The following is a 115487-nucleotide window of genomic DNA, read 5'->3' as shown; positions in this document are numbered from 1 at the left end:
AAACTCAGTCTTTGAAGCCAACTACAACCTTATTAGAAATGAATGAACTTAATGCTTCTTGCTTAGGGTCCCTTGTGTACTGAGTCATGGCTATACACACTGGAGTTGTCACATCTTTTATGCCAATCTTTTTGACAAACTCTAGTGGTAGACCACTCCCAAAACCTTTCCTTCCTTTTAAGCTTTCATTGTTTGATGAGTGAGGCCTTCTTCGGAAAGTCTTACATGCGCATAATGTTGAGAGTATCGGGAACGACAATGCTTGATCTTCATTTTTGCTAGATTGGACACTCTTTTGTCTAGCTATAGGTGGGAGGGTGAGTGTTGTGATCATGATTTGGGAGAAATGAAAAATAAAAAGGATAGACTCTTTGTGCTTAAGTGAATCGATTTCCTGGGATAAGTAGAGAACCTCTAGCTCTAGTTTTGAAAAGTCTTGGCCCCCAACCTAAAAAAAAAAAATATATATAAAAAAAAAAGAAATCGAAAAAAAAAAAAAAAAAAGAAAAGAAAAAGGGGGGCTAGCAAAGTTGTTAGGAGCTAAGAAATGTTTTGAGGTTGTGAAAAATCCCTTGTAGATTTCAAAGAGAAGGAGTTAAAGTTCTTAGGATCTTTTGGTGAGAGATGTGAGTAGGGTTTGACATTGGGAAATGATTGTGTGATTTGTATGTTTGGGAAAAGGGTAGAACAATGGAGATTGAGCATTGTATGCATGAGTTGGTCCCTTTCTTAGATATATTATGTGCAATGTCAAGGCTACTTGTTTTGAGAGTAAACCACCTTAAAGATCATATGTTTTGAACCTCTTGAATCACTTGAATAAAAGCCTTCCCTTACCCAACCAAATGACTTGGACCAACTGACCATTTGCAAGAATTCACCTGATGTTTTGTGCTTAATGAATGTGAGAGTTGGTTGATTTGAATGTGTGGATGCTTGATGATGAGTGTAAGAACAAAAAGAGTTAAGATAGGCCTAGAGAAGCTAGAGTGTAATAAGAGAGTGTGCTAGTTGTGTTTCTTTTGGCTATGTGCTCCCACCTTCAACCTCTCTCCCTATGAGTTCTAGAAAGTTCACTTGTGGACAAGTAAAAGAACAAGTTTGGGGGAGTTGATATCTTGCATATTTACATTGTTTTATCCATTCATTCATAAACATTTTCATCATATAGATTAGGATTTAGACATGTTTAGGTTGCATTTTGCATACATATGTCTCTATCAGGTATTTGAGTACCACATGGAGTTTCTGGAGACATTTGGAGCTCAAAAAGGAGTGTTTAGAGTGGTCATTGGGCGAGCAAGGCATGGAGCGACCAGTCCGGAGCGACACCACCAAGTCGCTCTGACTTCCCTATTGGAGCGACCTTACCAGAGCGACAGGGAGAAGTCGCTCGCGGTTTCATCACTCGGAGACGCGAGAACGAGCCCAGAGCGACCTCCCGGAGCGACACCACGAAGTCGCTCGCATCTCACACCCCTCTCGGAGCGACCTCCCAAAGCGACACCCCGAGGTCGCTCGCGTCTCTATGGCGAGACGACACGAAGCGAAGCCTGGAGCGACCTCTCAGAGCGACCTACCAAGGTCGCTCCCGATCCAGAGCGACCCGTTGGAGCGACACACCAAAGTCGCTCGCGACCTCTCGCCCGGAGACACCAAAAATCGGCCCTGGAGCGACTTCCCGGAGCGACACCTGCAAGTCGCTCCGCGTTATTTTGCTGCCGAAAATCATGATTTCTTAAGGACCTTTTTGCAATTTATTTTGGACGTTTTGCACTTGGAAAAACCTATGTTTTAAACATCTTTTGTAGCCACCAGTGGCAGATTATCTTTTATCTTTGATCTATTGAGAAAGACACAAGAACTCTCTTGAGAAGTTCATCTCTTGGGTTTTGATTTGTTATGTTCTTGTGTTCTTGTTGATTTCTTATCTATTTCTCTACATGAGTAATCTGAAATCCAATATGGGTTTAAGAGGAATCATGGAGATTAGTGAGTAATCACCTTTTGAATTCATGGGTTAGGGAGATTATGGGTGATTAGGTTAGTTCTAGGATGTTTTAGTGTAGATCATTCTTGTTCCTTGCTAGTAGAGTATTCATAATGCATCTTCTGAGTTGGCCACTCAAAAGTTGATCAATAGACATTTCCCACCCAAAAGGTGTTTGATGAAATGCCTGAGACAACTCTCCTAGGCTTTTAGTATACTTTGCCAAAGACATTTGTTGTTAAAGATGCTAAGATAGCTAATAGACTTGTTAGTAATGATTGCTTTCATATTATTCAACCAAAGACATTTGATGTTTGAGATATGTTAGCAAATGAGCATTCATCTAGACATAGAGCTTGCTTAGAATTGTGTCTAGGCTTAAGGTTGATAGTTTGATTGATCATTTGCCATCCTTAGTTCGATACTTGATCACCCAAGGTCTAATCCCTATGCCCATGAGTTCTCTTTTCCCTTAGTCAAGAAAGTATCATTCTGTTATTTGCTTTTTAGTTTTAGTCATAGCTTAAAACCCATCTAAATCATTGGTTGCACTTAGATTAAGTGAGTACTTGCATTCTCAGTGCTTTGATATCCCTCAGAACTGGTTCGATAATCATTTATACTACAACATTTGTCTTAGGAGCCTTGAAAACTCCTAACATCAACATCTCCAATCCTACTCAATTTTCAACTCCAAACATCATTATAGAGTAAAATCTTCTCCAATCCCATTCCATTTTCAACTCCAAAATGGAGTAATGGCTAGGGTTACTCCATTTATGGAGTAATTTTACCCATTAGTCCATTTTGGAGTTGAACTTTTTTTATTTATAAAATGGTCCTTTGAATCTTTAATGTTTCTACTTTTACTTAAATAATATTTAAAATAATACAATAACATGAAAATAGTATATTCCACAACAGATTATTTAATAATTTTAAATAAATGCATAAAACAACAGAAACATAAATAATTAAAATAAAAATAACATAAAATAAGTAATTTAATAATCTGAAAAATCTGTTTCGGATCCGCTAAGGTCGGTGAAATATTGCCCAAACGGAGAAGTCTGAGAAAGAGCTTGTTGAACGTGAACTTGATGCACCAATTGAACTTGGAAGAGAAGCTCCATCTCCGGATATCGAAATTGCAGAAGATGAAAATATCCGATTTCAAAATTTTCTTGCTCGATGTAGGAATATCAAAGATAAAGAAGATCATTTTTCATTACGAAATGCATTAGTTGATCATTTGTATAAAAAATATTCTAATGCTCATTGTTGAACCCACATATATGTTGTCTTTTTAATGATTTCTTGTACTTTTTAATAATAAATATTTAATTCAAATAATTTATATTTTAATTATTTATCGTAAACATAAAATAGTTGGAGTTAATTGGTAAATTTTTATAAGTATAAGATCTTATTTGCAATTATTAATAAAATAAAAATGAAATCATTTAAGAAATATTATTTTTAGAGTAAAAAATGGAGTAATACATTGGAGTAAAACCTTACTCAATTTTGGTGTTGCACCATTTTGGAGTAAAAAATGGAGTAATACATTGGAGATGCTCTTATACTTAATGCCTAATTAATGGGCAAAGTCGAATCATTTTGCTTTGTTTGTATAGTTCTCTGCAATTCTAGATTAAAGACACCAAAATAACACACAAAATTTGTTATGTACAAAAAGTTAGTCATGAAAATGTATGTATTGCATCCCTCCGACCAACGTTCATGGTTTCATGTTGTTAAAGTTAAGAAACTAGCAAGTGAATAGTATCCAGTAAAGCAGAAATTTACTTTTATATTTGCTTCTTTTGTAAGGCTAATCGTTTTTCCCAGCCTCGAAATTCATACCTGCTTTTTAACTATTGTATCCGCAATTGCAAAAATTAAGAGAATTAAGTTTACCAGTCTCTCTTCTCCATATTCTCTCAACCATCCTCATTGTTCTTCAGTGTTTTCATCATTCTTCATTAAGTTAATCTCATCTTCTAACATGGTATCAGAGCAATAATCTCCTATTCTCTTCATCTCTTCCGCGTTCAACCTATTTCATTATCTATTTTCTGGATCTAACCATGGAAAACTCAAGGCAAATGGTTGTTCCAATCACCCTTAAGGAGGTAAACTACTTTTTGTGGTCTAAGATGGTCAAGAGAGCTTTAGGTGGCCGTAGTTTGTGGAACCATATGTAAATAAAGGTGAAGCTCCAAAAAATACGGTAGATGGCAAGATTTTCCTTGTGGACGAAGACAAGTGGTTTCAAGACACCATCAAGTGTTGTCTATCATCCAAAACTCCCTAGAAACTTATATATGAAACAAGAAGCTTTAATCAGATTTTTCTGATTATGGAAATCTGACAACTGAAATATTGATAGACGATAATGAACGAAGTCAGGTCCACTATAGCCATCTTTCATGTCTCAAATGCGCAATTGAGTGAGTTATTCGTGTGTCTATGTGTGAGATATTTTTTTGTGTGTAAAGGTTCGAGTATGAAGCTAAATACTTTAGTATACAAATGGGTGAAATGTAACACGATACCTTGCAAACTCTTTTATGGAAAATTATGAATTTGTGGAGTTATACGCTGCGGTTTAGTATGCATTGGGTTAACTTCACGAGTCCTGCTGATAGAAAAAGAAAAATTCTGGAAAGTGGTTTTCTAAGTTTATTGCTAGGGTATAAATAGATAATGTCAACTACATGTTTCCAACTCCGGAAAGCGGTACTATTTACACTGTAACCTGTTATAGCTATAGGGATGCCATTAATGTTGTAATGATTAATGGGAATTAATACCCAATATAATCATCAAAAATAAATAAAGGTCTTTGACTTCTCTTTTGCTGGCTTCCAAAAAACTCTAGAGTTCATTGCCACCATGGTTGATACCTTATATGTCTTAATGCTGCTACGTAGTGATTGATTATAAATCTGGAACAAAAAATGTGAGTGCAAAGGGCTCAATGTTTCTCCATCTCAGACTCAGGTTTCAGTTTAGACTGTTATGTTTCTTCATCTCCAGACTCAGGATTCAGTTTAGACTGTCATGTTTCTTCATCTCATGGTCTAAACAAACGGTTTGCCATAAACAGAAGACTAAAAATATGTTGCATTGATCACTCAAAACTCTACAAGATGAGGTAGTAACCAAAGTAAATGAAATATTTGTACTGAGTATTGGGGTAAACAATCTTTATAAAAAAAAATTAAGTAGAAATACTCTAAACATGCTTGTCCAAAATATCTTTTATGCAGTCTCTGCCAGAAAACGGGTATGAAGTGGAGAAACTCCATTCCTATACAAAGTTCATCTTTCTTCTCATTGTTTGCTTCTAAAGCATCAGCATCTTCTGTTTTAAGTTGAACCTCTTTGGTGGCTATTTCGTATTCTTCCTCAAATTCACTTAGTGAAACGTCGTCTTCACTGAATGAAACATCGTCCTCTTCTTCGCTGGATGCCTGTTTTAGTTTAAAAAAAAAAAGAGTCAGGTTCTCAATAATAACAGATTATTCCTTTGCATGTCAATGCAGCTAAACTAAAAAACAGTTAGTATTATGTCCTCAACACCTCGTCTTGTTGAAGTCACTAGGTATATAATTATATTATAAGTGTTCATATAAACAACGTGACAAAAGAAAAAAAGTTAATTCATCATAGCAGTCACTGTCCAGCATTCTAACATCGCATGTTCACCGCATAATCTTTGCTTTGACCTAATTCATCAACATGACAAAATTAATTTGACTATATCCCATCTTGTTGAATTCACTAGAGCCTGTCTCTAAAGTAGTGGCTCTCTAGTGTAGATAACAATTTTTTCTTGAATAACAGAGAAGCCAAAAGAAAACAAAAACTCTTAAAATAGATGAATTTTCAGAAACACAAAACTTAGCATGAGCAACCAGGGAGGAAACAAGCCAGAACATCAAACTGAAAACTTACCTTTTCCTTGTCTTTCTTCTTCTCAAGGTTAGCCATATAGTGCTTAAGAAATCCTAAAAGCTAAAACTCAATTTTTCTTCGTATCTTTTTGATGAAGAAGAAGTCTGCGGCGTTAGGTTTATTTTTTTCCTTTTTTTTCTGTAGATAAATATATTTCTAATTTTTTAACCTTTTATTTTCTAAATACTGAAGATGAGTTGGCAAGATATCATTGGTCAGGTAAACCTAAGAACTTCTCTATTTTGTATCTCTTCTCTATTCCACGTTGTTACCTACTTATTTACTTGATAAAATACTAGTTAATTTAAAAAAAAAAATCATTTGGCTATTGTCAGAGGCGAGTCTCAGCCCATTCCAGACCCTATCCAAGAATCCGGTCTAATGTCTCTAAGGCACAAGAGAAGATATTAGGCCTACGAAGATTATCATGGCTTGTACCGAGCTAGGAAGATGATCCATGCCGAGCTGTCGTATTCAATCCTGAACATAACATAGGACAAGATATTAAAGACAATCATAAAAGCACCTGATACTCGTTAGAGATCATAGTATCCTTACGATCCACCGCTGTCTATCTATAGAAGAAGAACCAAGAACAAAGAAGAGGGGGGGGGGGGGGGGGGGGGGGTGGTGGGGGGGTGGGGATCCGAATTCTTTGATAGCAAACATATTGTCTCAATGCTCTTGTATCTTCTCACATAATCAATAAACATACATTTTTTTCATACTTAATTTCTAGTGTATATAATTTTCTCAAAATTGTTCTCACTCATAAAAATAATAATAACAAGAAACTTATTTTAATCTGGTGGTTAAAATGCTTTTAGTTGTGTTGGAATGCGCGAGTTCGAGCCCAAAAGTAATAAAATCATGGGTTAGTTTGTATTTGGCTTTGAATTTTGAGTCATTTTTTCAGTAAGCCCTAATTTTGTTTTTGCCAAGATTCTTGATATCATATTGAATGCGTTTAAACTTAGAATGAAACAAGTCTTAATTTGCTTAAAGCATCTCCAAAAAGAAACTTTATTTTAAAGTTTCCAAAATTATATATTTGAAGTTTAAAATTGTTCTTCTCCAAAAGCAAAACTTCAAACTCAACTTCAAAACTATTTGTATTTTATAATATGGTCCTTATTTTTTTTTTGAACACATAATATGGTCCTTATATTTGTCATAACTAATTTGAATTCATATAAATTTTATAAATAACTAGCACATATATAAAAACATTACAACAATATTAATTAATAAATATTATATTAAAATATAAATTTTTAAATAAAATACCTTAGTTAATATTAAACTTCAAACAAAATAACATAATATTCCATAAAATGACTTTCGTAATGCATATATGATCTACTAGTCCATTTTGAATTAAAAATAGCTCTCTTCATTTTTACTTTGTAGATTAAGAGTTAAAAAGTTATTGAAACCATGTGGTATTAATATTTGTAAATACATTAGACTAGAACAAGAAAGTAAAAGAGAAACATAAAATATTGCTAAAATACTAATTTTTATCGATGATACTATTAATCGTGAATATATTTGATATGAAAAAGAGAGAATTGTACAAAACAAAACATCAAAAACAACAACAACAATAACAACCATCTTTAGTTACAAAAGAATTGGACAATATTGGAAAATTTTGAAAGTTTCGAATCAAACTTACCTTACTATTAGTGTTATTGTAATATTTAAATTTGTGTAATAGTTATGGCTTCATGTAATTTTTAAAAGTTTTTTTGTTATGTTTCTTTTGTATATTATTGTTGTCTAAATCAAGTTTAAAATATTTTAAATCATATTTTAAAGTTTTTATTTGATTTTATGTGTAAAACTTAAGTTCTTTAAACAAAATTTAAAATATTTATGAGATATAATTTTTTGAAGGATTAAAACAATAAACAAGAAAATATTTATGAATCATAAATGTGATGTGTATTGTAGGGACCAAAATGCAAATAAAATATGAAACTTCAAATTTGAAGTTTTGAGTAGTGAAACTTCATATATAGAGTTTCAATCCTCAAAACTTCAAATTTGTAGTTTTGAAGTTCCTTTTTGGAGAGCAAAAAACTTCTTTTTTTGAAGTTATAGAGTATCTTTTGGAGATGTCCTTAGCTAGGGAACCATATATCTGTACAGATGAGTAAATTGAAAAATAAGCTAAAAGAGAATGTGTTTCGAATGAAAACCGTTAACCAAAAATTATTATAAACCAAATTGGGCATGTTCTCATTAATTAATTAACATATATATGTTCTCATTTCAGAGTTTCAGACATGTGCAGGTATATATAGCTTCACACACGATATATTTATAAAAGATGACTTTCCTGGATATCACAGAACGATATTATTTAAATATTATTTGTGATAAGTAAATTTTGCATGTATTTAAAATTTATAAAATTCTGATAAATTGAATTGGTTAGTAACAAATCGATAGAGAACTTTTTATTGGTTAATAACGTAAGAATATCATTAAATTTTATTACATTTTATTAGTCATATTAACACATGCTTCTTATAGTTATGGAAAAATAAAAATTTAAAAGAAAAACCATATATGATTTGTGATATATATTTAGCATTTATGTCAAATTTAGAAAATAGTAAATCTGAAAAGATTTTATTATATTACTTGGATATAATATAAAATTATTTTTGGATTTTAATAAATTTCTTTTCATCAAAAAATATTAACTATTAGGTATAGTTTAGTTATCTACACAATTAATCAACAATATAAGATTAATTTTAAGATATTTTAAAATATAATATCAGAGATCCCGTAAACATTTTCAAGACATTTGACATTTGTATGTTTATTTAATTTTATATTAAATATAATATATTACTTATTAAAATTAGGATTCTAACAAAAACATATCTATAGATTCAGAATATTTGAAGAAACTTCAGGATATAGATACTTTCGTTTTTCTTATAGCTACAGATTCATATTTTGATAAAGATAATAATCATGTAATTACATTCAATATAATATTATTTCATTAGAACAAACTATAAATTAGCTATTTAAAATAAAATTAACATATATTAAAACATTAAGTTGCATATTCAATAAAAAATATTATTTTAAAAACTGTCTCAAGCAGAATATTTAATAGAATATAATATATAATTCTTCATGAAGATATATTCTTAGAATTATGTTCTAATCGTACCTTTACTTATTTAAATATGGAAATATGTACCAAAGATATCATACGTGTTATAATTATAATATATGAAATTAATCTAACGCGACATATAAACGAAACTTAGTAAGTTTATTGGTATTATTTGTTTCCAAGTCTGATTTTGGGAAATTCCAAGTCGTACATACCTTAGCTTTCTCGAAGATTTGGATTTGCCTCTTCTCCGTTTGGCTTACTCATTATACATTCCTCTTCTCGTGTCTGTCCACCACTTACGGATTGTAAGGATATCGATTCTTCCTGGATTTCTTTACTTTCCTGGCCGCGTTTAGGCTGAAGCCTGTGTTGCAGTTTTGGTTCGGCGATCCGTATTTTTTAGATCTAGGTATTCGTATCATTGGCTTTACGAAAAGGAATAGGCATCTTGTCGAAAGTCTTTTGGCGTTTACAGGTAGCCAAGGTGAACAGGAGATGCCAAGGGTGATTAGGAAGATTCGTTGCACGATCAGGAAGACTCCTTGGACTTTGAATCTTTTGTGAGAGGTCACGGTCGATGAAGCAAAAGAGAGAGGACGGTGAGACCGTGTACAAAGGCTGATAGGTGGAGTTTACCTTCCAGCTCTCGCTCCATCTCTTTCCTTCTCTGAGAGTCCTTTTGAATGTTCTAGTTTGTCTTTACGAATGATGTTTCGTAAAATATAGTCAACTTTTAATCTTACGAAGGTTTTTCTGCAAAGTTTTATCGAGTTTTGACTTTACAAAAGCTATTTCGTAAAATATTGTCGAGTTTAATTTTACGAAGGTTATTTCGTGAAATGTCGTCGAGTTTAATTCTACAAAAGCTGTTTCGTAAAATGTCGTTGAGTTTTAATATTACGAAAGTTGTTTCTCAAAATGTTATCGAGTTAATTCAACAAAATATGTTTCGTATAATGTCGCCGAGTTTAATTTTACGAAGGCTGTTTCGTGAAATGTTGTCGAGCATAATTTTATGAAGGTTGTCGAGTTCGGCTGTACAAGAGCCTTGACGAGGTTAATTTATCGCGACCAATGTTTAATCAGAAATTTATCTCGTTTCCGTGGGATTGTTTCGTGGTAGTTCCGAGTAGTTTTTTTTTCAAAGTAAGATTTAGGTGGCAAACATCAACGATTCGCGGAATATGTTACTATCAAAGTGATATCACTCAAATTATCCTACATGTGATTTGTACTCTCTCAAATAAGAGATTCAATTGTAGTATTTAGGGATCAAATTCACGGGGAGCTAAGGCACGCAATAGATCTATCTAGTTATCTAGTTAAGCTAGATTGAATAGTTTTAAAGAAGTAAATAAACAGTGGTGAACAAGTAATTGTTCAGTTGATTGATTGGGTTTTAAGGATTGTCTAATAGGCCTAATTTAATTATATAACCGTCAGATGAAATTAATAAATTGCATATAAATTAATGAATGAGCATTTAGTAGCATATATATTCTCATTCAGACATGTGAGGGTATTTATAGTGTGTGAAGCTATATACGTATTTGACATTACATATTTAAGCAAGAGGAATATGATGCCGTAAAACTCAACATGGTTATTTGTTTATTCGTAATGAATCAACTTTCTTTGTATTAACAACTCAATCCTTGCTTAGATAACAGTATATAAAATCTGGAAAATTTGTTACGTTAATATTATGTGAATTTTACTTCAAAAAGAGACAGCAAGTCGTGAGGTGGAGAACATGGAGGATTAAAATCATTGCAAATATTCGTACATAACGAGTTTACTTCAGACCCCATGCAAATTCTCATGCACGCAAATTTTTCTATATAAACCTTTCCAAGTTCACTATTTAGTCATCATCATCAAATTACCCATAAACAAAAAACAAATTAAAACAACTAAGAACTAAAGAAAGCAACCCATAACAATGCTCTCAACCATGGAAATTCCAAAAGCTCACTTCTCTTTGGCCATTCTTGTCATTCTCTTTGCGGTTTCAAGTAGCCAAAATGTTGCCACCCCGGCCTGTAAGGCTAAAGAACCATTCAACTGCGACAATCCCCTTACATTCAACCGAACTAGTTTTCCAAAGAACTTCACTTTTGGTGCGGCTACTTCCGCCTACCAGGTACATATCTCTTTGTTACTGACCATTTTAAAAGATATATATAGCGATCTATTAAGATTACTTTTATCTATATAAAACCCGGCCGGCATGATTTATATATATATATATATTTACCAGATTGAAGGTGCAGCACATAGAGCACTTAACGGATGGGATTATTACACTCACAGATATCCAGGTAATAAAAATCATTCAAAAAAAAATTCCCCGTATAATTAAATAGCATGTATGGGCAATTAAGTGTACAAACAACGGATGGGACGATTTCACTCATAGATGTCCAGTTCATGCTCAAATTTCGGTTTGCTGTATATGTACAGAGAAAGTTCCAGATCACAGTTCTGGAGACCTTGCTTGTGTTGAGATAAGCTTGAAGTAGCTTAGGATACAAGCTACCTAATCCTAATAGGTTATGTCTATCTATAAGGATTAGGAAATATATTTGTGTTAGTCCTAATGAGTTTAGGATAATTAGAGTCTTATATAAGGAGATACCAACATGTGGTATAACTTAATGTGTTGTGAGCTTTAGATTTGAGTGAGTGCTAAAGCAATAAGAATTGAGGTCTTATTATATCTGTGTGATCAATCTCGACGTGATACGAGTTCGTGTGATTAAGGTTTGATACAATAAGTGGTATCAGAGCTTCAGAAAAAGATATGGGAGAAGTGATTCCGGTGACAATGAAGAAAGAAGGCGGCAGTTCCTCATCCATTAAGTGTCCGATGCTCACCTCGAGCAACTACACAGTATGGGCTATGAGAATGAAGGTAATGTTGAAGGTACACAAAGCTTGGGAAGTAACTGAGACAGAATCTGCAGATAGCGAGAAGAATGACTTGGCTACAGCTTTGTTATTTCAATCTATCCCTGAGGCTCTTATACTTCAAGTAGGAGAACTTGATACAGCAAAAAAGGTGTGGGATGCGATTAAACTGAGACATATGGGAGCAGAAAGAGTAAGAGAGGCACGACTGCAAACGTTAATGGCTGAGTTTGATCGGTTGCAGATGAAAGATTCCGAGAAGATTGATGACTTTGCTGGAAAACTCTCTGAGATTTCATCAAAATCTGCAGCACTAGGAGTCAATATTGAAGAACCGAAACTCGTCCGAAAGTTTCTTAAGTGTCTTCCTAGAAAGAAGTACATACAAATCGTGGCTTCTTTAGAGCAAGTATTAGACCTAAACAATACAGGTTTTGAAGACATAATAGGGCGTTTGAAAGCATACGAGGAACGTGTATCTGAGGAAACAGAACCAGAAGAAGAAAAAGGAAAACTTATGTATGCAAATAGTGAAAGCCAACAAAATCAGTTGTATCAAAACAGCAATGGAGGATCGACAGCTTCTGGTGGCTATCAAAGTCGGGGTTATAACAGAGAGTATAGAGGTAGAGGTCGAGGAGGACGCTACTCTGGAAGAGGAAGAGGACGTGGAAGAAATTTCGACTACTCAAAGATAACATGTTATCGATGTGATAAAACCGTACATTTTGTTGCAGACTGCCCGGATCTTCATCTCAAACTTCAAGAGACACAAGAAGCCGAGAATGATGAGACGCGGAACGCAGACGAGCTCATGATGCACGAGCTGGTCTTCTTGAATGAGAAGAACGTAGTCCCCGAGAAGTTCGAGACAAATGCAGGAGAGAATATGTGGTATCTCGACAACGGCGCAAGCAACCACATGACAGGAGATAAACGATATTTTTCATCCATCGACAAGGCAATTACAGGAAAAGTACGTTTTGGTGATGATTCCCGCATTGATATCAGAGGCAAAGGAACGATATCATTCATTGACATGAATGGAGAGTCAAGGAAGATGACAGATGTATACTATATTCCTGCTTTGAGGAGCAATATAATCAGTTTAGGCCAAGCAACCGAAGCAGGTTGTGACGTTCATATGAGTGGCGAGCAGTTAACTATGCATGATCAACAAGGAAAAATACTTGTGACGGCAAGGAGATCAAGAAACCCCTTATACAAGGTCCGTATGGGTATAACGGATGACTTAAAAGCACACCTAACCATGGCAAGCGAATCGAGCAAGTGGCACGCAAGGTTGGGTCACGTAAATCATGAGACAATGAGGTCAATGGCACAACGGAAGCTTGTGATAGGAATGCCAAATATGAACGTTGAAAGTAAAGTTTGTCAATCATGTCTAATGGGAAAGCAAACAAGACGCGTATTTCCGCAAGCCACACACTATCGAGCCACCGAGAAACTACAGCTGATACATGGAGATCTTTGTGGTCCGATAACACCAAGAACTCAAGCCGGAAAACGCTATATTTTTGTTCTCATTGACGACTACTCAAGGTACATGTGGACTTCTTTGATGTCGGAGAAAAGCCAAGCTTTTGAGACATTTAAAAAATTCAAAAATCTAGTAGAACAAGAAACAGGAAAGAAGATTCAAACGTTTAGAACAGACAGAGGAGGAGAATTTATTTCCGGAGAGTTTAATGGCTACTGCGAGCTATCGGGAATAAAGAGACACCTCACCGCTCCGTACAGTCCACAACAGAATGGCGTGGTTGAAAGACGAAATAGGACCTTGATGGAGATGACTCGAAGTATACTAAAACATATGAATATGCCAAACTACTTCTGGGGAGAAGCAACTCGACATTCAACCTATCTCTTGAACCGGATCGCAACAAGAGCACTCAAAGACAAGACTCCTTATGAGCTGTATCACGATAAAAGGCCAAACATCGATCACCTTAGAGTATTTGGATGTATCGGATACGCAAAAGTCGAGAAATCACAGCTGAGGAAGCTAGATGACAGGTCAAAGATGTTAGTGAATCTTGGAACAGAACCTGGATCAAAGGCTTATCGCCTGTATGATCCAGAAAGACGCAGAGTGATCGTGAGTCGAGACGTCGTGTTCGACGAAACAAAGAGCTGGAACTGGGGTAAAGACAGCAACGAACATGAACGAGAAGAGAGTGATGAGAGCTTCACTGTGGCACTTGGTGAATATGGGAACCATGGGATCGAAGAGAAAAATGAAGATAAGTCTAACACGCTTAACAAGCTTGGAGGCACTGAAGCAGAACGCGAAGAAGACGATACAGGAAACCAGAGTAACGAAACAGAGGAGGTCTCGTCTGATGAAGAGGAAGCTTCACAGCCGGCTCTAAGACGATCAACGCGAGTTACGGTCAAACCAAAGTATCTAGAGGATTACCTCTTGTTCGCGTTCGAAGAAGGAGAGAGGCTGTTGATGTGCCTCAATGATGAGCCGGTAAGCTTCGCAGAAGCAAAGAAATCAAAGAAGTGGACGAGAGCTTGTGAAGATGAGATTGAATCCATTATCAAAAACGATACATGGGAGCTGGTTGACTTGCCATATGGAGCTAAAGCAATTGGTTTGAAGTGGGTTTTCAAGCTCAAACGAAACGCAGATGGTACAATCAATAAGTTTAAAGCTCGACTTGTAGCAAAAGGATACGTACAACAATATGGAGTAGACTTTGACGAGGTCTTCGCTCCAGTAGCGCGGTTAGAGACAATACGACTTCTTATCAACTTAGCAGCAGCCAATGGATGGGAAGTACATCATCTGGATGTAAAAACAGCGTTTCTTCATGGTGAACTAAAAGAAGTTGTGTACGTATCGCAACCTGAAGGTTTTGAGAAGAAGGGTCAAGAAAATAAAGTCTATAGACTAAACAAAGCGTTGTATGGACTTCGACAAGCGCCAAGAGCCTGGAATACAAAGCTTAACAAGATACTTGTCGAATTAAAATTTGACAAATGCACAAAAGAGCCATCGGTATATAAGAAACTAGTAAACGGACATCTTCTTATAGTTGCAGTTTATGTAGATGACCTTTTTGTGACGGGAACAAGCCGAGAAGTTATTGAAGAATTTAAGAAGAGAATGGCATCAAAATTCGATATGAGTGACCTTGGTGTGTTAACATACTATCTTGGAATTGAAGTTCATCAACATGAAGAAGGTATCACCTTAAGTCAAGCTCAATATGCACTCAAGATCGTAGAAGAAGCTGGGATGAGCCAATGCAATTCAGTACAAACACCAATGGAGGCGGGATTAAAGTTATTCAAAGCCGAAACAGAGGAAGAGATTGATGCTACAGGTTTTAGAAGAAACGTTGGATGTGTGCGGTATCTACTACACACACGACCGGATTTGGCTTATAGCGTCGGAGTGTTAAGTCGTTACATGCACTCACCAAGAGCATCACATGGTGCTGCGATGAAACAGTGTTTAAGATACCTACAGGGAACAGCAAGCTTGGGCTTAACGTTTCGGCGAGTAGCCTCAAAGATGCCAAGGCTCATTGGATATAGTGACAGCAGCTACAACACTTGTCCTGATGATGGTAAGAGTACAACCGGTCACATATTCTATCTTGGAGAAAGTCCGATTACTTGGTGTTCACAGAAACAGGATGTTGTTGCATTGTCGTCATGTGAGGCGGAGTTTATGGCTGGAACAGAAGCAGCAAGACAAGCCTTATGGTTGCAAGAGTTGCTAAGTGAAGTCACCGGACGTCCATGCGAGAAAGTAACTATACGGATCGATAATCAATCGGCCATAGCTCTCACCAAGAATCCAGTCTTTCATGGAAGAAGTAAACACATACATTCTTGATATCACTTCATACGAGAATGTGTGGAAAAGGAACAGATTGAAGTAGAGCATGTTTCGGGAGAGACGCAAAAAGCTGATATCTTAACTAAAGCACTAGGGAGAATCAAGTTTCTGGAAATGAGAAGTTTCATAGGAATGGAAGATTTGAGAGAAAAGAATTTCAAGCTTAAAGGGGAGAATGTTGAGATAAGCTTGAAGTAGCTTAGGATACAAGCTACCTAATCCTAATAGGTTATGTCTATCTATAAGGATTAGGAAATATATTTGTGTTAGTCCTAATGAGTTTAGGATAATTAGAGTCTTATACTACGTTACATGGAAACGGAAGCGGAAACGCGGAAGCGGAATCGTATGGAAGCGTAGAAACGATTTTTTTCAAAAAACTAGGAAGCGGATCCGTATTGGAAGCGTATATATATATATATACATATCATATAAACCCACATAAAACATTTATTTTTTCCTTTTTTATTTTTATTTACGATTCCAACTATCAAACTTAAACGCTTCCAAATAGGATTCATCGTTTCCATCACGCTTCCATATCTGTTTTTTTTGGAAACACGATTCCGGCACGCTTCCGAGCGATTCCGCACGCTTCCGACTCCGTTTCCGCTTCGGAACCAGGAACCAGTACGTGAGACACGCTTCCATGCAACGTAGTAATTTTCACGTTATTTATGAATTGACCGAAAACCAAGGCCTGGTTATTACAACTGTATTAGCAACACATACACATCATCCAAGCTTTATTAATTAATTATAATAAAAATAAAACAAACAATACATAGAGTAGAGTAATTATTAGATTCAGTAGGTTGGATGCACATAATTTATTAAAATATATTGATTCTTCTTATTGTTTGATAATGAACTTAGAAAACCATTTTCCAGAAGCTTTTTCTCTTCGATCAGCAGGATTAGTGAAATTGACCCAATTCATACCAAAGCGGAGAGTGTAACCATTTCCGAACTCGTAGTTATCCATCAAAGACCATGCAAAATACCCTGGCTACGTTGCATCCATCACTGTAATATATTTGAAATAATGTTAACACTTATAATGCTCAAAAGTATGTTAAATAAATTAAGTAAGAATCATTAAAACTCACTCGATAGAACATTTGAGACATGAAAGATGGCTGCAATGATTTTGAATTCGTCCATTATCAGCAAGAGCATCTGGCAGCGTTAAGTTTCCGGTATCAAGATCAGCAACTCCTGAAAATTTAACACAAGATTTTAACAAGATATATATAACGTTTTCATTGGTTAATCGTATATGTATTGGTATGAAGATATGTAAGTACCATTTTCAGTGATGTAGGTAAGTGGGTTTCCGTAATTGTTTTTGATATAGTTTAGAATCTGACGGATCCCTGGAGGGTAGTAGACGAAGCTAGGCGCCTGCACAAGAAGGGAACAAAAAAAAAGAATTGAAATTTAAAAAATGCTGTGATCTTTACAAAAAATAATGATTCTAAATCAAAGTCGATGATAACCTGAACACCGATAGGTACTTTGTTGCGATAATCTGTAGGAAAGTAGAGAAAATTATATGAGTTTAACAAACCCACACACACACACATATACATATAAGAAACACAATATTTTTTACATACATCCAAGAGTAACTCTTGCATCGGTTATGACATTAGGTTGTGTGGAACGAGGTGCGGTGGTCGCATATTGAGTAACGTAATAGTTCAACCCTAGAAAATCAAGTGATCCTTTGACTAATTTTGATTCTTGGGGTGTGAATTTGGGCAATCTATTTCCCACCATCTGTCGCATTATCTTTGGATATCTTCCATAGACCAGTGGATCCAAAAACCTTCATATATATAGAACAAAAATTATGAATTAAATACTGCAAGTATATTTTTCAAATTTCAAGGATTTATAACCAAATCTTTTTATATAAATATATATGTTTGCTCGTGTATATTCATGAGATGTGAGAGTCAAATAATTGATGTATATATATAAATATACCATCCGACGAAGAAATCAAATGCTCGCTTTGCAGCAGCCGTGTCGCGAATGCTATTTTCGTTTAATGGGGTGAACCATCTCCCGATCAAGGTCGTTCCTATCTTACCACCTTGTAATTTCTGCATGCATTGATATTTTTGGATTATAAGATACATATACCACATAAAAATAATTTTGGAAGCAAAAATTTATGACATATTTGGTAAGTATATGAACCTGATATCTTTTTCTGTATAATTCTACAACTTTTGCATGAGCTAGAAGTTGGTTATGTCCAACTATATAAGGTTCGGTTCCAGAATCTCCTCCAAATTCACAGCCAGTGCACCGACCAGGCGGATACGATCCATCTCCATAACCTTTGCTTGCAAGAGAGTAAGGTTGGTTTAAAGTGATCCAAAATTTGACTCTGTCTCCAAACCTCTGGAATAGAAGCTCGGCATAGTTTTTGTAGTCCTCCCTGTCCATGTATCATACATATTCGATAAAATATAGATCTGATGTGATGTACATAAATAACATAACCTAACACAAAGAAAAACAGGTGTAATATATAATTTATTTAATGCACTTACACTATACACTACAAGAAAACAGAGAGATTCTGATGGCCAAAATCGTCGGAAGTTCGTCGGAAAAGGCCTATTCCGACGCATTTCTGACGAAGGCGTTCGTCGGTATCATTTCGTCGGAAAAAAAAAGAATTCGTCGGAATTTCGTCAGAACTTCCGACGACTTTCTGACGAATACCGAGAAATGACATTCTCACGAAATTATACATGATTTATATATATATATATGTATACAAAATTATAAATTTTTATAATTATAGAAAAATGTTGTTAAATATTTTTAAAATTTTTAAAAAACGTTTTATTATACATAGTTTATTACTGGAAATTTGTAAAAAATTATTAAAATTTTAAAATTTTTTATTATACATGATTTATATATATATATATATGTATACAAAATTATAAATTTTTATAATTATAGAAAAATGTTGTTAAATATTTTTAAAATTTTTTAAAAACGTTTTATTATACATAGTTTATTATTGGAAACTTGAAAAACGTTTTTAAAAATCAAAAAACGTTTTAAAAACAGGAAAACGTTTTGAATTTTAACAAAAACACAAAATAATTCCAAAAAAAAACTTAAACAACAATCCAAACAACAATCCTAACTTATATATCCTAAACTATCCATTCAATCCTAAAATTTTCAATCAAACAACCTAAAATCCGAGATCTAACTTCCAAAACCCTAAAAAATTGGGATAAAACAAGGTTGGGATGATTCTTACATGATTTGGGGTTTGGGGAAGAGATATGAGGGTGAGAAGATGATTGGGGGCCGGAATGGGGGCCGCCGGTGATGGGGGCTCGAGAACGGCCGGAATCGCCGTGAAAGGGAGAGAAATCGCGGAGAGAATTGAGAGAGAGCCGGAGGCGGAAATAACGAAGAAGGAAGAAGATGAGTAATTATATTTAACAATTCCGACGGACACGGGTTCGTCAGTATTCCGTCGGTATCATTAAATATATATCAATTGGCGGTCCGCGAAAATTTCACGCGGTTTGGTTTTCCCGGGTAAATTACAATTCCAACGGAATTAAGTTCGTCAGTATATTCCGACGGAATACTGACGACTCATTCCGACGGAATACTGACGACTTAGTGTTTAAGGGTTGGTTACAAGTTTCTAAAAGCAAAATCCAAATCTTTGATAATATATATAGTATTTTCATAAAGATTTAACAGTAGAAATGTTTTGATAACACGAATTTATACAACAACATTTTTTGTAGTGTAAGATTAGATGAATGTGATTGTATAAGTATATGAGTGTTAAGATGAGATGTTATGAAAACATGTGATATGCATACATAAATATTTTTATGAATTGTTATATTTGAACGGTTGCGATCTAATACTATACTAAACACTTATTATGTATTATTTTCATAGTTTTGGCATATAAATTTATAGATTTTTATGTTGGAAATGTTTTAAAAACACATGTCCTCGGTAATTCGTCGCAATATACCGACGACATCCCGACGAACTAACAGAGTTCGTCGTAATGTCGTCGGTATATTGCGACGAATTACCGAGGACATCTCCAGACTTTCATGAAACTCGTTATCGTCGCTATCTCGTCGGTATTTTGCGATGGATTTCCGACGGACCAAATGGAAAAAAAAAAAAAAAAAAACTAATCCGAATCTTCTGAATCTTCATCAAACTCCCCAACCTCAGCTTCTGGTTCCGAATGTACAACAGCATCAAGTCCAAACTCAGTCAAATCCTCAACGAGTTCAACATTTGCCAAATCTTCAACTGCCTGGGCGTTGCTGGTAGACTCTGGTTGCAATGGTTCATCATCATCAGAAGTTCCATCCACTCGTCCTCTTGGGTTGATTTGCGTTACAGTGACCCATGGATCATCTCTGTACGTCACCCGAGGGTAACTGATGTAACATACCTATACATATCAATTATACAAATATTAGTAAAATATATAGCATTAATTAATTGTATTGGAAAAAAATTATGAATAGATTGACATACCTGATCAGCTTGCGAACCAAGAATGAAGGGATCATAGTATTGAAGTTTCCGCCGCGAATGAACTGATGTAACACCAAACGCATCAATCTTCACTCCTCTATCTGGGGTGGTGTCATACCAATCACAATAGAATACTACACAACGCAATCCAACCATTCCAGGAAATTGGATTTCCAATATTTCTTTTATGTTGCCGTAGTAGACATCGTCACCGGAAGAAGATGAAACACCAGCATCATATGTTGTCTTAGAATGACCTTTCCTTGTGAATGCATATCCTCGCGTACAAAATTTTGGATATGATTTGACCACATAGTTTGGTCCCTGCACAAATTCGCGTATCCAATCATCGAACACAAAATAATTTTCATTGATCACCTGTGCCACTATAGATCCTTCCACCCTGCTTTGATTTTTGACCATCTTCTTCAGATGATGCATATAACGCTCAAAAATATACATCCATCTGTACTGCACAGGACCACCAAGTTCCAATTCTCTTGCGAGATGAATAGCAAGATGTTCCATTACATCAAAGAATGATGGAGGAAATATCTTCTCAAGGTTGCACATGCTGACTGGTGCGTTTGTCTTCAAATTATTAATACCCTCTTCAGTCACTACTCTGCTGCATAAGTCGCGGAAGAAAACACTTATCCCTGCAATTGCTTCATGAACATTACGTGGCAATAATGCTGAAAAAGCAAACGGGAGGAGGCGCTGCATAATTACATGACAATCATGACTCTTCAAGCCACTAAACTTTCCTTCGCTTCTATCAACGCAGTTCCCCAAATTTGATGCATATCCGTCAGGAAATTTCACTTTATCTGTAATCCAATCAAAGAACTCTTCTTTTCTAGCACCATCCAGCCGATAAATGGGAAAAGGGGCCGTACCGTTCTCATCAACGTGAAGTTCAGAACGATCACAGATATCGACTAAATCCAACCTTGACTTCAAATTATCCTTCGTTTTACCTTGGATGTTAAGGACTGTGTTCATCAGATTGTCGAAGAAGTTCTTCTCAATATGCATGACATCTAAATTATGCCGCAATAGATGAGTCTTCCAATATGGCAGATCCCAGAAAATACTCTTTTTGTGCCAGTTATGTAGCTCTCCAACCGCACTGACTCGAATGTTTTCATGTCCACCTACATCTGGCGTCCTTTCTGCATCAAAATCCCTAAACTGCTTCAACAAATTTTCCCCACTAACTTCCTCAGGTGGACCATCAAACACCTGCTTGTTCTTCGTAAACGAAGTCTTACTCCTGCGGTATGGATGATCAGGTGGAAGAAATCGTCTGTGACAGTCAAACCAACACGTTTTCCTTCCGTTCTTTAGTTGGAAAGCATCGGTGTCATCTTGACAATATGGACATGATAGCCTCCCATGTGTTGTCCATCCAGATAACATACCATATGCTGGAAAGTCACTTATTGTCCACATAAGTACTGCCCGCATCTGAAAGTTTTCTTTGCACGAAACATCGTATGTCTCAAAACCATGCGCCCATAGTTGTTGCAACTCATATATCAGTGGTTGAAGAAACACATCTAGTGATCTTTTAGGATGATCTGGACCGGGGACGAGAATTGAGAGAAACAAAAACTCTCGTCGCATGCACAAGCTCGGCGGTAAGTTGTACGGGGTCACGATAACTGGCCATAGAGAATACTGTCTTCCATGCTTTCCAAACGGGCTGAAACCATCAGTAGATAATCCAAGATAAACATTTCTTCTCTCTTCCGCAAATTCTGGATATGTTGACTGGAAATGTTTCCAAGCCTTCGCATCTGAAGGATGTCTAATCTCACCATTTGTGGAATGCTCTGCATGCCATCTCATTGCTTTTGCTGTGCGCTCACACTGATACAACCTCTTCAATCTTTCCGTCAAAGGCAAATACCACATTCTTTTGAACGGGATCGGAACTCTTCCCCTCGTCTCCTGATAACGAGGTTTCCCACAAAATTTGCATACATTTCGTGTCTCATCCGCTCTCCAGTAGATCATGCAGTTGTCAATACATACATCTATCACTTCGTACGGTAGTTGAAGACCGGCTACAAGTTTCTGAACCTCGTAGTATGAACCCGGTGCAAGGTTATCCTCAGGTAGAATACCTTTGACAAAATCAGTAATCGCATCCATGCATTCTTCAGCCAAATTATAGTCTGTCTTAATACCCATTAATCTAGTTGCAGATGATAAGACTGAATGACCATCTCTACAATTTTGATACAAAGGTTGTTTTCCTGCATCTAACATATCAAAAAATCTCCTAGATTCGGGATTTGGTTCTTCCCCTCTATAATGATCATGTACCATCTGCTCAGTACCTACACCATAATCTATATCCGTTCTAGGTTCTTCTAACCTAATATCAGGCTGAAGTTCACTAACAGGCTGAGGTTCGCTAGTACTACCATATTCATAACCAGTTTCCCCATGAAGGTACCAAACTTTATAATTACGTGAAAACCCTTTCATATACAAATGAGTCCAAACATCAAATTCTTTTATAACCTTATTATTATTGCAAGTAGAGCAGGGACATCTTAACATACCACTTTTTGCATCCGGTTGCTGTTGAACAAGCCTCATGAATTCTCCAATTCCTTGAACGTATTCTTCCGTAAGCAAATTAGTGTTGGGATCCAAATGAGGTTTATCCATCCACGAACGATAATAAGCTCCTGAAGACATGATTTTCACGGAATTGTTATGACTAAAGAGAAAGAAGAGAGAATGAGGTGTGAATGAGATGAATGAGGAGGGGTTGCATTTATAGGAAATTGCTTACGGACATCCGACGACTTTCCGACGGAATACCGACAGATATAAAGCATTCCGTCGGAATTCCGTCAGTATTTTCCAGTCTCGAACGGCTATAAAACGGTCATATTTATTTGTCGGCAACGGTCACTTGGTTCGTCGGAAATTCGTCGGAAAATACCGACGGAATACCGACGACCGTAACGGTTATATCTTTTCATCGGCATATCGTCGGAAATTTGACGGAATATTCCGACGACTTTTCGACGACTACAACGGTTATATTGTTTATCGGAATATCGTCGAAAAGTCGTCGGAATATTCCGACGACCCTTGTTTTCTCGGAAATTCGTCGGAATTAGCCGACGGAATTCCGACGACTTCAGATTTTTTGTTTTCGTCGGAAATCGGTCAGAATTCCGTCCAAATTGTCCGACGGCTGTGTCGTCCGTCGGAATCTCCGTCGGAATTCGGCGTGTTTTCTTGTAGTGATACGCCGGCTCAAGAAACCTCCATACTCATCTTCTAGAGTTTGGGGAACATCCCAGTGAAAGATTGTTACGTACGGTTCTATGCCTTTATTAATTCACACATTTATTCATAAGACAATTAGAATTTGCTCATATATGTATTGTGAAGAATACAAATTTGTATAACATTTTTACCATTTGCTTTTAACTCATTGATGAGGTTATTATAGTATTTGATCCCGTTTTCGTCAATCCCTCCTATCAATCTTCCCTCTAAAGGTAAGCATATACACAATCATCACATTAGTTAAAAAAATATAATAATAATATAATAGCAATAATATCAATACTAACATTAATAAAATTATGTTCTTATCATATGCACTTACTTGGTAAGACCCTAGACCATGCTATTGAGAGCCGGTAGGCTTGAGCCTTCATTCTTTTCAGTAATTTGACATCCTCCTGTTAATCATATGAGAGTTCAAGAGTTAAATTACATTTCTGAAATGGAAAAACTACATGTATACACACATTCATCAATAATAGCTTCTCACCTTGTAAAGATCATACGAATCACAAGCTATTGTATCAAACCTTAATCACACGAACTCGTATCACGTCGAGATTGATCACACAGATATAATAAGACCTCAATTCTTATTGCTTTAGCACTCACTCAAATCTAAAGCTCACAACACATTAAGTTATACCACATGTTGGTATCTCCTTATATAAGACCTACGTTGCATGGAAGCGTGTCTCACGTACTGGTTCCTGGTTCCGAAGCGGAAACGGAGTCGGAAGCGTGCGGAATCGCTCGGAAGCGTGCCGGAATCGTGTTTCCAAAAAAAACAGATATGGAAGCGTGATGGAAACGATGAATCCTATTTGGAAGCGTTTAAGTTTGATAGTTGGAATCGTAAATAAAAATAAAAAAGGAAAAAATAAATGTTTTATGTGGGTTTATATGATATGTATATATATATATATATACGCTTCCAATACGGATCCGCTTCCTAGTTTTTTGAAAAAAATCGTTTCTACGCTTCCATACGATTCCGCTTCCGCGTTTCCGCTTCCGTTTCCATGTAACGTAGGAAAATTATACATGTGTAGGCTTTCTTCTTCTTGTTTCTATATACTCTGGCCAACAATTACTTGTCAAAAGTTTACAACGTTCTCTAATATTTGATATCGTTATTAATTATTACCACGCTGGCTTGTTTGAACAACAAAAGTGGAAAACCAATGATGTATTATACTTAATGCCTAATTAATGGGCAAAGTCGAATCATTTTGCTTTGTTTGTATAGTTCTCTGCAATTCTAGATTAAAGACACCAAAATAACACACAAAATTTGTTATGTACAAAAAGTTATTCATGAAAATGTATGTATTGCATCCCTCCGACCAACGTTCATGGTTTCATGTTGTTAAAGTCAAGAAACTAGCAAGTGAATAGTATCCAATAAAGCAGAAATTTACTTTCATATTTGCTTCTTTTGTAAGGCTAATCGTTTTGCCTAGCCTCGAAATTCATACCTGCTTTTTAACTATTGTATCCACAATTGCAAAAATTAAGAGAATTAAGTTTACCAGTCTCTCTTCTCCATATTCTCTCAACCATCCTCATTGTTCTTCAGTGTTTTCATCATTCTTCATTAAGTTAATCTCATATTCTAACATGGTATCAGAGCAATAATCTCCTATTCTCTTCATCTCCTCCGCGTTCAACCTATTTCATTATCTATTTTCTGGATCTAACCATGGAAAACTCAAGGCAAATGGTTGTTCCAATCACCCTTAAGGAGGTAAACTACTTTTTGTGGTCTAAGATGGTCAAGAGAGCTTTAGGTGGCCGTAGTTTGTGGAACCATATGTAAATAAAGGTGAAGCTCCAAAAAAGACGGTAGATGGCAAGATTTTCCTTGTGGACGAAGACAAGTGGTTTCAAGACACCATCAAGTGTTGTCTATCATCCAAAACTCCCTAGAAACTTATATATGAAACACGAAGCTTTAATCAGATTTTTCTGATTATGGAAATCTGACAACTGAAATATTGACAGACGATAATGAACGAAGTCAGGTCCACTATAGCCATCTTTCATGTCTCAAATGCGCAACTGAGTGAGTTATTCGCGTGTCTATGTGTGAGATATTTTTTGTGTGTAAAGGTTCGAGTATTAAGCTAAATACTTTAGTATACAAATGGGTGAAATGTAACACGATACCTTGCAAACTCTTTTATGGAAAATTATGAATTTGTGGAGTTATACGCTGTGGTGCGGTATGCATTGGGTTAACTTCACGAGTCCTGCTGATAGAAAAAGAAAAATTCTGGAAAGTGGTTTTCTAAGTTTATTGCTAGGGTATAAATAGATAATGTCAACTACATGTTTCCAACTCCGGAAAACGGTACTATTTACATTGTAACCTGTTATAGCTATAGGGATGCCATTAATGTTGTAATGATTAATGGGACTTAATAACCAATATAATCATCAGAAATAAATAAAGGTCTTTGAAGCTAGTAATATAAACAAATAAAGGTATAAACATACTCCTTTATAGAATATGTAACTGTTTTGCATCAATTGGGATTTTTTTCAGTTCAAATCATACTAAATTTCAAAGTTGGTGTTTTAACATGTACGTAGAAATTAATATTTGTAATATTCATTTACATATTATAGATCAAGAACCGGTTTAGTAATATTTTTTAGTTTAACTTCTGTTTAAGTTATATCATCCCATCGCTAGTTAAAAAATGATAAGTGCTAAAAGTTTATATAGAATAGTCAAAGTTATTTATATATCATAATTCTAGGTTCATGTATGTCCTCCAAATCCTTTAAGTAGAGTTTTAGTTTCCTAATATAATATTGAATTCGTTTAAATGATACAAGTCTTAATTTGCTTGGTTGCTACTAAAACAAGTAGATTAATAATAAGCTAAAAGAGAATGTGTTTCGAAGGGAAACCCTTAAATTTACAAACTTTTAAAGTTTATTATAAACCAAATTGCCTAATATACCTAATTTAATTATATAACCGTCAGATAAAATTAATAAATTGCATATGAATTAATGAATGAGCAGTTATTAGCATATATATTCTCATTCAGACATGTGAGGGTATTTATAGTGTGTGAAGCTATACGTATTTGACATTACATATTTAAACAAGGGGAATATGAATATATGATGGCGTAAAACTCAACATGGTTATTTGTTTATTCGTAATGAATCAACTTTTGGATGTATGATATCGAATATGTATGATACATGGACAGGGAGGACTACAAAAAATATGCTGAGCTTCTATTCCAGAGGTTTGGAGACAGAGTCAAATTTTGGATCACTTTAAACCAACCTTACTCTCTTGCAAGCAAAGGTTATGGAGATGGATCGTATCCGCCTGGACGGTGCACTGGCTGTGAATTTGGAGGAGATTCTGGAATCGAACCTTATATAGTTGGACATAACCAACTTCTAGCTCATGCAATAGCTGTAGCATTATACAGAAAAAGATATCAGGTTCATATACTTACCAAATATGTCATAAATGTTTGCTTCCAAAATTATTTGTATGTGGTATATGTATCTTATAATCCAAAAATATCAATGTTTGCAGAAACTACAAGGTGGTAAGATAGGAACGACCTTGATCGGGAGATGGTTCACCCCATTAAACGAAAATAGCATTCGCGACACGGCTGCTGCAAAGCGAGCTTTTAAGTTCTTCTTTGGATGGTATATTTATATATATATATACGTCAATTATTTGACTCTCACATCTCATGAATATACACAAGCAAACATATATATATATATATATATTCATATATAAAGCTTTGGTTATAAATCCTTGAAATTTGATAAATATACTTGCAGTATTTAATTCATAATTTTTGTTCTATATATATGAAGATTTTTGGTGGGAAATAGATTGCCAAAATTCACACCCCGAGAATCAAAATTAGTCAAAGGATCACTTGATTTTCTAGGGTTGAACTATTATGTTAACTCTGGAGTTCTAACGGATGTGTGACAAAAAAAGGTAAGTGCAGTTTTGTGATATAGATAGCGAAATCAATTCTTTTAAGTCTTTTCATATACCACAAACCGGGATGTTACAATTCACTCCCTCTCAAAGAATGCAACACCCTTGTTGCGCCCCAAGATTGTTACCCATGTAAGTGTGAGCCCTCAATGACTCCACACTCGTTTGGGTACGGCTCTAATACTACAAGTGTAATGTCCCGACCACCTACGGGTAATGGGCCATCCACACTTGCTCACTTGGCCTGTGGGCCCCATCCCGTCCGACGGGCAGTGCGTTAATTTTTCCAAGGCTCGAAATCATGGTTTACTGATCCGACAATCATTAGATGACATTTCCTCGTGCTCTAGCCTCACTCGCACGATATCAGGAATTACTTTCTGATAGGTCACCAATCCTTCCACTACTCTATCTTAAACTGGCTTTAACCAAAGAGTACTAAACGGATGTGTGACTGAAAAGATAAGTGCAAGTTGGTGACATAGGTAGCAAAATTATTTTCTTTAAGCCTTTTCCACATTGCTATGGTTGACGGCTATTCCGTTTTCTAGAAAGGCTGGTGCGGGTGGCCCATTAACTAGGATCGAATCTTCTTCTTTTTCTTTTTTCATAAGACAGATTTTGTTTTCTAATCACCCAATTCGATGGAGAACTCAAATCCTCCGTAGAAACCCATTGCTCTCATCTCCTTTGCATTCATCAATACCCATTCTGAATTTCTAACCTCCTGATATCATTCAAATTATCCTAAGCAGTGAATTACTCTCTCAAATAAGAGGTTCAGATGTAGTACTTAGGGATCGAATCCACAGAGACTCAAGGATTACACAGTAGATTTATAGTCTTTGAAACAAAGCTAGATTAATAGGTTTTAAGCAGTAAATGAAATGGTGAGCAAGGCACTTGCTCGGTTGGTTTGATTTGAGGTTGTTAAAAGTTGGGGAAATAGTTGGATTCTGGTATATTCTCAGGTGTGATAAGTAAACAACTTTTCGGGTTTTTAGGGGTTTATTGATATTAATTATTTTCAAACTCAAACTTAGGTAAAATCAATTAGATTATCTAATCTGGATCTCAGATTTCAACTTTCGTATGTTAATCACGAGAAGATGTCGATCGATGATTCGTAAAGAATATAGATCGATACACCTTTCAAAATATCGACTGACTCAACGGTCATCGCGTCGATCGATGCTTCTTTCAGAAAGCTTTACGAGCGGATTTGATTAGTGTTATCTAACTTACTAGACCAATTCTCGTGTGTATCTAGTCAGTTAGATCATACTAGTTTAGTTCAGGTATTGAGTCAAGCAATGACTTGTTCTCAATTAATCCTAAGATCTAAGTTAAATGGTGATCAATCCTAAACTTAGCTTTAAGAACAACTAGATAAAGAACTAAATTTTAAACACCCTAGCAACAGTTTAAGTTAGCAATACATATATCAACCTTATGAGAAATCTAAATCTAACAGTAAGACTACTCAGACATATTCATAAGAAACATAGTTATGATGGTCAGAATAATACTTAAATAAATGAATAGCAAGAGAAAACAATAAAGAAAATGAAAGCAAAGGAGTTCAAGATCTTCTCTGTTTTGCAGTTCAGATCTATCTCTCCAATCCTAAGCTCTCTCTCTCCCTCCAATGGTGGGTTTTTTCTTCTCTCCAAACTAGGTCTAAGAGGTCTCTAGGCAAGTCTGCCTCTAAAATGATACAAAACCCTAATAATATAGCCTAACAGGCAGCAAGGAACTTAAAAATGTAATTATTGGAACTTTTGTGAAACTTGCAATCTTCTAATTTTGTCATTAACTCGCGGGTGGCTTCGCCGTCGATCGATTCTACGAGCTTTCCATCGATCGATTGTGCTTGGTAATCGTCGGTCGATATTCTGATATAATAATCGACTCCTCCTCTGTTTCCAGCAAAGCTCTGAAATAGTCTCCAAATTTCTCCAAATACATCATTTTCCTCAAGTAAGTACTTGAACCTGTAAGTACTCTAAATAGACTCTATATCGTAGTAAATATACCTTAAAACACCTATATACCATGGCTACTAATAGGTAAAATCCATGGTCTATCACCTCCATCAACTCCGTTTCCAGCCCCAGACCTATGTCGATCTACTCCTCTTCTTTAGATCGTTTGTGGCACCATTTCTCATTTTTTAGTCTTTTTTATATCGTATGTGGCACCCAGTGGAAAACTATTGGATAATGATGATATATATTAGAGATATACATGAGATTTGTATAGGTAAACACAAAATCCTATAGTTAAAGGTCTAGTCACGTATGTTAGGCTTGTATATAAACCTATCTTCCACATCAATAATTGACAGGTTGTTTAGTTATTCACATGGTATCAGAGCTAAGATCTGATTAGAAACCAACGTAGTTTTTCAAGTTCTTTTCATCATCATGAGCGACGACGATAAACAGGTGGTGGCTAAGCCAAACAACACTGTCGTGATGTCTCCATACTCTCTGTTTTCTTCAGACAACCCGGGCGCCATGATCACATCTGTGCAGCTCAAAGGAGACAATTACAACGAGTGGGCGACGGAGGTGGTGAATGCGCTGAGGTCAAAGAAGAAGATAGGTTTTGTTGATGGGAGTTTACCGAAACCAGACGAGAACCACAAGGACTTGGAGGCATGGTTGAGTGTTAACTCCATGATTGTGGGATGGATACGGACGTCAATCGAACCAAGACTGAGGTCTACGGTAACATTCATTACAGATGCTCACAAATTATGGGAGAATCTCAAGAAGAGATTTGATTACTATGGACTTATGGCGGTTATGTGGGAGGAGTTGCAGACATACAGACCACCGCCTGCTTGTATGTGCTCTGCTGCTAAGCATATGAAAAGGAGCGCGAGGATGAAAGAGTTCATCAGTTCATTATGGGACTGGATGATTCAAGGTTTGGGAATGTTGTGACAGCTATCATAGAAGCAGATGACTTACCTGACTTTGGTAAAACGTATGCAAAAGTTATCAGGGAGGAAGCCAGACTCAAATCGTCTAAAGCACGAGAGACGAGCCAGGAGGCAATTGGCTTTACTGCTAGAAAAGCATCTCAACCAAGTGAGAGTCGTGAAACCAACTTTGGTAGTGCGCAAAGTGAAGGGAGCAAGTCAAGAGATAGAGTATGTTATCATTCTGGGAAACCAGGCCATGAGAAGAGTTCTTGTTGGAAACTTGTGGGTTATCCAGAGTGGATAACTGATAAACAAAGAGGACGTGGTGATGGACGCGGTGGGAACAGATGCACCGGTCGAGGCTATGGCATAGGCGGTGGGCGTGGAACCGCTCATGTCGCAACAGCAACAAGTTCATATGGCTCCAATTCAAACGATCTGACTCCTGAGCAATGGAGTAAGATAACGCAAATCATACAAGAGGGGAAGTTGAATGGTGGTAATGATAAGCTTTCAGGTAACATACTTGGTGATGTTATTATAGACACATGTGCGTCACATCACATGACTGGGAAACTTTCTCAGCTGGTGAACATACGAGACATGTCACCTTGTCTTGTGGGCTTTGTGGATGGAGGAATCACAACTTCAACAAGCATGGGTGATCTTGTGTTTAGTGAAACTATATCATTCAAGGACGTGCTTTATGTGCCAAAACTGGACTGCACGTTGATATTGGTGTCTAAGTTATTAAAGCATATTAATTGTTTTGCTTTATTCACAGATGCTATATGTTTGTTGCAGGACCATTCTTCGAAGATTTTGATTGGAGCGGATGAGGAGCATGATAGGGTGTACTACTTCAAGGATGTCTCAATGGCGAAAGGCAACAAGACTCAGTGCAAAGTTGATCAGGTGTTGTGGCATCAAAGACTTGGACACCCGGCTTTTTCCGTTTTTCTTATGGTTTCTGGTGTTAGAAATAATGTTTGCTCCAGTCTTTGTGACATTTGTTTTCGAGCTAAACAAACTAGAGATGTGTTTTTTAAAAGTTGCAATAAAACTACAAAGTGTTTTGAGTTGATACATGTAGATGTATGGGGTCCTTATCGAGTGCTTTCATCATCTGGTGCAGTTTATTTTTTAACGATAGTAGATGACTATTCTAGGGCTGTATGGACCTACTTGCTAGTCGCAAAATCTGAAGTCCAAAAGGTGGTAGAGAGGTTCTGTAAGTATACTGAGAAACAATTTGGTAAGAGTGTCCAGATGGTGCGTAGTGACAATGGTTTGGAGTTCATGAGTTTGAGTACATTATTTGCGGATAATGAGATCATACATCAAACAACGTGCGTCTATACACCACAACAAAATGGTAGAGTAGAATTGAAGCACCGTCATATATTGAATGTGGCAAGAGCAATGCTGTTTCAAGCTCAGCTATTTGTCAAGTTTTGGGGCGAGCCAATCTCATCGGCAACTCATGTCACTAATATGACTCCATCAAAGAATCTTCAAGGAAAGTCGCCGTATGAAGTCTTGTTCGGTAAGAAGCCACTGTATAACACGTTAAGGGTGTTTGGTTCGTTGTGCTATGTCCATAGGAAGGACAGAAGCAGAGATAAGTTTGGTCCTAGAAGCAGAAAATGTATCTTTGTGGGTTATCCATTTGGCAAGATGGATAGCGAGTGTATGATGTTGAGACAAATGAGTTCCTTGTCTCTAGGGATGTAGTGCTTAAGGAGGATGTGTTTCCTTATAAAGAAGCAGTGTCGACTCAGGTAGATGAAAGCAATTTGACTGGGGGATTAGATGATGATTGGATCATCGATTCTGCCTCAGATACTGCAGACAGCGGGAATGATCCTATTGATGTGGTTCAAGTCACCAAAGAGAAGCAAGGCGTGGCTGTTACGGAAGAAGAAGATAGTCAAGTAGATGGTGAAAGTTCTAATGAAGCAACTCAAAAAAATGAGGTTGCAGAGATCAACATGACTAAGGATTCAGAGGTTGCAGCGATCAAAAAGACTAATGATTCAGATACAGCTAGTGGTGGTATAATTGCTAATCAACCTGCGATCAGCAGTGAAGAAACAAAAGAACCAGAGTTGGGACGAGGCTTGAGAGAGAAGACACCGTCAGTTAAACTACGAGATTACATCAGTCACAATGTTGTGTGCATTGACAACCCCCATCACGATCTCACCAGCTCAGATCCAGAGTCTTCGATGAAGGTCTCAGGTACGCATTCAACTCCATATCCATTAGTGAACTTTGTGTCTGATGAAAATTTTTTAGAAGCACACAAAGCGTTTCTTGCGGCTGTTACCAAAGGTGTTGCACCAAAGAGTTATAAAAAAGCAGTCCAACTTAAAGTTTGGTGGGATTCGATGAAGGATGAAATGGATGCATTTGAACTCAACAAAACATTCAGCATTGTCGATCTACGACCGGGGAAGGAAGCCATAGGCAACATGTGGTTATATAAGTACAAATATGGCACAGATGTGATGATCAAGAAACATAAATACATGCTAGTTGTACTCGGAAACAGACAAGTAGAAGGAGTAAACTTTACTGAAGCGTTTGCTCCAGTGGCCAAGATGACAACCATTCGAAGTTTATTGCGTGTGGTAGCAGGCAAAGGCTGGATCATACATCAGATGGATGTACATAATGCATTCTTGCATGGAGAACTCAAAGAAAAAGTATACATGAAACTTCCACAGGGTTTTACTCATTCTGATCCCAAGAAGGTATGTAGACTACCCAAGGATGTCTATGGTTTGAAGCAAGCTCCAAAATATTGGTATGAGAAGTTAACTGAGGCTTTGACAAAATATGGGTTTAAACACTCGTATGAAGATTACTCATTGTTCATGTATACGAAGGGAAATGTTGAAATTCGAGTTCTAATATACATAGATGATTTGTTGGTGTGTGGTAATGACATGTAGATCTTGGTGAAGTTTAAAGAATATCTCGGAAGGTGTTTTCATATGAAGGACCTTGGGAAACTTAAGTATTTTTTGGGTATTGAAGTTGGAAGAGGAGCTGGGGGTTTCATGATCACGCAGAGGAAGTATACATTGGACTTAATTGCGGAAGTTGGCTTGCGTGGTGCAAAGCCGTGTGGAACACCAATGGAACAACAACATAAGCTTGGCAGGGACAAGAGTCCGTTTATTCAACATGCTGGTCAGTATAGAAGATTAGTGGGGAAATTAATATATCTATCAATCATGCGGCCAGACATATAATACTCTGTTTATATCTTGGCTCAGTTTATGCAGACGCCAAGAGAGGCTCATTGGGATTCAGCTCTCCGAGTCATACGGTACCTGAAAGGAACGGTGGGTCAGGGCATTCTTCTCAGTTCAAATCTTGACTTGAGACTATCAGTGTATTGTGATGCAGATTGGTCATCGTGTCCTACGTCCAGACGATCATTGAGCGCTTATGTAGCAATGGTGGGAGACTCAGCTATCTTCTGGAGAACACAGAAACAAGACGTTGTGTCACACTCCGCGGCCGAAGCAGAGTATAGGTCAATGGAAGAGGCGTCAAGAGAGATCAAGTGGTTGAGACGTCTCTTGCATGATTTGGGGTCACCTCTAAAGGATCCAGTTTGGTTATATTGTGATAGCAAATCAGCGATTTACATTGCAACTAATCCAATATTTCATGAAAGGGCGAAACACGTAGAATCTGATTGTCATCAAGTTAGAGATTTAATAAAAGCGGGCTTTCTTTCTACGATACATGTCAGAACAAATGAGCAGATAGCCGATCTCCTAACCAAGGCGCTTGGTCAAGTCCAATTTGAGAATCTGTTGTATTTGATGGGAGTTCGAAATTTCCATCTTCCCAAATTGAGGGGGAGTATTGGATAATGATGATATATATCAAAGGTATACATGAGATTTGTATAGATAAACACAAGATCCTATAGTTAAGGATCTGGTCACGTATGTTAGGCTTGTATATAAACCTATGTTCCACATCAATAATGGACAGGTTGTTCAGTTATTTACAAAAACTCTTAATTATTTACAAAAACTCTTAAGTTATCTAGCAGGTATCTAAAGGGTAATTGATTCGATTATCGTTAAGAGGGTCTACTATCTTAAGGAGAGTTAATTTAAGTGATAGAGAATGAAATGTCCTAACCAACGAAGAATTGGCTAAAACTTTTAAGTCATCTAATAGGTCTTTAAAGGGTCATGGATTCAATTTCTGTTAAGAGGATCTGCTCTTCTAAAGAGAACTAATTTATACTAAAATAGTTCAGACCTCGGCCTTTAGAATGTATGGGCTTAAAAGCCCATAACCTCTAGACATTCACGAACAAGAATGAAATGTCTTTTTCCTATATAACAAATAGGAGTAAAAAGAGTGTAAGAGGAATGGTAGAGGTAATATAGCAACTCAAAACGAAACAAAAAAAAAAAATCTGACTAATCTACTCATAGTTTTTTAATATTGCATCAATTTGTGTATATTGAGCTAAATGTCTCATGTCTATTTATTAGAGAAAATTAAGATTATTATGATGATACTGAAAAATAACAATGCTGAATCATAAATCATCAGGTGCTGATACATAATTGATGATGTTGAAACTATTGTATGTGCAAAATAAATCGAAGCCACAAAGTGTATACACATATATAGATACAATCTTTAATGGATTGGAGAGGTAAGACCTTCTTGAGAAGAAAGTGAATGTAGAGCTTGGTGTCTCCTTGAAGATAGTGAAGATAGAGACGGGACTTTCCTGAAAGAAGGTCTCTTGTTAAGACTCCTCATCGTTCTCTTTGCTTGTAACGCCTTCAAAGCCGGCTCTGCTCTTTCTTTAAGCTTCAATACTATGAAGAAGAGAATGCGGTAACACACAAGGATTAACACAATCGCTGCTAAGTCCCACCACTTTGAATGTGTGACTTTAACTCCAAATATTTTCTGTATTACTTCCTCTCCTGTCATCTTGGGTTCTCCCGCAAACATAGGCTCAAACTCTAGTCCAAGAAAATCGTTCTTGTATGCACCCTACAGTAAACAAGAAGAAGAAAGACATGTATAATGTTTTAACTGTGAATCTAGACTGTTCTACGTACTTATAACTTTAATATGCATTGATTCAAATCTATTAAGGACGTTATCGATATTCATAGAAGTAAAGATACACATATGTATAACTTCCTTAATTTTTTTTTTTGAGCAACACATATGTATAACTTCCTTAATAAAATCCTTTTTATTCATATATTCATATAATTGTCAATAAGAAGAAATGTTCATAGCTCATGTAGATCATACTCTTTTCAATATTGGATTAATTTTATATACAGGCTGAAGGCTTCAATAATTGCATTGAATGTTTCTTGAGAATAAAGCAAAGAGAGTACCTGAATAGCCCAAGAACCATAACTCATGAAAGAAATTGGATATCGCCAGAAAATCTTTGGAAGATCTGGAAGTAGACGGAAGAATCCAGAAGTCATCATGATGATTCCCTGCCAAAAGTAGAATCAAGAACACCTTTTATGAGCTTGCAAAGAAGAAACAAACAAACAAAAAGAGAGGTAAGGTGTTTGCTTACAATGATGCCAGCTCCTGTAATGAGACCCATCAAAAAGTTTGGAACGAGAGAAGCGACAACCATCATGAGACTCTCAATGACCGAGACAGAGAAGAATATGTTGAGACAGAAGAAAGCCCAGTGAGAGAACCCTGGACGGAACTTCACCATGTTGTAAGTAATACTCCCCGTGATGCCTGAAATCGCGACCAAGAACGGGAAAGATGAGACGTAATTGGATATAATATAAACCGAAACGCCGTAGTAACCACTCAGTCTCTCTTTGTAGAACACTTTCATCTCTTCAATGAAAGAAGGAAACCCTCCAATGGACATGAAAGTCATGAAACCAGTAATGAATCCACCACAAGAAACCCGAGCCAAGATCGATGTGTAGCTGTGTCCTACATCGTAAAAGATGGTCCCAACACAGATGGATACAACAATGTAGATCACAATTCTTGACCAGTAGTATCCAATATCGCGGCACATGTTCACAAACGATCTCTTTGTCAAAGTCCTTAGCTGTTTAAACCAGCTCGCTTCGCTTCCCTTTCTCACTTCCATCTCATGATGTCCTTCCTGTTACAAAAAAAAAAAGAGAAAAATAGAACACGGAACACAAAAATGTATTAAAAAAACACTTGTCTACATTCTTGAATCAAATGGGACTAACAACTGTTTTTGCTTACAATGCTAGCTAATTCACGGATCCGAGATTTAGCAGATTTAGCATAGACTGAGCGACGGTAGTTCTCAACAAGTCTAGCTTTGATCTCAGATGTTGCTAGATTCATCAAAGGATCTGATGTAGCTGGTGTCTCCTGCATTAATGGTAAAAGTCTTGAGAAAATCCACAAACTAAACTCGAATACAGCCAAAAAAATAAAAACGTTGAGAACAATACTCGATTAAGTCTGTTCTTAAGGTTTATTGATGTGTGTGAACCGCAACCCTTAAGATTCGTATTTTATACTACTCAAAAACCGATAATTCTTTTCCCTTTAGAAATTTTATTAAAGGTGATTTTCCGAATCCTAAAATATACCATACTAGAGCACCGAGACTAAAGTCACTTGTAGAATCAACAAAACAAAAAGGACTTTGACACAAAGTTTCAAGATTTAGATTTCTCACCCGCATTCTCTGAGATCCTTTGAGTGTAGCTGTAACGGTATCAAAATCTGAGTTTATACATCTCAAGAAATGATCAGAAGGGTTCCGTTTCTTCGGGCAAGGAAATCCTGCTTCAGCAAAGAACTGGCAGACGCAATTAAACGTTAGCGTTAGCGATCAGACAAACGCGATTCTTGAAACTCAAGAAAGATCTTGTTCTTTACCTCAACAGCAAACTTGGATTCACCAAAGTAAACAGTCTCGCCACTAGAGAGCAAGAAAAGATCGTCAAAGAGAGCGAAAACTTCGCTGCTAGGCTGATGAATCGATGAAACAACGGTTCTACCGCCATCTCTAGCGATGTTCCTAAGCGCTTGAATCACAAAGAAAGCAGAAGCACTGTCCAAACCGCTTGTAGGTTCGTCAAGAAACAGTATCTGCGGTCGGGTTAAGATCTCTAACGCAATGCTGACGCGTTTCCTCTCGCCACCACTCACTCCTCTAGACTGCCAGCTACCTATGACTCTGTCTGCACAATCTTGAAGACCAAGCTCAATGATTGTTCCTTCAACAATGCCGTTGACTTCCTCTTTTGTCAAATCATTTGAAAGTCTTAGATGAGCTGAGTATGTTATTGTCTCCCTCACCGTTAGTGTTCCCATCAATACATCCTCTTGTGTTACATAAGCCTATTCATTATTTTAGCAAGACAATTTTTTAAAAAAATGAAAAAAATCTTTCAAATTAAATTTGTATAGTAATTTTAATAATCAAATAATAATAATACTTACGACGAGGCCGTAGTCTAGTCTTGCCTTCTTTCCGTTCAATAGAAGATTACCGGTCATAATCACGTTTCTTGCGAGTCTACCTATATATATGCGATAATTCATAACCGTTAAATTAAAATTCGAATTAAGATTATATTATATGTATCTTATACACGAAGATCTACAGGTTTCTTGCGATGTTTTAAAGAACACATCTCATGTTACAGCAAAAATAATAAACAGAAGTGATATATATATATATATATATATCTAACTCACAAAAGAAAACACAATCATGGTAATAGAATAGTAAGTTCTGAGGTAAGTTGGTAACCATGTTTATTAATCTCTGATCAAATATATCTCACTAATTAGTAATTACAAGAAAAAAAATGGAAAACAAACCTGCGAGAGAGTCAAGAAGCGTGGACTTGCCGGATCCGGAAGGACCCATAATGGCCATGATCCGACCCGGTTCAGCGTACCCGTTTAGTCCATCGAGCAACCTTCGAGTCGGACCACCACTAAAGTTAGGTATAACCACCGTTAAATCTTCCCAGGCCAAGTACGCTCCACGACCAATCGCCGGTGCTGGCGGTGGAGGAGGAGGTCGAGAAGGCCGGCCATTGCTCGCACTGTCCAACTCCATTTGTGTGTGAAATGGAAGAAGAGAGAGAGAGAGATATAAGTTTTTTTTGTTATAATGGTTGGGAAAATGAGTTATAAAGATAAGAGATTAATCTTGTAGGTCTAAGATTTTCTTAGGTGATTGCAACAATCAACAAACAACTAATCACATTTAATGGGTGGCTTTAATATGATAACCATATATGTATACACGTAAATAAGAGTATAGTTTTATTTACTCATTAAATGTGAGATAGTGAGAGTTATGACTTGAGAGGGTCTCTTATACTAGTATATACAAATCGTCCATGTGTATGTAATAACCACCCACCTATTGGCATATACTAATACGTATGAATGAATATAAAGCTTGCAACTTTGTAGTATGTCGGCTCTTGATAATTAATGCCGTTGCCTAACAAGATACTCCGACACCAAGAGCAAATGCCTTTTTGTGAAATGAAATCTACCATCCGAATCTATATTATTTTTTTACCTATGAGATGTTTTAGTTTGATTTGAAACAAATAACCACAGTTATTATAAAAATCATATTTGGATGGTTATTACTTTATACTAGTATGCAACGGATTGACAATGATGTAGTTTCTTTTAAAATAATGCAATACAAAAAAAAAGGTTCCTGAAACCTATAAAATTCTGATAACTTTTCTCTCTAATTTCATTAAATGAAAATTGTCAGTCCACTTCTTTTTACTAAAATTGTTGTTTGTTCAAACATACCATCATATAAGACTTTTAGGTTACGATATCTTAACATTTTGTAAACATATAAAGAAATAATATTCTGATCACTAATGACCATTTGCTAGATAAGTCAAATCAACAGATAGCTATTGATAATTTTGATGAGATAAAAAGGAAGAGAAGGTCACAAGTTCACAACGAAGCCTTCACAAGGTGTTAATGAAAAGTGAAGGAAGTAAATGCGTGGTAGTTGGCACCGATATAGTTATTTGCCCTATTTGTAATATGCCTCATTATTTTCATTTTGGTCTGTCCATTTATTATCCATCTTCCTGATTTATGGGTTTCTTTAGCTTGATGTGTAGCTGCTACCTCTCTAACTATAATTTTAGTATCTAATACAAACATAAAACTATAGATCTATACTCACTAACTAGATCTATTAGTGTATCGTTTTATTGATTTTTCAGACGACAAAAATGTACTAGACAAAGCAGCTACACATTGTCATGGATCTTAAAGATTTTTTTTTAACATTAGAAATTTTATTTTCTAGATTCTTTTAGATTTTAGTAATTTTTTGTAGTTTTAATGAAAAATATGTATACTTTTGGACCTCTTTCAACATAACATTATTTAAAAATAATAATATAATAATATAAAATACATAAAATATATAAAATCGAATACTTAATTATTAAGATTTGGAGTTAGGCATAGGGACATAAGGCATATTTTGTCCATTCTCCTCAGCCGGCATTAGCTACTTTCACAAAATTTTGGTAGATGTATGTTTGAGTACGCTTTACTCTTTAGACTCTTTTGGTACAGAGAAAAGGGAAATAAAGATTTGCAGAAAAGAGATAGAAACCCAGATTCTAAAATTCAACTGAATCGAAGGTATGGTCATATCAAACAAACGCCCATACGCCTTTGGCACAATCCTATTTTACATGAGACAGAAATATAGTACGACTTTTTTGTTTGAATAATGTTAAAGGAGAACAAGCACTAATGATCTAACGGTTTGCATTTAAAATTGAAAGCTAAGTACAAAAGAAAATTCATCTACACATTAGTTTAATTAGTTTTCTTGGTAAACTCAACTATGTTGTCATTAAGGTTTTATTTTGAAATAAAGCATTCTGTGTTTGTTATGTGGTTTCTATATTTTTGTGCAATGTTTGTTGATTGTTATATGGTTTAACAATTGAAGATAGATAACTGTGGTAGTTGCTTTTTTTTTGGACAACACTGTGGTGCTTTGCTTGATGCACAACATATACTGTTGAATTCGTACACGAAAGCACGCATACTGTTGAGAGTTTTCAAGCAAGTACACAAACTCTACTCATCAAACCTTTTGATGACTTTATGTTACCTACGGCTAAGGAAAACGATGTAATGATAATGAAATGAAAGCGTCTTCTTACTCAACTAACATCTCCCAAACCAGAAGCATTAAAACATATCTCATGGTGTTACAAACGCCAACAACCCTATGCCAATGCATAAGATTACACAAGGTACAAAACAGCCAAACTTAAGCAACCCAGAAAAAAATAAGGAGCTGAAACACTCGCAATTAAAGATAGAGATAGAATCCGAGATACTGAGAGAGATGTGGAGACAACTCTCCAACGAAATCATACAATCAGAAACGTCTTCTCGGGCTTCTTGAACGTTGTGACCTCCCAGACCTGCCCAATGATTAAAGGATTCTACGATATAAGGTCAAATGACTTGAGAAAAGTCGCATACTTTGTCAACAACTGAAAGATTTGATAACTCCAAGTTAAAAAGGACTAGTCTCACTCGCATGTGTATTCAATTAGTAACCTTTGATACTTGTAAACACGCGACATCATCTCACCAGAACAGGAAACAGGTAGTACTACTTGGTTATGAGAAAAGAGAAGAGGATTCAAACCTCAAGTTCTTTCTCCTGTAAGATCCAGCACTGGGTCCACTGCTGAAGGCCCAGTCAACGGTGACATTCTGTGTAAGAAGCTCAGCACCATTCATTGCTTTGATAGCATTCTGTGCTTCTTCACTCTTGTCATATTCTACCAAAGCATAGCCCTAAAGAAGAATACAAAATGAAGTATAACAAAGATATCCATATTAAAAATTTAAGACAGCTCCCACAGCAAAAGACTGCACTCTACAGAACATCATCCGAATACAGCAAAGCAAAAAGGCTATTAAACTAGGATCAAGAGGCACTACTAGGAACAAAAGGAGCAAACAACATACCTTGACAAAACCAGTACGGCGATCGAGATTGAGATGCAAACTCTTAATCTCCCCAAAATCACCAAAAGCATTCGATAGATCATCCTCTTGTGCCTCCTCATGAACTCCGGTGACCAAAATAATCCAGCCCTCAATAGCTACACACAAGTTCCAAACCATTATCACCACCAACAAGCAACATAGTTTACACTTGTTCTTGCTTGCACAAGCTACGTTTAAGTCCAAACCAATCTAATAAACAAAGTTTCTAGGTCAAATCGAAACCCTATAACAAATCAATCAATCAAGCAAACTCGCATTATAGACTACAAAAGAGTAAAAGATTGAGAGAGAGGTTACATCGCTGGGGGCCAGGACCGCCGTCGGAACCTAGCGAGTCGAAATCGCGCGAGGAAAGGCGGCGGTGGCGATCGGAGTCTCTCTCCTCGCGAAAGCCGCGGCCTTTGGTCTTCCTATCCGTGGAATCGCCGTTGGCTCCGGCGATAGCTGACCTAAGCCTCGGATGCGCAGCGGCGCGTGGGGAAACGTCAGCTGCTCCAGCATCTTCGTCCATGAGGTCATCCTCCTCTGGCTCGAAATCGATTGCTTCGGATTCTATGTTCGCCATTACTTCCGCCGCAACTGAATCGAATCGAATCGAATCGAATGGAATCTCTCACCGGTTTTCTTCCACTACAGAAACAATTCGTGTGTTTGGGGCGGAAGCTTCTTCTTCTACATTTTAGATATTACTAGGTGGCCGGTCCGCACCCTCTTGATATTACGTAAACATATTCAAATTATTAACTAAGTAGTACATAGTTTTATAAGTAACGAATTTTATATCATAATACCACCGCCCTTGGGAGAAAGCATCAGGTACAAAAAAATGTTGATACTCAATATTTTACATGGACGAGATGGAACAAAATAACTTCAGTATCAAGAGATATTTATTGTGTGTATGTATAATTGCAACGTTCTAAAATAATTTGTATGTTTAAGAAGATATTTTATTTTCAAAATCTGGAATAAATAGTGTATAGTTTTAGAGGTAACATATTTTATATTATCACTACATTCCCATTGAAACCCTCTTTTACCATTTCAGAATGTAATTAAGGACATAAAAAATTCAAAATATAGAATAAAAAGTTCAAAATATGTAATAAATATGGAATAAATAATGTTACAAATGGGTTGAGCAGAGAGAAGATACGAATTGCAGTCGGTGATTTTCGAATCAGACTCTGTCAGCTTATCAAAACTATTAACTCGGCGATTAAATATCCAGCTCTCTATGGAGTGACTGCGGATATTGTATCGCATATGCGGATATTTTATCGCATATGCGGATATTAATATTATGATTAGTTTAATTTTACATGGTTAGTTAATTTTTACATACAATGACATGTATATGCATAATATATTATATGTATAATAATCACATAGTTATGATTCATTATTTGTGGTTGAAAACTATAAATCTTCTTAACATTATTTAATTCAAGATATAATGCAATCTACTTTGCTGTTAGTTTTTATTTTTTATTGTAAAATATACAAATTACATTCATTAATTTTTACACTCTAAACTCTTGGTAAACCTTAAATCCTTGAGTATACTCTAACCCTTTGGCTTTACCGGATAAATCATAAACAATAAACTCAAAACTTTTGGATATACCGTAAACACTAATCTCTCTCTCTCTCTCTCTCTCTCTCTCTCTCTCTCCCTCTCTCCCTCTCTCTCCCTCTCTCCTCTCTCTCCCTCTCTCCCACTCTCTCTCCCCTCTCCTCCTCCCTCCTCCCTCCCTCTCCCTCCCTTTCTCTCTCTCCGTCCCTCCCTCTCCCTCCCTCTCTCTCCCTCTCTCTCCCTCCCTCTCTCTCTCACCTATTAATAGTAAGAAAAATGTCTTTATTATTGATTTACAACATTACAATATCGCGAATTCCACAAAAGTAAAACAAAAAAAATTAATTAGTAGAAAATCTAACAAAAGCCACATCTTAACCAATAGAAGAGTATACTATTGATAACACGTTTCAAAACTTAAACAATGTAAATGAGCTTCCATTCAAACGCATGATTGATTCAATCTCCGCCAAAGATAAACTCTTAATTTGATCTTCTGATAAACTCAAGCCTGAAAGAACATGTAAAAATTAATTTGATATACTGACGTTTTCTTTTGATAAAAACATGATAAGCTAAGAAGTAGAATATTCTTTAATAAATTCTCAATAAATCTTATACTTATAAGATAATATTATTTTTGGAATATCTTTTTAATAAAGCTAAATGAGAACATCTCGTGAATAGATTGCACCCGAATTTTGGTTGACAAGTCTCACCATAAATATTAAGTTTTAAATGCATGATTTTAGGAGAGAAAATATCTTGTCAATTAATTTCGTTTCTCTGACATCTAAAATATTTAGTGAGTATTTAATGAATTAAACAGAGAAATGATCTGAAAAGATGTTATTTGAATCGAGAAAACACAAAAGATAAGTAAAATGCTAGACTTTACTAAAATATTTAGCTTTCACAATAAGCTATGTAATAGAATGTTCTCAAATTAATTTTAAAAATGTATCTACCTATAAGTTAGGATTATTTATGGAATATATTGTTACTAAAATTACATTTTAAATATAAAAAAGAGAATATCTCGGGAGTAGTTTACACTAATGATTTAATTAACAAATCTTGTCCTTAAAGTTTAAACCATGATACAAACGGCCAAACCAAAGAGGCTATCACCTATAAACAGCTTGGCCACGACCTGGCCATGACTTGGCCGTGACCTGGCCTCATAGTGCAGCCTTGGCAGCACACAGTCCATGACTCGACCAAAGAGGCCGAAGAGACCATGAGAGACAACGGCCTGGCCACAAAGGCCATAACCGGCCAGAGAGGCCATTACCTATAAAAGGTTCGGCCATTACCTACAAGCTTGGGGACATAATGAATTTACATGTATAGAATGATAAATAAGATCATATGCATCAGGCCATATAAGTGAGCATAGATATTCCCATCTAAGATTGAATACGGGTCATTAAAACCAGACATACCATCTTAAGAGACTTTGAAATAAACCACCACATACATATATGTGCCGTCTAAGATGGAACCTCAGAAGAGGATTGGGAATATATGTTGGATAGGAGTATTACTTTCTCCCACGAATTCAAAGAAAGCTTGAGCCAAAACATGGGTGATTAAAATAGTGGCCAGGTACGGATTGCATAGATCCGACTATCCAAACATTAAAGGAGAAAGATTATAAGCTGGATAAAGAAAGAGTAAAGGAATGATAAGGATGGTTTTAACCATCATTGTCTTGGCAAGATCCTCGGACTAGAGAATATGATATAAGACGTCCAAAGAAAGATTATACAAAGCTATCTAATTGAGAAGCTAATCGAGATGCCAGACACTGACCCGAAAAGAATGACTAAGTCATAACCAGCTTAGCACCAAATGAAACGTCCTTGAAGAGACATAATCAAGTTGCTATAAGAGTCTATAGAAGATAGACCAAGTGTTCCATAAAGATAAAGGAACCTCGGATAGAAAGAAAAGAGAAAGGTGCATAGACAGATCCGAGGTCATGATAAGAGAAACCGTACCAGACATAGAGATAAGGCTGGCCAGCTACACATCTAAGGTACCAAACCAAGTAGTCTTGGGACGCCAAGCTACTAGGTAACAAGGGTCCTGGATAATGAAATCTCAAAGTGATCAGATCATGTCTGGAACATAATGGAACCTCATGAAAGTGTCGACACACACACACATGAACATATATATAAAGATGCATAAGAGAAAAGCACTTGAACATAAAGAGATAAAGCGAGGATCAGAGAGCCCACGAATGAGTACTCATCATACAATCATAGAATCATAAAGATTATAAAGAATAGAAAGAAAAACGTGGAGGTTCAAAGTATCTAAAGAGAGATGAGCGTATTGGCCATGTACATATACAGAAACGCCATCCGATAAACCAGTGAAATAGATGGATCTTGTGAGATAAAGAAACCGTGAGAGAAGACACATAATCACGTGACCTAGAGTGTCCATGTCTTCATATTAACAGCATTAGATATAGCTTGTTATACAAGGTACTCACAGAGATCAAAGGAACAGATTATAAGGAGATGAACTCCTATGTGGTGATTGCTGCTACAGAATTCGAAATTGACAAAGGTCTGGTCATAAGAAAGAAATAGATACAATACTGATGTAGTAAGCATATATGGATCACTGGATATAAGATAAGAGAACAGCTTTGTTCCTAAGCTGATTCATGGACTGAAACAAAAGCAGCTGCATATAGTATGGAAAAAGAAATTGATCATACATGATCATTGATCTTGGAGTTGTATAAAAGACAATCCAATAAACAGTCCATATACATAAGAGGTTTTATAAGAAATTCCTTGTGCTTATACTAAACCTAAAGGAGGTTAGTAAATATAGAATGAAATCTATGTGGGTGACTGGCTAAAACGTCCAGCACACCAGCTGAGAGCATCCGGCTCTCTGGCCAAAAGCGTCCAGCCCTCAGGCTAAAGACGTCCGGCCTATCAGCTCAAAGAGCGTCCAGTTCTTCTAGACACGTCCAGCTTTTAGACCTAAGAAGCGTCTGAACCTTCTTGGTCACGGGCTAATAGATACTAAAGATCAACCATCAGGTTGCAATCCGACATCAGATCCCTTAAGGATCCAGCATAGCAGAATGGTCTGCTGGTGCATGAACTCCATAAAACTTTGTCATAAGATTAAAAGGAGACATCTAATCTGTCGGATACCAAAGAAGAATTATAGCCCATAAAGCTTATGAGATCTATGACCTAAGGTCATGAGGCGTCATTAAGATAGGAATGCAAAGAATAAAGAATACGACATTACCTAAGGCAAGAAAGATCGATGTCCATACATGAGAGTGTTCGGCCGCAGAGCCATGATAAGAGATTATAAAACCTCAAAGCAATAATCATTGAACACTCATAAGATTAGTGAGTGGACAAGTATGGACGTGGTCTATGAACTAGACATGGATCGACCAGATTGAAACATGGTCGAATGATAACTGTCCAAACAAAGTAAAGAGTTTGATGTTCGACGATCACATCTAGACTATGGACAGATGCAAACACGTTTGTAAAGACCTAATAGTGATCCCTGAGGACAATGTGATTGACATTACTTAGCACACATGCTTAACCGGGACACTACATGTCAAAGGACATGAGAAACGACCTAAGAGGTCTAAGTGGTCTTGATTACGGTTCAGTAATGAAACTGGCCGATTACTCACATTCTATACCTACAGGATAGATCACGCATTAGATGCGTAGTATGTAGAACCTACACCGAGGTTCACATCAGGGGGAGTAGTGCGTGTTGTACTCTTTTTCCTTCATCATGGTTTTGTCCCACTGGGTTTTCCTGATAAGGTTTTAATGAGGCAACATTAAAGCGTACTACAAATCCTGTATGGTTATGGCATCCAAGGGGGAGTGTTATAAAACATGTGTGGATTGCCATTAACCAAGACAAGAAGAGATGGCCCATCAGGCCACGACCAGTCCATCCGCGACAATGTCCAAGAGGAGAGAGAGAGAGCCGACTTCAGGAGAGAGAGAGGCGGCCACAAGCTTAGAGAGAAAAGGAAACCCTTTCCTTTTCCTATTAGATGTTATATTTCCATTATCATGTATTAGTAGATTTCCTATTTCATGTAGGATTAGGATAAGTACTCTTTCCATTTATCTCTATCTTGTAATCCTTATATAAGGAACCCCTTTTGATGATTAATAATAAGCACGAAATATTCAGTCTCAAACCCTTCTTTTACAACACGTGTTGTAAAAGAAGGGTTTGAGACTGAATATTTCGTGTGTGTTATTAATGAACAAAGGGGGTTCCTTATATAAGGATTACAAGATAGAGATAAATGGAAAGAGTACTTATCCTAATCCTATATGAAATAGGAAATCTACTAAATACATAAAAGGAAAGATAACATCTATAAGGAAAAGGAAAGGGTTTCCTTTTCTCTCCAAGCTTGTGGCCGCCTCTCTCTCTCCTGAAGTCGGCTCTCTCTCTCTCCTCTTGGACATTGTCGCGGATGGACTGGTCGTGGCCTGATGGGCCATCTCTTCTTGTCTTGGTTAATGGCAATCCACACATGTTTTATAACACTCCCCCTTGGATGCCATAACCATACAGGATTTGTAGTACGCTTTAATGTTGCCTCATTAAAACCTTATCAGGAAAACCCAGTGGGACAAAACCATGATGAAGGAAAAAGAGTACAACACGCACTACTCCCCCTGATGTGAACCTCGGTGTAGGTTCTACATACTACGCATCTAATGCGTGATCTATCCTGTAGGTATAGAATGGGAGTAATCGGCCAGTTTCATTACTGAACCGTAATCAAGACCACTTAGACCTCTTAGGTCGTTTCTCATGTCCTTTGACATGTAGTGTCCCGGTTAAGCATGTGTGCTAAGCAATGTCAATCACATTGTCCTCAGGGATCACTATTAGGTCTTTACAAAACGTGTTTGCATCTGTCCATAGTCTAGATGTGATCGTCGAACATCAAACTATTTACTTTGTTTGGACAGTTATCATTCGACCATGTTTCAATCTGGTCGATCCATGTCTAACACCTATTTTAAATATTAAAGCATGAGATTAGGAAATAAGATATTATTTCAGTAGAGAAAATACCATCCTACTATAGATATTTTAAAAATATAATTGATTATCCAATTTTGATGTACAGTAGAGAAAATACCATTCTAAGTGCACATCTTTTGCAGGATCGGAATGGTGAACTCTTAGAGGTCTGAAATATGACAACTTCTCTCAAATCATCTCTGAAAAAATATAAAACAAAATCACAATCAGCAAACAAAAAAACAAATAAGCAAACAAAAAAACAAATATGTGTATATATAAGCTTATAATTCTAAACAATAATATAAATCTACAAATCAAAAAAAGAAAAATATTCGCAGCACAAAAAGATGCTATTGAAATGATTTAGCTGAGAGATGTTATCAAATTGAGTAAAATTGTTTTACCAGATTGAGGAACAAAGATGTTATCGAAATGATATATCAAAGAGGTGTACAATCAAATCATATATAGCTTCAGTGGAGAAATCGTCATAATAGGGTATCTGCATATAAACCAAAAGAAAAATCAGCTCTCATGAAATATAAAAACTTAATGTTCTAAAATAAGAAGAAAAAAAAGTTCAGAACATTATTAACATTAAAAGTTCAGAATACAAAGTTCAATTATTTCGTTTCTTCTACTGTGAATGTCTTATTTATAGTAAATTGGTAGACGTTTCTCATTGATTTAGCTTGCATGATAAGCTAAGAAGTAGAATATTCTTTAATAAATTCTCAATAAATCTTATACTTATAAGGTAATATTATTTTTGGAATATCTTGTTAATAAAGCTAAAGGAGAACATCTCGTGAATAGATTGCACCAGAATTTTGGTTGACAAGTCTCACCATAAATATTAAATTTTAAATGCATGATTTTAGGAGAAAAAATATCTTGTCAATTAATTTCGTTTCTCTAACATCTAAAATATTTAGTGAGTATTTAATGAATTAAACAGAGAAATGATCGCAAAAAGATGTTCTTTGAATCGAGAAAACACAAAAGTTAAGTATTAAAGTGATTTCATTTTTAGTAGTGTCGATGATTAAAATAAATCGAAACAGAAATTCTAAAAAATCAATCAACAAAATCAAGAGAATTATTTCCATTTGTAATAAGGAAACTAATTATTACATGTATTAACTAATATTGTTGCGCAAGTAACGTTAATAGAGGGATTAAATTATTTTTTCCTTTTCAATCAGTATTCAATGCTAATTTTCTTTTATAGGGGATCAATGAATTAAAATAAATTATTTGATTTGATAAAATGACTTTATATTCTAATATATCTATAGACTACATAAAATAATAAACCAAAATATTTACTTGAATTGATAAAATGACTTTATATACCATACTTTCGACAATTAGTTACCATAAATAGTTATTAATAATATTATGTAAGTCATTTGGAATCCAAAATATTTATTTGAATTAATAAAATGGATTTATATACCATACTTTCGACAATTAGTTACCATAAATAGTTATTAATAATATTATGTAAGTCATTTGGAAAGTGATGTTAATTGGTCATTAAATTATGTTTTCCCTTGCAATTAGTATTCAAAGGTACTTTCCTATTATAGTGGGATCGATGAATTAAATGATATATCGAAATTACAAAATAAGGTAAGTATTTAGAGGGCCTGCCTTTTTAGTAGTGTCGATGGAAAAAATAAATCAAAAAGAAATTCTAAAAAAAATTTAACAATAAACAAATATTCAATATAAAGTAAATTTAATTTTATAATAATTTATAACATTCTGTAAATTATTTTAAAATTATGATAAATTTATTCTTTAAACAACGATAAATAATTTAAAAATAATATTAATAAACATGTTTGAATTTTTTAATATTTAAAATAATTAATATATAATTATATTCGAATACAATTCATCAAGTAGAGTATAAACCAATTATAATTATCTTATATAAAATTTCATTCATTATATTTTATAGTTTATAAATATTAAAAGTAATAAATAAAACATTATTAATCTTTCTATAATTTCGAGAATCAGTTTCCATAAATTGTTATTCTGTAGATTATATGGCAAGTGATGTTAAATGATTTTAGACTTACCTTAAATTTTAGATCAAAATTAAATAAATAAAAATTAAAAATCATAGACCAATCAAATTATAACAATTTTCTTGAAACTTCACCTATGAACGACACGTCACCAGAAATCACTAAAGTGACTTCTCTTTTAATATATAGAGGGATGTCATGGTTATAGGAATGTACATTGGGCTCTATGGGCCTGTTTCTTTTTTGCTAACCGAGTATCCTGGCCCACTGAAGTGGTCCAGACTAGAGACCGAAGTGAGCATGGACGCTGCCAGGGCGTTACCATGTGGCTCACCGTATAACGGTCTTCGGTCTCGGATGCTGCAGCCCATATGTAAATTCCGCAGTAGCCAAGGCTCGAACTCAGGGGCGGACACTCCAGCTGGAGTTCCTATACCACAACACCAAAGCAACTTGGTTGTCTATGGGCCTGTTTTCGTCTTTAGCCTTTTAATTTTTAATCTTAATTATTATTTTCCATTCCAAATAAAGAAGTTTGTTAGATCCAGAACCGTCGTATTAACGGACACATAATATAGAAAACAAAGTATAAATGAAAATGATGTCACTAAACACCACCATACTGAAAAGTTTTAGTTCCAAGAAACCACCAAAATGATCCAGACAAAACATCAATCGATAAAAGAACCAAATATACCACATAAGCTTCAAGATGACCTTCAGACGAGAGTAAACGGTGAATCTACTAAGCCTGGCCCTTAAACTGGTAACGATGTTTAAACGTCACTGAGGATGCTACTACATAAATGCATGCTTTAGTGGTGTTATTGGAAAACAAGTGAAATAATCCACGCACACTGTAGGAGCTATGGTAATACATCAACAACCAACCAAAACATTATAAGCATTATAATATGTGTTTAATAAATTCTTAAAGTAGACAACATTGTAATCAATTTTGAGGTGGGTCATCATCGGTGTTCCATGCGATGAGAAGATATTACGAACTATGACAAAACTAAACTTCCAAATGAAGCAATGACATCAATGACGAAGGAGAACAAAGAGATCAATAATGTAAAGAGAGAAGTCAAAACGTCAAACTTCTGATTTGAATAATCCGTTGATCTTTTGGTCCAACACAGAAAAGAATCAGGTGAATCACATCAAACTATTTATGCTTCGCAAATGAACGTTTGGAATGGTGTATAAGAAATTTCTTGATGTGGTGACAATTGTAGTGGTGAGACTAATGGATGTGATGATGCTAGACAAATATTTCAGGAAGAAGATTGAGTTGGTTAGTGTCATGGACTATGATAACTTGGTGCAGATAAGGGTCTACTATTTTAGCAGCTGAGAAGCTTCTTGTCTATGACTTCATACCCATAGGAAGTTTGTATTCTCTCTTACATGATGAGTTTTATAGCAAATAAATGCTTATGACAATATATAGCTCATCCAGGTACTTGCATATTCAACATGCATTTCAAAATAGCTTAAAATGATTAAGGTTTAGTGCTTAATCTCTTTGATTTTGATTCTTTCGAAATACATGAGTAGGAAGAACCCACTAAATTAAGATGTACGACCACGCAAGAACTCTGCCAGTATGTATATTTTGAGTTATAATACATGTGTACAATGAAAAAAATTGTCGCATCATCTCTTATCTACACATGATGTGTATGCTGACAATATCTAACAAGATCTTTTTTTTGGTAAATTAAATGTAAAGACATTATTATCAATTTTCAAGATTTTTTATAGAACTACAGAAACAACAATAAGTAGAATAGGCTTGTTCGTTTGTTTAACGCTGCGTCTTACGCAGAAACCAAAAATTATCAAACAAGAAAAAGAAATTTAAGTGCAGCTTCGTTATACAGCTTCCGCCGGCAACTGCCGCAACTGATCTTTTCCGTGCTTTCATCGTCGCTGCAATTATCAGCGTCTTCAACTCCGCGTTAACGTGTCCTTTGCGTCAATTATTAGTATCGTTCAACTCTCTGTTTTAACCTGCTACTGACGTGTTAATTTTTAATCCTTTTTTATTTTTTGACGCACGCCGCTGACGCTGCGTTCTGGAAAAGAACAGGGCTAATAAAGAAAACAAAAATCTAAACACCAACTCGAACTAGACTAACACAGAGACAGACACAACATGCAGAACCCACAAGCCGGAACCCTCAGCTATCCGCACAACCTCTTGCTGCAAAAGGAAGAATCACGGTTATAATGAGAGTCAGAACCCGATAATTTTGGCATCTCCGATGATCTGCTCTTAAAGATTGGCTCGACCAAGAACAGCTCGAGGAAGACATGTTGAGCATCCAACTACACGACCAGACAGGTACGCTAGAGGCCATGTACGCCCACATCAACAAGATCGAGCATTTATTGGACGCAAAGCCCCGATGAAGCCACACGACAAAGACCTGCACAAAAAAACGGGGTGAGAAGAAGCTGCACCTCCCCCCTTAGCACTCCATACCACATAAACGAGCCGGGCGAACACATCCCAAGAAACACAGAGACGCTCGGGCGCTCAGTTCAGGTGGTGGGATGATGGGTTCAAACCCATGGAAAACACGAGACGCAACCTACCCGAATGACCAACCGGATAATAGGGTCTCGACACGGACAGTCCCTGAGAACCAGAGAGCTGACCGACTCGATCGGTACCTGGAAATGAACGCTGAAGAAAAGCCGAAGGATGGTACCGGAAGATACTCGAAGAGCTTCACGCAAGAAACTAACACGAGCGCGAGGGAAAATGCCATGAGCAGAGGAGGAGAAGCAGGTAACCGATGCAGAGGTTCCGAACCATAGCCATAGATGACTTCTCGTCGGAGACCTAAACGCTGAAGCACACGCCAAGCCGAAGCCCAACAGAAACACACAAGACGCAACCAGCAAGGCCTACAGGCGCACCGATGAAGAAACACCGCATATACTGAGAAGATAACAACAAGACCTGCCCTTCAATGAGACACCACGCGAAAGGAGAAGTCACACGCCGCCGCTCAGCTCCGCCAGAACAACGAGAAGAGCCGGGAGACATGTATAAGACCAGATCCCGAGCGAGAGACCCCCCTCATTGAACATGCGCCACCAACCGACCGGGATTCACCGTAGATCTAAGATTAAAAAACGACCACCGAGAAATCCTGATCCCAAAACTCCGACCCTAACCACCGACCACCGCTACACATACCTCACCGCATCACCAGGGACTCAAGATGGCAGCCGGTTTCAGCCTAGATTCCTCCGCCGACGAAGCTCGAAACCCCAGGGACGCAAGCATGCCGGAGGGAGCCAGAGGAGGAGAAGAGGGAAAAAGGGAGAACGAGAGAGAAGAGGAGAGGAGGCCCTCCAACGCCGGCGAAAGGGCAACCACACCGGAGGTAAAACATAATTCACAGAGAAGATGACTAAGACCATCTCCAACCTACCTCTATTTTTATCTATATATTTTCTTCTAAAATAGAGGAACTCTATTATAGAGGCATACATTGGAACAAATCCACCTCTATAATAGAGATCTCTATTTTAGAAGAAAATATAGAAATATACATCGAAGATACTCTAATGGAGAGAAAAGACAAGGGGAGTTTGATCTAACAAGATTTTGCGTGAACAGACAATTTCTCTCTCACATCTTTTATAACATACTTAGAATATTTGTATGTCCTTTCATTTTCACGTTCATTTTGTGTTTTTTTTTTTAATTCTACAGTTTCAGTGCGAGTTTTTGGTTATCAAATCTGGTCTCATTGAATATTGTGTGGATCAAATACTAGGCTTCTCCATTAAGGTTTTTTCATTTCACACATTTACATCTATCTTTCTCCTTTTATGCCAGAGATTATACATATTTTGATGTTTTTAGTTGTGTGTCATTAGTTGTTACTTTCGGTGTATAAATTAGCATGGATATGTTGTTAGTAACTACCATGTTCGAAAACACACTCTCCATGGTTGTTTAGTCGCGAAAAGCATGTAACGACCACCGACCATCACGATTTGATATGATATTGATAATTTTAGAAAAGGTTAAATGTTCATTATTTTGTACACTAATAATTCAAAAATTACATGTTATGTTATATATATATATTTTTGGAACACTCACATGTTATGTTATAGATCTCTCGTATTTAGATTAAAACTCACAAAATTATGAAAAAGATTGCAACAACAAGAATTGAAGTAATTGGTGTGGTTGGTGTATATAAACAGGTCTTTGGTTGAAGATAGACATATTGGTGATTTTCTACTCATTAACCTAAAACGAAAAATAGTCCAAAATGGACTTTAATTCATAGTAAAAGTGATAGTAACCAGTAGACCAAGAGTAAAAATTAGATAACTGTGCATATTTAATACTTCCTCCGTTCCTAAAAGATCTATGTTTTAAAATTTTTACATTTTTTAATAAAACATATTAAAACTTAGCTATAAATGCATAGTTTTTTTGTAATTTTATATTTCCTATATTTTTAAACCAATAAGATTTTAAAAATTACAATTAATGTTCTTGAACTTCATAATTTCTCATTATTAGTTGACAAAAATTACATTGAAAATAAAAAATATGTATCTTTTTGATATATTGGCCTTTAAATATATTAAAGGAAAAATTGAGGGTTATTTTTTTTTTGTACTTTTGTTTTAACAGATTAGATGATCCAGAAGATTATTAATTCATGTTTTCTTGTCCACATTAACTATTGCAACATCATCAAATATGAGGTTTTTTTTTTCTTTTTGAACACAAACTTACTTTCATTCATCAACTTTCTTGATTACAAATACAAGAGGGAATTATCCATCCTCTTTGATAAAAAGCATAAGCTACAATAACAATCCAAATTAAGAAAGATAGGTCTTCAAAGGAAGATGACAGCGAATTCAAGACAAGGCTTGGATGCGTCGTCAAATATGAGGTTATATCTACAAATTGTGTGCTTTTCCCTTCTCTATCACTTTCCGCAGTGCAGATTTGGCTTCTTCTAAGGTCTCTACACCAAGACTTTCCTCAAAGGCTAGCCTTTGTATGTTAAACTGCACAAGTGTAACAAATTGATACACAAATGCAGAAACTGATACACCCCCTCCCTCGCAGAATCATTATAAAAAAGGTTATATATAGTGAGGTTACCTTAGCACCATGACGAAGTCTTATGTCGATCCCTTTGCTGTCTACAGAAATGATAGCAGCATCGTCTACCTCAGATTCAGTAGATAATAATTCTCTAAGTGGCTTTGAGAAGATGGCATTTAGTTCCTAACACCATGTAGAGATATACCAAAACTCTACTTTGAGTCATTAAGTAAGATCAATCATTAAAGGGCTTAAACTAAGTTAAATTCACCTTAAGGTTTTGCTCGCCTCCATCAGCAGCTATCTTATCTGGCTGAAGTGCCTCGTATTCATTGACATTGATCCACGCGACAGTGCCAAAACCTCCAATGAAATATATATCACTGAGAAAACAAATTCATCAAGATTAATGTTACTATGTTTCTGATAATTACACTATGGTGTGTGGCTAAATATGAATAAGAATACAGAAACCTTATGTTGTGCATTCTAAAATAGTGAAAGTTTCCCCACTGTTGGGAAGGTCCTTGGTGATGCTTAGCCATATACTGCTTATGAGCCCATTCCTGGAGATCGAGAACAAGAGAAACTTATGACACAAGTAGTACCATTTCATATATTACTCAACCAATGTGATTAAACAGAGACACTGACTTGCTCATTTTCTGGCAATGGATAGACATCGCCGAATAATGTAGCTCTTGCATTCGATAAGCAATTCCATCCGGGTATCTGAAAAACCCAAATCCACCTTCAGAGAACTTAGAGAGCAAGCCGTGAAGACTAAATGGAAAGACTTGAAGAGCAAGCAAAAGTAGCTAGGTAAAGCATGGTGGATCATGTTTACCTGAACAACGAGGGTGCATCTAGGTTCAGCTAAAATATTCCGAGTGTGAATAGCCAAGGGTGAAAATGAAAAGATTGGGTCTAGAAACAAAAGTAGGAGCTGCATTCAAAACACACATACAAAGAGAGAGAGAGAGAGAGATAGTCAAGGAGAAAAAGACTTACGTCCCATAGGATCAGGTGCAAAATCTACCAAAGATCCAAAGGGGTAGCCTTCTCTGCGATGGTGCATTTTAGACATCACTGTGCATAGATGCGCAAACCTGGCCTTAAAACCAAAAATAGATACAAGAAAATTAACATCTTTCCTCATCAACCTTAAGAAGAAAATGATGTTTTGAAGCATTTACCTGCTCCATCAAGTTCCTAACAGCTAGAGCAGGTGGAGGCAAACCATGAGCAGAGGTTGCGTTCTGAACACCACCGGAGATAGGGGTTCTAAAGAGACCGGCGCGAGTTCCTCCACCATGAGGAGGAAGTGCCAGAGATGTCTCCACATCGATTATCTTATGACTCTCCTTTTCACCACTTAGACTACTTCCAACCTTTTCCTTCATAAAGAAGCAAAACAAGCATATGCCAAAAGAATCAATACTTCACAAAGCTTCCTGCATAACGTGACAAAACTAGAGGAGAGGAGTAAACTACCTGAGACAGAGAGAATATATCCGCTGGTAAATGACCAAACCCTTTGTTTTCTGCTAAGTTATCATCGCTTTCACTTGGCGCCTCCTCGTTTTGAAACAGAGCATGAAGACGAAGAACTCCATGATTCGATCCATTAAGTCTCAGCTTGGTGTTACCCTTGGACTGCGAATTGCAGAGCCAACAAGAAGACGAAGATAAAGCAGATGGATTCAGGTTGAAGATAGCTTTTGGTTTTGGTAAATTGGAAACATATAGTGAAGTGAAGACAGTAGCTTCCATGGTCGGCAAAGGAGAAGGTTTCTGTGTTCTCTTAAGGTACTTTCTTCAACATGTTAAGTCAGCGTCTATTTGGATATGAACAAAATTGAAATTTCTTTTAGATGGGCAAATCACGTTCCAGCTAGCCTATGAGTTTGTATCCCAACCGTTCCTTTTACTCTTTTTTTTCTTTTAATTTGTAAATTTGTTTATGAAAAACATACACGTGAAGCGCCAAAAACAAAGACTTGTGGTGGTGTGAAAGTGTATATATACTGAGGATAAGGTTTGGTGACAGTTTGTTTTGTTTTGTTTTGTTTTGTTTTGTTTTGAGACCAGAGAGATTCATCTGAGACAAAAAAAAAAGTAGTTTTGAAAGGATTCATTTGAATGTACTTTCTAAACCAAAACTAACAGGTATCAGGTGCAAACGTGGTTGTGCATGATTCTAAAGCAGGGACTAGTGATGCCTTCAAGGACATCAGACCAAGCTCGCTTTACTCAAAGTCTTTTTTTCATGCTTTCATTCTTTCTGGTCAAAGTTGATTGCTCTTGTTTGCAAAGCGTTCAAAATCTTAGAAAACAGTAAGTTACTTACTTGTGTACTAATTTCTGTGGCAAAAAAAGTTGTCCATCTATTGACTATTGTTCTTTATCGGTTATCCAAACTAACACAACATGTGCCTCAAGCTTTGGTGTATTATATAATATCAAACTGTCTACCTAACCCTTGATCCACCAACAAACCTCCTATGGAGTAATGTTATAGTTGGCTTACTCTGATCATTCCGTGCCACCATCTTAACGGATGAGCTTCTGTGTTGAAAACCCACTCGTCTAATGAAATAACCAATGAATGCGAAAAGAGAAGATATAGATACTTAAGAGTGTCAGCTAAGAAGAAGCTTTGCATCTTGTTTTAGCACCTGTATTGCCTTAAAATGAAGAAGGAAACATTAATAATGATGAACATGGGTTTCTGATTTTAAAATAGAAAAAAAAAGAGAAAGAAAGAACTTGCATCCTGCAAGCCAACGTATCCAGATTCTATACGAGAATTATTCTCAAATGCTTGAAATATATTCCATCCCCACACTTGATATGTCTTGTTTCCAGTTAACCGCCAGAGGTAAAATAGTGACTCAACAGTTTCTTGTCTTAAGATGTTCCAACACTCATATCCTCAAACAGTCATGTGTTTGTAGGTATGACCAAACCAACCCACTTACAAACAGATGCGCAAAGTAAACCCTCTATTCACCAACCTGTCCTGCACACGGAAGATTATGGAAAGCTAATACTTGTAAATTATTCTGGAAGCTAATGCTCGATTTGTAGCACATTTGATTCATTAGTTTGTCTGTCGACATGACAACATTTATAATTTTAGGGTGCTCCTAGAGACTTACCAAAGGGGCTTCTCAAACAGCTCAAAATCATCCGTTTGGATAAGAATATGTAAGCAATTTACATATACTCATTATTAGTGTTATAAATGAGTATATGTAGATTGATCTTGAGGCTGATCAAATGATTGTATTAGTGGCCAATAACATAAGCAACTCACGGTGAGAAGAGAACACTTTGGCTCTTGCCATTACACGCAAGAGAAAGATCTCAAAAGAGAGTGATCATCCCCCAAGTGCTATATAGCTTTATCATTTCCTTTGAAAGATTTGATCAGTGGCAATATGGTGACAATGCTATCTTGATGTAATGTTGCAGTCTCTGTTATAAGACAACTAACTTTTATTTAAGATCTCACCAAAAGAGTGTGATTCTCCTTATAGCCAGAGTTTTAGATTCCATACTTTTTTTCAAATAAAAGGAAAATGCTTTGCTAAACTTGAGGAGTATCTCATCTTATCCGAAAAATCCACTCATAGTTTAGTTTTCTAAAATAATATTTGACTTGTTCAAATTTTTAACATAGATTTCATCTTATTTGCTCGCTTTATCTTTGAGAATAGGTCAAAGAAAATAGAGAAAGAATATTCTCATACTTCTTCTGTTTCACTTGTATGCTTTTAGATTAAAAAACATACTAATAATTATAGAAAATCAAAAAGAATTATTAAAATAAAACTTAAGATAACTTAACCAATCAGCGATTACCGATTCCAACATCTCCGGGACCAAAGCAAAGCTTTCTCTTCTTATTTTGTTTTTCCTGGGAAAACAAACCAGACTTGCATGCTGTGAAGACTCTGAAATGCAACCATCGCATCGCCTCTTCTCTCGTCTCTTTCATTCTCCGGTGAAGGGTTACAGCAGAGCGACAAATGTAGGCGGCTCACTTCACGTATTGTTGCAATTCGACGACACAAACAACGGAGCTGTAGAGACCCCTCGGAGTTTTAGCTCTCTTATCCGTTCCACTTGGCAGTTAAGAGGGTTTCTATCTAGTCGAGGAGGTCTTGGCGGCGTACGATGCTCTGTTTCGCTCGATAGAGATACACCCCTTATTGAGCCGTATACTTCTCACCGGAGTATGTCTTCTTCTTCTTCCTTGTCTTAACTTTTCTTGGTTTACTGATAGTTAGTTATAACAGATTTGTTCACTCGGGCTAAACAAGTCAAGAGAATTGAGATCAGTGATCAACATAGGTACGTTATGCTTCTTACTCTTTTCTTGTAATGCGACTAGTATCACCGTGTGGTCTTGTTTGTTACATCTGTTGCATTTCCTGTTACGTAGATACATTTAGTATTCATGGTTTTTTAAGTTTCAAATGTTGAAAACTTTGCTCTGTTTGCTGTATCCTCTTGGAAGATTCTGTCTGGTGTCTTTTTTTTCGGTAGAATATGACGTTAGCTAGCGTCTTTCTAAGTTTAGTTTCATAGTTTATGTTTTGGTCTTATGGTACTGTTTTTTGGTTACATATCATGAGAAGAGAAATTCTTACATGTACTTGGCGTAGAGAATCATGAGTGAAGCTCTTTATATGTGGTCCTATTCCTGAGTTATGTTTTTTTTTTTTTGGTGAAACATCTTGCAGTCAAAGAGCTGTCACTACTGCACTATGGTGCAACTTCCTTGTGTTTTCTCTCAAGTTTGGTGTTTGGTGGACAAGTTCTAGCCATGTCATAATGGCTGAAGTGGTTCACTCCGTCGCTGATTTTGCTAACCAGGTCTGCTGTTGTTTTGTTTTTAGCTTTTGTGTCCAGTTTAATGTATTGAGTAATAGGTGCAGAGAAACTGATACATTTTGATGTTGGTAGGCACTTCTTGCTTATGGTCTCAGTAGCTCAAGGCGTGCACCAGATGCTCTTCATCCGTGGGTCTTCATTGATCTTTTATATATATATACTCTATGGTAGTGGAACAGAAGAGCTTTCTTTTGTTTGAAACTCTCTTGAACCAAATTTTGATTCTTTGCTCAGCTATGGCTACTCAAAGGAAAGATTTGTATGGTCTTTGATATCTGCTGTTGGCATCTTTTGCCTTGGGTCTGGTGCTACCATTGTTAATGGAGTACAGAACTTGTGGACTTCTCAGGTGATTTGGCTTGGAACACTATCTGCTATTTGATCTTCTGGTTTATTAGATAGTTTTTGTACATTATCATCAATTTTGATAAATCTTTCTCAGCCACCTCCAAATATGGAATATGCTGCTGTGGTAATCGGTGGCTCTTTTTTAATTGAAGGTAATAACGTTTTCTTAATCTAGCTATCCTTCAAGCCTACACTAAAAATCATTTTTATGTCTTAAAAAGGTGCATCACTTCTAGTTGCAATACAATCTGTGAAAGAAGGAGCTGCACAAGAAGGCATGACCATAAGAGATTATATATGGCGTGGTCATGATCCTACTTCTGTTGCTGTTATGACTGAGGTATTAGTTTACTACATTTCTTGTATCAGATTTTTTTTTTAACACACTGCTAAATTGTTTTATGACAATAACTGTTGTAAATGCACAGGACGGCGCTGCAGTGGCAGGTTTGGCAATAGCTGCGGCTTCTCTGGTCGCTGTTAAGATGACAGGAAATGCTATTTATGATCCTATAGGATCCATTGTAGTTGGCAATTTACTTGGAATGGTATGTTCTTCCAACTCTACTTAATTTGTAATATTACATTTTCTGAAACCAAAGAGTATGTATTTTTACTAGGTGGCTATTTTTCTCATACAACGGAACCGACATGCCTTGATTGGAAGAGCAATGGATGATCAAGACATGCGTAAAATTCTTCATTTTTTAAAGAACGACTCGGTACATATTTCTTCTTTTATAACTCAGAAACCTAATATTCAAAGCATTTAGATAAGAAACTTTTGGTGTTGTGTAGGTGGTAGATGCTCTATATGATTGCAAAAGTGAAGTGATTGGTCCTGGATCCTTCAGATTTAAAGCTGAAATAGGTTAATTTCTTCAAGTATTCAAAGTTTATTATAGGTTTCTGGAGTGATTCCATTGGTCAATATTGTGTTAACTGCTATACGTGCAAACAGATTTCAATGGGCAGGTTGTTGTCCAAAACTATTTGAAGAAAACTAAGCGTGAAGAGTGGGCAAAACTAGTAACTATATTTGCAGCCTTTTATCTCACTATCTGTGAACAATACCATTAGTTAACTATGTGGTTAGTTACTTTAAAAATATCTGAAAAAAGTGTGGTGTATTTTATCAGTTTCGCGAGGCTGCAAAGAAAGGAGATGATCCTGCAATGCTCAATATTATGTCAAACTACGGTATGCAATGCACCAAGTTCTTCTACTTAAGGATTTGTCATCACAGTTTTATTTTCCCAGCTTGAAACAAAAGCTGAGTAAGTATAAGGCATGATGTTGCAGGTGAGGAAGTTGTAACGGCTTTAGGAAGTGAAGTAATCCGTTTAGAGAAACAGATCCGAGAGCTTGTCCCTGGAATCCAGCACGTTGACATCGAAGCACACAATCCCATGGACCAATCTCTATGATCTGAAAAAAAAAAAGTTGCTGTTCTTCAAGGTCTGAGTAGTAGTTATGGATAATTCTATTTTGGCCTAAATAATGGAAACCAAAGGTGTGGCTGTAGTAAGAAGCCTGGCGCTCTTGGAGAAATAGACAGAATCACATTAAAATCACAGGTATGTGAGTGTTATGTCTCCATACTCGTGTAGGTTCGACTCTTTTTTGCTATACGTTTACTCGAAAGACAAAGGATTTAGGTTTTGTCAGTTACCAAAAAAAAAAGGATTAAGGTTTTGTTTTGTAAAAGGGCAACAATTGTATCTCCATTAGAGAATACTACTAGCGATGCAAAGTGATTTTTCTTGATCATCAGCAAGTAAACTTTATGCACAAACTAGAGAAAATCGAGCTGCTTGGTACTAGCGCATTAGGCAAGTACGTAATAATATAAACCACTCTATTACTACAAAAGACACGAAAAACTGATCTTTCAGAAACCCCACTCTCATCAAACTGTCATTTGATCTTTCAGAAACCCCACTCTCATCAAACTGTCATTGGTTTTGCACCACCACAATCACACCTTATTATGTTTATACTTCTGGCTTTAATTACGGTACCAACGGTGGTGACACAATTATATAAGAAAAAAGAAAAACCAATATTATACAACCGGTTTTGTTTTTTTTTTGGTTTAATCTGATACAGTTTTAATTTAAGTCTAATTTATTACAAAAATCAAAGTCTCACATCGGACAAAACAAGTTTTTACGTCATGTATATATAAGTTTAGTGCACAAGTACTTAATGTCGAGCTTAGTAACGCAAGCTTGTGATCCGAGTGGAGAAAACAAGGTGATGGGATATTGTCCCGATTTGCCCAGTCTGGTTAGCTGAGGTCGAGTTACCGGGTCCAAGTGGAGTTCGGCGCTCGGATCAGCTTAGGCTAGTAGTTCCGTTAGTCTCCTAGAGCGGAAAGAATATTGGACCAGTGACTTCTGAACCCACCAACTAGACCGCTGGTAAGCCGGTTCCAATGGACCATCGCTTTTGGGAAGAGTGTGGGTTTTACTAAAAGCGAAATCTCCCGGTGATAGGCGGTGCTGTAGAGATTGTTGATCCCAACAGTGACCTTGCAGGTAGAAGAAAACCAAACATGAGCCACGTTGTTATGGAACTCAACGAGTGTCTGGCTTTAGAGATGGCTCGTGCTCGCTGAAGAACTGGGGAGAGACAACACAAGACTCAGTGGTCGAGATGACCATGAGAGATTCAGTAATCTCAACATTTCATCTCCCCTGGCTCATCTTAATTTACGTCCTAGCAAAATCTCATCTACATATTGTGTGTCTAAATCTCTTATCTTTGATGCTTTTATCTCAGATAGATCATACATTGCATTGTTCTCGCACAGTTGTTATGTCTGGTCGTATCCTCCTTCTCACACTCAACCATAATTACCAAATGACTAGAATATAAAGCTAGGAGCCAATAGATTCAAACTGTAACTTACAAAAGTTTTTCTTTCCTAAACAAGACAACCCCAATGATAATAATACTAAAAACTAAAATTCGAACCGGTATAGAGCTAAACTTTGTTAATAAACAACCTGAAAAATCCCCTGGTAACTAGATGGCTTACACTTTTGGTGAGCTATACCCTTTCATGTACTTTCAAGATCACTCGCTGTTTCCCTTCACAGAGAAGTTCAGCAAAAGCATGAATACGCCAAGTGGTTCTTCTTTGAGATATAGGGAGAGATGTAATCAGTAGAAAGACCAGACGTTCCTGAGATCTCCGCAGGAACAAGAACCTGAGGCTTGCCTAAAGCTATCCTTTTCCCAACTGTATTAGCGTAAAACAGACCAGGAATGGCTGGCACAAATACATCACTCCTCGAACTTATGTAGAAGTCAATAACATTCTCGTACTCTGAGTTTTCTAACTCAAGATACTTCGACTTCTTGCTTGCTGGCATTATCGCCTCCTGCCATAATAGACAATCTACATCAGCAAAAGGGTAATTAACAACTTCACATACTTAAAAGAATGAATGATACCTTAGTAAACGTTTTGGGGAAAATGTCCTTAAGTATATTGAGGCTACTCTCCCATCTAGGCTGAGTCAGGTATATAGTTGTATCACTCTCAAACCCAAGCTTCCTCAAGAACAAAGCGATCTCTTGTGCGTTGTAACAGGTTTTGGATCCCACCGCACCTGTTTCACGGCAATTCTTCTTCTCAAGTACCTCAACTCTCAAGTCTATGGCTACGAAACGGCCACCGGATTTCTTCAGCCGCTGAATCATCGACTCCACCAGGTCACTCACTCCTGGCTGCAACTCCAAGGAGCCGAACATGGCCAAACAAGAAACAGGATCTGTCTCGCCATCCAGCGAAGTCTTCCTCAAGTTCACAGAAGGGAAGTAGGTTGTGACTCTAATGTTCCCTTTTGATTTGAAGATGGGATCGATATGCTCCTTGATGTAGTCTTCTGCAACTCGAGTGGGGACCTTAACGATGGCGATGTCTCTTAGAGAAACGTGGCTTGGCAGTTTCTTCACAACCTTGACAACGCTTTCCAGGCTTTTAACGAATTTATCTACATCATAGATGTCTTCAAAGTTCCTGGTCAAGCAATTAAAACTTGTTCATAAACCTCACAGAGAAACATCAAAAACTTTTGTGATGACACAAAGAAAACACTAACATTTCATCACCAGGTTTGCTTCCTCTTATGTCAGGAAGCACAAGAGTTGCTCCAAGATGCTTCGCCACCATCACAGCATCAGTAATCTATAAAAGTTAAAAACAACAAAAGATATTAGAGAGGAAAGAAGAGAACATCTCTTTATAGTCAATATGAAGAGTACCTGAGAGATATGGTATTCAGGACCATTAGTTAAGGAGAATGTAACATAACCCTTTGACGATACCGCTTCATCTACAACACCAAAAAAAAACATTGAAGCAAACCAATTTCAAAAACAGCAGAGAAGATTTAAAAAGCAGAAATGATCTGAGGAAGAAAACAAATACCAGATGAAGAGATTGACCAACAAGGTTTAAGGTCATGGCTATCATGCATCCAAGGTCCTTTAATCCCTTCCACAACAGCTACTTTTGGTCCATGGAACTCAATATCATGTGCATCTCCTTCAACTTTTTCCTGTAAAAAACCACAAACACACAAATAAGAGAAGCATTTGAAGTTTCAGCTATAGAAAAAAAAAACCAAAAAAACAAAAAGCTTGAAGCTTTCACAATCATTATCTACAAAGTCTGAGTCTTTATGATCCACATTCGATACAAAATGAAACCCTAAACTAGATCTGTGATCCACAAATTCGATCAGAACCCCACTTGAAGTGAGCTCAGTCACTAACAGGGACATGGTTAAGTACCTGAACAGCATCAAAGTAGTCTCTGTGAAGCATTTGTCCGAGCATTACAAACATGGTGATGGTGAGGATTGCAGCCACAATTTGTCTCAAATCCACGCCCATTTTCTTCTTCTTCTTACACTCTCCGCCTCTCTCTCTCTCTCTCTCCAAATGGGTTTTGAAGAGTTTCACGGAAATTGAGGGGAATTAGTGGAATGGTTAGGAAAATGCAAAAGAAGAAAGAAAAGGAGACAAGGACTTCACCAATCTGCGAGTTTCTTTTTGATGATTTTGTCAAAAAGATACTTTGTTTTTATTTTGGGTGTTAATTGTCAGTGTGACTGACGCCTGTAGCACCAGCCACCGACACTCTCGCCGTGAATTCTGGTAGTTAACTCTCAACTAGTTGATTTTGATACGTACCGACTTTTGATTTTGATTAAACCGGGTTTGTTCCATATCATCCCAAATTGCAACACCAAGCACCTATGTTTTTATGTCTTTTAACTGTTACTTACCAAGTGTTGGTGTTGATTACAAAGAAAAACTGTACAAGTCTTTTTTTTTTGTTATATAGATCATTTAAAATATATAATTCAAAAATAGTAAACAAACTTTTTAATAATATATATAATGAATCATTGAATACTATTGTATATTTCTCAATTTACTAATAGAATCTTTCATTGTTGGTATGTACAAAATTGACAAGTGACTCATAATTTTACTATGTAGTCATCTGCGACATGCGCGAAGTGAAATAATTGATTAAATTATTTATTTTACATTGTAGTAAGAGATTTGACGTATAGCTTTTCAAGTGATGGGCATTCAAATATCCATTCGGATTCAGTTGATCTATTCGGATTTCGGATTTTAGAGTTAGAAATTTAAATATGATTCAAATATTTACAAATTTTGGTTTAAATTTGGTTTGAGTTTGGCTCGAATCATTGCAAGTTCGGTTTGGGTTCGAGTTCGGATATCTATTTTAATTATGTAACTAGATTTTGACCCGTGCTTAAGAAGCGCAGGTATTTTTTTGGGGACCGTAAACTCAAATATTGAATAAATTTATATTTATTATTATATATCTAAAATATTTAAAAGCTGTTCAATTATTATTATTTCAGTCCGGTACAATGTTTTCATTGAGTTTTCATATCCGAATCAGACTTGTGGGCGAACCGTAAGATCTAGAAACTCATATATAGTGGGATAAAATATAATAAAATGAATATAGTAAAAGTATCTGAAAATCAAAAAGACCGTTATTAACCCACTGAGAAAAATATAATTTGTTTTTTATTTTATAAATATTTTATATATTAATATACATTTGACTTGTATAAGAAATTTCTTTTAACAAATATTGTTAAGTTTATTTATAAATATATTAATTATCAATCTACCAAAATAGTGAAGCAAGTATTATTTTTTTTCCTTTTTTAATTTTCTATCAAACTATTATCAATTTTTTTTTTTTTTAAATAAGTTTGTGACAGATATTTTATTATTAGAAATCCATACAATTTAAATAATGTTACATTTATATGTATTTATGCATAAAATGATCTTCATAATTTGGGATTTTGTAAAAAATGGGTTTAAAGTTAATTTGGTTAATTTTTTTTCCTGTAACAAATGTTAATTGGATTTATAATTTTCTTTTCTGAATGGGTTGTATCAGTTAAATTATCTTTTTCAAGTTAAACGCCCAAAGCCCAATTAATAATATTTATTTTGTTGATAACAAAGTGAGATTAAATAGAGATAGCATATAATATATAAGAAACACCAAAAAATAAAAAAAGGAAAGGGTCCAACAACCTTTTATAAGTAAATTTTTAAAGACTGTTTCCCTTTTAATAGTATAGATTGATAGAATATTAAATTTTCAAAATTATGCATCTCCAATATATTTTGATGGAACAAAAATAGAATTAAATAGGTTGTTAGGATTTATCATGAAAATACAAAAAATAATATAAGCAATTTTCTAGGGATGGTCCATTTAAAATATCACACATGAAAGAAGTCATGACTTCTATTTTAATAGTATAGATTTTTAACAAAAATCCAAATATATTCTTCAAAATATGAAAATAAAAATAATATAAAACATAAAATTTTGAGTAATGTAAGACTAAATACTTAAATTTACATAAAAATAGTCCAGTTTAAATATTTAGATAGAGAAAAATATATATATTTCAGTATTTGAACATGTTTTGTTATTTTAGATATTTTCATATTATTGAATATATAATAGATATAAAATTTAAAATTATTGATATATTTAAGTATATAATTTTTTTTTATATATTTTCGGTATCTAAAATATTTCAGTTTAGATCAGATTCGGGTCTGGTTATTCAGATATTAAACTTTTAGATTCATTTGAGTACTTAACCAGTTTTAGTTTGTGTTTAGCATTACTTTCAAATCAAGTTCCGTTTGGTTTTTTAGATCCAAATATTTTACTCAAACTTACTTTCTTCTACTAATATAAAGAAAAATAAATAAATGTAAAACAAATATGATGGGCTTATTTTACGTACATAATTATTGAAAAATACTCTAAGAATACCAATAAAAATTATTGAGCGTCGTGTCAATATTGTTGACATGTTCCAAAATTGACGTAATCTATAACCAATAACATGAACTTTCGTATAATAAATTCTTGGTAAAGATAATAAAAACACGATAAAATCGAGTGAAATGGGTTAGAGTTGCGTCAAAAATAATGTGATCTCTTCACACAGTACATGAATTCTATTTTTCAATCGATTTCCCGAGTTTTTCTTTTCTTTTAAATCTTTTCTGTTTTTTTTAAACAATCTGATTATGTTTCTAATTATTGATATGAAAACTCTGTAAAGAAAAATAATACTTGACTAAACTAAAGATCCAACTTTGTGTGTGGTGTTTTTCACATCAGTTTCCTTAATTCATAACCAATCATCATTATTTGTTGCTTTCATATGCATAAACCTCAACTATGGCCAAGTTCAACAAAATGCGAAACTTTTAATTTCTAAAAACATTCTCATCCCGACATTTTAGTTGATGTGTATCTTAATGAATTTGTAATTTATTCTTTCAACAATAATATTATTCAGTACTTGCCCGGAGAGAATTTCAATTCACTAATATAAAAGTTAAAATTGAAGAAACTAAAAATGAACTGACTAAAAATTAATGTGTGAACACATTAAATTGTGTACATAGAATTTAAAAAATTAATATGTGAACACATTAATTGTATTTAAAAAATTAATATGTGAACACATTAATTGTTAAATAACTGTAAATCTGACACGTAAGTATTGTAAAGTTAAAATGATTGTGAGGCTGATACGTGTCAATATGTGTATGAACATATTTATTACAAATGTTTATATTTTAATATATAGGGATACTGAGTAAATATTTATGTCATGCTATGGCATTTATTACATACCAATAATATATATGTAATGCATAAAGTCTGCAAAAATGTGAATTCTAAGTTGGATATATTTAAGTTGTCTTTGACATATAGTAAATTGGTTTTGTATTTTGTGATATAAATAAGATACGTTCAAACTAATAAAATATCTACAAACGTGTGACGTAGGTCTCGGTGTTCGGTTTTCAAGTTTGGTTTTCAAGTTCGGTTTTGGTTTGGATATTTTTTTTGGTTTGTTAGTTCTAGAGATTTATGAACTGTTCGGTTATTTGCAAAATTCAGTTTGGTTTTCGGCTATTTCAGTTTTGGTTCGATCGGCAGCAAAATTAGAAATCGGCTACTATCTGAAAAATTTCCGGGTCTAATTTGCTTTCATTTTGGTTCTGGTTTTTGGGTAATTTAGATAATATGGATAAAAATGTTGGATAATTTGGTATTTTCAAGTTAAATATTGGACAATTTGGGTTATTCAGATAAAACTTTGAGTAATTCGTTTAATTATAAATATTTTCAGATCAAGAAAATATTTGGGTAATTCGGTTTATAAACTGTATTAATAGAATATTTGGTTGTTTAGAAACTAAATATAATTGATATTTTTAAGTATATAAACAACATCTTAAAAGTTTATGTACTATTTGGCTTTCGGTTCGATTTTGGTTCGTTTTCAATTTTTTATGTCAGAAATATAGGATTTGTCTAGATATTTATGAACAGTTTGATTTCAGGTATTTTGGTTCGGTACGGTTTGATTCTTTTGTTCCGGATTAATGTACCTACACCTAGTGCGACGTGTTCAAAGTCTTTCCGAAATGATTGTACCGTTTATTCCCCCAAATTATCACATTAATCATGTCTCATGTACCCTAAAGAATAAGCTTGAAATGGACGTTTTTCCTTAGAAAAATAAAAGAAGAAATTAAACTTGTAAGGAAATTTTTTTCTCAGAAAAATAAAAGCTAAAGATAAATTTGAAATGCGCATTTAAATTAGCCAAGTGTAGACCTGTTGTATGTCACATGCATACACTACACAGCTATTCAAGTAAAGCTAATCTGTTTTCACCAAATACTCTTATGTAAGTATCATCATATAGCTTCAAATGTCAAGTGAGAATTCTGAGTAACTTCCAAATCCATCACTTTGTTCACAAAATGAGAACACTTGTATGTCTTCTCTGTCTCTTCTTTGCTCTGAAACATTGTCTTTAGCTTCATCTCCAAACCCTTTGGAGTATAACTCAAGTCGTTACCAGGTCTCATAGGATCTTCTTCAACAAGAAGCATTATGTAACTCTGTAGATAACTCTTGTACCTCGGCACAACCGTTCTTACCATGGCTTGACATATCTTCCATCTCAGCCTTTCATCCTCCACAACCCAATCTGATTGCTTTGTGTATATCTCATCAAAGCCATTGGCAAAGTCTTGTAACGTTCGTTTAATGGACTCGCGGGCTCGCTTTCTTCTCGCAGGTTGAGATTTAATGGTGAGTAGAGACAAGAGCTTTCCCCAGCTTTCTTTGACATATAGTGCTGCGTAGTAGTCTCTCTACTGCTCATGTGCACTTAACCAAGACTCTCCCATCATCTTCCCGAGATGAGTCTCTCTCAAACCGCTAAAATGGGAGTGGTTGTTCATCATAAAGATGTAAGAAAGAGCTGTTTCTTTGCTGGAACTCGACCACGCATCAAGATTCAAAGCAATCTCTCTCAGTATGTTGTAGATGTGACCTATGAGAATCTCTTCTTGGTACTTTTCCTTCTTCCACCCCAAATCAATCTCAAGAATCTTGGACAAGACCGGCTTGTTCTTGTCCCCCAGTAGCTTGTTGCAGTACTCAGTCACAACACTCACAAGCTTAGGTACACCACCATCAAGAGAAGGGTTGTTTGGTCTTTGAAGCTCCACCTGACAAGGCAACTCCCAGAAGATCTCGCAGACACCTTTAACGAGGTTGCTAATCAGCTCCCGTGTTTCTCTGCGTATGTCTGAACATAGCTCACCTTTGAACAGCCGGTTAAACTCGGTTCTAATGTTGTCCATTGTAGAAAAACAACCTAAGAGCTTTAGCAGCTTTGGTGGACTTTTCTTGCATTTGCTGATTCTTGATCCGAACCTGAGAAGCTGAAGGAGTCCTGAGTTTGATGCTATTGCTCCAAAGCAACGCAATGGAACATCATGTTCTTCTCCAACATCTTCATACACTTGATAGCAGAGCTTGCTCTCAAACTCGTAGATCTCTTTCACAGCTATCTCCATGTCAAGTCTCCATTGATCTATATCTCCTTCATTGTCCTGCACATTGTCATCTTCTGTGATTGTTTTGTGTAGATACCCATTCTCAAACCGTTTCTGAATGACCCTTGTGCGGATCTTGATGTAAGAAGGTACACAGTGAGCATCTAATCTCTTGATGATTGTCTTCAACTTTCTCATGTTGGATTCAGACAAAACCTCCTCTTCTTCGAGTATCCTCTCAAACTCTGTTTCAAGATTCTCCAACGCTGTGCAGAGACTACCACCACTAAGATAAGCACGAGCCTCGGTCATTTGCAACTCCTTCAGAAGCTTTATCGAAGTCTTGAACCGTAGACCGCAAGGATGATCTTCAGGCATTCCGTTTTCAGACAAGAACTGGATTGTTTCTTCAAGCCAGGTAAGAGCAAGAACACAGCTACTTGACAGAAGCTTTAACGCTTCTCCAAGACGTTTAACATCCGAAACATAACCAAGAACATCCTTACATGACATGAGAGATCTCTCGAGTTCTTGAACCGTGGCAAAGACTCTCAGAGCAGCTGAGATAGGTGCAATGGTGTGACGGATGTGATCCGAGAAAGGCAAAGATCTCCATTTATCTACTTTAACATCAGCTTCTAAAGACAGCAACTTGGTGTTGATTTCTTGAAGCTTGGTTCCTGTCTTTTCAAGAACCAGTGAGAATGTCTCTGACTTCTCCATCTCACTCTTCAATAAACTTCTCATTGCTTGAAGTCTCTCAAGGCTCATTGTTTGTTTGTTACTTAACTCACTAACATGATTCAACAACTTCACATGGATTTATAGCAATCCTCTGGTAGATAAACCAAATGTCTTACCAAACCCACCAAACCAAGCAATTGCCAGTGTTATTCCGATAAGCCACAACATCAAAGATTTGGTCTTATTTTAAAAGACTTGTTGACATTTTTTTAATCATTAACTTAAAGCAAAATCTAAGTCTTGTTTTATTTGTTATAGTCAGCTCAACCATCTTTATCTATTGCTTCAACCGTTTATTCTGAGTTTCTACAGTTTGATCATCTAATCAACTTTGGCCTAAAAAGTCAAATGAAATTGTCTTCTCTGTGTTGCATTTATGTGCTTAAAGCCAAAGAAAACTACAAAATAACAAAGCAGACTTATAAACGAAATTCCTTGCACTGGAAAATAATTAAATTTCAGTAATTTCGTGGGGAAGTAAATGAGCTGTTGTTTTCTTCAGTTTAGATTTCAATTAACCAATCAAGAAAAACAAGCCAGCAAATCTTAGGTTTAGCTCAGTCTTAGCTTAATCTCTAAGAAACTATGGTAAAAGGTAGACGTGTACATTTGTAACTAAATGATAAAATGAACACTAACCAAAAAACTAAAATTTGTATCTGATTCAAGTTATAAAGATCCATAGTGTTTTTTTTTCTATTTTTTTGAATAAAAATTAAATTTTATTCATAAAAAAAATATTTACAACAAGTGCGGACCTTTGTGTAATGAGCAACTCCTTACCTACTGATACTCCTAATAATTTTTGAAATATTTACAATCTTGTTCCAAATCAAAATTACATCACTCCTTTTATACTATTTCCACCCTTTGTTCTCATCAGATTAAGCTTGTTTCGGACTCCTTTTTCAATCATTTTTTTTCAATGCTAGCAAAGATAATGGTTTATCATCATGATTTATCTTATTTCTTTCTCTCCATAACGCATATACTGCTGCCTGAAAAGCATAACGGATACAAAAGAGCCTCTTTCTTTCCATTGACACATCAGTAAGCAAATACTATACTTTTCCATTGACACATCAGTAAGCAAATGCATTATAGCATTCCAGCCATTAGTATAAGAACTCTGCAGGATACTTCCCATATCTGAGAGGAAAAGGAGCACTCGAAGAAAAAGTGGTTTTTCGTTTTGGGAGCACTCTTACATAGTACACACATAGAGTAGAGTATTATTTCAAGTATCAAGTGTTATTCAAACATGACCGTATATATATTATTACTGGATGTAGTACTAGATCAGGTTGTTTAATCAAAGGTGTTGTTCTAGTTCAAAAATCGGGTGGAAAAAATGCTTTACACCATGTTATTGGTATCAGCAAAGGCTGGCTTCAAACCATGTGGGTGACTAACTCTTCTTAGTTAAAAAGAAAACATATATTCAAAAAACTCAAAAAGAGAAAAAATATTGCACCCGATTAATTAAGTACTCAAATATTTCAGTTAGTATCCAAACCGGAATGAGTATCCATAAACAAACCATGTACTCAACTTCTGTTTTAATCTGATTCTTAAAATATCTAAATCCAAAATATTATAAACAGAATATAAAATAAGTTCATATAAAATAAATTTTAGATATATGTCAGAGCTTGGTTACATAAGTTTGTAATCATAGGGGAGGCTCTATGATTATAGTTGTTCAAGGTAGCACCATATATTTACAAAATTAAAAGTCGTTGACTTAACTGAAAGGAACTCTGACTATTATGTTAGAGGTCTTGAGTTAGAATAACTGTTGCGCCAAAATTAATATTATATGTTGTAGTTCTGATATTAAAAAAAAAACAAATGCGTTTTAGGTAGAGTTGTAAAATATGTCTGAATCTAAAATGATCTATTCTATTAAATTAGGATGAATCTAAAATGATCTATTCTATTATATTAGGATCATGACTGGTGGATAAATGTTTGATCCAATTATTTACAGTTCACATTTTTAAATAATTAACTGCCACACATATATATATATATATATAATAAGACTTGGTATTTTATAATCTCCCGATGAGAAAAAAAAACCTCCCTTTTACTTCTTATAACTAGATGATTACCTGCGCACATGCGCGGAGTAAGTTCATACAATAATGTTTGTTAATTAAATGGTTTTAATAAACCACACACTACAGTCTTTATCGATTCTAAAATGATGAATACAAATGTTGGTATCTTAAATTTATCATAATTGTTGAAGAGTTTATGCATTACAGCTCATTTTAATTATTTTTAAGACTTCAAATGTACAAAATGAAATTAAGTTTTTCGGCTAACACAAATCAACAAAATTAAATATGCAACATCGATTGTATAATGACGAAATGAGATTAGGTTTTCTGCTCTCGATTTGTTTACTATTGACTCTTCATAAGTGAATTTTATACCTCTAAAATTGTGTTTTCGTTCTCGTCTGTGTTTCACAGATAAGAGTTTAGTTTATTTTTAACTTATTCTATAAATTCGATGAATTACATAAGTGTCAATTTAAAAAAAATGACATCTTTAAAAATTAGTTCCACTCGAGATACATATCTAAGAATCAAAATTTTGAAGAAAATCACAAACAAACTCTTTTAACAGGTTAGTGTTCAAATCTAATATATCAAGTTGTTATAAAATATAAGTACAAACTCGAAATATAAATGTGTGTCTAGTATATATTCACCAGTTCGGTCTTAAAATCATCTTATTCTAGAATAACAAAACAAATTACTTATTTTATTAGCCTAGGCTTTTGAGGTTTAGTTACTTAAGAGTATACAAATAATAATATGTATAATACTGAGCAAATTAGCTCAATATACTAAAAACGGTGGGATACCATAGAATGGGGGGGAAAATGGTAATGATGGAGTGAAGAAAATTGGAGGGATATAGAGTATGGAGTGCAAATAGGGGATATTTGGTGTGTAGGGAGTACAAATTCTCTAATACTTTACAATTCTAGTATATGTAAACTATGTATAAATAATAACTGTTTGATTTATTAAATGAAAAACCAGAAAATTTATAATAAATAGTACAAAACTCTCATTTTTACAATTATAATAGCTAGATAAGGTATTAGAGAGAAACAAATATTAGACGAATGATCAAATTTCTCGTTTTTCGAACAAACTTAAAAGGAGGTGAATGGAATTTTGTCATGATATTTCACTAAAACATTTTTAGGAATAAAAATCAAGACTAAATTATTTAATATGAATGAAATAATATATATAGTGCTTCCAATCTTAAAAACCACTTCGATTTGAAGAAGTGTGTTTCTGGGATTGTCAGAATCAAATAAGATATTAGAAACTACCTATTTAAAAAAATAATTTGTATACATAAAAGTATATACATAAGAGTAAATACATAAATCAAAACCAATACATTTTGTTAATTTACAATCACGTTTTTGATAAATAAATCAAAACAATCATTTTATTTACTTTATATGATATAAATAAGACTTTATTGATATTGACATAGATATATAGTATATTTTAATATAAATATTTATTACTGATACTTCCTACTCATATGATTTTTTAACATTTGTATATTTACTGTAACAAAAAAATTAAATCGTTAACTACAAAACTTTTAATGTGAGATTTTTCAATACAAATTTCAAAATTAACATATTAAGATCTTAATAACTTTTTCTCTGTAAATATTGAAGTTAACATATTTGTAGACTTTTATATAGTATATAATTTATTTAAAATGATATTAATATATATATATATGAATATTTATTAATGAGACTTCATATTCATATGATTTATTAAGGCTGGCATTTTATCCAACACCTGAACCCGTATCTGAATCCCATCCAAAAATCCAAACCGAGACCCGAACGATTATTGAATTCGGAGAGATTAGGTACCCGAACCTAAACAGGTAATATCCGAACCGGAACGAATATCCGAAGATAACCAAACATAAATATATTTAACCTTATATTTCTAGTTTAATTCTCTCATTTTATTCAAAATAATTTTATTAATGATGCACATTGCTCAAAATTAGATAATTTACATACAATTTTGGATAAAATCATTTGTTACTCACTTAAAATACGTATCAAGCTCTTGTTTCTTGCATTAACAAAAGTTCATCTAAAATTTCAAAACAACAACTAAATTACTGTCTTTCTATTTTTAAAGTTTTATCTTCAAACCTATTGATAGTTTAATCTTTTAAAAATTTGAAAACCATTTAAGTTAAAAGTATATTTTAAATACAAAAATAAACTTAAACAATGAATAATTTGTTTATTTTTTCTTCAAAATTTAAATATTTGAATCCGACCAAAAATATCTGAACCCGAACATAAAATACCCGAACCCGACCAGAAGTGTAGAAATAGCCGAACTGGTTTCATACATTTATACTGAAATACCCGATACAAATACGAACGAATATCCGAACGCTCACCCCTACGAAATATGATCATTTGTATCTTGCTTGAGCAAAAAAAAAGTTAAACGATTGATCATAAAAATTTCAATGTGAGACTTTTACCATTTTTAGTAATTTATAGTCGTCTTTAAAAATTCAAAATATAACATAGAAGAAAAATCTAATTTTTTTTATATGCTTAATGTGATTATTTAATTCATTTTAATAATATAAAATTAAACAAAAAAAAAGAAAGAGGGTACAAAAATTGTTATCAAATATGTACTATTCATAATCACTAATTATCATATATATGTTAATCATATTAGGCAATTATGTAGTTTTTATTTAATGAAAGAATAAAAATTATTTTGTACACTATTAACTAATTTGATAGTTAGTTTAATAAAAATCCTAGTACAGTATAACCTCTTTTTTTTTTTGTCGTCAACTTTACAGACTCATATATAACCTCTTTAAATTAATAATATATAAATTAATATACACTAAAAATCTCTATAAAATAATATAAGTTTTTAGTCCCAAATGGAGTTTTGGTTCAATTAGTATATCGATAAATTAATAACTCTATAAATTAATAAAAAATTATATTTTTGGTGTAGTCCCAACATTATTAATTTATAGATGTTTCACTGTATATGTTTATATGGACTAACTTATTTTTCTAAAAATTATAAATATATTGTAATGTTTTAGGATTAATATATAGGGGATTTCGGTATGTACTACAATTATTCGACTACAATCGTTGATACTTGACAGCAACTGATTCATCTATTTGATGCTTTGATTTCCCCATCCCTGATACCATCTATTATCAATAACAATTAATAGCATTTATATTCATAGTGTCAATAACTATGTTTACAAATAAATAATTATACCAACTTTAAATATCGGACTGTTGAATAAAAATATCAAATAATTCTGATAATTTTAAATTTATGGATAAATATTCGGGTAATTTGGTTAATAATAGTATTTTTAGTATATTTAGTTATTTAAAATTAAATATAATTAATATTTGTGGATATATAATTTTACTTTAAAATTTTGGATACCTATTTGGTTTGCGGTTTGGTTCCAGTTCAATTTCATTTGTTTGGTTCCAGAAATATATGATTGACTTGTTTATTTATGAATTAGGTTCACATTTGGTTATGGTTATTTGGTTCTGGATAAATGTGTCTAAACTTATACAATATCTTATATAAAAATTATGGGTGGTCATTCGAGTATCCATTCGGATTCGGTTAGTGTCTATTCATATTTTTAGTTTTCGGAGTTAAATATTTTAGTCATATTCAGGGATTTTTAAATTTCAGTTCGAGTTCGAATAATCTCATTTAAATTATTTTAAAAATCTTAAAATTTATATACTAAATAATATTGATAACTAAGTCGTATATTGATATGTGTGTTGCTTCCTACGAGCAAAACACAGATCTATTTCATTTAACTGCTTTTTACATTTAACTAATTTTATGGATGAGGAACGGGTGGTATTCCTTTTTTTTGTTCAACCAGGAGCGAAGTGATATTCATTTTAAACTATTTACAAAAATGTTATACCAAAAAAAAACAAAACAAACAATATATCCATGCTTTATCGAATTATAGCACGGATCAAGATCTACTATAAGTTAAATCGGAATTGAACATCAATTTTGATTCTTCCAACAATTCAAAAGATGGATTGAGAATGAATTCACCATCGAGGGTTCAACATAAAACCCGAATGTAACAACCTATGAGGCTCGATTCCAGACCTGGAAATATTGATCCAAACCCAAATGGATATTTAAATATATATATATATATATTTTTTTTTTGACATGGATATTTAAATGATTTATTGAAAAATGGATAGAGATATTGGCAGTTAATGGGCCGGTTTTATTATTGGGCTAAGAGAATGGGCTTGTGCGAGAGAAAGTATTATTATTAGGGCACACAGCACAAGAGAACAAGTCTGTATCTTGTTGCGAATTTGCCAAGGATTGGAGCGAAGAAAAAAAAGAGAAAGGAAGATCGGAGATGGCATCGACAGCGGCGGTTCCGTTCTGGAGAGCGGCGGGGATGACTTACATCACTTACTCAAACATTTGTGCGAATCTCGTGAGGAACTGTCTCAAGGAGCCTTTCAAAGCCGAAGCCCTGAATCGCGAGAAGGTTCATTTCTCCCTCTCCAAATGGGCAGGCGGAAAGCCTGAGAAACCAAGTAAGCTTCTTTTCTTTTGTCAAAATCATCTTCGTATCGTTCAGATCTGTTGTTGTTGTTGTTGTTGTTCTCCTGGATGTTCAAATTGGTCATGGGTTTTCATATTTGTTCTTGTTCTTTTAATGGATCTGATCAAGTTCCATACTGTTCATTTGTTGAATCTCTTAATTAGTCAAATAGTTTCAAACACATGAGAACATAAAAGAGACTAATGTTTGATCTTTTCATGTTCTTGTTCTTGTTCTTGTTGTTCTTGATCTGATCACGTTCAATATGAAACAGAGTATAATGTCTTGACATTTTAGATCGTCTAGTGTCTCAAGAAAGCTTGAATGAAGATTATGATTTCGTTTCTTTCGGAAATTTTTATAATAGGGGACATTGATCTTTGTCATTTGTGTTTAGATTCAAGTCTATTTGAGGATGTATCAGCTTTTTACTATTTCACAGGTTATCTATTACTGTATCTAACATGTTTTGCTTCTTTTTTTCGGCAGCTCTGCGTTCTGACACGCCTGGAGTTTGAGATTTGTAACGTTTTGATATCAAGTTTGAGGTTAATAATGGTGAGGAATGCAAGATATTGTGTACTCTGCAACATTTTCCTTCTTTGACTTTTAAGATTGTTAACAATGGAGTTTGTGTGAGACAGACCTCATTCCAATCTTGAAACTTGTGTGTTATTTTCTTGCTTTACCTCTAAACTCTTTTATATTTTTCTATGCAAATAAGCAAACAATTCTATACATGTGAGTAAAAAAGTATAAAACTCCAGCACATTTGAGTAGAGAATCAAAATCTGTCATAAGGATGATGATGAACCATGATCATTCCCTAGGTTATTATTTGAGAAGTTACTTTGAAAAATCATGTTGGCACTTCCAACACTCATATTTACATATACATCTTTGGTTAATTAGTAGTTTTTAACAAGCTTATGGCGAATATACTTCGATTACATAAAACACTAAATGAAATAAATAAGTCATTAATGAGAGTTGAATAGTATAGACTGTAGACAGAGTTGGATAGAAGATTGATGTAGTTAGATATTCTAGGCATGTGGGTTCCGTTAGTTCAGAATTTGCCGTAAAATTTTAGATAGGTTCGGTTTTGGTTTCTTCAATTTTAAAAATTTTGCCGGAGTTTTTGATTTTACGGTTTGATCGGTTAAAATTTTAGTTTAAACTGAATATTTTAAAAAAAAGTTGATTAATTTTGGTCAGTTTGGTTTAGATTTTGGTTAGTTCAATTCAGTTATTTCAATTTGAATTTTGGTTTGTTCGGTTTGAAATTCCGGTTAAAAGATTACTAATGTTTCAAATATTTTTCTTAGAAACCGAACAAACCGACTACCGAACCAAACCAAATTTGTTTTGTCACCAAACTGAACCGAATTTTTGAACGAAATTAACCGAAAACCAAACTTTTCGGTTCAGTTCGGTTAAAAAAATCCAACACTAAGATATTCTTAGGGTTGGTACAATTGCACGAGGAGAGCCCAATAGCAGATGTTAAAAGGATAATGCCAAGATGGATTTTTTAGAAGGTCCATGGAGTTGATAAAAAAAAGAAGGTCCATGGAAAGAGTCTACAATTCTGCACACGTGAGTATAATCAATAGTGTGTTGTCATAAGTAAACAAGTTATTTTTGTCCAACAAAATAACCATATGTTATAAATATGAATATACATTTTTAACATCATATTATTTCTAATTGTTAGACAAAAATAAAAACAAATTTCCACTGCTAAAAAAGCCAATTGAGGGGGCGACTGGTTTTCCCACTACCACCCGCAAACGCAGCTTTTGCGGTTGGTAGCGGTTGTCGGCGGTTTGCAACAAACACTCAAATCGCTCTAAACCGCCTCAAACCGCTATGAATCTCACAAATTCAAAAGCTGGCTCCAGCTAGCGTTTGCGGTTGCGGGCGGTTGCGGGAAGGTAAAATTTTATTCTTTTTTTAAAACAATATATACACAAAAGTAAAAATATTTAATAAAAAATTAAAAATTGAAATTATGAAAATATTAAAATATATCTATTATATTTTAATTAATATATAAAATTTTATAATAAAAACAATTTCAATAAATTTTCAAATATTAAAATTATAACTTTCTAAATATAAATTTTATATTTATTATAATTTTTTTATTTTTGATATTTTTATAATTATATTAAATATAAATATTGTTAATTTATTATTTGAATGTTACCGCATTAGGTAGTTAACCAGTCATAAGTCACCCGCAAACACACAAATTTTTAACCGCAATACCAGTTGAACAAATCTCTTAAAACCGCTAGAACCCGCAACCGCCCGCATCCACAAACTCCCGCAGCCACAACTGCATCCGCTGCGTTTAAACCAGTCAGACCCTGAGAACTAGCCAAATAGAAGTAGGCTTCTATTTTTAGCTTTAAATGAAATCTAATAAGTTCAGAAACTAATCATTCCATATAATCAAAGAGTTGTAAGTAAGAGGTGTAAATAAGTTGATGGATTTTGTTATTGAGTCATGTAATCAAAGAGTTGTAAATAAGGTGAACCACAAAACCTTATAAAGTTTATAAATAATTGTTTGTAAATGGTAATAATATTTATAACTGTATAAATGTATATTTATAAGGATTTATAAATCATATAAAATTACATCATACTTTTATTATATATTAAAAGATAAATTATTTAAGTGGTTTTTGGTTACATGTACGATCGCAATCTTAAAAAAAAAGAAATTGTCAGCAACATAAACATAATCATGTAGACTCTTCAAACCAAACTAGTAGTTCCGTATCAATATGGACAACAAACGACTATTGCTTTGCAAGACTGTCTGTTCTTGAATTTTGTGTCCATACTATATAAATATATGAATGAGCTTTGAGCTGTTAAAATTTCTCTTCAAAACTTTTATATCTTCTAAGTAACTTGCAAAGACTGGTCATTCTTCTTGTTTGAAACTATCTTCACCAACTGAAAACAACATGTTGCAAATATAATATTAAATTGTCTTAGATTCCTGATACACTCAATTACCCAAATAAGAGTCTATATCTCTGAGTGAAGTAGCATCTGACTCGCTTTTGTATTCCTCGCTCCTATTAAATTATCAAAACCTTCCAGTGTGCTATACCACCCATGTCATGAATGTATATCCTGATTTTTCTATGATCCATCCGTAAAACACCATCGACCTGGAATATCCGGTACTATCGCTTGTACTAGTAATCGAGTTTGCTCGATTCTTTGTGTAAGTGAGATATGCGCTTCAACCCAAAGTAAAAACTTTGTTTATGTCAATTTGAAAGTATCTTTAGGATCCATGTCCAAATTAACAAATACTTTGTTGTTTCTTCTTTTCCATATGTACTATAAGATTCATGCAAATTGATGGTCTTCCAATTCAGGAGAAATCCTCTAAAATAAATAATCCATGTTCGCAAGAAGTGATTGAGTGGAAAGTATATTTGGATTCGAAGGGATTCGTGAGAGTGCCCAAACCTGAACCGCCGGTGGACACTAAAAAAACATATGATTTTAGATTTTTGTTTATTTTCATCAGTGCTTAAATACCTGAAAACACAATTATGTACAATTTTTAGATTGTTGATTAAAAACACAATTAAAAAAACACTAAAAAAAACCTGTACCACCGGTGGACACTCAATAATTGATGATTTTAGATTTTTGTTTATTATTATCGGTGCTTAAATAAAAAGTAATACTACAATCAATTATCTAAAAAAATAAATTTAAATGCCTTGTTCATATCTAAAATAAAAAATAATTGTTTTTAAACATATTTAAAACTTTTGTGTTTGCCAAATATTTTTGATACAAATACATAAAAGAATGCTTTATTTTTTTTAAATTTAAAATAAATTGAAAAAAAATCAAATAAAACAAAGAAACATCAGTAAAACAAATCAATAAAGCCGATGTCAGAGCTAAAGAAGCCTCCGATCATCGTTTGGGAGCTACATAACAATTTTTTCTCTCTCAAAAATAGGATATTTCTGTTTTTCACGTGTTAAAATAAAATAAAAGATAATTCTATAACCTCTTATTTGAAACAAATATAAAATTGCTTCCATGTAAGAGGAAAATTTTTAGTGAAAAAAAAATAGTGACTTAGATTTATGTTATTGAACTACTTTAGATCTTATAGCTCTTCTAAAAATTTATACTGAATTGTCAAACTATTTGAATTTAAATGTTAAAATTTTAATATTTTTAATTATTATTCAAAAATTATAACATGGTAAACATAATATATATTTCTTTGTATTTTATTACTTTCACGGGCAAACACCTAGGCTTTGAATGGTGACCAATGAATGGAAGAGAACACTGAATTCTTTATCATTCCCAAAAAAAGTCACCATTCACAAGGAATAATTTTTCCTTTTTGTTTCTCCACATTTCTTTTTTTGTAGAGAAATATAGAACAAAAGCATTTCTTGTTAAATTTTATAAAGAACACGCATTCTTTTTCATTTCTGTAATTTTATTCCTATAGTTCATTTCCTATTCGTTCATCGTATTCCCGAAAAGTTCACCAGTCGGAGTCTAATCTAGTTTCTAATCCCCCTATACATTAAAAGAGAAGTCACTTTAGTGATTTCTGCTGAGGTGGCATTCATATAGAGCTTCTCAGGAAAAACGTTATAATTCTATTGGCTGGTTTTTTTGAATTTTTCCTTTTTATTTATTTTAATCAATAGATTATGTAGACAAGCCCAAAACTATTGTCGATTTCGTTAAGCCTATATATAGCTAGGGGATAATAGTTATCGATTTAGTTTAGCCTTGGGTACCCGTTCGGATTCGGGTTGAGTATTTCGGATTTTCGGGTATTTCGGTATAGAGGTGTAGAACCCGTTCGGGTATTTCTGTACTTCGGGTCGGGTTTGGGTATTTTTAATTCGGATTCGGTTATTTCGGATCTGGTTCGGATATTTAGATTTTTAAAAAAAAATTAAAATTTTCATTTCTCAAGTTTCTTATATTTAAAAATATAACTTTCAGTTAACTAATTTTTTATTTTTAATAGATTGAATAGTTAATAGATTTGGACATAACATTTTAAAACTAAAAGGCATTAATTTAGTTATTTTTTTTTAAATTTCGGATGTAACTTTTTGTTAATTTTTTTAATAAAAAACTTGACATGCATTATAAGTGAGTAGCAAATCATTTTTTTCGTAATTGTATGTATATCATATGAACTTAAAGTATGTGTAGTATCAATATAAATATTTTATATAAAATAAGAGATGTAAACTAAAAATATAAGGTTAATTATACATATGTTCGGTTATCTTCGGATATCCATTCGGATTCGGGTATTATCCGTTCGGGTTCGGATATCCAATCTCTCCTTATTCAATACCCTGTTCGGGTATTTTGCTACTTCGGTTTGGATTTCAGTTCGGGTTTTTCGGATCGGGTTCGGGTGCCACTTCGGATATCGGGTAAAGTGTCCACACCTACTAATTAGGTTGTTTGTTTTTAATAACTTACCTTTCTAATATGGATTACTTGCGCAAGTTGAAATCATTAAATATGCAAATAACTTATTGACAAAATTTGTTTTTAATAACTTAGCTTTCTAATATAGATTACTTGCGCAAGTTGAAATCATTAAATATGCAAATCACTTATTCACAATATGGATTACTTGCACAAGTTGAAATCATTAAATTTTATCGATTTAGTTTACCATTGGGCAAGATTTAGTATTAAGACAAATATTAAAAACTTTCTTTATTATTCAAACGGTAAACTTGTGCATGTTGATATCATATTTATATATTGCTTACAAAATATTTTAATGTTTCTAATTAGGTTGTTTGTTTTTAATAACTTACCTTTCTAATATGGATTACTTGCGCAAGTTAAAATCATATCATATGCAAATCATTTTTTGAAAATACACATTTAATATCGATTAAGTTGAAATTATTAAATATGCAAATAACTTATTGACAAAATTTGTTTTTAATAACTTACATTTCTAATATAGATTACTTGCGCAAGTTGAAATCATTAAATATGCAAATCACTTATTCACAATATGGATTACTTGCGCAAGTTGAAATCATTAAATTTTATCGATTTAGTTTACCTTTGGGCAAAATTTAGAATTAAGACAAATATTAAAAACTTTCCTTATTATTCAAACGGTAAACTTGCGCATGTTGATATCATATTAATTATATTGCTTACAAAATATTTTAATGTTTCTAATTAGGTTGTTTGTTTTTAATAACTTACCTTTCTAATATGGATTACTTTGTGGAAGCACCGTAGCCTATTGGTTAAGGTTTAAAGGCTTCTACACCCAGGTCTGGGGTTCGAATCCCAAACTATGCAATTTATTGCAGATTACAGGAAATCCAGGTTTCAAGTCCCGGAGAGAGCGGTTTATTAAAAAATTATGCAGACTACAGAGGAAAAGCTTGCAAGGAATCTTCAACATGGTGCAAGTAAATCTGGTCAGGCGTGGATCTTCATTGGACGGCTCAGATGATGCAGTTAGACGTAGGTCTTCATAAGGCAGGTAGTATTGTCGGTTGTCGAATCGTCTATGTAATCTTTCCTATATCATAATTGTAAGATCTAATAAATCAGCGTTAAAAAAAAAATATGGATTACTTGCGCAAGTTAAAATCATATCATATGCAAATCATTTTTTGACAATACACATTTAATATCTTTCTTTAAACAATTTTATTATTTATTGTGAAAAATATTAAAATCATTAATATGAGAATAAATCAACTGTATATATATAGGAGACACCCAAGGTCTTAAAATACAAACATTCTCTTTTCATTCTTTAAAGTATTATTCACAAATATCTTCTCTCATACTATTAAGGTATTACGACAATCTGCTTGTGTGCTAAGAAAAATGTGTTTAGACGCAAAGGCTCCTCATCTTTAGAACCCTTAACTCAACTCTTTGTATCTTGTCTCCAAAAAGCATGTCTGGTCTATCTTTTCCATGTGTTGAATACTGGTAACGACAATATGGTCTTCCTTTTTTTATATGTAGACCAGGTCGTGAGAGTGATAGTGATCCAGAAAACCTTGATTGAACATGCTGAGAAGCTTCGCCAAGTTAAAGCAGTTCTTGAAGAGGTTCTTTAGTACTTTCTCTCTCTTTCTTGAATATTGTCCGGGAAAGTATTACATAGTATCATTTAGTAATACTATCTTATATCATTTTTTTTTGTTGAATATACTATCTTATAAGTAAGCTAGCATTATGCATTTTTTTATTTAATTCATGAGGTCATTTTCTCACAGCAGAGAACCTTTTGGAATGGCGCAGGGAGGAAATTTCTCAGGGATATACAGGAAGGTTCAACTGAAGCCGCTGAAGTGGGATGATGAAGGCGAAAAATAAAGACCTGTACAGGCCCTTATGATTCTTAAATACAGCGGTGTTCTAACTCACGCTGGTAGAAAACAGGTGTTTACAAACTCTACCATTTAATTTGTCATTGTTATATATATATATATATATATATATATATATATATATATATATGTTTTCCAAATATGGAAGAATTGTTTAACTTATTGACGTTTAACATCACTTGCCATATAATCTAACGAATATTACAAATAACAATTTATGGAAACTATTCTCGAAGTTATTGAAAGACTAATAATGTTTTATTTATTACTTTTAATATTTATAACCTATAAAATAAAATGAACGAAATTTTATATAAGATAATTATAATAGTTTTATCCTCTACTTGATGAACTGTGTTCGAATATAATTATATAATAACTATTTTAAATATTACAAAATCCAAAAATGTTTATTATTATTATTTTTAAATTATTTATCATTATTTAAAGAATAAATTTATCATAATTTTAAAATAATTTATAAAATGCTTACAAAATGCAAGGCAAAGTTGCACTTTCAAGAGTTAAGTCGAGATCTGAATTAAAAATCCTAATAACTGGTAAAGAAGGGAAGCCGAAGACAAAAACATTGAATGTTGTCTACAAACAAATTTTTCAGGATATCCGTAGTCACGGTACGTAATTTTATTCTACTTTTTTTCAAATACAAATTTTAAAATATATAAACTGTTACAATTATTTATTTTTTTTATTTGCCAGATGGGTTGTGATGAGTTAGAAGACCGATGACGGTATGTCAATTTAATATTATTTCATGTTCAATAAAATTTATAAATTTATAAATTTATCAAATAATGTTAACCCGTCAAATTGCTTACAAAATTTATTTAATTTTTTGCATGTTTCTAATTGAATTTGTTTTATTTATCGAGAAATGTACTTCATAATTTATATTATTTATGGATAATATTTTGATTTTTATTATATTTTCTTTTAATATGTCTACATAAATGTTTGTTTATTATTTATGGAAAAATAATATTATTCACCTAAAATAAAGAATTACGAAACATATACAATACAATTCTAATTAATGATAATATAAAATATGTTACTTCTAAAACTATACACTATTTATTCCATTTTTTGATGAAAGTATCTTTGTAAACACACAAAATATTTTGTGACGTTGCAATTATACATACACACAATATCTGCTTTTTCATACTGACGTTACTGTGTTCCCTCTCGTGAGGTACGGACCGAAAGATAACACATGGTGCAGACCGATCATGTTCTTATGTCCGCACAGGGTGCGGACCGGTCACCTAGTTCTTAAACAAAAAGAAAAACAAGTTTCCATTCTTAAAAAGCCAATTGAGAACTAGCCAAGCGGGAGTAGGATTCTATTTTTTCAGCTTTAAATGAAATCTAATAAATTCAGAAACAAATCATTTCATTACAGATTTGTTAGGATTAGGAAACTATAATTAAATTTGGCATATAATCTTAAAAACATTTGAGAAGGATTTTACAAAACATGTGGTTTCAGTGCTCGTAAGTATTTCCGACGCGTTTAAACATCGCGTATAATTTTGTTTTTTAAAGAACATCTCGAAAATTTTGTAATTTTGAACGTTCATTTTCAGTGTCCTATCAATTTATTTGGACGCACCTTCATCCTCTTTTTGATCGCCTCTCCTGCTAAGAAGAACGATTCAAACACTGCCAAACCCTATAAGACGACAACGACCAAAACAAAGAAGACTTTTGTTCCTATATCTATGTAACAATAACTTCAAACCAACCTTTGAATTTTCCAGATCGTTAAACCATAAGCCAAACCAAGCTTGCAAAAACTTTTGATCCTAAACCGAGATGAAACCAATCCAACCGCCACCAGGAGTAACCGGTCCGGTTAAGAACCGCCCTCGCCGCCGTCCAGACCTCTCCTTACCACTTCCTCACCGCGACGTTTCCCTCGCCGTACCTCTCCCCCTCCCACCAACTTCCGGCGGTTCCACCACCTCAGAGCCTAAAAGCTACTCAGACTTAGTACGTGGCAACCGCATCGGAAGCGGAGCCGGAGGAACGGTTTACAAAGTAGTCCACCGTCCAACCTCTCGCGTATACGCACTCAAGATACTCAACGGTAACCACGACGACACTGTTCGTGGCCATATCTGCAGAGAGATCAAGATTCTCCGAGACGTGAACCACCCCAACGTGGTGAAATGCCACGAGATGTTCGATCACAACGGAGAGATCCAGGTCTTGCTCGAGTTCATGGACCAAGGATCTTTAGAAGGTGCTCATGTCTCGAACGAGCAGCACTTATCTGACCTATCTCTTCAGATACTAAACGGTTTGGCTTATCTTCACGGCCGTCATATAGTCCATAGAGACATAAAGCCATCGAATCTACTTATAAACTCGGACAATAACGTCAAGATTGCGGATTTTGGAGTGAGTAGGGTCTTGGCTCAGACCCTGTCTCCGTGTAAGTCCTCTGTTGGGACTATTGCTTACATGAGTCCTGAGAGGATCAACACGGACTTGAATCAGGGGATGTATGATGGTTGCGCTGGGGATATTTGGAGCTTCGGTGTTAGTGTTCTTGAGTTTTTCTTGGGGAGGTTTCCTTTTAATGTGAATAGGCTAGGTGATTGGGCTAGTCTTATGTGTGCTATTTGTATGTCTAAGCCGCCTGAAGCTCCTGCCACGGCGTCTCCGGAGTTTAGACACTTTGTTTCGTGTTGTTTGCAGAGAGAACCGGCGAGGAGGCAGACCGCTGTTCAGCTTTTGCAACATCCTTTTGTGCGTAGAGGGGCGAGTCAGAGTCAGAATAGGTCTCCTCAGAACCTACATCAACTCTTGCCTCCTCCACACTGAATTTTTAGTGTTCTCTGATAATGTTTCTGCACTAAAGGTTGATCATGTCTTATTGTTTACACAAACTATGTCATTGTCTTGTACTTAGCTGAAAGCAAAGCGTATATAGTTTGAATCACTTTGCACCTCATGATGGTTTTTTTTTTATCATTAAATGTTCTAAGATATAAAACGTGCATCTTTTGACTATCTCTGTCTTTTTGTACTCTGCATTATAAGCTGAACTAGCTTAGTACTGTTTCTTGCGAAAGGACCATGAGATTCATGGGATGTTAAGAAAAATTGCATAATCCGAGTAATTTATTTTATGAAAAAAGTCTGCTGGTCTTCTCCAGCACAAGTTACATGAAACCCAAAAAAAGAAACCACCTTTTATTACCAAAGGTTCATTACATGAATCAAAGACAACAGCAACAACAAACAAACAAAAAAGAAACAGACATTGGTATGATTCATATGAGTCCCTCTCCTTCCTTCGTTGGGGTCGTCAAACAGTTGTAATGTATATACACAATGGAACATCTTTTGCGTTTCGTTTCTTTAGTTCACCAACCCATTTACTAGTTTTGCCCTCAGGTCTTTCCTCAATATCTTCCCTGACGGAGCTTTAGGAATGGACTCAACGAAGAACACTTTGTTGATTCTCTTGTAAAACACAACCTGTGTTATTCACAGACAAACACAAATATTTTGCATCAACCAAGTGATTCAATATTTTCTCATGCAATAATCAAAATCAAGAACTGAAAATTCATGGAATGATCAAAATCAAAAAAACCGAAAATTCATTTTACCTGTTTCGCCACGAATTGTTTCACATCATCTTCTGATAACTCTGAATCCTTGGATTTCACAACAAACGCAACGGGAACTTCACCAGCAGCCTCTTCTTTCATTCTGTTCAATTTACACAGAACAAAACAAAAGAAAGCAAGTGTAAGAAGGTGACAAAAAAGGACATTGTCGTTAACCCTAGGCGCAACAAACCAAAACCATGTTCGTTTCATATAATTGAATGAACGCTTTACTGCCACGTTTTTGACTAAGGACAAAAGCTTCAACGTTTTAAATCTTGGGGTTAGCGTTTTGTTTTGTTGTTGAAGTGTGTCATATCACTTTAACCAACCACTAAGAATCAAAACATGATCAATGCTAAACGTGTCGCTCACGCGACAACTATGAAACCAACAGATCCATATAAGAAGATAGGGTTAAGTTTTTTTTTTGTACTTACGCGACAACGGCCACGTCGGTGATATCCTGATGGCCGATGAGGAGAGCCTCTAGCTCAGCCGGAGCCACTTGAAAACCTTTGTACTTGATAAGCTCTTTCAAACGATCAACAATGAAAAGCTCGTCGTCGTCATCGATCAACCCGATATCTCCGGTGTGAAGCCAGCCGTCTTTGTCTATGGTCTCTGCTGTAGCCGCCGGGTTGTTGAGGTAACCTTTCATGATCTGGTGACCACGGATGCAAATCTCTCCAGGTTTGTTTTTGGAAAGTGAGTCTCCGGTGTCTGGATCGATGATTTTCATCTCGGCGTTTCTAACCACCGTACCACAAGCCCCCGACTTCACTGGAAACGGCTCTTTCGCGAACCCTAACGACATTGCTAGCACCGGACCTGCTTCCGTCATTCCGTATCCCTAATCACATCAACAGTTTTAAAAATACATTTAAAACATTTTTAAAATGCATGAATAATCGAGATTATTATTGATCATTTAATTTTACATGTAGCACTTTACAAAACTAATGACCAAAATAATAAAATATAAAATCTGAATTTATGTTGTTTGGGTTACATCAAGTTTTAATTGTTACAAGTTTGTAACTCTTTTCATACATTTTTCTTGATTATGTCAATAGCAAATATCATCTAATAAGTAATCTAAATAATTAAATCATTTGATGATACTTGTTTCTTGTGTAGATTAAAGATGAATATTCATACTAAATAACCATGAAATTACTAAGCAAAGAAATATACGTTTTTTTTGTTGCTAAAATACTTCACTGTTCATAGCCAGCATTTACTTAAATATAGTAAAATTTAATCATTTTTTTTTGAAAAAATAAATAAATTAAATCATTTTTTTAGCTAATCTATATATATACTATTTCATAATGTTTTTTTTATAATGTGATTCAATTCCATATATTAATTATGATTTTCTAATATGTTACGATTCTGTATTTCCGAATAAAGAAACAAATCGAGACACAAACACAAACACACACCTGACCGAGTTTGGCGTTAGGAAACTTGGCACTGACGGCATCTTCAAGCTCCTTACCAAGCGGGGCAGCGCCAGACTTGACAACCCTAATCGAGCTCAAGTCATACTTCTCCGTCTCCGGCGACTTCGCCATGGCCAAAACAATCGGCGGAACCATCGGAGCAACCGTGACTTTACACCGCTGTATGAGCTCCAAGAGCAGATTAATCTCGAACTTGGGCATGATCAAGATGGAGGCACCAACTCTAAGCCCACACAGCATGATCGAGTTCAAAGCGTAGATATGGAACAAGGGCAAGACACAGAGTATGACGTCATCGCTGTGGAAGTAAAGATTCGGATTATCGCCGTCGACTTGCTGAGCGACGCTCGTGACTAGTCCCTTGTGAGTCAGCATCACTCCTTTGGGTAGACCCGTCGTGCCGGAGGAGTAAGGAAGCGCCACCACGTCGTCGGAAGAAATCTCCACCGTTTCCATTTCGGTTGACTGAGTCAACTCGGTGAATCGGAGGCAGCCTTCCGGGATCGGAGAAAGTTCCTCGTCGGTGCAGACGATTATAACGCCGTCGTTTTGGAGGTCTTTGATTTTATCGACGTAGCGAGACTCGGTGACGATGAGCTTCGAGTTCGAGGCTTTGGCCTGTTTGGCAATCTCCGCCGGAGTGAAAAACGGGTTGGCGGCGGTTGCGGTTGCGCCGCGGAAAGAAGCGGCGAGGAAAGAGAGGACGAACTCGGGGCAGTTCGAGAGGAGGATCATCACGACGTCGTTTTGGTTAACGCCGAGTTTTTGAAAACCGGCGGCGATGCGACGGGAGGCGACATGGACGTCGGAGTAAGTGTACACGTGGCCGGTGGGACCGTTGATCAGGCAAGGCTTGGAGGCGAACTCGGAGATGTTTTGGAAGATGTAGTCGTGGAGAGGGAGGTGATTGGGGATGTAAATATCCGGAAGCTTTGATCGGAATATGACGTCACTGTTGTTGTTGCTGCTCTGTTTCTGCATGGCGTCTTCTTGTGGAGCCATTCTAAGTTTTAACTCTTTGGTTTTGCTTTTCCAAGCTTTGGGGAAGGTTTCGTTTTGTGATTGTGTGTTTTAGGCTTTGGCCTGAAGGAGACAGGAGCTGTCTCGGAGGACCTCATATAGGAACTTCACCGGCGAAGAACTGTGGGGTTGGTGAAAAGGGTCATAATTGTAATTTTAAGATACAGGGGTATTATTGTCATTACATCAAGAGTACGGGTTCTCACTTCTGAAATTTTCACGTCGCGTTTGGTAAGCTGCATTTTTATTGCTGAAAATCACATGTTTATGAAAAAGTCATTAATATTACTGTATTTTTACATGATTTTATGCGTGTTAAACATATCCATTGAGTAAACCCATTGGGTATTTTAACGAAATAGGAAATATATATCATTACTTTCAAGAAATAATATTGCAAAACGTTAGATTTTTGCCACGTTTTGGATATGTGTAATGGATTTATACTACTTTGATATAAATCTTTGCATGTATTTTGACTTCTTGAATATTCTCTTTAATAACTGCAGATTTTATCTACTTTGTTCTATAAAAGAAACATACACATTACCAAGAAACATATCTGAACTCTTGACCTTCTTCATATATGAAATCAAAACCATTAATTCGAATCTGGAAGTCAATCAATTCAACTTTAAAAAAGAACTTATGGGCTGGAAACAGGAAGCATACGAAATACAGGGGTGTGACTGGAAATAAAGGAAATGGGTTTGGTGAAAGAAGAGTGGGTTGGTGAAGAAAGCGAAATAGATATTGATTGGGCTTTGGTGGGAGAGTGGGCCCATGTTGTTGACGATAAAAGTCTAAGTAAAATGAAAAATAAAATATGTCGATAATTTTCACCAACCCCACCTATCTTAATATTTATATTATATAAATATATCAAAGATAAGAAAATTATTATGTTATCTCTCAAAATAAATGGACGTTAGTTCTCTTCACCAAACAGTCAAACACTCAAACACATCCTTTTAGTGATATTTACTTCAATATCTCATTTTTTTGTATATGAGGTCTTGGGTTAGGAATGGGTTAGTGGATTGGATTTATAGCGTTGATATTCAAATCTATAACATATTAAAAATTCATTAATTTTATTTTATTCAGTCACAACAACTTCAAGAGTCTAATAGGCATATATTATGTTTATAAAGTCAAATGCAAGTTTATATTTTGAATAGATTTATAACATGATTTAACTATTATGTTGACAATTTTGCAAAGTTATGACTTGTACACATGACAAATTTTGTAGGAAATAATAGCATGATTTAGTTTGATTTTGAGATAAATCATCACTAATTGAATAGATATAGAGAGAATGTCAATTGACCACACAAATGCAAATTTTCCATTCCTCTTTGCATTTAATACCAACATTATCATCCAAAAGGACAATAATCTCTAATGATCATGAGTTAGCATCAGGTTATTCGGTATATAATCCAATTTGATGCAATTTTATAATTTGTTTAAATGGTAAATTGGTTATAACCGAAATAATTTTCATTTTTTTATTTCAACATTTTAAGTCGATTTAAATATTTTAATATAATTTATATTAGTCTAAGTAAATATAAATTAGTCTAGTTAAACCAATTAACATTAAAATGAATGGTGAGTAAATTTTGTCTATAATCAATGATAATATTTTTTTTCAACCTTTTGTATTATTTCAAGCACCTAAATTTTCCTGATTTTCAGTATATTTAAGTTTTTATATTTTTCATTAAAATAAAATTTTAATAAAAAATATATTTTAAAATATCTAATATAACTATAAATATAGACAAATAAATTATTATTAACAAAATATTTTTGTTAACTTCTTGTTATGTCTAGGTCGCGAATAATCTACCTAGATGCTAATACTTTATAAATCGTCTAGTTACTTTTCTTAAACACTTGATTCGAATTATTTGGGTTTTAAAGTTTTTGCAAATAAGAAATAGATTCTACTTAAATTTTATTTGACTCGGTGCAGTTTGGTTTTTTTACAATTTGGATAAGTTTGTGTTGGGAAAAATTACAAAAAATAAAATAATTATTGTGTTTAACCTTGTAAATTTATTATATTTTAATAAATTGATATAACTAAATTACTAATAAATTTTGGTTAATTTGCCTATTTAATTTAATTCAATTTGGTTTCATGATTTTGGATATGGTGTGTTTGATAAAAAAGTTGTATTATGTTCAATTTATTTTATGATTGGTTTGGATTTGAATTGATATTCAAAATTTCTAGTTTATATTTGAGATTTTGAGTTCATTTTAAAAAGTTGGTGTAACCAATAACAATGATATAATTATTGTTTTTCAGGTAAAATATATATATTTATATATATAATTATTGCTGGGTGATTTTCCAGCTACTAAGTAGACTGCAGCACATCACACATGAACAAGGTTTGATTGAAATTAGAAAATACTCTACACACAATAGTATATTTGGGAGTCAATCTAATAAAAGAAATTGGATTGTATAGCGAGCAAACTATTAACAATTCATTGACTAAATAATTTTTTTTGCTTCTCAAGTGAGGTTCCATGAAGTCTTATGGCTAGTTTGAGAAGAATTTGTAAAGATTTTAACAAGTTCAACAACGAGTTTTAGTAATTTTGTTGCTTTTCTATTTTTTGAATTCTATCATAATTACTTGGTCGTTCCATAACTATTTTAACCATTTTATTTCTATTTCAAATTTAGAATCTGTTTAAGCAGTCAAGATTTTTAAATCATATTCAATTGTCAGTGTGAATAAAGTTTAGTACATAAGTATGTTATGTCTAAATTTTGAAGTTAGAAAATTAGAAGAATTTTGTATGTATTAAGTGATTGTTAAACATACATACATATAAATTATGAGATTGCAGAATACAGATATAGAATTTTGAAAATCTAATAAATTTTGTTTCTAATTATCCATTTTAGACATAGATAGAAAAGAGCTATGGTCTAGAAGATAAAATCTACATTATTTACACATATGTGTTTACTTCATACATCAGTGTCATTTGTGCATTTACTTTAAAATTCTAAATGTAAATTTATAATTCAGATAAGTGCGTGGAATTTAATATATATACAATTTAATATTTAGATAAAAAATTATACACTTATTTGAAAGATTTGATCAAATATCTTACCGATTAACTGATCAACATTTGTGAACGTTATGAAATAACTTATTTTGAAAAATGGTAGAATTGTTTTTTAAAAAATTGTCTCTTTGTAATAATATTATAACTACATTTACAATTTTGTAATTAATTAATTGATATATTGTAATATTTTTCTTATTTTTAACATATAAATTGGAACACAAAATTTTTGAAATTTTAAGTGATAAATCTTAATTTAAATTTGGTTAATTGCTTGTAAATTATACTAAAATGCAAGTTATGCTTGTAATTAAAAAGTAGTATAAAATGAATTCATATTCGTTTAAAAAGGAAAATAAATTTATAGGTATATTATTTATTTTTATAATGTAAAAACTAAAAGTATCATAGATTATTTTATTTTAGTGCATGATTTCTCCTACGAAAGTAACTATGTATTTATAAAATATCAATAAATTAATTATTTTGACTATGAATAAACTATCGAACAAAAAAAATATTATATAATAACTTATAAATATTTTGTATATTATTTTTATAAATATCAATTTTATGTAACGTGTGGAACTAACTTTAATAACTTGGTATTATCAGAAACATGCAATTGTAATAACCATATGATTTAGTGCTTTGAAAACTAAATGGTATATGATTCTCAAAATGATTGGAGATAGAAATGCTACAATTTTTATAGAAAGTTGCATGAAACATTAATATTATTATTAAATTTATGATTATATTTCTATAATATATATTCTTTCATGTACACATAATATATACTATATTTATGTAATTATTATGAATACTTCATTGACTGATTATACATGTAAAACAATAAATAGTTATATGTGTATACGTATATGTATATAATCATTTTATGATAGTGTAGCATGTATGATTATTGTATTGCTCGAAAGCACATATATCTTTGTCATTGTCATTTCATCGTCATTAATTTTTTTATAAACCCTGTCATTAATTTTTTCAAACATCCAACAACGTCAACTTGAATTAAACACAAAACAGAAAAATTAGCACACAATGTTTGTAATTAGTATTTTAGCAGTGATTTATGTCGATTTTTTACCATCGATTTGACTAACTTAATCATTTTAATTGTCAATAATTTATAATATTTTTGAGACAGGATGAACATTTTAAAATTACTCCCAAGTAGTTTTATACCAAGGATCTGAGTCAGATTTCTAACTCTTTTGAAGGGGTCATGCAAACAACTAAACTAAGACTTTTTTGATGATCCTACATTGTTTTAATTTTTTTTTAGGTTAATAAAAATTAAAATTCTTTGATATATTTCACTATATTGCATTCTTGAAAATAATAAAAAATTTCAAATAATTATAAACCTCTATCAACAAAAATAAAAAATAGAAACCTTCAGAGAAATAACGGTTGGTGCAAATCAAGAGAAATTGCCAAAAATACTATATTGATAGTATCATTTTGTATGTTTACACTAACTTTTAACGAATGATAAAAAATATTTATAACTATAAGATTAACTAATATATACTTAGTGTTTAGAGTTCAGGGGTGAGTGGAGTAGGATTTTTAGAATGTAAATTTTATGATTCTAATAAATATATAAATAAATACTTAAAAATATAAATAAATTTTAAAAAATAGTTTCAAAAATATTTTTTTTTGATTTTCAAAAAGAAAAATTGAAAATAAAAAAATTATAAAAAGTTTGAATTTGAAAAAGTATAATTCAAAAACATAATTTTTTTTTCTTTTAAATTTTTTTATTTAAATAATTATTTATTATATATATAAAAAACAATGATATAAAAGTCTTTTGCTACTTAATAAAAAAATATTTTTGTAAATGTCTATTTACTGATAGTAAACATGAATAATAATATCAAGAAAGTGGTAAACATGAAAATTTCCCGCGAATTAATTGTGACTTAAGATTTGTTTAATTTAAATAATTCATTTGTACTTTTGTCGATAAATTATTTTTTGTCAGCACTTGGACACTAATGGCTGATTATCTAGTGGGAACCCAGACATATATGGAATATAGGATCAAATATGAGCAAAATATTTGTCAAAAAAATATGAACAAAAATAACTATAATATATATATTATTTTATAGATCTGAGAATGAAACGACCATAAAACCGCTGTCTCTATGTAAAATCATGTTTTAAAGATAAAGGATACAACTATATAAGCAAATGGCAAGAATCAAGACGCATGTTTAGTTCGATACGGCAAAAATACTACGATTCTTACAGTGTGTCATGTCTTTTTCCAAATGTTAAGGTTAGGCAAAAAGTATAAAATATTTTAATCAAAATTTTAACAAATATGAATCTTGTGCTGGATTATTTACCTTTCAAATAGTTTCTTACAAAACATGCAAAAGAAAGGATTGGAGGATATTTCTGTATTTGTGTCTCTTATAAGTTATAAGCCTAACTTATTAACTAGAAGTTTCGAAACAAATCAGATATTGTTGGTAAAGGATATAACCGTCAATTTGATGGTCCACACCAAACAAATTCTAGAGGAACCATGCATGTGGGTTTGACCGAGTCATGTTTTTAAAGCAAAATTTTAATTTTCATCATAAAACTTATGAAGTCATTTCACAATCAAATCTGATGTGTTAGTATTCATGTTATAGAACTCCGCCGCCTAGCCGAGTTAGCGGCCAAGAAATCGCTATCTGGTGAGTCACCGTGGCGAACTGAGGGTATGCATTCTAAAAATCAAATTTTTTAAAAATTACATTTTTTACTTATATAAACATGTAAATCTAATAATTTATGTTACATCTACGAAGTTTTGATAAAACAATAAGAAAAATGAAAAAAAAATGATGTAAATCCCGTCAAAATCTATGACCATCGCATTTTTTACAGTTGTATAAACCAAATACCTATGGAAGAAGACAATATATACAATGACGACTCTAGCCTTCATTAAAAAATTAAAAATTAAAAATTAAAATTCGCTTTCTTGGATTCAAACTCGGAGTGCTTGGGTATGTAATATAGAATTTACCAGTACACCACGACATATTACTTGTATTTTGTTACAATTATTTATATATAACCTAAAACAAATCACCGATTAATCTCCGAGTAATCTCCGATTAATTGATTCGACACTAGGCCCTACACGACCGTACGCGTAACGCCTACCAAATTTCTGAACAGGGGTTAGTATTGCTTAGTACCACGACTTGTACAAAATGAATTATAACACTTCATCAGATTTGATTGTTCGGGCAGCTGGATGAATCAATTTCTTGTTAGTGTTGTGTGCATCTTTTCGCTTGTCTTCGGCTTCTCCTTTTTTGTATGGCTCGGTCAGTCCTTTCGCTTGGATTTTCAAGATTTGTATATCTATTTTGAATAGAATGACTAAAACATCGATTACTTGTGATTTCATGTTTTTACCTTTTTGTCGTAAACCAAGTTTGTTTTACTATTGTTAATCAATTTTAAAACTTAAACGGTTCATTTCTAAAATAATATTTATTTATTTATTAACAAAATAAATAAATCAAGACAGTGAAACATGTGAAACATATAGTACATGTCCCTATGAAAGGATTTTGCTATCTTAGCTAATAAATAAGACGATACATTTTCAGAACGAGGAATAAAGATAATCCAGAAATAAATGAATCTACTCTTTTGTTTCATCAGCTCCTTTAACTCTGTGGAAACATTAGGCCATGATCCTGGGTTTGAATCATGAAAACTAGATCCTTGCAATCGGTGCCAAAAGCCTGACATGTCGATAGCTGGAGCATGCACTCTATCGCCCATGAGAGGGCGTCGAGCTCCGAGTGAAGGGGTGATATTATTCGCTGTTGGTTTCGTGCTCCCAAAAGCTGAGTTATTCCCCTAGAAGTTATCCATGTCCATCCATAACCACTGAAGAGTGCATAATGTGTCCATGATCCATCTATCATGCATCTCTCAGAATTTGCTACATGTTCAAGATTTTATATAACTTCTGGTTCTTCCTCTTTGCGATTTGCTTCAAACCAAGCATGACATTCTACCTCAGCATGACGGACAGGTTCCAATGGGTCCATGTCTATTCCTCTGAATAATTTATCATTTTTTTGCTTTCCAAATGTATCACATAATCTAAGGGTATGGGTCTTTATCCATCTTGGGGTCTTCTATATCGTTTTCCGCCAAAAAAAAACTATGTTTATATAGTGGCTTGCACTGGAGAACCTCTCTGGTGGAGTTAGAGTTTCTGCATGTGCACATGTATGTAGAGTTGGGGGACATTCAAATATGGCATGGTTTATAGTTTCATCATCTGCTCCACATCTGGGGCAGTGGTTGTCGCTTCGCATATAACGATGTGTTTGGTTGCTTGTCACTGCTAATTGTCCGGAGATTGTTTGCCAAATAAAGTGTTTTAGCTTTGGTGGAGCTTGTACCCTCCAAGCAAACGCTTGGAGTTTAGTAATATTCGGCTCTACCTGGGATTGTATTGTGTCCCTGCTGAGAATGTTTCTGGCCACCCAGTATTCTGGTCCCATTCTTAGTATAGCTACAATAATACTCCTTCTAATGATATCTTTGGCTTATGGCCAAAAATTGAATCAATGGTATATCCTCTGGATTGACATAGTTTTCAAGCATCTCTGAATCCCATCTTTTGAGGTTTATTCCGTACTGACATCATTGGGTGGACCACCAGTGCTATTGGTCTACCTAGTCTTGTTGGTATCGTTGGTAACCTAAGGTCTTCTCAAACTCTAATCTCATTCTCGGAGTGTACCTTTTGTCTGATTCCCAACAAAACTAATGGTTTTGCTGCCATAATACTCGTCCACCCACATGAGGGCCCATCGGCTGTGTTTAGCCGCAAGGGCGTGTTATATCTGAAGTATCTATACTATTAAAAGGGAAGGATTCTTAAGAAATCTACATATGAAAGGTTGTTACATCTATTCATTAACTATTCATTATATTTTGATCTTACCTTTATTTTCTTTAACAATCAAAACAATAAATACATGAATACTTTTTGGAAATATTGTTGGTTTGTTTTCAATATTATATTTTCTGCCATTGTCATTTATTTATTCATCTAAAAATTATTAAATATATTTTTGGGTATAGTAATATCAGTGAAATATATATATCTCATTAATAATATGTAAATGTGTAATATTCAAAGCATATTATTCAATTTATGTTCCTTAGTATATAACATAACTTATTGACCGATTGAGCATATATTCATATTTTAATTTTAATCACTTTTCGATCATGTTATTAAACTGTCAAATATTAGAATTTACATTTTATACAATTATAAAATTATTGGCCTTCTTAAGTTGTATTTATACAAAATTTTATACAATTATAATATTTTAGGTTATCAGTTTTGTAATAAATCAAATTTTGTTAAATCTAAATTTTGTAAAAATAATATCAGTTGGTAGAACCTCTGATAGAATGCTACATGAAGAACATATGCCAATTCAGATTATATTTGGCTATCGGGTTTATCAAGATCAGATAAAAACACTGCTTATATCTTAATTTGTCTATAAACCATATGTACCCCTACTAAAAAGAGTTTTAAAAATAGAATACTTTTTTCTCACTATTTAAATGTAGATGGACTGTTAGTCTTTAGCATTCGGTTTTGGTTTGATTATTTTGAGTTTTGGTTCTCGAAATTTAGGACAGTTATTTACAAAGTTTGATTTGGTTTGGTTTTAGTTGGGTTGTTTTGTTTTTTTTATTTGGTTCATTATCAAAGTTGAGAATCGCTTAATATGCAAAAAAATAAGTTGGGTCCAATTAAGTTATGGTTCGATAGTGGTTTTCCAAATAATTACAAATTAATAGATAAATTTGGATAATTTGAGATTATCGGTTTAAATATCATGTAATTTCGGTTGTTAGGATAAAAAATATTAGATAATTCGAATAATTTTAATAATTGAAAGAATTTTTTTTGGCAATTTTTTTAATATATAGTATCTTAAAAATATTTATTTATTTAGAAATTAAATGTTATTTTTATCAGTAAGTATAGAATTTGTATTTTAAAAATTCACTTACCCTTTTGGCTCTCCTTTACTTATGAAATTCAGTTTATTTTTAGTTTCAGAATTTTCAGTTTGGTACAGTTTAGTTCGCGGTTCCAAATAAATGTGATCAAATCTACACAATATATCATATAGAATATTTTTAATTTTTTTTAATTTCAAAAACAAATCTGCGCTTTTCAAACGCGGATCAAAATCTAGTTTTCTCCTTAAAACTCTAGCCACTAAGCAATATGGGACTTGTAATAGTCGCCATAATTATTCTCCTAGTAAGGCAAGATTGAATTCATGGATCATCCTGAATCTTATCTCTCCCTCTTCTCTTGATTTGCATAGTTTTCCCATTTTACCCAATATATTCTTCCTTTAGGCAGATTTGAACTCCACCAGAACTGTGCAATGGCACTAGCTAGATTTTCACATGTCTCTATGGGTAGTAGCAGAGTCGACATTAGGTAAGTAGGTAGGGCCAAATGATAGACTTTATCAGAACTTCCTTTCCTCCCTTCGTTAGCCATCGACTTGTCCATCGATTAACCCGACTTTGCAACCTCTCTTTCAGGAAGCAATGTTTTTAAACCCGACCCAGACACTGAACCGGATGACTTATCGGGTTGTCGGGTCACTGGGTCGACCGCGGGTGAACCGCGGGTTAATAATTGAATTAATTTTATAACATAATAATATATCAGCTATGTAAATGAAAATATAGAAACTAAAGTTTAATATTTTCTAAATGTTTTTTAAAACATAAAATAATAGTTTGAATATATATATATTTTATGTTTAAAACATTTAGAAAATACTTAACTTTAGTTTTTATATTTTTATTTTCATTTGACATACAAAATATCAAAAAATAATTTAGACTATTTAAAATTTTCTCTAACAAGGTAAGAGTTATGACATCTAAAAAATCAAGATATAAATTTATAAATATTTAAATGTCTAATGTGAATAATAAATTAAACTTCAAATACAAAATAAATCAAAAGTAAAAGATCGTTGTAATATATTGTCAATAACGGAAATAAACTAACACCAAATCACATCAACTAATTTTGGTTCTCTCTACCATCGTTCACTTCATTTTCTTCATGTGGCATAGTGAAATATTCATCAAAATCTAAAAATCACAAATATAAAACTGAAAAGGGAAAACCTAACTTCTTTTTTTTGTCAGCATCTAATTTTTTTTAATTGGAAATTTAGTGTATAGAACATAATCTAAAAACATAATTAAAAACTAAAAGGAGAAGTAAAAGTTATTTATTGGTTCAAATGGTGGTTCAACCGGAATTGGGTTCCGGTTTTTACGGGTTTTTGTGGGTTTCTAAATATTGTGTTTTTACAAAACCCAAACCGGATTTTTTCTGGGTCACCGGGTTTACCGGTTCAACCGCAGGTCCGGGTCGGGTTTCAAAACACTGCAAGAAAGCAAACAACTTCCTTTTTAATCCACTAATGTCTTCAGAAATACCAAGATAGTCCCCATTCCCCCCTCATTTATAAATCTTGTTGATGTTTTGACAGCCTCCTTCACATTTCCAGGTATCTTCTTGCCAAAGAGTAATGATTATTTCTCATAGTTAACGCATTGTCCAGAAGTTTTCCCATAAGTCTTAAGAACTTCCATGATTTCATCACATTCACGAGGCTCCGCCTTACAGAAGAACATGCTATCATCAGTGAAGAGAAGGTGTGATACTGGAGGGCTAACACATGAGACACGCATTCCCGTTATCTTACCATGATTCTCTGCGTGATTGAGAAGGCTAACGAACGCTTCCGTGCATAAGATAGATATGAAAGGAGACAAAGGATCTCCTTGACAAAATCCCCTTTGTGGGGTAATGTTTCCTCTAGGTTAACCGTTGAACATGACATGATAATTTACCGACATGAGGCACCACATTATCCATTCATATCTACCTTATGCACGGAAGCGTTCGTTACCGCATTCTATCCGATCATAGGCTTTACTCATGTCTTCTTTTATAGCCATCCTCATATTTCTTCCGCCAGGATCTGTACGAAGAGCATGGAACATCTCATATGCTATCAGTACATTATCAGATATCCATCTTCCAGCAACAAAGGTTGACTGTGTCTTAGATATCAGGTCTGGAAGGATTTTCTTTAATCTTTGGCATAATACTTTCAATATTATTTTGTAACAGACATTGCATAGACTAGTGGGTTGAAATTTTGACATTTCATTTGGCTTTTGTTTCTTAGGGATCAGACAAATATTGGCATCATTGAGACCATCCGCCATAAATCCATTGAATAAAAATTCATTACCCATATGGGTTAAGTCATCTTTCACAATGTCACATAATTTTTTATAGAATACGGCTGTGAAGCCATAAGGTCAAGGGGCCTTCTCTGGGTGCATTGCAAATAGGACCAGCTTTACCTGCCATTCTGATACATAAGATGTAAGATCCGCATTGAGTTGGTCAGAAATTGTTGTCGTAACATTGGCCAGAGCCTTCTCAATGAGCTCTGGATTGGAAGTTGTATATAGATCTCTAGGTTACTTGGTAGCGATGGCTACCAGTTTTTCTTCATCCTCCACTAGATTCCCATTAAAATCCAAAAGACCCATAATCTTATTCATGGCTCTTCTCTGTTTTGTAATGGCGTGAAAGAACATTGTGTTCAACTCCCCTTCTCTGAGCCAAACTCTACTCTTTTACTTCCAAAATTATCCTTCTGCTTTAAGGGCCGCTGTGAGTTCCTTAAGTGTTGCTCCTATTTCTTCTGGAGACGTTTACACTGTGAGGCACATTTTGTCTTTTGTTAACACTAGAAGACACTTTGTGGTCAGGGGACACATTACTTGGACAGGTGTATTTTTGATTGACAGAAAAGCCCTCCAACGGTTTGTTAGGGGAGAGGATGTTTCCTCTAAGGAACCAAACCAGACATTTGTTTGGTCTAATAAATGAATAAGTTAAAATAGAGAGTTTTCAATTGTTGCCGTCAGATTATTTGATTAAAAGGAGATCCAATGGCTAAGATTAAGAGGGTTGGTTGGGGTCGCCATAAATGTGTTTCCTTTAACGTACCTTGCTGTGTGTTGTCTTTGTTGTTCTACGAAGCTGAAAGATAAGGGTGGGAGAGATTTACGAGTTTGAACGGACGTAGGGAGCTCCGTGCAGAGTTCCTCCGCTGCAGAAGTGAAGGTTAGTTTGTAGACTTTATCGATTTAGCTTGTTGGTGTGTAGTTTCGAAGTTGTGGTTAGGGTTTTGTTTTTTAGTGTTTTCAAGATTTCCATGGTAAACGATGTACGATGTCAATGCAGATGGACGAGATGTGTATGGTGATGTGTGGAGCATGGCTATGTGGGTCTGACGGGAAATGGGAGTTTGTGGTGGACAAGACAAAAATGGCGAGGATGATACCTGTCCATGAAGCGCTGACCATAAAGGAGATCGAGAGTCTGGTGTTTGCTGAGTTTAAGAAGTCGGAAGCTTCTTTCAATCTAGCGCTTAGCTATTGGCCGCCGGACAGCAAGGACCTTGCAACCGGGATTAAAACTCCTCCCGTCCTGCTTACAAACGATGGTGCGCTTAGGTATTTCTTCACCCACATGAAAGTTACCGGTAGTTTGAATTTGTTCGCAACTTTCGAGAGTTTGGGGTATTGTACGGCTGCTCCTGACATGGATGTCTTTGAAACACCGAGATGCAGCGCGAAGCAGCGCCAGAGTGGTACTAAAAGAAAGGTTGTCGACCTCTCCAGCGTGGGTTCGAAAACCAACTTCATTAACCTCGATGATTTCCAGCTTATTGAGGAGGTTGAGAAATTCGAAGAGCGGTTAAGGTCAGAAAGTAACCCCACTGGTGGAGGTGATTGTAATGGGTGGAGCGAGGGTATTGACAGCGACTACAGTGGGCCAGAAGAGATTGATGAAAGGGATATTAGGCCTAGAGGATATGACGTTGAGTTTTGGGAGCCACTAATAGATGGTGATTTAGGCGGCAGCGACGCCGTGGAAGTTGTGTTTAACGACAAAGAGGCAAACGGAGTTGCGAAGTTGTCGGAGGGTAGCAGCAGTGAGCCTGTTGGGGAAAGCAGCGGTGGTAGTGGTGTGAAAGGTGAGATCCCCGTGGATGACTTTGCGTGGATGGGGCGTACAAGTATTGGTGGTCGTAATAGCCGTGTCCCAGAGAGTGGTGGTCAGGAGCCTAGTAACCGGAAGCTGGAAGATGTCGATGACGAAGAGTTTGACATTCCGCCTCTGTATGATGACACAGTGTATGAAGCCGCCGAGATCCCAGGGCTTGATGTCGAAGGGGCAGATGGGGTTGTTCATGTTGGGAAGGTGTATGGGAGTAAAGTCGATTGTCAGACTGCCTTGGCAATTTACGCTATTAAAGGGCAGTTTCAGTTCAAACAGACGAGGACAAAGGTTGACTCCTTTGTGTGCGAGTGTCCCGATGAGCGTTGTGATTGGAGAGTCACAGCTCATGAGATACGCGGTTGTGGTTACTATGAAATCAGGAAAGCTCAGCTGGATCATACTTGTCCAATCGAGAGTAGGAATGGGTATGGCAGTAGGGGAACAGCTAGGGTTATAGCAGCGGTGTACAAGGCTAAATTTAAAGATCCGTCGAAAGGGCCAAAGGTGGTTGAAATACAAAGGCTCTTGATGGAGGATCTTAGGCTGTCGGCATCTTACATGAAGTGTTACAGAGCCAAAGAGCAAGCAATGTTTGACTTGAGGGGACCAGATGACGACTAGTATATGAAGCTGGCTGAGTATCTGTATATGCTGAAACTTGCCAATCCCGGGACGGTAGCTGATATTGAGACAGAGGTTGACGACGAGGGCGTGGAGCGGTTTCTTTACATGTTTTTGGCGTTTGGGGCATCTATTAAGGGGTTCCAGAAGCTGAGGCTTGTGTTGGTTCTAGACGGCACACATCTTAGTGGGAAGTACAAGGGGGTGTTGCTTACAGCAAGCGGACAAGATGGCAATTTCCAAGTGTTTCCTTTGGCATTTGCAATAGTAGACAGTGAGGATACTGAGGCTTGGACGTGGTTTCTGCAGAAGGTTGAGAGGATATTGGCGGATTCGAGCAACCTTGCTATAATATCGGACCGGGCCACTTCAATTGCCAACGCGGTTAGCTGTGTGTATCCACAAGCCCATCATGGGTTTTGTATCGTCCATTTGGCACGGAACGTTAATGCTAGGTTCTCTAGCAAGGGGTTAGCGAGGTTGGTGACTGCTGCTGCGACTGCGCATAGGATGAGGGATTACAAGAATTTCTGTGACAAGATCAGGGCGTCTAACAGCGAATGTGGGATTTATTTGGGGAAAATAGGGTCTGCACGTTGGTCTAGAACGTACTTTGGGGGCCAGAGGTATAATATAATGACAAGTAACATTGCTGAACAGCTAAACAACGCATTGGTAGAGGGTAGGTCGTCCCCAATAATTGAGTTGGTGATGTTCATACAAGGGATGATGACAAGGTGGTTCAGTGCAAGACGTAAGAAGGCCAATAAGCACCGGGGTCTGATGACAATAGAAGTCGATAAAGTGATGACAAAGACAATGGCGCTGGTGAAGGGCAGCAAGGTGAACTCTATTTCTAGCTGGAGCTGCCAAGTTGTTGGGAAGTTTGGTGGTTCTGAGAGTGTTCAGTTGGAGCAGAAGAAGTGTACTTGCAAGTACTTTGACAACATGAAGATACCATGTGGGCATGCCATGATTGCGGCCGACAACATAGGGCTCGCATATGAGACTATGGTTGGTCATTGGTACAAGACGGTGGCGTGGAGGGAAACCTATGCAGGTGTTATTAGGCCAATTGGCGACCCCAGGGACGAATCTATTCCAGAAGACGTGAGGGATGCAATGTTGATGCCACCATTGACTAAGAGGCCACCAGGGAGGCGTAGAACCAAACGATTCCCCTCGACAGGGGAGATGCCGGTAGATAGTTTATTTGATTTTGTTTTGGTGATTATTTATTGATTGTGACAATCTAGCGGTGTGATAAATTGTGAATCTTTTATGCAGGGTCCTAAGAAGAAGTCTGTGCCTAATAAGTGCGGGAGGTGCAGGGTAGAAGGACACAACCGCACCAATTGCACGGTTCCGATATGATTGGAGATTGAAGGTTAGGTGATGGAAGTTTTTTGTTTGAACGGCTATTGTATGGAGGTGCAGGGAGAATTTTTTTTTGAACGGAACTCGTGTAACCTGAAGGAGTAGTTGTTTTGGTATTTGTAGTAGAGATGTTAATGCCACCACTGGTGTGAGCAACACCCTTGTTGGTATGATTTTAAGAAACAAATCTATGGATGTTTATGTTCTTGTTGTTTTTTTATGTTGTGTAGGAAAAAAACTGAAACTGATCTAGAATAAAAGGTGGATTAGTGTATGAGATGGGTTGGTGGGGTTTTCAATGGGAGTGTTTTTCGTGGGTAGCTAGGGCATGGTTAGGGTAGTAATAGTGGTTTAGGGTGTGGTTGTGGTTAATGTTTTGAATAGTGAGTTGGCGTGGATGACATGTATGTGGTCGTTGGATACTTGGTCTGGGTAGAAATTGTTGTGAGTAAGTGGGGTAGTCGTCAGTGGTTAGTAAAGATTTGGTTAAATTGGTTATGATTGGGACAAACGCAACGGCAGTGTAGGGCGTGGATGAAATGTTTGTGGTCGTCGTAAACCTGTTTGGCTAGAAGTAGGCGTAAACACAGGAGGAAGTGGAGGAAGGGGGTAGTGGACACTAAGGTGGTGGTTAATTAGGTAATGGTTACGTAAAAATTAACAGAAGGTGTAGGCGTGGATGATGTGCTTGTGGTTGCGTTTATCATGGTTTGTGAAAAAAATGTGATTAAGATAGGAGAAGTTGGTTAAGGTTACCAGGTATGTCAAGTTAGGATGGCGACGTGTTTAGGGTTAGCGTGTTGTGTTAGATCTGTGCTGGTTATGGTTATGGATGCCGTGAAATAGTAAGGTTGCGGTTAGATAGGGAGACGTTATGTTTAAGAAAAAATTAACAGAAGGTGTAGGCGTGGACGATCTGGTTGTGGTTGCGTTGGTCATGGTTTGTGAAAAAAATGTGATTAAGATAGGAGAAGTTGGTTAAGGTTACCAGGTATGTCAAGTTAGGATGGCAACGTGTTTAGGGTTAGCGTGTTGTGTTAGATTTGTGCTGGTTATGGTTATGGATGCCGTGAAATAGTAAGGTTGCGGTTAGATAGGTTATGTTTAAGAAAAAATTAACAGAAGGTGTAGGCGTGGACGATGTGGTTGTGGTTGCGTTGGTCATGGTTTGTGGAAAAATGTGATTAAGTTAGGAGTAGTTGGTTAAGGGTACAAGGTATGTCAAGTTAGGATGGTTACGTGTTTAGGGTTAGCGTGTGGTGTTAGATCTGTGTTGGTTATGGTTATGGATGACGTGAAATAGTAAGGTTGCGGCTAATTAGGTTATGGTTAAGTAAAAATTAACAGAAGGTGTAGGCGTGGATGATGTGCTTGTGGTTGCGTTTATCATGGTTTGTGAAAAAATGTGATTAAGTTAGGAGAAGTTAGTTAAGAGTACAAGGTATGTCAAGTTAGGATGGCGACGTGTGGTGTTAGATCTGTGTTGGTTATGGTTATGGATGTCGTGGAAGTGTTCTGTATTTTAGTAAGAAAACATCTAGGGGGTGTGGGTGGGAGTGTGGTTAGTTTCGCAACCGTTTGTTTGTAGGAGTTGCTGGTGTTTAGGGGCTGGCTGTTGTTTAAAGTTGTTTTTTTTAGTTGTTGGTGAGCAAGGGTGTAGCGTTGTTGGAAAAGTTGTGTTCAGGGTAATATTTGAGTTGGTGTGAGTATAACAAGAGGCTTTTGTGTTAGTTGGTGTTAGTTCTGTGTTGGTTATGGTTATGGATAACGTGAAAGTGTTTCGGTTTGTGTGTTGTTTGTCATTACGAAGTTAAGAAGATAGCAGGGTTTGCAAGGGGAGTAGTTATCGTGGTTAGTTAGGGCATTGTCAGGGTGGTAATGGTGGTTTAGGGTGTGGTTGTGGTGAATGGTTTGAACTATGTGTTGGCTTGGATGACTTGATTGTGGTCGTTGGATATGTGGTCTGGGTAGGAGTTGTCGTAATTACGTGTGAAAGTGGTCGGTGGTCAGCGAAGATGTGGCTAGATTGGTTATGGTTGCGCCCCTCTCCGGCAGTGTCGGACGTGGATGATATGTTGGTGGTCGTCGCATATTTGTTCTGGCTAGAAGTGGAGGGGTGGAGGACAGTAAGTTCGTGGTCAAAGAGGTTATGGCTAAGAAAAATTAACGGGAGGTGTGGATGATGTACTCGTGGTTGTGTTTGTCATGGTTTGGGAATAATGTGATTATTTCGTGTGGTTAGATTATGGTTTAGTGAGGGGGGAAGGTTGCTATGTGGATGACATGATTGTGGTTGTTGTTTTGGATGGTACAGAAAGCTGTTGTGGTTAAGTAGGTTATGGACCAGAAAAAATTTACGGGATGTGTAAAAAATGTGATTAAGTTAGTGAAATGAACAAGGTTGGAAGGTTCGTTTTGTTTAGGGTAGGATTGTTGGGTAGGTTAGATTATTTCGTATGGTTAAAGAATGGTTTAGTGAGGTTGGAAGGTTGCTTTGTGGATGACATGATTGTGGTTGTCGTTTGTGATGGTGAAGAAGGTTGTTGTGGTTAAAGGTGATTGTACTAAACGCTGAGTTTGAAACTTTGAGTGTTAGGTTTGTTGAGCATGTTTGTATTGTGAACACGTTTATGTGGTTACGAAAGTATATTGTGGACACGTTGATGTGGTTACGAAAGTATACTGTACAACACAACTACAATGAAGCTTACCATGAGAAGTAGATAAATTCCGATTTGATCTAAAGCAACCGGCAAGTTTAGTTTGTTGACAAAAGGTTACAGAGTAGTTTCTAGCCGGATTGAAAACAATACAAAATACATAAGTTCTCCGATAACTAGGAAGGCACATTAGTAGAAAAACATGAAAAGGTGCCTTGTTAATCCGTAGAACTATAGTTAGGGAGAGAAGACTAGTAGTAAGCTGGTAAGACAATGGTTTTATACGCTTCCATTGCGTATTGTTGGCGGAACTTGTCAACCATGCCATCTGTGAGACCGCTCATGTGTGGATACGGGTCACCGTAAAGATGTAGCTCCATAAACTTAGCGCATACAGGACCGCAGTCGCCAGACCTTGAGTTTTCATATGTGTCCGTTCTCCGCTGGCATGTAAAAGGAGATAGATCACGGGAGTTGTTCTTGGCCACGTAGCGGATGAGATAGGGGAGCATCTGGAGGATGGGCCTGAGAAATCGTTGAACACGTTCCTCGTCGTATAGAGAGGGCAGTGAATCTAGTACGTCGACATGTCCAGCCCGGAGGTCGATCGCTAACCCAACCCAGTGTCTGTCCGCCCATATCATTGGAGTGTATACCTTCACCACTTCTTTCATCCAGGTTTTACCAGGAAGGAGGATGAGTTTAGGTATCCGCTGATCCCACCTGATTTTGTCTTTCTTAAGTGCGGCTTGAAATTGGCGATCTTTGGACTGCATCAATGAGGTGAGGGTGGGAGGCATAAACGTCGCATTCTCCATCTGTAGCACATCTTTGTGATGCATGTCTAGCATGTGCATTAGGACAGCCATGTGCTGGAGGAGAAAAGATAAAACAAACAGAGATTGAGTTAGTACTAGGTGATAGTGGGGGACATTGCTGTTTTAGAAAGTGTGTTTGCACGTACCAGAGAGTCTGTCCACTGGGAGGGAGTAGCGAGCTGGAGGAGAAACTGGTTGCTGAAGTCGAGTTTTGAAGGTGTGACGAGGAAGCTGATTTACATAGATCAACAAAATATATAGTTGATTTGTGCAAATGTAGAATGTATAGTTAGAAGAAGAAGTTTAGTGATGTTGCTTACCCTTTTTTGTTGGCTGCCATGGTTTTTGCGAAAATGTCCCATAGATCCTCCGGTGGAGGAGTGACCAGAAGGTAATGGGGGAAATCCGGGCGGTTGAGGAAAGTTTGGGCTAGGAACTTTTCTGCCTCAGACGGCTGATGCTCCTTTGTTTTTCTGGTTGGCGATGAGTCACTGAGCTCGCAAACTTCTTTACAAGTCGTTTGTGCCTGCAATATAAACGGGGCAACGATTATAATGGAGACATAGATTTGTAAGGCTAAGAGATCTATTGTCATAAACAGTACATTGAGTTCGTCCACAACCCTACGTACTGTCTTGTCTGGTGATGAATCACTAGCTTCGCCCTCGCCGTGATCCCTGTTTAGATCCTACAGCAATTAAAGGAGTGAGTGAGTTAAGAAAGAATGGTGGTTATAAGCAGAGGATTCATAAAGTATCAGTGAATGAGCAAGTGTTCTTTACTTGTTCGTTCAAACGGCAGTTAGACCCTTTAAGAGTAGCAGTTGCAGCGAAAGCATTTGGGGTGGAGTAGTGTGTAGAGAAGCCAGCGGGCTTGTTTGGAGAGCTGGTGGGTGTGGTGGTCAAAGCAGGTGGTGGGGTAAAAAGTGGATTAGGGGAGATGGTGGGTGGGTTGTGGCAGCAGGTGTGGGGTTAAAAAGTGGTATTGGGGAGTATAGAAAGGCTGAGGAGTCGTAGATAGGCGGAGCGGTATCAGGTTCGGGTAACGTAAGACCGTGAGAAGGCGGTGATTGGGATGCTGGTTTGTTAAGAGGGGTAGCATCAAACTGTGGCAAAGTCCCTATTGGGGCGTATTGTTGTGAAAGACTTCCTTGAGGGAAGGGAGCAGGTGGGAGAGGGGTTTTTTGAGAGGTGACCGCAGTGAAAAGTGGTGATAGTTCGGTAGATGTTTGTATGGTTGGAGAATGTTGGGCGAGGGAGATAGCGGGTGGAGGAGAGTTATGGGCAGATGAGGGTGGGTCTGATGTTGGGGTGGCAGGAATGTGGTTGGGTGGTTCGTGGTCAAGGGGGTCGACGACGAGGTGGGTAGATGAATGCTCTCCGTGTTTAGGAGAGTTGTGGTTATCAGCAGGCGATGGGTGGATATAGGTTTGATGGTTAGGAGACTGTTGGTCGACAACGAGAGGGTTAAAGGCCAGAGGGTTGTGGCTGGGAGATTTGTGGCTAGCAGAACTGTGAGTTGGTGATCTGTGGTCATGTGGTTGATGGCTAGGAGATTGGTGGTCAGTAGAGTGATGGTGGTTAAGTTGGTGGTCAGGTGAGTTGTGGTCAGTAGATAGGAGTTGGTTGGATCATTGGCTATGAGAGGGGCTGAGGGGAGAGTGTGGACGGGGAGAGGATTTGTGGTCAGCAGAGTGGTTGTCAGCTGATAGGTGATTATTGAGAATGGGGTTGTTGAAATCAATGCGTCTAGAAGCACAATGCTGGGCACGGTATTGACTCAGAATAGGTGATCCAGAACCCAAAATGCCATCAGAGACCTGTTAATCAAATGAAACCTGAAAGTTTTAGAATCAAGCTTTTGTAATGGTTATGTATGTTGTTATGCAAGTAAAATGGGTTACCTGGTTGGTCTTACGCCTCTTAGAGTTGGGGGAATCATGATGATCATCACCTTGGAGATCATTAGACTGTGGTCGATGAGGTGCGCTCCTGCGACGATGCGTGACAACAAACTGTGGTAATAAAGAAGTGGCTCTGCTCCTTTTAAGTTGCCAGTGTAGCTTTTGTTTAAGACGCTCGTTGGATGCTCCCAACTTCGCAACTGTGGCTTCCAACCCGGTTATTCTGGCTACCATCAGGGTGGCATTGGCTTCCAAAGTAGAGATTCTAGCTTCTAACAACTCGGTGGAGGGGGCGGGGGTTGGAGTGGAGGATGCTTGCAAGCGGGTGCTGCGCCTATTTTCTGAAGGTACTGAAGTTTCTTTCCCCGCTTTGTGAGGTTTGATCGTGGACTCCATCCTTTTCCTCGGAACAGTGTGTTTCTTGTGGACGGGTTTTTCAGGTATTGGAGTAAACGTGAAAACAGGCTCCGAGCAATCTCCTCCGGGCCACATAGCTTTAGAAAAACAGTGGTTGTTGGCTATCAGCTGCTCCATGTATGTCACCTTATCATCTGTCTTTTCGTTTGGCCATACCCCCCATCCAGGATGCGGTCCCCTGACTAGCGGTATAAGTGGTGTCACCCGCAGCTGCATGAGACAGAACACACAAAGTTATCGTTGTCAGTCAGCAAAGAAAGGCAAACAAATGCGCTTGAGGAGCTATAAACTTACAGAGGAGTTAGCTTCTACTTCTAGAACTGCGTCTAGATCAATGGATGGATGGTTAGGTAGATTAGGCTCGGTAAGGTCCATTATTGTCTGGTCGTTAAAGGGAGCAGGGATCTTAGAGAGCAACATGGGTATGGCTCTGAAAGCGAGTAACTGCAATGCTAGAGGGAAGCCGGTGAGACGAAATGTTTCTTGTTTGAGCTTCAGAACAAGCATATCAACTGGGCTGTCTACGGGGTTGCCTTTCTCGAACTTAGGCGGTTTCATGCAACGCACAGTGTGTAGGAAAGATTCGCGCCCCCAAGGGAATTCGAGGAAAGCATCTACATCATCCAGCATCTGAACGTACCTCAGCGTAGGGCGGTGAATCTGTTGGGAGGCGATCAAGACTCCATCGAGTATGATGATGAGAGCAAGCCGGATTCTCCTCCACTCATCCATTTGGTGGTCGTGCTCAAGCTCCTCAGCTAAGTCTGCAATGGTGATATTGTCGTACTTGCCTACTATCTTCTGCCACAACGGATCTTTGTGTGCGCCCTTCTGCTTGTTTGCATCCTTTCGGTTGTGGTCAGGTGCTTCGTACCCGTCGGGAAAGGAGCCACAATTAAGGCCGGTAATGGTCCCAAACTCTTCGAGGCTGAATCTAAGAGGGTCTTTACCAAACACAGACCATAGCGTGTGTTCTTGGTTGCAGCGTAACTGACGAGAGAGAAGGCTGTGTATCAGCTTACAGGAAACTGGGCACTGACGAGTTGGGAGATCGAAAAGCTTTCCGAAGGAAGATTCCCTAATCTTTGCAAACACTTCAGAACCGCGAAGGGCGTGGCGAACGAAAGCTAGAATGTTCGGCCTAGAGTAGATATTCAGACGATGACGGGGGAATCTGTCAGTGGCGAAAAGCCTCTCGGGGAGACGGGAATCACACGCGTTATCTGCAATTTAAAAAAAAAATTAAAATTTAAGGGTTTGCTGTCTCCGACGGAATCAAAAAGAAAGTGAAATAATGGATCTAACCTTCCATTTGGAGTTGTTCGATGAAGCGGTTGCACGGCAAGTATCAAGAACTTCTGGGTCGAGAAACCTGAGGCGAGACGATGATTCTGCGAAATCGAAGCGACGAACTTCTGGATCGAGAAACCGGAGGCGAGACGATGATTCTGCGAACTTATGGGTAGAGAATTTCGGGGGAGATAATCAGAAAGAAAAAAGACAAGATTAGGGTTCATCGGGTTCATCGGGTTCATCGGGAGAAAAGGATTAGGGTTCGTCGAGAGTGAGTTGTTTTTACAAGAACCGTGAAAATGGAAGAAGATAAAGTAAACGGATGGTTTGTAAAAAGTAAAAGGTAAGTATCGGTTTGGTCTCGTTTTGGTTAATTAGATTGGTCTCATTGAGTGGTTAACTAGATGTCTCTGGTCTGGTTGAGGGTTATATTAGTAAACTCTGCATAGAGAAAGTGTGCTGTATCATATTGTGTCTCTGAGTGATATTAATAAGACAACATGTGTCTCTGAGGGTAAAAATTTCTTTCTTCTGTTGTGACATCATCGTCAGAGTAGAAGTTGTCGAGCTTAGATTTGAGATCTTCTATTAGTTTTGCAGCATTTAAGTCTTTTTTTTTCTATTTTCCACTCTCCTAGAGCTCTCCTGCAACTGGACATATGATCTATGATACTTGCATTAGGAGAGAGCCCAGGAAAATTCCAACCATCTATAAACACATGTCTTATCTC

The 115487-nt window shown here is 35.5% G+C and overlaps 12 protein-coding genes and 1 long non-coding RNA gene across 15 annotated transcripts; 4 read left to right on the top strand and 9 right to left on the bottom strand.

Moving 5' to 3' along the window:
• Window positions 1–16993: 16993 nt before the first annotated feature.
• Window positions 16994–18348, bottom strand: LOC117134333 (myrosinase 4-like). Its single transcript, XM_033292607.1, has 6 exons — window positions 18097–18348; window positions 17881–17999; window positions 17508–17719; window positions 17388–17419; window positions 17196–17292; window positions 16994–17106 (listed from the first exon to the last, which is right to left on the bottom strand). The coding sequence occupies exons 1-6, from the start codon at window positions 18346–18348 to the stop codon at window positions 16994–16996; spliced, it is 825 nt and encodes a 274-aa protein (XP_033148498.1).
• Window positions 18349–19784: 1436 nt separating this feature from the next.
• On the bottom strand, window positions 19785–23710 carry LOC117133895. The gene is made up of 2 exons (XM_033290960.1): window positions 20455–23710; window positions 19785–20368 (listed from the first exon to the last, which is right to left on the bottom strand). Exons 1-2 carry the CDS (start codon window positions 23167–23169, stop codon window positions 20099–20101), a joined length of 2985 nt encoding a protein of 994 aa, XP_033146851.1. The 5' UTR covers window positions 23170–23710; the 3' UTR covers window positions 19785–20098.
• An 11553-nt stretch (window positions 23711–35263) lies between these two features.
• Window positions 35264–38823, bottom strand: LOC103868565 (ABC transporter G family member 12). Its single transcript, XM_009146650.3, has 8 exons — window positions 38580–38823; window positions 38196–38275; window positions 37629–38093; window positions 37426–37548; window positions 36981–37112; window positions 36310–36870; window positions 36116–36223; window positions 35264–35756 (listed from the first exon to the last, which is right to left on the bottom strand). The coding sequence occupies exons 1-8, from the start codon at window positions 38821–38823 to the stop codon at window positions 35391–35393; spliced, it is 2079 nt and encodes a 692-aa protein (XP_009144898.1). The 3' UTR covers window positions 35264–35390.
• Window positions 38824–40914: 2091 nt separating this feature from the next.
• On the bottom strand, window positions 40915–42503 carry LOC103868564 (RNA-binding protein Y14). Its single transcript, XM_009146649.3, has 4 exons — window positions 42105–42503; window positions 41766–41902; window positions 41440–41591; window positions 40915–41209 (listed from the first exon to the last, which is right to left on the bottom strand). Exons 1-4 carry the CDS (start codon window positions 42370–42372, stop codon window positions 41164–41166), a joined length of 603 nt encoding a protein of 200 aa, XP_009144897.1. The 5' UTR covers window positions 42373–42503; the 3' UTR covers window positions 40915–41163.
• A 5147-nt stretch (window positions 42504–47650) lies between these two features.
• Window positions 47651–50270, bottom strand: LOC117133903. Its single transcript, XR_004457961.1, has 2 exons — window positions 48861–50270; window positions 47651–48653 (listed from the first exon to the last, which is right to left on the bottom strand). It is a non-coding gene; the product is annotated as an uncharacterized LOC117133903 (long non-coding RNA).
• A 3924-nt stretch (window positions 50271–54194) lies between these two features.
• On the bottom strand, window positions 54195–57531 carry LOC103868562. 3 transcript variants are annotated; one of them, XM_033290986.1, is made up of 10 exons: window positions 57100–57378; window positions 56802–57002; window positions 56617–56719; window positions 56453–56532; window positions 56260–56337; window positions 56080–56171; window positions 55877–55988; window positions 55663–55788; window positions 55448–55565; window positions 54195–55253 (listed from the first exon to the last, which is right to left on the bottom strand). In XM_033290986.1, exons 1-9 carry the CDS (start codon window positions 57376–57378, stop codon window positions 55455–55457), a joined length of 1182 nt encoding a protein of 393 aa, XP_033146877.1. In that variant the 3' UTR covers window positions 54195–55253; window positions 55448–55454. The 3 variants fall into 3 exon arrangements, with proteins under 3 accessions (XP_033146877.1, XP_009144896.1, XP_009144895.1); XM_009146648.3 differs by having other exon boundaries at window positions 55246–55565; window positions 56802–56996; window positions 57100–57531; XM_009146647.3 differs by having other exon boundaries at window positions 55246–55565; window positions 57100–57511.
• A 221-nt stretch (window positions 57532–57752) lies between these two features.
• On the top strand, window positions 57753–62628 carry LOC103868561 (metal tolerance protein C4-like). Its single transcript, XM_009146646.3, has 13 exons — window positions 57753–59846; window positions 59910–59964; window positions 60357–60489; window positions 60580–60635; window positions 60742–60856; window positions 60950–61007; window positions 61077–61195; window positions 61284–61403; window positions 61476–61577; window positions 61654–61726; window positions 61817–61884; window positions 61995–62055; window positions 62158–62628. Exons 1-13 carry the CDS (start codon window positions 59570–59572, stop codon window positions 62280–62282), a joined length of 1362 nt encoding a protein of 453 aa, XP_009144894.2. The 5' UTR covers window positions 57753–59569; the 3' UTR covers window positions 62283–62628.
• A 1085-nt stretch (window positions 62629–63713) lies between these two features.
• On the bottom strand, window positions 63714–66009 carry LOC103868560 (protein MANNAN SYNTHESIS-RELATED 2). The gene is made up of 6 exons (XM_009146645.3): window positions 65662–66009; window positions 65297–65426; window positions 65131–65201; window positions 64968–65053; window positions 64318–64885; window positions 63714–64244 (listed from the first exon to the last, which is right to left on the bottom strand). Exons 1-6 carry the CDS (start codon window positions 65761–65763, stop codon window positions 63966–63968), a joined length of 1236 nt encoding a protein of 411 aa, XP_009144893.1. The 5' UTR covers window positions 65764–66009; the 3' UTR covers window positions 63714–63965.
• Window positions 66010–68316: 2307 nt separating this feature from the next.
• Window positions 68317–76745, bottom strand: LOC103868559 (exocyst complex component EXO70A1). The gene is given in 1 exon segment (XM_033290975.1): window positions 68317–76745. A coding segment is annotated over 1 exon segment (1923 nt). The 5' UTR covers window positions 72106–76745; the 3' UTR covers window positions 68317–70182.
• A 1759-nt stretch (window positions 76746–78504) lies between these two features.
• LOC103868558 (ATP synthase subunit epsilon, mitochondrial) lies at window positions 78505–79514 on the top strand. Its single transcript, XM_033291011.1, has 2 exons — window positions 78505–78766; window positions 79264–79514. The coding sequence occupies exons 1-2, from the start codon at window positions 78583–78585 to the stop codon at window positions 79290–79292; spliced, it is 213 nt and encodes a 70-aa protein (XP_033146902.1). The 5' UTR covers window positions 78505–78582; the 3' UTR covers window positions 79293–79514.
• Window positions 79515–87535: 8021 nt separating this feature from the next.
• LOC103868557 (mitogen-activated protein kinase kinase 4) lies at window positions 87536–89241 on the top strand. The gene has a single exon (XM_009146643.2). The coding sequence runs from the start codon at window positions 88041–88043 to the stop codon at window positions 89052–89054; it is 1014 nt and encodes a 337-aa protein (XP_009144891.1). The 5' UTR covers window positions 87536–88040; the 3' UTR covers window positions 89055–89241.
• A 95-nt stretch (window positions 89242–89336) lies between these two features.
• On the bottom strand, window positions 89337–92464 carry LOC103868556 (4-coumarate--CoA ligase 1). Its single transcript, XM_009146642.3, has 4 exons — window positions 91297–92464; window positions 90289–90701; window positions 89849–89951; window positions 89337–89714 (listed from the first exon to the last, which is right to left on the bottom strand). Exons 1-4 carry the CDS (start codon window positions 92317–92319, stop codon window positions 89595–89597), a joined length of 1659 nt encoding a protein of 552 aa, XP_009144890.1. The 5' UTR covers window positions 92320–92464; the 3' UTR covers window positions 89337–89594.
• A 13827-nt stretch (window positions 92465–106291) lies between these two features.
• Window positions 106292–107662, top strand: LOC117134332. The gene is made up of 2 exons (XM_033292606.1): window positions 106292–107488; window positions 107576–107662. Exons 1-2 carry the CDS (start codon window positions 106292–106294, stop codon window positions 107660–107662), a joined length of 1284 nt encoding a protein of 427 aa, XP_033148497.1.
• Window positions 107663–115487: the final 7825 nt, after the last annotated feature.

The sequence above is a fragment of the Brassica rapa genome, chromosome A05 (genome assembly GCF_000309985.2).
Source record: "Brassica rapa cultivar Chiifu-401-42 chromosome A05, CAAS_Brap_v3.01, whole genome shotgun sequence".
NCBI lineage: Eukaryota > Viridiplantae > Streptophyta > Magnoliopsida > Brassicales > Brassicaceae > Brassica > Brassica rapa.
This window is presented reverse-complemented; position numbering and strand designations above follow the sequence as displayed.

Excerpts from the sequence above, each read along its gene's own strand:
- LOC103868565 (XM_009146650.3), bottom strand. The coding sequence starts at position 38,823 with ATGGAGTTGGACAGTGCGAGCAATGGCCGGCCTTCTCGACCTCCTCCT. Across the intron at positions 38,276-38,579 it reads GCTTCTTGACTCTCTCGCAG|GTAGACTCGCAAGAAACGTG; the intron begins GTTTGTTTTCCA and ends GCATATATATAG. Across the intron at positions 36,224-36,309 it reads TTACAGGAGCTGGCATCATT|GGAATCATCATGATGACTTC; the intron begins GTAAGCAAACAC and ends TACTTTTGGCAG.
- LOC103868560 (XM_009146645.3), bottom strand. The coding sequence starts at position 65,763 with ATGGGCGTGGATTTGAGACAAATTGTGGCTGCAATCCTCACCATCACC. Across the intron at positions 65,427-65,661 it reads ACTACTTTGATGCTGTTCAG|GAAAAAGTTGAAGGAGATGC; the intron begins GTACTTAACCAT and ends GGTTTTTTACAG. Across the intron at positions 64,886-64,967 it reads AGCAAACCTGGTGATGAAAT|GAACTTTGAAGACATCTATG; the intron begins GTTAGTGTTTTC and ends TTGCTTGACCAG.
- LOC103868561 (XM_009146646.3), top strand. The coding sequence starts at position 59,570 with ATGCAACCATCGCATCGCCTCTTCTCTCGTCTCTTTCATTCTCCGGTG. Across the intron at positions 61,196-61,283 it reads CTGTTGCTGTTATGACTGAG|GACGGCGCTGCAGTGGCAGG; the intron begins GTATTAGTTTAC and ends GTAAATGCACAG. Across the intron at positions 61,404-61,475 it reads TTGGCAATTTACTTGGAATG|GTGGCTATTTTTCTCATACA; the intron begins GTATGTTCTTCC and ends TATTTTTACTAG.
- LOC103868557 (XM_009146643.2), top strand. The coding sequence starts at position 88,041 with ATGAAACCAATCCAACCGCCACCAGGAGTAACCGGTCCGGTTAAGAAC.
- LOC103868562 (XM_009146647.3), bottom strand. The coding sequence starts at position 57,378 with ATGGAAGCTACTGTCTTCACTTCACTATATGTTTCCAATTTACCAAAA. Across the intron at positions 56,720-56,801 it reads TTAGGAACTTGATGGAGCAG|GCCAGGTTTGCGCATCTATG; the intron begins GTAAATGCTTCA and ends TTTGGTTTTAAG. Across the intron at positions 55,789-55,876 it reads GAGGCGAGCAAAACCTTAAG|GAACTAAATGCCATCTTCTC; the intron begins GTGAATTTAACT and ends ACATGGTGTTAG.
- LOC117134333 (XM_033292607.1), bottom strand. The coding sequence starts at position 18,348 with ATGGACAGGGAGGACTACAAAAACTATGCCGAGCTTCTATTCCAGAGG. Across the intron at positions 17,420-17,507 it reads TGCAAGAGTTACTCTTGGAT|ATTATCGCAACAAAGTACCT; the intron begins GTATGTAAAAAA and ends ACTTTCCTACAG. Across the intron at positions 17,293-17,387 it reads AAGTACCTATCGGTGTTCAG|GCGCCTAGCTTCGTCTACTA; the intron begins GTTATCATCGAC and ends CTTCTTGTGCAG.
- LOC103868556 (XM_009146642.3), bottom strand. The coding sequence starts at position 92,319 with ATGGCTCCACAAGAAGACGCCATGCAGAAACAGAGCAGCAACAACAAC. Across the intron at positions 90,702-91,296 it reads CTAACGCCAAACTCGGTCAG|GGATACGGAATGACGGAAGC; the intron begins GTGTGTGTTTGT and ends TGATGTGATTAG. Across the intron at positions 89,715-89,848 it reads AACAATTCGTGGCGAAACAG|GTTGTGTTTTACAAGAGAAT; the intron begins GTAAAATGAATT and ends TGAATAACACAG.
- LOC117133895 (XM_033290960.1), bottom strand. The coding sequence starts at position 23,169 with ATGTCTTCAGGAGCTTATTATCGTTCGTGGATGGATAAACCTCATTTG. Across the intron at positions 20,369-20,454 it reads TTGGTTCGCAAGCTGATCAG|GTATGTTACATCAGTTACCC; the intron begins GTATGTCAATCT and ends TGATATGTATAG.
- LOC117134332 (XM_033292606.1), top strand. The coding sequence starts at position 106,292 with ATGAAGCTGGCTGAGTATCTGTATATGCTGAAACTTGCCAATCCCGGG. Across the intron at positions 107,489-107,575 it reads CCTCGACAGGGGAGATGCCG|GGTCCTAAGAAGAAGTCTGT; the intron begins GTAGATAGTTTA and ends TCTTTTATGCAG.
- LOC103868558 (XM_033291011.1), top strand. The coding sequence starts at position 78,583 with ATGGCATCGACAGCGGCGGTTCCGTTCTGGAGAGCGGCGGGGATGACT. Across the intron at positions 78,767-79,263 it reads CGGAAAGCCTGAGAAACCAA|CTCTGCGTTCTGACACGCCT; the intron begins GTAAGCTTCTTT and ends TTTTTTCGGCAG.
- LOC103868564 (XM_009146649.3), bottom strand. The coding sequence starts at position 42,372 with ATGGCGAACATAGAATCCGAAGCAATCGATTTCGAGCCAGAGGAGGAT. Across the intron at positions 41,903-42,104 it reads CGGTCCTGGCCCCCAGCGAT|CTATTGAGGGCTGGATTATT; the intron begins GTAACCTCTCTC and ends ACTTGTGTGTAG. Across the intron at positions 41,210-41,439 it reads TACAGGAGAAAGAACTTGAG|GTCTGGGAGGTCACAACGTT; the intron begins GTTTGAATCCTC and ends ATCATTGGGCAG.